The 144,179-nt window shown below is 38.8% G+C and overlaps 2 protein-coding genes across 3 annotated transcripts in view; both read right to left on the bottom strand.

Annotated features, from left to right (window-relative positions):
- The window catches only part of GOSR1 (golgi SNAP receptor complex member 1), a 55,263-nt gene extending 7,845 nt beyond the window's left edge, over positions 1–47,418 (bottom strand). Inside the window, exons 1-7 of one of the 2 annotated variants that reach the window (XM_047757333.1) lie at positions 47,325–47,418; positions 44,398–44,518; positions 34,852–34,939; positions 34,396–34,503; positions 30,341–30,432; positions 27,263–27,337; positions 6,733–6,762 (exon numbers count right to left, since the gene is read on the bottom strand). In XM_047757333.1, the coding sequence (XP_047613289.1) occupies positions 6,733–6,762; positions 27,263–27,337; positions 30,341–30,432; positions 34,396–34,503; positions 34,852–34,939; positions 44,398–44,518; positions 47,325–47,355 (545 nt within the window). In that variant the 5' untranslated portion in view covers positions 47,356–47,418. The remainder of the gene's footprint in view (positions 1–6,732; positions 6,763–27,262; positions 27,338–30,340; positions 30,433–34,395; positions 34,504–34,851; positions 34,940–44,397; positions 44,519–47,324) is intronic. The other variant, XM_047757334.1, reaches the window with a different exon arrangement.
- Positions 47,419–56,686: 9,268 nt separating this feature from the next.
- Positions 56,687–127,230, bottom strand: CPD (carboxypeptidase D). Its single transcript, XM_047756876.1, has 21 exons — positions 126,432–127,230; positions 119,731–119,978; positions 95,328–95,470; positions 94,501–94,670; positions 93,335–93,684; positions 92,711–92,902; positions 90,238–90,405; positions 87,071–87,180; positions 78,578–78,680; positions 77,960–78,102; positions 75,834–76,003; positions 73,830–74,153; positions 71,871–72,066; positions 68,530–68,665; positions 67,327–67,458; positions 66,420–66,515; positions 66,254–66,318; positions 62,628–62,759; positions 61,910–62,095; positions 61,397–61,496; positions 56,687–59,457 (listed from the first exon to the last, which is right to left on the bottom strand). The coding sequence occupies exons 1-21, from the start codon at positions 127,163–127,165 to the stop codon at positions 59,231–59,233; spliced, it is 4,125 nt and encodes a 1,374-aa protein (XP_047612832.1). The 5' UTR covers positions 127,166–127,230; the 3' UTR covers positions 56,687–59,230.
- Between the last annotated feature and the right edge of the window lie 16,949 nt (positions 127,231–144,179).

Raw genomic sequence — 144,179 nt, 5'->3', positions numbered from 1 at the left:
AACCGGCTCGTAGGAGGGAAAACTGCTGGGCCGTCTACTATGGTTGGAATGTCACTATTTCAGGGTCTCTAATAGCCTGACCTATCGGAGAGCTAACTGACCACATTCTCTGACAGGCAAGACCAGGGACGCTATTGGAGGAAAAGGCTATGGGTTATTTTGAGCAAATGATAGATGAATCAAAACTGAAATTTCAAGATCTGAGAAGGCAGAGAACAAACAAAAGTGTGTAGGAAGAATATAAAAAGATACGAATTGTTTGGAATAGTAAAAGACAAACACCCTCCCACCAACGCCCCCCCCCCCCACCAAAAAAAAAACCCCTGGCAACAACACTGGAATGGTTTAGAAGATTGTGATATAACCATACTATGAAATAATGTTTGGTTATGAAAAGAGTCAGTTTTATTTCTACTAACCTGGAGGGATGTTTATGACGTACTGAATGATTAAAGCAATCCACAGTATGTATAGAGCATGAGTCCTTTTTAAAAATTTTTATTGAAATATAGTTGATTTAGGAGTTCCCGTCGTGGCGCAGTGGTTAACGAATCCGACTAGGAACCATGAGGTTGCGGGTTTGGTCCCTGCCCTTGCTCAGTGGGTTAACGATCCGGCGTTGCCATGAGCTGTGGTGTAGGTTGCAGACGCGGCTCGGATCCCGCGTTGCTGTGGCTCTGGCGTAGGCCGGAGGCTACAGCTCCGATTTGACCCCTAGCCTGGGAACCTCCATATGCCGCGGGAGCGGCCCAAGAAATAACAACAACAAAAGACAAAAAAAAAAAAAAAAGAAAGAAATATAGTTGATTTACAATCAACTATAGATTGATTATACAGAGTTAGAGTCCTTTTTGATTTTAAGAAACAATCAAAACATCTTTGTATATGTCTGTATGACAATGAGAAAAGTATTAGAAAGATGTACAACTGTCAGTTAATCCAAGTTACTTCAGCAGGTAGGAATGGAGAGCACCAACAGGAGATAAACTTTTTCTTTATACATTTTAGAATTATTTAAATTGTTATAATAAGAACACTGTACTTTATTATTATTATTATTATTGTTATTTTTTGTCTTTTTGCCATTTCCTGGGCCGCTCCCGCAGCATATGGAGGTTCCCAGGCTAGGGGTCGAATCGGAGCTGTAGCCACCGGCCTACGCCAGAGCCACAGCAACGCGGGATCCGAGCTGCGTCTGCAACCTACACCACAGCTCACGGCAACGCTGAATTGTTAACCCACTGAGCAAGGCCAGGGATCAAACTGGCAACCTCATGGTTCCTAGTCAGATTCGTTAACCACTGAGCCACAATGTGAACTAGGAACATTGCACTTTAATATATAAATATCTAATAAAGAAACTTGAAAAGAAAAGTAGAGGAATTCGACCTGAGTGATTAAGAAATGTTAATAACGTTACCAGCATCAAATCTACTGTTAATTCACCTCAGTACCATTATGAGTCAAGCAACGGTTTATAAAGGTTTTTCCTAGATCCCAGAAAATCTAAAGAAACAAAGGGATCAGGGATATCTGAAGACAGAGTGGAAATTTGTATAAGGAGCTGTCAGACACCAAATTATTCTCTCCAAACCATGCAGGCAAGTGACTGCCCTAACCTAGAAAACACCTACAGACGCTGACATTTTGAAGTCTCCCGAGGAAACAGCCAGGTCCCTTCCTGATCACCCATGGTGAAGCCTATTACTCACGAAGTCCTACCACCAATGCACAAAGAATGAGCTTCCAGGCACTAGATTTATAGCCTTATCCAAGGTTCACCAAACATTCGAGGAGAGCCTTTCACATAAAGGGAAGAAATTCAAATGAACGAGCCAGCAAACAGAAAAGTGAGTTGGGGCAAACAGAGGCAATAATAGACTCTTATGAAACTCTGACATCAAATTATATATTTAATGTCCTCCAAGAGATAAAATATCACATCCATGAAACATGAATGTGCGTGTGTGTGTGTGTGCGCGCGCGCGCATCTACCCCTTTTGAGATTTTGGGTAAATTACACAAAGGAGAGTGGAAATAAATGGGAGACGGAGAACAGGTAAGAAAGGATGAAGAAAGGGTAGGGAAGTAAGAGGTACAAACTATTAGGTATAAAATAAGCTACAAGGATATCCTGTACAACATGGGGAATATAGCCAACATTTTATAACTATAAATGGAGTATAATCTTTAAAAACTGTGAACCACTACACTGTACACCCGTAACTTATACAATATTGCACAGCAACTATACTTCAATAAAAAAAAAAAAAAATGATAGGGGAGTTCCCGTCGTGGTGCAGTGGAAAGGAATCCGACTAGGAACCATGAGGTTGCGGGTTCGGTCCTTGCCCTTGCTCAGTGGGTTAACGATCCGGCGTTGCCGTGAGCTGTGGTGTAGGTTGCAGACGCGGCTCGGATCCCGCGTTGCTGTGGCTCTGGCGTAGGCCGGTGGCTACAGCTCCGATTCGACCCCTAGCCTGGGAACCTCCATATGCCGCAGGAGCGGCCCAAGAAATAGCAAAAAGACCAAAAAAAAAAAAAAAAAGATAGGTTAAAAAAAAAAAGGAACCAGGAAAAATGTCTGCAGTGGTTCCACCATTCAGGAGTTGGCTTCAAGAGGGCAGCACCCTAGAACATCATGGATTTCCGCAGCCCAAGGCTGTCCTTCACCGGGAATAGGAGTCTACACCTCCAGTGTCCACGACCAGTGCTCTACAAGCAACCCCACTTCCCTCTCAGGGGTAGACCCTCACCCACATGACCCTCCCACAACGTACTGATTTATGTCATGAACAGGTGAGGTGATGGCATACTAAACTGCTATGATTAATATTTCACTTTTTCTAAATGTACAACTACATATGTGTCTGCCTATAGTTATATGTTCATTGTTAACAACTATTTTTACACAGATACGAAGAGATACATAGAGAAAAATATGGAAGAATACATACCGAATTATTAACCAATATAGTGTTGCACTTTGGGTGAATTCTTTTTTTCTCTGTTTATTTAGGTGTATTTGACAAGTACCAATTGCATATATATGTATATATTTTAAAAAGGATCAAGACAAAGGAGGGAAGAAAATGATAAATGTTAGAAAATCTCTCAGATCTGAGGTTTCCCAACTGTGAGAGCTTACCAAATGCCTATTCCCATGGACTAAAAAAGGTGCATGTCAAGCTCATCATGGTGAGACTAAAAACAAACAAAAACCTAAGGGGAAAGGGACGGTCCTCTAAGATTCCAAAGGAAAAATGTTTACCATATACAAAAGACTAGAAATTTTAACTGGCACTGGACTTAAAAAGTAGTACTGGAAACAATGCCTTCAAAAATTTCAAAATTACTTTCAACTTAGAGGTTCCTATCTTATTAGCTAAACAATGAATCAAGAATATGGATAGAATAAAGACCTTTTTTTTTAATGTAGAAAGTCCAAAAAATTTACCTCCTGTTCTTTCTGAGGATGCTACTAAACAACACAGTCCAACCTAAGGAGGGAATAAACTAAGCGGAAGAAACTAAATCCAAAAAAACAGGTGTTCTAACAAAGGAGGTCATTTTAGGAAAATGGTGAAAGGACATCCCAGGACCAGGACAGTGAACGCACCAGGTCTAGAGCACAACACGTCAAGATGAGAGCGGAAGGAGGCGGGCAATGTCAACTTCACAACACAGTGAATTTTAGATTCAAAAAATAAAAACGATCTCAAGAAGAGTCAAAGCTAACAAATATCCTTTGCATCATTAGTTCTTAACCATAATTTTTCAGGTTAAGTTATGTCTATGATAGAATATGCTACATTAAAATGTGGTTGTTTTATAATGAATTTAATTTACAAGGTATTTTAAACTAGGTATTATGGCCTTGTTTAAAGTAACAATTCAAGCTGAGCTGAGCAATCTGAGGCCAATCTTTGAATCATATATGCCTCTATTTTTTTAAAACTGGGACCATCATCATTTCCTATGCACTTTGACTTAGAAGTAGATAGAGAATTAAAAAATAATTTCCACAAAGCACTTTGCAGTCCTTGGAGAATAGATATTGTCATCATACATTATGTTATTATCTTGTTGAATATGCATGATTTCCAGTACCACACAAAGTATATCTAGATATACTTTCCCATCTCATTCCATCATTTGGAGTTAGGCTGAGTGAAATCTAGGCTGTTGTTATTTCAAGGATCAAATATGAGAGGTGAAACATAAGCTCCAAATAATACATAATGCTTTTAAAATAATAAATCATTCATGTGTGCTTACTGGAACTTCAACTTTCTTACCTGGTCTGTGAGCTAACCTCAGACATGTTTTCAACAACAGACAATGTTAGTTAAACATTTAAAGCTTAAGAATACATTTATAAATATTAATTCCTCTCAATTAAATTGATGCCAGTTTATATTAAGTTATGTATATACTTTAAAATTAAAGCTCCAACAGGAGAAGGTACAATTTTACATATAGAACGTATAAGAATATTCGACACAAATTTTATATTATCCATAAGTAATTATAACTAGGCTTTATATTCAATAAAATTTAATTTGTGATACCCATCAGATTTTGAAGTAAAGGGAAATGGTGAAATAAAAGACCTTCTAATTACACTTTTTTTTTTTTTCATCTTTTTAGGACCATACCCATGGCATATGGAGGTTCCCAGGCTAGGGGTTGAATTGGAGCTGTAGCTGCTGGCTTATCCCACAGCCACAGCAACGCCAGATTCGAGCTGGGTCTGCAACCTACACCACAGCTCACAGCAATGCTGGATCCTTAACCCACTGATCCTTAACTCACAGCAATGCCGGATCCTTAACCCACTAGATCCTCATGGACGCTAGTCAGGTTCATTACTGCTGAGCCTCGATGGAACTCCTCTTGCTTTTTAACTAGCAAAATAATAGTATCAGTGATTGGATGGTTCTCAAATATTTCTATCCTATGAGGTACTCCAAATTCTTGTACTCATATTACCAGCCCTTAAATAGGTCAGCTTTGAACTGAAAGGCTTAAGGCAGCCTGGCCCCAGAAGATGAGGAATAAAGGAAGAAATAAAAGGAAGGGAAAAAAGGAAAAGGAGTACAGGGAAACTTTAAGAATCCCTGGAAATATGAGACCTGACTTTATTTGCTCAAGAAGGGAAGGAGTCACAAGGGAGATATTTTCACTTGATGATTCTAGGAAAACTGGTCAGATGGGAGACCCAGAGCATACAATTCCAACAAAATTCCAAGATATGATAAATGTACACTATTTTAAAAAACTGTAATCTATAAGGATTATTAAATGATAGGAGCATATGATCCATTAAATAATTAAGAATCTATGAGTTCATTTCAACATAAACATTTAGGATATGAACACTGAAATATTTAGAGGTAAAAAAGTAGTACAGAAAAAACTTATGAAAAAGCAGGCATGGCAAAATAAATCTAGGTAAAGGGTATATTGAAATTCTCTGTACTATTAGAACTTGGGGGAAATGTGAAATATCAAAATAAAAAGCTATTAATAATAGAGCTACCATCTTCAGATTACTTAGTATAAGCCAGGCACTGCATCAGGCGTTTTACTCATATTATCTTTCATCTTCACAACAATCTTTTAGGGCAGGTATTAACAATCCCATGTTTTTAAACACATAAGAAAATGATTCCAAGTAACTTACTGAAGAACAGAGATCTAATTAAATAGCATAGCCAAGTTGCAAACCATCACCCTCCAAAGCTTGTATAAGGTAGTACATACAGTACTGGTTTAGACAGAGCTCTTGTTCTAGAATACAGAGACTCGGATCTGAGCACTGGAGTCAATACTATTTATCAGTCATGTGATCACGGACAAATACTTAATTTCTTTGTTCTGGAGATAGAATCTAATGATCAGTACCTATCTCATGAGTTATTGGGGAGATTAAATAACATATAACATGCGAAACACTTGAACACAATACCAAAGTCTATGGTTAAGAATACAAACATCTGTTGTGGTTCTATGTACTTCATTCCACCTTTCCTGAAAAAACAGTGCTTTAGACACTGCTGAATTCTATTATCTGAGAGCATTCCTAGTTAACTTACTTTTTTACTGTCGTAAAATAGGTATTTAAAAATGCATCAAACCTAGGTAATTAAGCAGTTTAAACCAACAAAGAAGTTCCCCTTACCTTAAGCAAGAAACTAATGTTATTACAGATAATACTAATTATGCAGACTTCCTACAGTTGCTGTAACAGAAACCAGGTCTACATAAACATTATGCATAAGAAATTTACAACCACCTGTTTAAGATGGTTTTCCATTAAAAAGTGAGACTAAAAAGACTGAGGTTGAAAAAATTTTTTTTTACCTTCTGGCTATGCCTTAAGTATGTGGAAGTTCTTGGGCCAGGTACTGAACCCAAGCCACAGCAGTAACCTGAGCCACAGCAGTGACAACACCAAGTCCTTAAGTGCCTGGCTATCAGGGAACTCCAAGGTTGAAAATAGTGAGTATGCATGAATCAGAAAAATTAACCTAGGTACCACCTAATTCTAGTAATTCTGGAAACAAATGTTTTAGGTTTCAATGTAGCTTATGAGGGAAAATCACAGTAAGAATACATGATCATACAATGAACTTCTCATCTTAAAGGAGGATGAACTGACTTTAGTTATAGGATTAACCTGATCTTTTATGTGCAAACAAACAAAACAAATAAAAACTTTTTCCCTACCTTATTGTCTCTTCTATTAGACGATCTGAGCTGCAAATAAAAAGAAAATTCAAATTCTGGAATTATTAAAAGTACATTTAAAACTTGTACTTATTTTTTCCATTTTATAGATTACTTTTTCAGCCATTTATATAAAAAGAATACCCAGACTTTTGAAAGCATCTGAAGAAAATTTTGGACTCTGAATTAATAATTAATCCACATACATAATTTTCATCTTACTTTTACTTTCTGGCTTACATCTATTTCTTCTACAGATAAATGATGATTAAATTCAGAACACTTTTAATGACAGCACAAATTTTAAAACTTCTTTAGTTTAGACAGTTTCAAGTTGTCACCACAGTCTATTCAAAATTTAAGAATTACAACCAGCCTGTTGAGACAGGATAGGCAAATATAGTTCTAATGCTTATAAGTAGTAGTTATTATATCTTAAAGTTCCTTCCTTTTTTGAGAAAGAAAACCAAATCTCAGCTTGCCACACTTTACAATTCAAGAATCTGAATGAAGACACCAATGCACCTCTGATTTGTAAAACATTTGCCTTTCCACACACTGGAAAGGGGAAGAAAAAAAAAAAAACCCACAAAGTTCCATTTTAGGGAAGAATTTACCTATTTACAAGTAGGTAAAGGTCCAGCTTTATAGCAGAAAGTAGGAAAACAAACTCCTAGACATCTGTCTCCATCTGGCACAGTGCATGGTACACAACAGACACTCTAATGCTTGCATATTTTTTCCAACTACTTCTTTCCAGAAGAATTTCTAAGTTCATTCTATAAATTAATAAGCTGAGGTTTTATTATAAAGTAGTGGAGCAAGGAAATCTAAGTTACTGCATGAATTAGGGAATAAAGATCAACCTTTTAATTTTATTTTTTTTGCTTTTTAGGGCCACACCTGTGGCATATGGAGGTTCCCAGGCTAGGAGTTGAATGGGAGCAACAGCTGCCAGCCTACACCACAGCTATAGCATCATAGAATCCGAGCCACGTCTACAACCTACACCACAGCTCAAAGCAATGCCAGATCCCTAACCCACTGAGCAAGGCTAGGGATCGAACCCACAACCTCATGGTCCCCAGTCGGATTCATTTCTGTTGCACCATGATGGGACTCCAGAGATGAACTTTAAAAGTCATAAATAACTTATATAAATCCTATGATTAGGAATTAATTTCAAAAATTACAAAGATGGTGGAGGGATTAAGAGCCAGACTCTATGGCTTTCTGAATGCTGGCTGTAACACTTATTAGCTATCTGATATCAGGCAAGTTACTCTGTGTCTCAGTTTCCTCATGTGTAAAATGGCCATGATACTAAGACCTACTTGTTAAGAGGATTTAAAAAATTTATATTTATAGTAATTAGAACAGTACCTGGTACACAGTAAGCACTAAGTACTTTTTGCTCTTATTTCCATAGTTTCTGAATAGCTACAGGCTAATCCTAAATCTAAGCATAAAGTTTATATAAATTTCCAGATAAACCCAGTGTTCTGGTGAAATCTAATGATTATAAAGTCTGCATTTGTTTTGCTCATAAATGTGTATAGAAGTGCCTCTGGAGGATACAGGGTCAGAAAGGGGCTACAAAAATAAAGCACGAACCTCCATAGATCTTACAATGGAGACAGACAACACATGTACAAAAAGGTATCTTGTTAAAGTGGTCACGAGGTCACAAAAGATGGAGTGGTTAATTAGACTTGGGTTAATACCGCCTTGTTCAAAACAATGGTTTGGCTGACTTTCCTCATTAGGGCCTCTCAGTATATCAAAGGACATAAAACTAAGATATTGAAAAATTCAAGTGGTAAAACATAAAAACAAATAATTCTATTGCCAAGTTCAACAGACCAGTTTTGTGTCAACAGCTTTAATGAAGATAAAATCAATTAAACTACTAAATTAAGTGCAAAAGAATAAGACAATCTATTCATTTGCTAACTTTGTTAAAAACTATGATGCCTAACACTTAAGGAGAGCTTTTGGGGAACCATGTACTGTTCTAAATGCCTTCCTTGTTTTAACTTCATCCTTGCGATGCTGTGAGATTGACTCCACCATTTCAGTCATTTACAGATAAAGACACTGAGGCCTGGGGAAGTAAACTGCACATGGGCAACACAGTTATCTGCTCAGCTAGGATTTGAACTCAAGCAGTATGACCTCAGATTTGGCTCTTATCATCGTCAATGTAGCTCTTTCCCCCTCGATTTCTCCGCATTCATTTCCAAGTGAATTTTTTTTTTTCTTTTAATGGCCTCACCCATGGCATACGGAAGTTCTGGGTCAGGGATTGAATCTGAGCCAAGAGTGCACAACAATGGATCCTTTAACCCACTGCGGCAGTCCAGGGGTCAAACCCGCACCTCCACAGCAACCCTAGCCTCCACAGCAAACCGAGCAGTTTGAGTCTTAACCTACTGCACCATAGTGGAAACTCCTCCAAGTCATTTTTTTTTTACAAATATGCAAAAGGAATTCAATGTAAGACAGACATCCTTTTCAACAAATGGTGCTGGAGCAACTGGATATTCACAGGCAAAAAATGAACCCTGACCTAAGTCTCATCTTTAATACAAAAATTAACTCAAAATGGATCGTGGATTTAAATGTAAAATACAAAGTTACAAAACTTTTAGGAAAAAAGGAAGGCTTTACGATCCAGAATGAGACATGGAGGTCTTAATTTGACACCAAATGCAAGGTCTAGAAAAGGAAAAATTGATAACTTGGATTTCATCAAAATTTCAAACTTTGGCTCTGTGAAAAGACCCTGATAAGATCATGAAAAGACAAACTATTAGAGAAAAAATATTTGCAAATCACTTATTTGTCAAAGCATCAGTAAGGAGAATATACAAAGAATTCTCAAAACTCTACAGTTAAAAAAAACACAATAGAAAGTAGGCAAAGGACACAAAGAGCATCTCACTGACGAAGATACACAGATAACAAACATGCACATAAAAAGATGTTCAACATCATTAGCCATTAGAGATGCAAATTAAAATCATAATGAGATATTTCTGCACCACTTTCAGAATGGCTAAAATAAAAAATAATATCATTAAATGTTGGTGATATGAAGAAACTTGATCATTCATATATTACTAGTGGGAATGTAAAATTGTAAAACCCCTCTAGAAAACAGTTTTAAAACTAGCTGAAAACTAAACATGGTCCCAGCAATTGTTCTCCTGGGCATTTATCCCAAAGAAATAAAACCTTATGTTCACATAAAAACATGTATGTGAATGTTTATAGCAATTTTATGTGTAAGAGCCAAAAGGTGGAAGCAACCCAGATGTCCTCCAATGGTAAGCAATTAAATAAATCGTGGTATATTCATACCATGGAATACAACCTAGTAATAAAAAGGAACAAGCTACTGATATGTCCAACAATCTGGATGACTCTCCAGAGCATTATGCTGAGTTAAAGAGTCGATCTTGGGAGTTCCCGTTGTGGTGCAGCGGAAATGAATCTGACTAGGATCTATGAGGATGTGGGACTGATCCCCAGTCTTGCTCAGTGGGTCGGGGATCTGGCACTGCTGTGGGCTATGGCATAGGTGGCAGACATGGCTCAGATCCCATGTTGCTGTGGCTGTGGTGTAGGCTGGCAGCTGTAGCTCTGATTTGACCCTTTGCCTGGGAACTTCCATATGCCACTGCTCGACCCTAAAAAGCAAAAAATAAAAATAAAAATAAAAAATAAAAAAAGAGTCAATCTTAAAAGGTAACATACTGTGGGATTCCATATATAAAACCCTTATGAAACGACAAAATTATAGAAATGGAGAGCAGATTAGTGGTCGCCAGGGATTAATGAGGGAGGTGGAAGGTGAGAGGCAAGTGGGTACAGCTATAAAGGGGAAAACATGAGGAATCCTTGTGGTGATGGCTAAGCTCTGACAAGTATTTCAACATCAATAGCTTGGCTGTGATACTGCATTATAACTGCATGTTACCACTGAGGAAAATGTATGTGAATCTACAAAATAAAAAGCTAAAAATTTAAAAATCAAACTAATGTTACCGAACAACAACGAAAATCCAGTTCCCAGTTAGACTGAATATAAAGGTATATACCCTAAGCAGTGCACAACTGTGAAGCAGTATTTTTAAAAAAGAGAAAATATTGTGTGGAAAATGCATTTCTGCCTAACTTAATAAATCCGCCTAGAAAGAAATTTAAAAGTACAAAGCTAATTCACACAAATCATCAGAAAGTCAGCTAGACACACTTCATTATGAACGTCATCTGCTTTCTGTATTTCTGAAAAAGCATTTCTTTTGTTTCTCTTCTCAATCATAGATGTCAGAGCTAACGTTCATTAACTATCCTAACTACTAGACTTTAGTTAGAAAATAAACTCATTATACTTTGTATTCAAAGACAACGTTCCTGAAGAGGTGGAGTTGAAATGGCCACAAAAGGAACAACTTTCTGTGTTACTTAGAAAATTTTCTAAAGTTGTTTGTGGCACACAGATGGAACTTGTGCTTTATGTAACAAGTACTTTCCTTAAAAGGTATGCTTTTTGAAAAAGATATTTTGGCCAATTTAAACTATATTTTAAATGTAATAAGACCATTCTATTTACATAAATCAAATTAAATTTCTTCTCAGATTGCCCACAGTCTCCAAGTCCTTACTTATTTGACTAAGAACTCCACTGAATAAACTCCATCCATTAAAAGCATCCTGGATAGTGTGGATACAACTCAGCAACAAAGTGGCTCCATAAAGATAGTATAATGTAGTAAAAATTGAATTTAAATTTACTCTCCTTTGGGACATATATAAACAAATGGAATCGTCCCTCTTAAACAAGTACTTGATAACAGCCCAGAGGCATTCCAAAAAGTCATTTAGAGTCTATAATTAAGCAACAAGTTTCTGTTTTTTGCAAGACCAATTTAAACTAACTGAAAACAATGAGCCAAATTTCGTCACCAATTATGGTACCAAGGAATTACTAATGCCACACTTAGATAATTCTTTTTTTTAAAATAATTCATTTCTCCCAACACACATACCGCAAATGACACAGATTTCAAGCACATATTTTATTTTTTTTAAATTTTTTTGTCTTTTTGCTATTTCTTGGGCCGCTCCTGCGGCACATGGAGGTTCCCAGGCTAGGGGTCTAATCGGAGCTGTGGCCGCCAGCCTACGCCAGAGCCACAGCAACGCAGGATCTGAGCCGCGTCTGCAACCTACACCACAGCTTACGGCAACGCCAGATCCTTAACCCACTGAGCAAGGGCAGGGATCGAACCCGCAACCTCATGGTTCCTAGTCGGACTCGTTAACTACTGTGCCACGACGGGAACTCCTCAAGCACATATTTTAAAGCAGTTTAAACCAACACCATGTAAGAACTTGGCAAAACCACTTCGATAACTGATTAGAATCTTCTTTTATAAAAGTAGGTAAATAAGTTAATAATAAATAAGCTAGTAGGTAAGAAAACAAGAAAGTGCATATTAAATACAATTTAAAAACTGATCTCTTTGTAAACTGCAAAAAATCTGATGAGGTTGTCACCAACTAATCAGATCATTTATATGAAGCACTGTGGAAATGCAGCCTTTTGCTAACCAGAGAGAACTGTGTCTTGTTTGTTTCAATATGGGTATCTTTTTTTTTTTTGCTTTTTTTGGGGGGCCGCACTTGCAGCATATGGAAGTTTCCAGGCTAGGGGTTGAATCGGAGCTGCAGGTGCCGGCCTATGCCACAGCCACAGCAACGTGGGATCTGAGCTGCACCTTCGACCTACACCACAGCTCTCGGTGATGAAGGATCCGTAACCTACTGAGTAAGGCCAGGGATCAAACCCGCATCCTCATGGATACTAGATGGGCTTGTTACTGCTGAGCCACGGTGGGAACTCCTTGAGCATTTTCATATGCTTCTTTGCCAGCTGCATATCTTTTCAGATGAGGTGTCTATTCAGATCCTTTGCTCTGTTCAGTTTTAAGAGTTCTTTGTATATTTTAGATACTAGACATATGTTTTGCAAACATTCTCTTCCAGTCTGTAGCTTGTCTTTTCATTCTCTTGACAGTGTCTTTGGAAGAGCAGAGGTTTTATATTTTAATGAAGTCAATTTTATCAACTTTTTCTTTCTTTAAAGCTTACATTTTCTTTTTTCCTTTTTAGGGCTGTACCTGCATCATATGGAAGTTCCTGGGCTAGGGATCAAATTGGAGCTGTACCTATGACCTATGCCACAGCTTGCAGCAATGCCAGATCACTGACCCACTGAGTGAGGCTAGGGATCGAACCCATATCCTCACAGATACCATGTCAGGTCCTTAACCCACTGAGCTACAATGATAACTTATTAACTTTATCTTGCATAGTGTTTTTTGCTTTGTATCTAAAAACTCATTGCCAAACTCAACATTACCTAGATTTTTTCCTATGTTATAAAACTTCTATAAGTTTAGGTCCATGATCTTTCTTGAGTTATTTTTGGGAAAAGTGTAAGGTCAGTGCCAATCTTTTTTTTTTTTTTTTTGCATGTGGATGTCCAGTTGTCCTAGCATCATTTGTTCAAAAGACTACCTTTTCTCCACGGGTTCTCTATTCTGTTCCACTGATCAATCTATTCTTTCACTATCTTGATCACAAACAATATACAATAGGAAGTCAAGTTTAAATGGGGCAACAGTTTTAGTTTTATTTTTTCCCCTCAAAGTATTTTTTGTCTTTTTGTCTCTTCTATGACTACACCTGCGGCATATGGAGATTCCCAGGCTAGGGGTCTAATCAGAGCTGTAGCTGCCAGCCTATGCCACAGCCACAGCAATGTGGGATCCGAGCCACGTCTGCAACCTACACCACAGCTCACGGCAACACCAGATCCTTAACCCACTAAGCAAGGCCAGGGATCGAACCTGCAACCTCATGGTTCTTAGTCAGATTTGTTAACAACTGAGCCATGATGGGAACTCCTCAAAATATTTTAAGAAACATTTTGGTTTGTTATTGAAAAACTTTAAAGGTCAACAAACTTGTTCGACTACAGCGGAAACAGAAAGCTTAAGAAAAAATGTGGAATTCCTGTTGTGGCTCAGTGATTAACGAATCTGACCAGGAACCATGAGGCAGCGGGTTTGATCCCTGGCCTTGCTCAGTGGGTTAACAATCCGGCGTTGCCGTGAGCTGTGGCGTAGGTTGCAGACGCGGCTTGGATCTGGTGTTGCTGTGGCTGTGCTGTAGGCCAGTGGCTACAGCTCCAATTAGACCCCTAGCCTGAGAACCTCCATATGCCCCGAGTGCGGCCCTAGAAATAAAGGCAAAAAAAAGAAAAGAAAAATGTGAGGAATGTTTCCACTTGTTCTTTAGATAAATGGTATAAAAGGACTGAAATCCTAAAAAAACTACCTGAATCATAAAGAACCTATGAAATATTAAGGAAGTATTTTCTAATTCGTTTCTGAAACGTCTAAAAAATAACTTTTATATTAACTAATCTACTTACATAAATAAAAATGGAATTATACTTTTCATAATGTGTATGTTTTTCTCTCACATATTTAAAACTCAAAATTCTTTCATAAATACAAAACAGAAATTCAATAAAATTAGTAATCATGACATTCATGAAAGTATAAAGAATAAAATGGCTAACTGCTTTCTCTTACACTCTAGGACCTGAGCTTTAGTCAAGGTTCAAGCACCTGACTGTCTGAACTCACCTCATGGAGTCGTCAGAAGGATCAAAAGAGATAATATAAACAAAGGTATCTTATAAACCATATAAGCCTACAGATACATGGTTGATGTAGATCAAGGTAATTTCATGCCTCATAGTCTCCCTCTTGTTATGCATCCCCCTTCCTGATTCTCAACATCAAAGTCCAGCTCAAAAGTCACCTCTATTGGGAAGTCTTCCCCATTCCAGCTATACATTGGGCAGAACTAATTCTTCTTTATCCTATAGTGTTATGTTTTCATAGCTCTTTGCTTTTCATCAGTTCATTCAAGAATTTAACATGGGAGTTCCCGTCGTGGCACAGTGGAAACAAATCCGACTAGGAACCATGAGGTTGAGGGTTCGATCCCTGGCCTTGCTCAGTGGGTTAAGCATCTGGCGTTGTCATGAGCTGTGGTGTAAGGCTGCAGATGCAGCTCGGATCCCGCTTTGCTGTGGCTCTGGCATAGGCTGGCGTCTACAGCTTCTATTAGACCCCTAGCCTGGGAACCTCCATATGCCATGGGAAGCGGCCCTAGGAAAGGCAAAAAGACAAAAGACAAAAAACAAAACAAACAAACAAAAAAAGAATTTAACATGCATTTAAGATATATCAGATATAATACAATGCACTGGAGGAAAAATATCTTATATTTGTAAAGCTTACAGTTTTTTCACATATGTGATCTCACTTAATACTTTAAAATATAGTATTTCAGAAGATATTATCATAATTATGTGTTGATTATTTCTTTAACCAGAATGAGTTCCCATAGGCTACAGATGAAGTTCAATTCATCTTAGATTCCCTAGAGATTAGTACACAAGAGACACTCATTAAATGCTTGATAAATGAATGAATAAATGAGTAAATGAGACACTTGTTGGATCAATAAAATATCAGAGTTAACATTGCAATAATCCCTATAAATTTCCACAGAGGATGAGGAGGATATACCTGTTTTATTATACAAATACATCTGGAGAGAGAAAAATTCCTCACTACTGCAGAGCACCTCCAACTCAAGTTTTACTGTTTAACAAAGCCACGTGCCAGCTGAAGATGGATTTGATTTCACTATAGCTCCAAGTGAAAAAAAAATGAGCTCTATGTATAAGCTCCTAACGTTCTGCTTTGTAACACTAGACATTATCACATGAATATAAAAATCAAGTATTGCTCAGGGTAATATTAATTTGTTTTGTCATCTACTTCAATTTGGCAGACAACTGTACCACTTGAGACAATGGAGCTTTGACATATAATTGTAAATTACCCCGCATGTGGAATGATAGGTATATAGTGAAATAAATGCTACTGGTTCTCACAGGCTAAAAATTCAACTCTCCATTACACAAATGACCCTTGATATAAGTAAGGGATATATCTCAAGATCTTTGCAGATTCCCAAGTTTATGGTTTCCATAAACTTATGTAAGAGCATAAGGTCACTTTATCGTTATCTTCTAAGTGTGTTTTCTCCTCGGAATAATGTTTCACAAGGAAACAAAGTATATGTGTGTATATAAGTCATTTCATGGTAGTTACCAAGTAAATAATAATAAGCAAACACGACGTTAGAAGACAGGCTGAAGTGTAAATGCTGTTGCTCAGAAAGGTTGAGATGTGCTCATTAAATGACTTCCTCAACACCTGCTCCGTAACATTCAAGTTTGTATTTCTACAAAATTATACACCATCAACTTTAGGGTTCAAAAACAGTTGAGAAAACAAATGTCAATCTTGAATGCCAAGAGTCTACTACATTATTAAATAATAAACATACAATTATGTATGCCAAAAACTTTGGGGCAATCTTATCCTTATACTGAAACCAGACAAAAGTATCTCAAGAGAAGAAAAGACAGTCTTCATAAGTATAATGTAAAGATCCTTAACAAAATAATCCAGCAATGTATAAAAGGGGTAACTATAGTATAATACAGGGGGTATATCTAGGAATCAAGATTGGTTTCATGTTTGAAAATAATCAATGTAATCAGTACTACTGCAAAAAAGGAAAAAAATCGATCAGCTCAATAGATCGAAAGATATGAAAAAATTTACCACATTCATGAAAACTCTTAGCAGGAGAGAACCTAGAAGGAATAACATTTTAATTGCAATAAGCACATTTAGCACCCAGATCTTAGTTCCTGAACCGCGCTCTCCAATAAAAGGAACCAGGGCTGACTGGAGAAGCGGCTGGTTTTACAGCCAAGGTTGGGAAAATACAAGATGAGCTACAAATGTTGTGGTAACACATAGTAAAGAAGTACTCAGAAAAGGATGGGGCATGTTAAACGACAGAGGCTAACCTGAAGGGGCTCCCAGTGGCCAAAGGTGAAGCAGTTTGAACAACAAAATAATGACAGTGCTGGATTATAATCATAGCATAAAATAAATATCTATAAGTCTATACTGGTAATAAGTGATAAAGAAGGTATAGCTCTTTCTTATAGAATTCCAATTAATAAATGTACAAGACTGAGAGAGAGAAAATCAGTAGGTAAATACCACAGTAATAATTGGGAAAGCAAGATTCACTAAAGGGATGCTAAAATTGGTGGGAAAAGTTTGAGGAGAAACAGGGTATTTGCATACTCTCAAAGCATCTTCCTCTAATTAACTGCAATGGGAAATACAACAGTTTTACAGCGGGGAAAGCTGACAGACACCATCTTAACTAAGCAATCTAGATCAACAGTATCAACAAGAAGACATACTGACATGACAAACACCTTGAGACGACCCTTCAAGGGCTTGACATCACTGTATAGTATTCTTGTCAAAACTGCATAAGGTCATGACCATAACACTTTAGAATTCTAGTCAGTTGTTTTTACAGACTGTCCCTCAACTTGAGTTTGTCTGATGTTTCTCACGACAAGTTAAGCTTAGGCTATTTTGTCACAGACAAGAGGAGACCTAAGGAGACATGACAACTAAATGCAATGCAGGACCCTGAACTGGATCGTAAAAAGGGACATTAGTAGAAAACTGATGAATAAAGTCTGCAGTTTAGTTAATATTACAGTATTAATGTTGAATTTGTTGATCTTGATCATTGTAGGACGGTTTATGTAAGACATTAACATTAGGAAAGTTGAGTGAAGGGTATACAAGAATCCTCTGTACTATTTTTTGCAATTTTTCTGAGTCTAAACTTAAAACTAAAAGGCTAAAAAAACCAACAAAAGAAATTCTGAGCAACCAGGAAAAGGGTGCTTCCTCAACCCGATTAAGGGCATGCACAAAAACTGCTCTTATCAAACTTCAGGATGCATGCTTTCTCTCTAATATAAAACCAGGCAAGAATGTTCACATTAACCACATCCTACAGTGTCGTGTTGGAGGCTGTAACCAGCGCAGGAAGGGAGGGAGGGGGTAAAGGGAATACAGATTGGAAAGGGAGAAAAATTATTTTGTCAGATAATAAGACTGCATAAATAGAAAACCCTGAAGGATTTACCTAGATGCTATTAAATTACTAAGTAAATTTAGTAAGGTCACAGGATGAAAAGTTAAATATAATAATAAATTCTATTTCTATACTAGCAAAAACAATTAGAAACTTTAAAAATTTTAATTCTATTTACAATCACATCCCCAAATAGGAAATATTTTAAAGTAAACGGAATATAATTTGTGCAAGTCCTGTTTGCTGAAAGCCATAGAAGAGACCTAAATAAATGGAAATCATACCATGTTCCTGGATTGGAAGATTTGCTATTGTTAAGAAGGCAATTCTCCCCAAATTGTTCTAGAGATTCAGTGTAATCTTACTTAAAACTTAAAATCCCAGCATACTTTTAAATAATCTGATTGTAAAATTTATATGGAAATAAAAAGGACCTGGAAGAGCTAAAAAAATTCTCAAAACATAAAGTTAGCGGACTTGCACTATCTCATCTCAAGATTTGCTATAAAGCTAAAGTAATCAACACAGTAAGCTACTGGCATAAGATGGACCTATACAGGCAATGAAACTGAAAAGGATTAGAAATAAACCAACTAACATACTGGCAAAAAATTCTCAAAAAAAGGTGGGGGAAAGGAGAGCCTTTCCAACAAACGGTGCTGCAACAACAGTATAGCCATGAGGTGAACATATGAACTCTGACCCTTCACTCACACCAGACACAAAACGAAGTCAAAATGGATCATGAACCTAAATGTAGAAGCTAAAACTATAAAAACTAGTTTTAAAACTATAAAAATATAAAACTAGAAGAAAATAAAGGACAAAATATTTGCAATCTAAGGACAGGTGAAGATTTCTTAGGCTTAAAATAAATGAACCATAAAAGAAAAAACTGATAGATTAGACTGCATCAAATAAAAACCTTTGATCTTTTAAAAGTCACCATTATGAAAATGAAAAGGCAGGTCACAGGCTCAACGAAAATATTTGCAAAACCTCTATCTAATAAGGGGCTTGTATTCAGAAAAAGAACTCATCCAGCTCAATAGTGGGAAGACAAACAGCTCAATTAAAAAATGAGCAAAAGATCTGAACAGACATTTCCCTAAAGAAAATATAGTTTCCTATATAGTGATTCATACACTTACACTTGCCATACAACCCAACAGAACAATCTATAGGTATTTACTTAAGAGAAATGAAGACATATGACCACACAAAATCTATGAACTTTGCTATGAATGTTCATAGCAGCATTATTTACAATAGGCCCAAACTGAAAACAACCCAAATACCTATCAGTGAGTGAACAGATAAACAAATTGTAATATACAATCATAAAATGGATTCAGTTATAGAAAGGATATAAAAAACAAACAGATGAACATAGTGCTAAGAGAAAGAAGTGCATATTCTATAAATTCGTTTATATGAAATTTGGAAAAGGTAAAACTACTCCACAGTGACTGAAAGAAGGTGAGCAGCTGTCTGGGACCAGGAGGCAGGGACTGACTACAAAGGGGCATAAGGAACATTTTGGGGGTGATAGAAATGTTCTATAGCTTGACTGTGGTGGGCAGTTCCCATTGTGGGTAGGAGTTCCCATTGAGGCTCAGTGGTAACACACCCAACAGTATCTATGTTGGGTTGGATGTGGGTTTGATCCCTGGCCATGCTCAGGGGGTTAAAGGATCCAGCGTTGCCATGAGCTGTGCTGTAGGTCACAGACACAGTTCAGATCTGGCGTTGCAGTGTCTGTGGTGTAGGCCAGCAGCTGCAGCTCTGATTCGACCCCTAGCCTGGGAACTTCCACATGCTGCGGGTATGACCCTAAAAAAGAAAAAAAAGAGTATACACATTTGCTCAAACTTACTTAACTGGAAACCTAACTGCATACATTTTTATTATAAGTAAATTATATCTTGTATATCTGACTTATGAAAAAAAGTGATAGTCTCAGACTGACTCCACATGACCTCTCAGTTCATTCTTCCACTGTTTTCTCTTGCTTTAAATGAGGCTGCCCTTTCAGGGCCATGAATAAGGTTTTTTTTTTTTTTTTTGTCTTTTGTCTTTTTTGTTGTTGTTGTTGCTATTTCTTGGGCCACTCCCGCGGCATATGGAGGTTCCCAGGCTAGGGGTTGAATCGGAGCTGTAGCCACCGGCCTACGCCAGAGCCACAGCAACGCTGGATCCGAGCCGCGTCTGCGACCTACACCACAGCTCACGGCAACGCCGGATCGTTAACCCACTGAGCAAGGGCAGGGACCGAACCCGCAACCTCATGGTTCCTAGTCGGATTCGTTAACCACTGCGCCACGACGGGAACTCCTGAATAAGGTTTTTAATCTGGGAGAGGGTTTGCAGACAGGCAATAAATGGAAGATATTTTGAATATATCTATATTGATAACTTATCAGGAATGATACAGACTAAGAAAAAAAGATGTGGTCGTTAGGTTCGTTTCACCTTTTCCCAACACCTTTTTTTACGTCTACTTAGTGAATACATACTCATCCTTCAAGACTCAAACGTCTTATTTCTATAAAGCCCTTTCAGAAGCTTGAGAGAGGGGGTAATCGCCTCCTTTAATGTGATCCTTTAATGCACAACCTCTCCAAATACTAGAGCTTTACTGCTTTGCACTGTAATTACCTGTTAACATTTCTGTTCTGCACCCCACTCTCATCCTCATGGTGCTCACTGAAAACAGGGCAGAACTAGGCTTTATTTCTTCTCTATCACGAACTTAGCACAATGCTTTCCACATCATATATGCTCAACAAAGGCCTGATTAAAAAACAACAAAAACTGAATATATATATATATATAAAAAACATCTTCTTTAACCATTCTGTTGGGAGGCATTAAGGTTGTTTCTGTATCTTGGCTACTGTAAGTAATGCTATGATGAACACAGAGGTGCATCTATTCTTTTGAATTAGTGTTTTCCTATTATTTGGATAAATACTCAGAAGTGGAATAGCAGGATTAAATGGTAGTTTTAGTCTTAGTTTTTTGAGGAATCTCCTTTTTCCACAGCAGCTATACCATTTACATTTCCACCAATAGTGTATGAGGGCTCCCTCTTCCCTTCACCCTTATTTGCTTTTCTGATAAAAGCCATTCTAACAGGCATGATGTGATATCTCACTGGATAAAGAAGGCGGTCTATGTATACAAAGGAATACTACTCAGCCATAAAAAAGATGAAAGTTTTTTGTGACAACATGGATAGAACTTGAGGGTATTATGTTAAATGAAATAATTCAGATGGAGAAAGACAAATACCACGATCTCACTCTTATGTGGAATACAAAAAAAAACAAACAAATAAAGCCAAAATAAATGGACAAGCCAAAGACAAACATACAGATACTGCAAACAGAGAGGAGTTTGCCAGAAGGGAAAGGAAGGGCAGGGTGAGATGGATAAAAGGGATCAACTATATGGTAACAAATGGAAACTAAATTTTTGGTGGTAAGAAAGCAGTAGCATATACAGAGGCAGAAATATAATGCTGTGCACATGATACTTACAAAATGTTATCAACTAATGTTAACCTCCATAAATAACAACAAAAACTGATACAAAAAATTATATATGCATTCAGATAAATGCAAAGAAACAGATGGAATCCAACTGGAATTTGAAAACTCCCATCTGAAAATGAAGCTTACAAATAAATAAACTGTTCATTACACTAATGAAAATCTAATGAGTCATAAATGAAGATAATGATTTGAAAACACACTCTGAGCTTTAATCGATAATCATGGTTAGCTGATAGTCATCTATTCCTACACACCGTTTTGGCTTTGAAGAGTACCAGAGGGCTGGAGCCTGCCTGTGTCACCCAGCTGTAGGTACAAAATTCTAGTTACTAGTTTACTTTTCTGTTCTAACGCCATTAGAGGCAAGACTGACTCCATGTAATCAGAGAGAAGATTGAGAACTGGTCTTCTGCACGTCAGACACTGTACTAGGTAAAAACTTTACACATCATCTCTATTTTAACACTTTGCAAAGAATTAAATTTTCCGCATTTAAAAGACAGGACAGAATCAGGGCCCTTGCCCCTAAATATACTCTACATCAGGATTTAAACCCAGGTCTGTTTGGCTTCAAAGCCCATTCCCTACCCACTATACCAATTTAAGGAATAAATCTATTCAGGTATCTTAGTCAAGACAAAAGCTGCAAATTAATAAGAGGAAAAACTAAAATGTCTACTTACTTATTCTTATGATATGATCCAATTAAATGAAATTATTCATTACAAAAAAATTATGTAATATTTTAAATATCTTGATTACTTTGAAACACTACCAAAGTTCTTTTTAAAATGTCAAGAAATTTTAAGCTAATGTCCTTAATATTCCAATTTGTAGTTCTAGTTGTAATCATGACATTTGCATAATTCAGAGTACTTCCATGAAAATAAACATAGCTTCCAAGTATGGATGAAATTTCTCAGCTTAACTTCTTAGCTGGTGTTATATAATTTCAGAATTTGTTTCTTTTTCTTCAACTTTCTCATTAATTTTATTATTCTTGGCAAAAACAAAAATCTCACTAGTTGCTTTTCTTATATCTCGGAATGAAAATATCAATTTTTCTTTGCTAGGTCTTCTTTAGAGCTGCCTTCTCTGGGGAAGAAGAATTGTTGTTATGATGTGTGTCAAGGGCAAAGAACCGAGCTAACATGAGAGGGCAGATGACAGTAAGTCTCACCTGGTGGACCAGCTCTACCTTAACTTCTGCCTGGAGCACACTCCGTGAAGGATTCTGAGGCTACATCAGAAGGTACTCAGGGAGGAAACAAGAGTAGTAAGAACTAGTAAATTTCAGTGTTTACAGAGGCCTAGGTTTCCAAGGAGGGAGGAGATGAACAGTATCAAGTGCAGCTGAACAGTCAACAACAGGAAGAGTGAATGATGTTTATCAGATCTGGCATTCAAGAGCTCACTGGTACTGACACTGAGAGAGCAAGTATATTTATAAATTAGAGAGACAGAGCCAGTACAGAGGCTGACTGAAGAGTGAAATATCTGAGGTAGCAGATAAGATCAGAGATAAAAGCCAGGAGTTCCCGCAGTGGTTAACGAATCCGACTAGGAACCATGAGGTTGCGGGTTCGGTCCCTGCCCTTGCTCAGAGGGTTAACGATCCGGAGTTGCCGTGAGCTGTGGTGTAGGTTGCAGACGCAGCTCGGATCCTGCGTTGCTGTGGCTCTGGCGTAGGCCGGTGGCTGCAGCTCCGATTCGACCCCTAGCCTGGGAATCTCCATGTGCCGCGGGAGCGGCCCAAAGAAATAGCAAACAAAACAAAACAAAACAGATAAAAGCCAGATGGATGGACTGGCCTTTCTAGCAAAACAGCTCAACCTCTAAAAACTACAGGAAAGAGGTAAAGGGGGGTATTCCTGTAGGTAATTTGTATTAAAGAGCAAGAAGTTTAAAATTTCAATGAAGTAGGAGGTAAGGACCTCTCTTACGTGGAGAGACCAGAGAGTCAAGAAGGGGAATGAGATGTTTTGGTAGAGGTTTTGAAGAGAATGCAAGAGAGAACTAAAGTAGGTCAAGCAAGCAAAAGGCACTGGGCAATGCTGGATACTCAGATGAGGGTGGAACTGATGAATTTAAAACAAGGTGAATCTGGAGTTCCTGCTGTGGCTCAGCAATAATGAACCTGACTGGTAGTCATGAGGACACAGGTTCAATCCCTGGCCTTACTCAGTGGGTTAAGGATAGCGTGTTGCTGCGAGCCGCAGGTCGGATTTGGCGTTGCTGTGGCTGTGGCAGAGGCCGGCAGCTGCAGTTCTGATTCAATCTCTAGCCTGGGAACTTCCATATGCCCGGGCCCCAAAAAAGACAAGAAAAAAAAAAAACATAGCAGCTGTACTAACAAATGATTTAAGTTGTCTTCTTTGTGTTGAATTATTCATACCTTCTAAAATGAAAGTTATTCTAAAAAAATTCTTCCTCAAAGCACTTAGCAAATGCACAGACAACACTGAAAAAAGAGAAAGCCTTTCGTATTATGATTACTTGGTATAGATGTTAGTGCAAATTTTATGTATTTGAACTTAATAAAATACTGATTTTTCTAAAACATATTTGGAAGCCCTGTGTTCTTATACTGAGAGCAATGACTAAGCTCTTGTTGTTGGTACTAAGCCCTAGTCTCAACAATTCCCCTCATTCATCAACTCATGTTACATTCAACTTCATCCTGCCTCAGTTTCACAAACTTTTGGAACGAGCACAAACTTTTTCACAAGAATGCTGAAGGGACTATATAAAAAGTATATCATATATAAAATCACCTGAGAAGCAAAAATGGAAAATAGTTTTTGATTCTCAATCTTGTCATTTTAAAACCCTAAACAAATTATTTAAGCTGTGTGCCCCTGAACTGCTGCATTTTTTCCCTGTGAAACGGACCATATAAAACTCCTGAAGGGTTTTGTTTGAATTACTAAAATAAATGCAAAGCTGAAAATGTTCATATAAAGTTTACAATAATGTGCTGAAATATTAATATGATATATATAAATTTATGTGACAACCCTGGTATACTCTTTTCAACATCAAAATATTCTTAAAGTAATTAAACTATTGCATATCTGCTTAACTTCTTTTGGGGTCAGTAAACATAAAAATATTAATGCAATAAAATCTTTATTTTCGTGCTACTTGAATATCTTATCTCTTAAATTACTCTGAACCCAGGAATATATTAATATAGTTTTGGATGTAATGCAAAATTCTTCTTACGATGGTCTCTACAAAATACAAAAAGAACTACCAAAGCTGTAAATAACTATAAACTACATACACTCTAGGAAAGACTGCCCCCTTGTGCCACTTGGTAATATTTAACACATGAAGAAAACACTAAAAACCTTTCTCACACTAGAAGCACCCAGACTTCTAAAAAAGATTTTGATCTTTGTGTGTTCTGACTTCAACAGCTTATATTCAAAATGGTGATCTTTAAAGAAAAATAAACTGAACAGTACATTAAGCTCATATGGATATGACTAATTTACGACATTCAGCAGCTTACACCAACATAATTCATATCATTTAACCATCATGGATATTAGCTGCTCAAGTGCTTAGAGGCTGAGATCAGAGAGATAAGTAATTTTTTTTTTTTTTTTTTTAAGGCTGCTACCTGTGGGCATGTGGAAGTTCCCAGGCTAGGGGTCAAATCGGAGCTGCAGCTGCCAGCCTACAGCACAGCCACAGCAATGCCAGATCCAAGCTGCATCTGTGACCTACTCTGCAGCTTGGGCAATGCTAGATCCCTAACCCACTGAGTGAGGCCAGGGGTCGAACCCACATACTCATGGACACTATATTGGGTTCCTAACCCATTGAGCCACAACAGGAACTCCCAATAAGTAATTTTTTGATCCTTAAATTCTACAAGATACAAAGAAAATAATTAAAGAATCTAGTATATTTCAGAGGAAAAATAGAGCAGGGATAAAGTACGGCAGCCTGTCTATATATAAATATAAATATAAATACATATAAATACACACACATATACATGTATATATAATATATAGTTCATACAAGTTTTAACTTTTTTTTTTTTTTTGCTTTTTAGGGCTACTCCTGTGGCATGTGGAGGTTCCCAGGCTAGGAGTCTAATCGGAGCTACAGCTGCCAGCCTACACCACAGCCACAACAACCTAGGATTAGAGCCACGTCTGAGACCTACACCACAGCTCACGTCAAGGGTGGATCCTTAACCCACTGAGCAAGGCCAGGGATCAAACCTGCAACCTCATGGTTCCTAGTCGGATTCGTTTCCGCTGTGCCACGATGAGAACTCCACTTATTTTTATTTTTAAATTAATTTTTAAAATTAAAGTATAGGAGTTCCAGTCGTGGTGCAGTGGTTAACGAATCCGACTAGGAACCATGAGGTTGCGGGTTCGGTCCCCGCCCTTGCTCAGTGGGTTAACGATCCGGCGTTGCCGTGAGCTGTGGTGTAGGCTGCACACACGGCTCAGATCCCGCGTTGCTGTGGCTCTGGCGTAGGCCGGTGGCTACAGCTCTGATTCAGCCCCCTAACCTGGGAACCTCCATATGCCGCGGGAGCGGCCCAAGAAATAGCAACAACAACAACAACAACAACAACAGACAAAAGACAAAAGACAAAAAAAAAAATTAAAGTATAATTGATTTACAATGTTGTGCCATTTCTGCTGTACAACAAAGTGACCCAGTCATACATATACATACATTCTTTCTCATATTTTCTTTCACCATGTTCTATCCCAAGAGATTGGATATAGTTGTGCCATACAGTAAGACTTTGTTGCTTATCCTTTCTAAATGTAATAGTTTGCACCTACTACCCCCAAACTCTCAGTCAATTCCTCTCCCTGCCCGTCCCCCTTGGCAACTGAAAGTATATTCTCTACATCCGTGAGTCTGTTTCTGTTTTGCAGGTAGGATTGTTTTTGCCATATTTTAGATTCCACATATAAGTGATATTATATGATATTTGTCTTTCTGACCTACTTCATTTAGTATGATAATCTTTAATTGCAATCCAAGTTTTTAGGTATTTTCTTCTGAGTTCTTAGAAAATAAGATCTTTCCTTTGAATCTGATGTATGACCAATTACCCTTTATAAAGCTTATTGATACATATGAGTGGTATCAGGCCATTCAAACACAGATCAGTACCAATTATTATTATTATTACTGGTAATATACAGCAGTGGACAAAAGTCTTAGAGCAACGGACTTGCTAAAGAAAACAAACATTAAGGCAATAAAAGACATAGTACAGAAAACGAGTAATGTGAATGCACATTTTGTATACTGACAGCATCATATTTTTCCTAATCATGGTCACAAGAGTTGCAATCTTATTTTTATTAAATAAGATCATTAGGAGTTCCCGTCGTGGCGCAGTGGTTAACGAATCCGACTAGGAACCATGAGGTTGCGGGTTCGGTCCCTGGCCTTGCTCAGTGGGTTAACGATCCGGCGTTGCCGTGAGCTGTGGTGTAGGTTGCAGACGCGGCTCGGATCCCGCGTTGCTGTGGCTCTGGCGTAGGCCGGTGGCTACAGCTCTGATTCGACCCCTAGCCTGGGAACCTCCATATGCCACGGGAGTGGCCCAAGAAATAGCAACAACAACAACAACAAGACAAAAGACAAAAAATAAATAAATAAATAAGGTCATTAGAAGAATTAAATTAATTAGCACTGATAAGACAGTCACTATACTGAACACCATAATATGTTTGCTATAGAAGTAAATGAATGAATAAGTATGTTTGCTATAGAAGTAAATGAAGAATAAGTATTAATAAGTACTACATAGTATGCATATATTCAAAAACACCTACTTTCGAAGGTGGTCATGTTCTTTCAAAAATAGTTCAGTTCTTCTGTTGTTTACTCCAGACCCACTTTTATATGACCTAGAACAAAGTAAAAAACAAACAAAAAAACCAAGAATATTTTTGACAGATACTTAAAAAAAAAAATCAACTGACTCAGTAATATCCAAGGTAGACAAATTGAGCCTCTCCATAGTTTTGAAAAACAATTAAAATGTATAATCCTTTTCATCTCCTAAAAATGACATCTATTAAAAACAGATAAATATGAATGGCTCTCTATTTCAGGCCTACAAGTTTATTATTTTTCACCAAAACAACATTCTTAAAAAAGAATACTATTTTTCCCTTTTTTTGATTTTAAATGATTTGATTTATTAATAACTCTCCTAAAAAGTGTGTATTTTATATCAGTTGCCAAAATTCCAACTCACTAAAGTACATGAAAAGAGAGTATACATTCATTTGTTTGTTCATTAACTCAGAAAATATTTACTCAACATTTGTTAGGTACCAGACATTACGACAGTAAAACATGCTACCATACCACAAGTCGTACAGTTCAGAGAGGTATATAAATTCTGCAACTATAATTCAGTGTAACAGGAGCTATTATTACAATCGTGATGTACGAAAGAGAGTAGTCATTCCTATCGGGCAGGAGGTTAGACAGAGAGACTGTGAGAAAATATTAAAAACATTCTTAAAAGAGAAAATCCTTAAAGGGTACCCTACAGAATGAGTGATAATTTCTATTTCTAATAAGTAGAAGATCATTCCAGGAAGGAGGAGAGCGTGTGCAGCGTCACGGGGTGTGGAAGAAGAGAGTGTCTTTGGAAAGCTCTGCACTGTCCATCTGAAAGAGTGAGTTTTGGGAGAATACTGTAAAAAATCAGGAAAGCAGAAGCCTTTAAAGCTATTAATTTCCTTTGTCTACTATTGCCTCTATCTTTATCTTCTCCAAGTGGGAGTAAAACTTTGGATTGATTACTACACAGCACACGGGGTAGGGAAACTATCAAAATGGAACGTCTTCCTTCGCAACGGCACAGGCAGTTCATCGACTCAAGCCTAAGGAGCACTAAAATGAAGCTAGAGCTCTGCCAACTTGGGCATACTTCAGGGTTTCTACCCTGGTCTTAAGTTCATTACCATTTACAAGAAATACTTTGTGTCATTACTGTCAACACTTTCATGTTTCAGTTCTTTACTTACAATAAAGTATCAAAAGCAAAACAAAGAACATAAGGAACAGCACACATAAAGCAGTAGTACACAAGGATCATGCTGCTAAAACTGAACCACTGGCTGAGAGGAAGGGCTAATGTGTGCAGCACAGCAAGAAAGAAAACACCAGGGAAAGTAGCATGATGTAACCAAGAACATACTGGGCTTGAAGACGGATGATTTGGACTTAAATCTACAGACCATCTTTATAAGCCAATTAACCTTAGACGAGCCTCTTAATATCTAGTTTTATAAAATGGTACTAATAATTTCTGTCTATACCAAAAGATTATTATGAAGCAAAAGAGGGATAACATATGAAAAAGCAGTGTGTAATTACAAAAAAAAACCCCTTAAATGTCAGTTATTACTACTACATCTCATTTCACTAACCATATTCTGCCACATATTATATTGAGTATGTGTCTGACTCCCCTCTAGCATCTGGATTATAAAATCCTAGAGGGCCAACCAAGTTGATCTCTTCATTTGTACCTTCTACTGTGACTGACATATTGTCTTACTCGCTGTTGATAGTCAGGAAATAGTTTAGTAGATGAATGGACATGTTTCTTTTATAGTCATCTTTCAGAAAGCAAGTAAGTTATTACACTAGAATGTAGTCTAGTGATTCCCACAACTTGTAAGTCAGTTAAAAGCCTATACATTAAAGGCTGTCCACTACACTGGTTCTCAATGTAGTCTTTAAAATATATATGTAAATAGGCTATAAAGAAATTAAACCCAAGACCTACATGTTCCTGAGAACCAATACGATTTCAAAATTATTAATATGGCAAAATGTTTCATTTTTTTCATTCCTATACATTACACAAAATACATATGACTAAATATAAGACACACAGATAAAACACAGACAACAAAAATTCATTTTCCAAGATAATTTCTGGAGGTAGAAACATAACTGATGACTGGATAATCCTGGGTTGAATTCTATTCTACTTTGAATAGCATGAATATTAAATGATTTCTGCTGCAAAACTGTCTTACTGTTACAACAAAACAAAGGTTCTCTAAGAAGATGTTTATCACAGTATACATACATATTTCAGTTTATGAAACACAAGTATCATACTTATGAAACCTACCATAAGCTTATCAGAAGTTAGACAATGACAGGCATCAATAGATGATCCAAAAGGGGAAAGTCTGCAGCTTTAATTAGAGGCCCAATGAATTTAACCTTGTCAGTCATGTATAGTTAAGGGGAAAAAAAAAAAAAAAAACTCAAGAATGTGTATAAAATTCTAGAATATATTATTAAAGGTGAGATAAAGGGATGGAAGAAAAGAATAAATTTTAAAAATTATAGATTGAGAGCAGTGAACAAATGTTGGGAGGCCTCAAATAATTGGACCTAAGGCTATGAGTCTGTATAAATCTGGAAAAAAACTGATTTCAGACTGCAGGGAAGTAAAGACTACTTGGATAGCTACCTAAGAATGTACTTGCTGGGGCAAGGGACAGAGGAGGGGGCTGGACAGTAATCAGGAAGGGAAACGGAGACACTTCAGCTATTGGTGACATTATATAATTCTTAGGGTGGGGGGTAAGAGAGAAGAGAAACACTCACGAAGACATCATCTAAACTGGACTTTGAATTAAGACAGGAAAGTCAAGGCTGGCAGGAACCAATGACAAAACTAAGAAAGCTGGAGTTAAGACCGGCAAAGTAGGTTAGGACCATATTGGAGGAGCAATGTTTAGAGAATAGGGAAATGGGAATTAGAAACCTTGAAACCTAAGTCATGGTTCTACTACTCAATCTGCTGTTCATCATGGATACACTCTAATTCGGAGTAAACATCCCACAAAATAATATAAAAGGTAACTTACTCAATGTCCTTTCGTACTGATCCCATGAGATTCTCCCTTTCCCGTATTGCCACAAAGTTTGCTTTGGTTTTATGGAATTCATGTGTATAATCCTGCAATAAATCAATATCCAGTCTCAACATAAGCTAATTATAAATTTTCATCTTATTGAACCAATTAAATACTGTTATATTATAAATTTCTGTCAAGAAAAAAACTATTTAAGAAATCAAGGGAGTTTGCTGGTGGTCTAGTGTATAGGTCTTGGCACTTTGACCACTGCAGCGCAGGTTCGATCCCTGGTCTGGGAACTGAGAACCCACATCAAGCTGCTGCATGCTGTGGCCGAAAAGAAAAAAAAAAAAGAAAGAAAAAAGAAAGGAAGAAAGAAAGAAAGAAAAATCAAATTGCCAAGAGGTAAAAATAACATTATAATCACTTTCCTGAGGAGTGACCAACTTCTTTCGAATGAAAAAAGCTAAGGTAATAGTGTTACTAAATCACTATCCTAGTATCTGCTAGTACCTTGTCTTACAGGGCAGAATTGTAATGAAAAAATAATTCTCAGATAAAAATGACTTCAAATAGCCTAAGATAAAACTTCAGAGACTCTTTCTACTTGTCAGTACACCCGATAGGGTTTATTTTTTCAAATTTCATCTTTCTGGAATTCCTGCAGAAACTTAATTCCTAAACCAATCAAAGGAAGATCAGACCCAAGTGAAAGAGTTAATTGTAAATTAAATATTTTCCTTTACTTTTCTACTATATTGTTAAGATATTAAGGAATATACATTACTTTTAAAAATTTATGTTAAGAAGATAAAAAACATAATCCCATCTTCCAGAGAGCCTCTACTGACCCTTAAAAAACAAAAATAGTACATGAACATGGGGCACCATGAACTAAAAGAACGCCAAAGGAATAAAAAGTAAAAACCATCCTGCTTCACGGTCCTTAATATTATCATTACTTTCTTTCATTTTCTTTCAGGAAATACGTTTTTGCATTTACAAGTTTATCTATTATTTTTTTCATTTATGCTAAAGAAATCACATTATATTCTGCTGCAATTTTTTTTTTTTTGTCTTTTCTAGGGCTGCTCCCGCAGCATATAGAGGTTCTCAGGCTACGGGTCTAATCGGAACTGTAGCTGCCGGCCTACGCCAGAGCCACAGCAACGAGGGATCCGAGCCACGTCTGTGACCTACACCACAGCTCATGGCAATGCTGGATCCTTAACCCACTGAGCGAGGCCAAGGGTCAAACCTACAACCTCATGGTTCCTAGTGGGATCTGTTAACCACTGAGCCATGATGGGAACGCCTGCAATTTTGTTTTTTATAGTTCGTAAAATATCGAGTCTTTCCATATTACCAAATAGAAATCTACATTCTTTTTATTTTTTTATTATTTATTTATTTATTGTCTTTTGTTTTTTTTAGGGCCGGACCTGCAGCATATGGAGGTTCCCAGGCTAGGGGTCAAATCAGAACTGCAGCTGCCGGCCTACACCACAGCCAGAGTGATGCGGGATCTGAGCTGCGTCTGTGACCTACACCACAGCTCATGGCAACGCTGGATCCTTAACCCACTGAGCGAGGCCGTGGATCTAACCCATGTCCTCATGGATACTAGTCAGCTTCGATAACCACTAAGCCACAACTGCAACTCTTACATTCTTTTTAATATTTAAAATTATGACTATTGAATTTAATAAATTTCCTACTGATTAAAAAAAATTTTTTTTGGCTGTCAAATAAATGCTTCAATAAACATTCTTGCATATGTATTTTATTAAACTCTCTATATTTAAGGGTAAATGCCTAGCAGACTAGGTCAAAGTATCTTACATGAAAATTCTGATAGTGCTGAACTGCCCTCTAGAAAGACTTACATCAACTTACATTCTCAGCATACGGAGAACTCTACACTCTTGTCAATAATGGGTTACAAATGCTTCACTATTTGCTAATCTGACAGGTGAAAAATCATATCTCATTTCGATTTATATATTTTCTTTTGGGAATGTGGCTGACCCATCTAACTTTATGGTTCCAGTCACTCATTTTCTGCAAACATGTTTATATCCTTTGCCCATTTTTCTATTAGATTGTCTTTTTCTTATTTCTATTATCTTTGTATAGTAAGCAAATGAGTTATTTGTTACAGTTTCTAGTATTAGGTCTGGCTTAGGAAAGTCCTTTATTATCCTAAAATGTATAATTCACCCATACTTTATTCTAAACTTTTATAGTTTCTTTTTCTTTTTTTCTTTTTTCTTTTCCTTTTTCAGCCCCACCTGTGGCAAACGGAAGTTCCTGGGCCAGGGACTGAGTCTGAGCCACAGCTGAGATCTATGCCACAGCTGTGACAACACTGGATCCTTGACCCACTATGCTGCTGGGCCGGGGATGGAACCTGTGCCATTGCAGAGACAATGCCATATCCTTAATCCTCTGTGCCACAGTGGGAACTCCTAGTTACTTTTTCTATGTATAAAACTTTGATTCATTTGGAATTTACTCCAGATGGAAGGAATGAAATAGAAATAGAAATAGAGGGTCCCTCCCCCTACTGGCCAAAGGTTACAGCTCTGTTTATTTCATAATTCCTCCTTTCCCCGTTGATTTTATGGACTTCCCGTGTGACTCACAGCATAACTACTCGACACTGCTTCCTAGTGATTTAAAATAGCACTTTTATCAGAAACTAAATTTTCATGCATATATGGGTCTATATATGATATGAACTCTATTCTGCTCTATTGGTCTACTTTTTCTCCAGAATCAAACTGTCTTAATTATTCTAGCTTCCTAACAGACTTTAACATGTGGTAGAACTAGGCATCCTTTACTACTTATCTACATTTTCACATATTTTTTCCTTGGTTATTCTTGCATGTCTATAATTCTAAATAAACTTTGGGTTCATTTTGCCATTTAAAAAAATGAAGTAAACAACAAAAAACACTGTCATTTTCATCGGAATAGCATTCAATGCATAGGCTGATCTAGAGAAAAACCTCCCCATCCGAAAGCAGAGGAAATCTTATGTTCCTCAGTAGAGTTTTATACATATAGGTCCTATATGTTCTTACTAAATTTTACATTAAAAATTTTATAGTTTCTTCCATTGTATTTTCTAACAGATTATGTTCATGTGTAGGAAAACTACTTGCTTTTACATATTAAATTTGTAGGTCATCAATTTACTGAATTTGTCTCTAATTTTTTTAAGTTAGTTTCCTTGGTTGTATTAGGTGTATAATCTTATCACTGCTACATAATACAGATTTTTGTCTCTTCCTTTTCAATATTTTGTTTTTTCTTACTGTGTAAGTGAACAACCAAGAACTTACAAGACACTGTTAAACATCTGTGGGAACTGTGGATATCCTTGTCTTGTTTTTTTTTCTTTCAAGAGGAAAGATTTTAGTGCTTTATTTTTAAGTGTGATGATAGCTTTTAATCTGATACACACATTTTTGCATTAGGTAAATAAACTATCCTTCTATTCCTATTTTAATAAGAGTTTTAAAAATTAGAAATGATTGAATTTTTTCAATATTAAAAATACTTGCCTTCCTATTGTTACTACTATATTTTTACTACGCCCATGTAATTTAAGAGTTTATTCATTTTATTGGTATAGTTTTAATATTTCTTCAAACACAGTAAATACAGCAAATTACTTCTCTTCCATGTTCTCTTCAAAGCCTGATGAAAGCACACTCTAAACAACCATACTATTGCTTATGCATGACCACTGGCTATCTCACTGTCTCAGCTAGCTAGCAAGGTCTCCCACAGCAGAAGTACACTTACCGACTCACGAATATTATTCAATTTTACCAGGCAAAAGCAGGAGCTATTACACATTTTCAGAATTTTATAATACCAAGGGGGAAAAAAAGTAAAACAAGACAAATTTCTATAGCGTGGCATTTATCCTCTTAGAATATTCTCCTCTTTGTTCTCCTAAATACAGGAACATACTTTCTATTCATGGGCTTAAAAAAAAAACCAAAAAAACCTCCTATAAAAACATAAAAATCTCAAGCCAAATATATTACCTGCAATATGTCTCTATGTCGCTGTAATGTATGCATCAGTGCTGCATTCAAGGACGGGACACCTGCACTGTTAGTATATTCTGCCATTTTATCATTTACTCCTGTAAGCTAAAACAGAAAAAAAGAAAGAAAAAGAAAACCAATAAACATATTTTAGAAAGTACTATAAAGAGATAAATTATATATCTGTATGTCCTTCTGGCTAACAGAAAAAACAAAAACAAGAAGATAACAGACAAGGATTCAGTATTTCCCCAAAATAACCCATAAAAGCTAAATTAACATGCACAGAACCTGGGAATGGCTGTCATTAAAATTTATGTGGCCTGGGAGGCACACACCTGGAATGAAAGGGTGATTTCACTGACAATGTCTGCATTAATATAATCTAGTACTATATTTAACAAGTACACAGTTATTAGCAAAACAGCCAGCCATTTAACAGAAGGAACTTACCCTGGCCAAAAGCTGTTCAATCTCAATTGCCATAGTTTCAAACATTCTATCTTGGCTTGATCCATTTAAAAGGGGTGTTGTGTCAGAGCTAAAGAGAAGTTCAAGTAAAGAGAATCCATTATAAATATACTTTAAAATATATTTAATATCATAAACATACTTAATCCTTTAAAATATACTTAAAATAAGGTAGTTATTATTTTTTTTGTCTTTTGTCTTTTTAGGGGCACACCGACAGCATATGGAGGTTCCCAGGCTAGAGGTCCAATTGGAGCTGTAGCCGCCAGCCTATACCACAGCCACAGCAACGCCAGATCCTTAACCCACTGAGGGAGGCCAGGGATTGAACCCTCATCCTCATGGATACTAGTCGGGTTCGTTAGCCACTGAGCCATGACGGGAACTCCAAGGTAGTTATTCTTAAACAGGTCAAGTGGAACCCCTGAAACATTCTGTTTCTTAAGAAGGTATAATTTTTATAGACGTTTTAAAATAAAGATCACCTGTTCTAAATATTAAACACAGTATAAAATATAATTGAACATAAGACTGCCCCAAGCTTTAATATATCCAACCTTAATAATGCAAAGAAATTCTAAATGCCTGTTGACTATTTCACAAATGAAAGTAACATAAGCTATGGCAGTGCCCAATAAAATGCTGAAACTGAAGAAACAAACTATGTGAACTAAAACTACAGAACTATGTGGTACAGCATACAACAGGGGCAATAAAATGTACTGTGGATTATGTTAGATCTGTGAGGAATAACCTTTTACTTCCATTATGGTTCCTTAGACCTTAAATTCTCTCTTTCTTCCCTGACTCTTTCCAAGAAGAAATAAAATTGGGATTTAAATGATCCACAGATTAGTAACTAGCTATTAAATCATCAGGAACCGGCTTTAAATCTAACATGGACAGTCACGTCAAACAGGGAAGTTTCGGTACCAACCTTTAACATTTCCACTCACATCACACAACTGTTTCCGTTTTGCTTTGCAAAAGTATGGTGAACTGTCTTTTAAAATCTGAATAGTCAGTCCTAACATTTTACAAGTTACACATGCTTGACAGATTCAAATTCTAAAACCATCTGTCTTGAAAGATTCTTCTGTTTTTTTCTGAAAAAAACCCCCACTAATCTTCATTAGGTCCCCAAGTGGTACATGTTATCATATGGGCAGCTGCAGCTCAATACTGATCTTAGCTATACTGAACACGGATCAATGCCCTGACAGTAACTATGCTTTCCAATCTTACTCAAGACTTTATCTTGCCCTGTGACAGTGCTTGGGTGTGGTAAATGAAAATAGATTAAATCATCAGTTTAATAGCAAAAATTTCCCTTCCCCATCTACACATCTACAAGCAATAGTAACAAGCAGTAACACAGCCAAAAAGTAGCTAATAAGGAGGATTTAGGTTTAACTAGGTCCAAATTTTTATTTCTTTAAAAATTTTAATTTACTGGTCTTAAAATATATCAATTGAGAATCTATCTCATTCTTTAACATGTGTCAGAGCCAATGCAAGGTTCTGTGGTTATCATTTAAAATGTGCCCAGGCAAAACGCTGTATATACTACTAATACAGATCCTCCCCTCCCAGATACCTGCAAAAGAACAACAGGCCAATGATGTAAACTCCACGAGGAGGAAAACTGCCTATGTCTAATTTACTATTCTAGCACCTAGAATAGTGCCTGGCACACAGCAGATGCTCATTAAACACCTGTTAAATGAATGAGGAAACAAAAAAAATTTTTTTTAATTAAAAAAAATAAAAATACTTTATGGCTAAAAAACACTAACCATCATCTGAGCCTTCAGTGACTTGCACGTAATTTTTTTCTGGTGGAGGGTCTTGCTCCAGTATTGATGGCTGCTGACTGATCAGGATGGTGGTTGCTAAAGGCTGTGACTACAGAAATTTTAAAAAGTAAGACAGGGAGTTCCCGTCGTGGCGCAGTGGTTAACGAATCCGACTAGGAACCATGAGGTTGCGGGTTCGGTCCCTGCCCTTGCTCAGTGGGTTAACGATCCGGCGTTGCCGTGAGCTGTGGTGTAGGTTGCAGACGCGGCTCAGATCCCGCGTTGCTGTGGCCCTGGCGTAGGCTGGTGGCTACAGCTCCGATTGGACCCCTAGCCTGGGAACCTCCATATGCCGTGGGAGCGGCCCAAGAAATGGCAAAAAGACAAAAAAAAAAAAAGAAATATTCTAAATCTTTTTTTGTCATTTGAACAATCTTCACTGCATCTTCACCAGGAGTAGATTCCATCTCAAGAAACCACTCATCAGCAGTTCCCATTGTGATGCAGTGGGTTAAGGATCTGACATCGTTTCTGTGGTGGCATAAGTTTGATCCCTGGCACCGTGCGTTAAGGATCTGGCGTAGGTCACAGCTGTGGCCTGGATTCAATCCCTAGCTTGGGGACCTCCATATGCCAGAGGTGCAGCCAAAAAAAAAAACAGAAAGAAAGATATATGTGCATATATAAAATAAGTACATTAAAAATCATATATATTACATATAAATACATATTCATATATATGTCTATAAGAAACAACTCCTCATCCGTGAAAGTTTGATCATGAGATTGCAGCAGAAGGTAGTTTTCTTGCTGTTTCTGTCACATCTGCAGTTGCTTTGTCCACTGAAGTCTTGAACCCTTCAAAGTCATACATGAGTGTTGGAATCAAGTTCTTCCAAATTCCTGTTGATATTGATATTTTGACCTCTTCCCATGAATCATGAACGTTCTTTTTTTTTTTTTGTCTTTTTGCCTTTTCTTGAGCTGTTCCTGCTCAAGGTTCTCAGGCTAGGGGTCAAATCGGAGCTGCAGCTGCTAGCCTACACCAGAGCCACAGCAACACGGGATCCAAGCCGCATCTGTAACCTACACCACAGCTCACGGCAAGGCCAGATCCCCAATACACTGAGCAAAGCCACGGATCGAACCTGCAACCTCACGGTTCCTAGTCAGATTCGTGAACCACTGCGCCACAACGGGAACTCCAATCATGAACATTCTTTTTTTCTTTTTTTTTTTTTGTCTTTTTGCTATTTCTTGGGCCGCTCCCGCGGCATATGGAGGTTCCCAGGCTAGGGGTCAAATCGGAGCTGTAGCCACCGGCCTACACCAGAGCCACAGCAACGCGGGATCCGAGCCGCGTCTGCAACCCACACCACAGCTTACGGCAACGCCAGATCCTTAACCCACTGAGCAAGGGCAGGGACCGAACCCGCAACCTCATGGTTCCTAGTCGGATTCGTTAACCACTGCGCCACGACGGGAACTCCCAATCATGAACATTCTTAACAGTCTCTAGAATGGTGAATCTTTCCAGAAAGTTTTCAATTTTGACTTTACCCAGATCCATCAGAGGAATCACTATCTACGGAAGCCACAGAAATGTACTTCTTAAATAATAAGAGTTGAAAGCTGAAACCACTCCTTGATCTATGGGCTACAGAATGGACGTTGTGTTAGCAGACATGAAAACATTAATTTCATTCTACATCTCCATCGGAGCCCTGGGGGCAACCGGGTGCATTATTAATGAGCAGTCAGATTTTGAAAGGAATCTTCTTTTCTGAGAGTAGGTCTCATCAATGGGCTTCAAATAGTCAGTAAACCATGTTGTAAACAGATGTGTTGCCATGCAGGCTTTGTTGTTTCATTTATGGAGCACAGGCAGAGTGGATTTAGTACAATTCTTAGGGGCCCTAGGATTTTTTTTTTCCCCCCAAATAAAGTATAGTTGATTTACAGTGTTGTGCTTATCTCTGTTGCACAGCAAAGTGACTTGGTTATACATATGTATACATTCCTCTTTTTTTCTTCTCTTTTTTTTTGCCTTTACTAGGGCCGCTCCCACAGCATATGGAGGTTCCCATGCTAGGGGTCGAATCACAGCTATAGCCAGCGGCCTACGCCAGAGCTACAGCAACGTGGGATCCAAGCCGCACCTGCAACCTACACCACAGCTCACAGCAACGCTGGATCCTTGACCCACTGAGCAAGGCCAGGGACCGGACCTGAAACCTCAAGGTTCACAGTCAGATTCATTAACCACTGCACCACGACGGGAACTTTTTTTTTTTTTTCATTTTTAAAAGTTTTATTGAAGTGTAATTAATTTACAATGTTGGGATAATTTCTGCTATACAACAAAGTGATTCAGTTACACATGTGCACACATACATTCTCTTTCAGATTCTTTTCCCACAATAGATTATCACAGAATATCGGGTAGAGTTCTCTGTGCTATAGTAGGTCCCGGTTAGCCAATCATTTCATATACCTCAGAGTGCATATGCCAATCCCAAAACCCCAGTCCGCCCTCTCCTCAACTGTCCCCTTTGGTAACCATAAGTTTGTTTTCAAAGTCTGTGAGTCTTTTCTGTTCCGCAAATAAATTCGTTTGTATCCTTTTTTAAGATTCTACATATAAGTGATAGCACATGATGTTTATCTTTCAGTGTTTGAGTAACTTCACTTAGTATGATAATCTCTAGGTCCATTCATACCAGTCAGAGTGGCCATCATCAAAAACCTACAAACAATAAATGCTGGAGAGGATGTAGAAAAAGGGAACCCTCCTACACTGTTGGTGGGAATGCAAGCTGGTACAACCACTATGTAGAACAGTATCGAGGGTCCTTAAAAAACTAAATATAGAACTACCATATGATCCAGCAAGCCCACTACTGGGCATCTCTCTAGAAAAGAACCATAATTCAAAAAGATACATGCACCCCGCTCTTCATCTCAGCACTAGTTACAATAGCCAAGCCATGTAAGAAACCTAAATGTCCATCAACAGAGGAATGGATAAAGATGTGATACATATATAAAATGGAATACTACTCGGCTATAAAAAGAAGGAAATATACATTCCTTTTTATATTCCTTTCCATTATGGTTTATCCCAGGAGACTGGATATAGTTCCCTGTGCTATACAGTACGACCTCATAATCTACCCACTCTAAATGCAATAGTTTGTGACTACTAGCCCCAAACTCCCAGTCCATTCCTCTCCACTCTTCTCCAAGTCTGTTCTCTAAGTCTTTGAGTCTATTTCTGTTTTGTGGATAGGGTCCTTTGTGCCAATTTTAGATTCTACATATAAATGATATCATATGGTATTTGTCTTTCTAACTTTTTTCATTTAGTATAATTATCACTAGTTACGTCTATGCTGCTGCAAATGGCATTATTATTATTTTTTCTTATTAGGGTTGCACCTGCAGCATATGGAAGTTCCCAGGCTAGGGGGTCAAATTGGAGCTGCGGCTGCTGGCCTATGCCACGGCAACAGCCACATGGGATCCAAGTCGATTCTGCGACCTACACCGCAGCTTACAGCAACACCAGATCCTTAACCCAATGAGCAAGGCCAGGGATCAAACGTGCATCCTCACGGATACTAGTTGGATTCTTAACCTGCCGAGCCATAACAGGAACTCCTATTTTGTTCTTTTTTTATGGCTGAGTAGCATTCCACTGTACATATGTACATCTTCTTAATCCATTCCTCTGCTGATGGACATTTAGGTTCTTTCCAAGTCTTGGCTACTGTGAATAGTGCTGCTATGAACACAGGGGGACATATAACCCTTTGAATCATTGTTTGGTCCAGGTATGTTCCCAGGAGTAGGATCGCTTGATCATACGGTAATTCTATTTCTGGTTTTCTGAGGAACCTTCACGGTGGTTGCATAAACTTACATTCCCACCAACAGTGTATAAGTCTTCCCTTTTCTCCACACCTTCCAACACTGTTGGGACTTTTAAATGTTATTGTTATTTGCAGACCTTTAAATGACAGCGAATATAACCGGTATGAGGTAGTACCTCATTGTAGTTTTGATTTGCATTTCTCTAATAATTAGGGATGTTGAGCATCTTTTCACATGCCTACTGGCTGTGTATCTTTGGAGAAATGTCTGTTTAGGTCTTTTGTCCATTTTTTCAATTGGGCTGAAGGGCCTAGGATTTTTGGAATGGTAAATGGGCACTGGCTTCAACTTAAAGTCACCAGCTGCTTTGGCCCCTAACAAGAGAGTCAGCCTGACCTTTGAGGCTTTGAGGCATCAGCTTCTCTTTAACTGTCAAAGTCCGAAATGGCATCTGCTTCCAGTAGAAGGCTGTTTTGTCTACATTGAAAATCTGCTGTTTAGTGCAGCCACATTCATTAATTACCTTAGCTAGATCTCTTAGATAACTTGCTATAGCTCCTATAGCAGCACTTGCCACTTCACCTTGCACTTTTTTTTTTTTTGCATTTTGCTTTTTAAGGCTGCACCTGCGGCGCATGGAGGTTCCCAGGCTAGGGGTCGAATCAAAGCTGTAGCTGCCGGCCTATGCCAGAGCCACAGCAACGCGGGATCCAAGCTGCGTCTGCAACCTACACCACAGCTCACAGCAATGCAGATCCTTAACCCACTGAGTGAGGGGGCCAGGGATTGAACCCGCAACCTCATGGTTCCTAGTCAGATTCGTTTCCACTGCGCCACGACAGGAAACTCCTTACCTTCTACTTTTATGTTATGAAGATGGCTTCTTTCCTTGAACCTTAGCTACCTTCAAACATTTCTTCTGTAACTTCCTTGCCTCTCTCAGCCTTCACAGAATCAAAAAGAGTTAGGGCCTGGCTCTGTGTTAGGCTTTAGCTTAAGCAAATGTTGTGGTTGGTTTGATCTTCTATTCAGACCACTAAAACTTTCTCCATATTAGCAATAAGGCCTTTTGTTCTCTTATCATTCAAGTGTTCACTGGAGCAGCACTTTTCAATTTCCTTGGGAGAAACTTTTCCTATGCATTCAGAACTCAACTGTTTACCACTACAGGCCTAGCTTGCAGCCTATATCGACTTTCTTTTTTTTAAATTTATTTTTAAATGATTTTTATTTTTCCCATTACAGCTGTTTTACAGTGTTCTGTATATGGACTTTCAACACGCCTTCCCCACCAAGCTTAATCATTTCCAACTTTTTATTTAAAGTAAGAGAAATGTGACTCTACTTGAATACTTAGAGGTCACTGTATGGTTATTAATTGGTCTAATTTTAATACTCTTGGGTCTCAGGGAATAGGGAGGCCTGAGCAGAGGGAAAGAGATAGGAGAACGACCTGCTCGTGGAAGGTCGTTTATCAATTAAGTTCACCATCTTAGACGGGTGCAGTTTGTGGTGCCCCAAAACAATTAAAACAGTAACATCAAAGAATCACTGATCACAGCTCACCAGAGCAAATATATACTAACAATGAAAAAGTTTGAAATGTGAGAATTACCAAAACATGAGCAAACACTGTTGGAAAAATGGCACAAATAGACTTGTTCAACACAGGGTTGCCACATACCTTAAATTTGTAAAAAATGCAGTATCTGTGAAGTACAACAGAGCAAAGTGCAATAAAACAGGGTAGGCCTGAACTATGATCATGATACACAGAGAATATAGAAAAGGCATCATGTAACTGCATCTCTCAACACTTTGGAGTTTTAAAATTGCACACACACACATTCTGGCAGTCAAATGGGAGACTTACATTCAGGAAAAATGCTTTCTAGTGATAAAATAAGTTTACTCATAGAAAAGCACATTCCTCATTCTCTACATGGCGAGAGCAAAGCAATGCACTGCAATCGAAGCTATGTGACATGCCGAGAGCTTTTAGTTCTTAGAATCAATAATGTTTTAACTCTGCTACCTATACTTCTTTAATAGTATGCCCTTATAAAAAGTAGCAACACTGGCTATAGCACTGAATGAGTCTTTTGTTGGAATGTACATAGCATGGGCTCTGAATATAGAAAGTTCTGGGTTCAAATCAAAACTATTTTTATTATTCCTAGGTGAAAAATATCCCACCCGCCACCAATCCTCAGGAAGGTACGTAAAATAGAGGATACCAATAACTGCAACTAGCAATTCCACTGCCAGATACATAAAAATGTTCCCACAGCCTGTATATAAAGGTCTTAAAACTTCCTCAACACAGGGTTGGCATGATGAACACTCTTGTGTCAGCTATCAAAATTATTATTAATTAGCAAAAATTAGAAACAATGTCCATCTACAGAATAAACTGTGATATTATACACAACAAATGAATATACTCCACTTAAATGTATCCATAGCCTAATCTCAAAAACAATGTTAAACAAAAAAGCAAGTTGCAAAATAACTATGGTGGGACACTATGAACAGTGTAGGAACACAAACATACATAGTAAAAATATAAGGACACTATGAGGAGAGAGAAAATAGGGTGCCATTAGGGGCTTCAAATTGAATTGGTAATGATTATTTCTTAAAGTGAGAGACAGGCACATGGGAAGACATTACAATAGTCTTTATATCTTTCTAAGTGTCTTAAATACTTCCTAATATTTTTTCCTAGTTATAATCTGATTTTATTTATTTTCTTTTATTTTTTAATGATTTTTATTTTTTCCATTATAGTTGATGTACAGTGTTCTGTCAATTTCTACTGTACAGCAAAGTGACCCAGTCATACATATATACGTATATATATTTTTCTTTTTCTCGCATTATCCTCCATCATGCTGCTTCACAAGTGACTGATATAGTTCCCTGGGCTATACAGTGGGATTTCATTGCTTATCCACTCCAAATGCAATAGTTTGCATCTATTAACCCCAAACTCCCAGTCCATCTCACTCCCTCCCTCTTCCCCTTGGCAGCCACAAGTCTGTTCTCCAAGCCCATGAGTTTCTTTTCTGTGGAAAGGTTTACTTGGGCTGTCTATGAAATGCCAGATATAACTTCCTAATATTTTTTTCCAAATTTATTTATTTATTTTTAACTTTATTTTTATTTATTTATTTTTATTTCTTAAATTATTTTTATTTTTTCCATTTACAGTGTTCTGTCAATTTTCTACTGTACAGCAAAGTGATCCAGGCACACATACATGTATATATGCTTTTCCTCACATTATCCTCCATCATGCTCCATCATAAGTGACTAGATATAGTTCTCAGTGCAACTTCCTAATATTTTTTGAAACAAGTAGCTGGTCTAAAGCGAAGTTCAAAGATAAGAACAGATTTTCACATATTTAAAATAGCAGTATACCACTTTCTCAAAAAAGAACTAAAATTTAAAATAGCTTGGGTCATTAAGAGTGAAGATATATACTACATTAGATTCATCCTAGAATAGCAGTAGGTATACTTCACTTTTGAGCAGTTCCTCAGATTCATTTAGCAATGAGAAAATATAAGAAATACAACGGGGGCAGAGCAACCACATTTCCTTATTTTGGCTGAAAAAGGAACTTATTTCTGATGTGAACTCATTCTTAAGCCTTAGTGTTTTCCTCCTGACATGAACACAATCTTTGCCTAAGGATCCCAAATAAATGTTAGTCTCAAGAATTAAGAATTTTTATAAGTAATTTTTAATAATACCCCAAATTTAATTTGCAGAGTTATATATTTTATTTTATTTTTCAATGCTTTAAAAACACGATATAATTTTAGGCATAAGAGAGAGAATCTGGTAGTACCTATACCTGTCGCGTCTTCCATCTCGGGCACTGCTGTGACTGTAACTTGTACAGAGTTTACTGAAGGAAACTAGTTTCAGGTCAAGTTCATTTTCCAGCTGCCGAGCCTGTTTCCTGAGATCTTTAATAAAATTATAAAAGCAAATAATCAGACATAAAAAGTCCATCAGTAGATACAAAAAAAAAAAATCACAAAACTTTTCCTAAGAAAACAAACTATGAAAATTATCATATATCTCGATTCTCTCTTATAGAAAAATGTTAAAAGAAGCAAACCAAATACCTACCTGGGAAAGAAAACTGTCACTTACTTAAACTCCAGGTGGGGCAAAAAAGGGTGAAACAGTGGGAAATGCATAATTTCAGCTTTACCCAAAAGATAGCTAGACAACCAATGTTGTTCTAATATCCCTGAAATTATTCTATAGCAATAACTAAAACTTTGTAATTCAGGGGAAAACAGAAGAGACTACAAATCACTAAGGAACTGAATAGGGTTTATGACCAGCATCATATCAATTTACCAGCTAACTTCATAAAAAAAAACCATCACTGTTTTTGACAGGGACTTTCCTATCTCTTTATGTTCCAAAGCTTTATAAACCTTATGAAATTCTTTTTCTTTCTTTTTTTTTTTTTGGTCTTTTGTCTTTTCAGGGCTGCACCCTCGGCCTGGTTCCCGGGCTAGGGGTCTAATCAGAGCTATAGCTGCCGGCCTATGCTAGAGCCACAACAACACAGCATCCGAGCCACATCTGCAACCTACACCACAGCTCACGGCAACGCTGGATCCTTAACCCACTGAGCAAGGCCAGGGATCGAACCCGCAACCTCATGGTTCCTAGTCGGATTCGTTAGTCACTGCGCCACGATGGGAACTCCATGAAATTCTTAATAGTAGAGTGAGTAAGTGAGTGTAAAGAAAAATAATCATTGACAAAGACTTTAAAAATTGTTTTTCAATAAGCTTGCTAAGGAGTTTCTGCTGTGGTGCAGCAGGTGAGGGATCTGGCATTGTCTCTGTGGCAGCATGGGTTTGAAACCCGTCCTGGCATGGTGGGATCTGGTATTGCCACAGCTGTGGTATAGGTCATAGCTGTGGCTCAGATTCAACCCCTGGCCTGTGAACTTCCATATGCTGTTAAGGTGGCCAAAAAAAAAAAAAAAAAGCTTGCTGAAAGATATTTGGAGAGGCTAAATTTAACAGTAAACAATGTACTCCAACAAATATGACAGAAATAAGAACCTAAGTTTTAAAAGAAGAGAAGCAAACAAGCATGCAGAGGAACTGGTGTAATAATAGTTTGGCATCTAGGTGGCTGAGTGAAGCCAGTCTGTTAACACATATCTAGATGTGTGTACTCTCATTCACGGTGAAGCAGAAGTCAAAATAAAAGGGCTGAAATACTGAAGGCATAGCATAAAGATCTCATCTTTCAGGGATAAGGAATATTAAATACTATTCCAATAATATCATCAGCAACGAGAAGCAGGAAGCAGCATGCAGGAAATACAGTGGAGCACATTCTCCAAGAGATCAAACCTCAGAATCTCAGCTCAGCCTGAAGTTCTGAGGTTCTAAGAACTGGCTCTGAGATTTATTCACAATCTATTTAACCTATGAATCTCTGCTTTTTGCTTTTCAAACCCCTACCTTCAGGGTTTTCCTATGCGTTAGTAATCACGTGCTTAAAGCACCTGGCACAGAGTAGACTGTCAATAATAAGCTGCTATAATTCCTTTAGCATGACACTTCCAAAAAGTCAGCCCAACGACTTATACTAAAGCTAACCAACAGACACTTCTACATAATTTTAAAGTATTTTCTAGCTAGCACATACACATTTCAAATAAGCCTTTTAATACGTTTTAAACTATAAGCATGCTTCTCTGTAATCAGGAACTGTCTTCTCTAGCAGAAAACGTCAAGTAAAAGCATTCTCAAAGTATGACGAGCAGGTATGGATGAACTCAGAATTAACTATTTTAGATCAAGTGGCCGACAGTGACAATACTGCCATTTGTGGTGGTTTCCAGAGGTTTCAGTGGGTAGCAAGAGGAAACTGGTTAAAATGGAAAAGGATTCAAAAGAGTTTCTATCTTGCAGTAAAGCAGAGACAACTGAAAGAAAAAGGTGAGCCTTTTCTGATCTTTGTTCATCATCATGGTCCAGGAACGAGTTTTACATGAACCTACTTTATCGAACCGTAATTTCAGGAATTAAATAAACGTATTGGTCAAATCACGCGATGGTTTTTTGATAGAAGAGATACAGCAATAGTGCAATAATTACAATTAAATGCAATAATTACAAGTCACACTGGTTCTCTCAACTTTCTCTTTTTAACAAAACCGATCTCCAGAACGGAGGGTGGTTATTCCCTCTGCCTTCAAATGCGACTCGACACCCAGTCCTAGAAGTCCCAGCCTGAAGCTGCCAAGGAGGAAGACATTCCGCTCACACAGCTTCCTTCGATGGACCGGCCTGACAAGTTCCTCCTTTCTCTTTTCCTACTCAATTATCCAACAGTGACTCAAAGGCGCTAACTCCTCCAGCCTCCTGGGCTCGGGATATTCTCGCTCAACCCTCGTTTCCTCCCAGAGTTCATACTCCAAATCCCTCGTTCGAGTTCTGCTACCCCCTCAACCCAGCTTTCCTCCGGCGACTCAGGCCTTCTTCCTCTCGGTCCCGGCTCAGCTCTCTCCGCCCAACCACTGCTCCAGGTCCGGCTTGCCGCTCAGGGCAGCCCCCTCCCCAGACCATACGGTCTCTAGAGCCCCCAGGCCCAGGGGCACCCACTAGACCAGCTCCACCCCTCAGCTCGGGCGCTCCAGAAGCCAGGCTCTTCTCTCTGCAGCGTCCCTCAAGACCTGTCTTCACTCAGTCCCTCTGCGTCTCAGCGAGACTAACCGAGGTCTCCACTCACCTTCCCAGTAATTGCTGGTTCCTGCCGCCATCTTTGTTGTCCAACGTCAGGCGGGATAGGAGAGCGGAGGCGATGCGAGCCAGAGAGTCACCTCCACGCCTTCTTCCGCCTGGCGCCAGGGCCGATGGGATACGTGAGCCTCCAGATACACCGCCACCTGGCGGTCAATTCATTATTTTACACCTTTCTGAAAACCAGGTTTAGAGTCTGACGCTCCCTGACATCTTTCTGGTGTTCACATCCGCTCTCCGCGCCCGAAACTGGCATACTCACCCTCAGCTGGACTAATTCTCTCTTTAGCAGGTACCTTCTAGGCTGAGAAGAACGTTATCCTTAGACGCAACTACCTGTTTTGTTCACCTTCTCTCAAATGTGTATCTTCAGCCAGCCTCTTTTTTTCGGGGCCAAAGGCTCTTTTCTTCCCACGACCAACCTCTTCATCCTACCTCCCCCTGTGCTCCGCTATCCCACATTTCTAACTTATGCCCTCCTCTCCACTGGCCGCCTTTTCCTCTGTCTAGGAGTCCCAGCCCTCTTTCCTTTCTAGCCAACAAATATATGAAGCGTATTCTAACTGCTTCAACGTGCCTCATCTTGACCCCTCAACCTGCTAAAATCAGATGTCCAGAGCCACCCTTTATAGATAGATAAATTATCCCAACCTACTTGTGTCCATTTTTCGCTAGTTCTGGTGAAGTGTAGAAACCTTTCCTCCTGCAGAGTTTTTAAAATCACACCTGCGCCTTTACTCACTACCATTTATAGTTGTCTTTAATATTTCCCCTATGTTCCCTGAGAACCACATCATATAATATTATAATCTTTGCTTTGACTGTCAAACATAGATTTTAAAAGAAGGAAAGCCATATTTTTTGTTTACTGATACATTTTTTTTTTACTCTTCCAATTTTTCTTTCTTTCTCCCTGATGTTCCAAGATTCCTTTTTTATCATTTTCTTTCTGTTTCAAAAACTTCCTTTAGCCATTTGTTAAAAGAGTAGATCAGCTGGAGACAAATTCTATTATTTTTTCTTCATCTGAGATGTCTTGATTTCCCCTTCCTTCCTGAAAAATATTATTGCCGGATATAGAATCTGGGGTTGACAGTTTCTTTTTTTCAGCACTTGAAAAGTGGACTAATTCCTTCCTGCTTCTACAAGTTCTAATGAGAAACTGAATTGTTTTTCCATTATAGCTAAGAGATTGTTCTCTCTGCTTTAAAAACTTTTTTTTTTTTTTTTTTTAGTTTTCAGAAAGTTGATTATGGTGTGTTTTAGCATAGATTTCTTTGGTTTTATACTGTTTGGGATTTTCTCAGCTTCTTGAATCTTAGGTTTATGTCTTTTGACACATTTGGGAAAGATTTTCAGAGATTACTTCTTCTAATACTTTTTCTGCCTCTATCCTGTTATTCTTCTCTTGGGACTCCGATGATGTGACTCTTAAATCTTTTTGTTATAGTCCTACGTATCCCTAAGGCACTACTCATTTGTTCAGTCTATTTTCTATTCTTTAGATTGGGTAATTTCTACTGTTCTGTCTTCAAGTTCATTGATAGGCGTGTCTTTCCTCTGTCCCCTCCATTCTGCTGTCAAGCCCATTCACTGAGTTTTTTAATTATTGTATTTTTCAGATTAAAAATATCCATTTGGTTCCTCATTATCTCTTCTATTTATTTGCTGAGACTTTGCATTTCTTTCCCAAGACTCTTTTTATCATTTGTTCTAAGATTTTTTGTAATTGCTCATTGAAATGTTTTTATTATATCCTTGTCAGACAATTCCAATGGGTGTTTCATTTTGATGTTGGTGTTTGTTGTTTCTTCTTGTTCAAGTTGAAAATCTCTGGGTTCTTGGTATAATGAATGGTTTTAAATTTGTACCCTGGAAGTTCCCTTTGTGGCTCAGTGGTAACAAACCCAGCTAGTGTTGGGAGACATGTTTCTACAATCTTTTCTTAGTCTCCCTGTTTCTGTTTTCTATGCTGAAAACTCCATCTTGTCCTGCTTTACCTTTACCCTGTATTGCTGCTTGAAAAACAGTCACAGTGCTGGTAAATAACTTAAGCTTAAGAACAAAGACCAAAAGGCATTGAGTTATTTATGTGGTCAGCTGAATGAGGACATAATGCGTTGGTCCGGGCATGCTGGACTTGTGCAGATAGGCATGCAATTTGTACAGCATATGTCCTGTTAAAATAAGAGGAAGAGGAGCCTCATGGCCCCAGGGGGTTTATGAAGGGTCGTTAATGGGATATGCATCAGCAAGGAGAACAAGATGCAAACCTAGGCACACCGGGTTGTTGGTTGTCACAGGCCATCTGCAGAAGCACAGTGGTGATTCTCTAGATGCTATGCATAGATAGCTTCCTCAAAATGCCTAAAGTTCAGAGTAAAAGCTTAAGCAGCTACCAGCTACATGACTTTTAAAAAAATTAAAAAAAACTATATCCTGCACAGTCCTCTACTCATTTGACATAATCCTAAAAAACACAATAAAAGCAATATCGTTTCTTGAGGTGGTGCTCTTGGTCCCTGAGACCTTGAGTACCCCAGTTCCCACCTTTGATTAAGATAAATGTCTCTATGTCTTGTTTTATGTTAACCTTTTCTTAAGTTTCACAGCAACCGTTCTTCAGCCCTCACCTTCTGAGCTGCTCTCGGCAAACTAGCATCCATGAGGATGTGGGTTTGATCCCTGACTCTGCTCAGTGGGTTAAGAATCCAGTGTTGGAGTTCCCGTCGTGGCACAGTGGTTAACGAATCCGACTAGGAACCATGAGGTGGCAGGTTCAGTCCCTGCCCTTGCTCAGTGGGTTAACCATCCGGCATTGCCGTGAGCTGTGGTGTAGGTCGCAGATGCGGCTCGGATCCAGTGTTGCTGTGGCTCTGGTGTAGGCTGGCAGCTACAGCTCCGATTAGACCCCTAGCCTGGGAATCTTCATATGCCGCAGGTGCGGCCCAAGAAATGGCAAAAAAGACAAAAAAAAAAAAAAAAGAATCCAGTGTTGCTGTGAGCTAAGGTGTAGGCTGAAGATGCAGCTGGGATCTGGTGTTGCTGTGGCTGTGGTGTAGGCTGGCAGCTCCAGCTCCAATTCAACCCCTAGCCTGGGAACTTCCATATGCCATGGATGCAGGCCTAAAAATACAAAATAAAATAAAATAATAAAAAATAAATAAATGTGTACCCTGGATATTTTAGGTATGAAAAGACTCTGGATCTTATTTTCAACCTCCATTTAAGCAGAACTCCTCTGACACTATGCTGGGGGGAAAGTTGGAGAACTGCCTGTTACTACCAGGTGGGAGTGAAAGTTCAGGCTCTCCCTTGGCCTTTGTTGATACCCCAGGTGGGGAGGGTGACTTGTTACTGCTCCTCACTGACACCAAGGCAGAGGGCCTCATTACCACTGTGTAGTAGTCAGAGTCTTAGCTGCCCCCATGGCCTTCTTTGATACAACCCAGCAGTGGGGAAGAGGGCTTTATTACAGTCAGGTGAAGGTGGAGTCGAGGCTCCCTATTCAGCCTTTGCTAGCATAGGGTAGATATAGGCCTCAATTTTTTTCTGTAGCAGTTGACTGGAGTGATACAATTATTATCTAAAACTATTCTGTCTTGGTAGTTGGCTCCTTTCTTGGTCCCTTTCTTTGGGCTTTTTTTTTTTCTTTTGTCTGCATCCTTTGGTATTCCAGTGTTGCCAGCATCTTCAGCACCCACTATAGGATATATGAGACAACAATTATTATGGGGTATTATATGAGGCAAAAAGAAAACCCAGGGAACTCACCACTGTGTCGTTCTTTGGATGCTTGAGGTCCTTGGAGGTGCCTGCCTTCTTCTCTGCACCTGAGTCTTCTTGTTTCATAAATAATGCATGAGGGTTTGGGCGTTTTGTTGGTTTGTTTCTGTTGGGCTCAGTGGGAGGAATAGAAGAGAACTACATCTACACCATCTTGTCCACAAGTGAAAGCCTCCCTTGAATAGATTTTAAGTATCTGCTAAAATTCTTCATCTTGTCTTTTACTTTCTTGAATTTATTCCTTGCCATTATTTTAAAGTTTCTGATAACTGAAAAACCTGTAACTCCCACGGGACTGTTTCTATATTTTTCTTGATCTTTCACCATTTGACATATAATAATAAAAGTAACTTTTAACTGGATGCAGTATGTTATAGATTAGAATTTGTAGTAATCACTTGAGGCTCGCAAAGTCACCTTTCTCCAGACACAGTTTACTGCTGCTTCTTGCAGCAGCAGAAATTATTACAACATGGCAAAGTATAATTCAGTAAAACTTTGTCATTTTGTTTTTTCTAGGGCTGCACCTGCAGCATACAGAGGTTCCCAGGCTAGGGATCCAATCGGAGCTGTAGCCGCCAGCCTGCACCACAGCCACAGCAATGCTGGATCCTCAACCCACTGAGTGAAGCCAGGGATTGAACCCGCAACCTCATGGTTCCTAGTCAGATTTGTTAACCACTGAGCCACAATGGGAACTCCTCAAAACTTTAAATTATTTAAAAAAAATAAAGACCGGGTTCAGGCACTAAATTAAAAACAAAAAACAAAAAAACGCGTCGTGAAAATTTCATTATCCTCCCGCCCCTGAACTCCCCTTGCTAGGATCTTGACCCCCTCAGTCCTTATTTTAGTAGTCCCCAATCCTTCAACAGCTTTTCTGGTTGTTGTTTTAATCCAAGCTTTTCTAATTATTCTCAATGGGAAAGTCTCTTCTGTTTCAAACCAATCCACCTATAGCTGAACATAGAGCTGTCATCTTATTGTTTTCTAACTTACTTGTAGATTGTTTTGCATTTTCACATGCACAATCCTATCTACAAATAATGACCAATTTGTTCCTTATCAATATTTGTTTCAGTTATTTATATTTCCATGCCTCATGGCTGAGGTCTCTTCTGTCAATAAAACAAAGTTCGGGTGCTTCAGCAGGGTTTTTGTTGGTTGCTTTTGGTGACAGGGAGAGATGGTTAACATTCCGATTTTGCAGTTTTCCTTTATCTTGCAGGACTTTAAATAGTCCTCTTTTTGGCTTCCATCACCTAATTTGTCAAAGGGTGTTTCTCCTTTTTTCCTTCCCCAAAAGCTACGTGTATCAGAAATTGCTCCCTTCAATTACACCAGCCCCTTTAAATTGAACTCATTTTGAAACCCCTTCTCTACAGTTTGCGCTCCGATGGCTTGACACGTTTTTTTCCAGACCATTCAGCAGTTTTACACTAACTTCAGGTGCACTTACTGTCTTCCTCGTCTGTCTTCCTTGCCGTTCATCTCCCTCTCCCTTCTCTCCACAAAGCCTTGCACTGGGGCGAGGCTGAGGCAGGCATATGAGAGTATATACTGAGATTTGGTGATTTTTTTTCTCATTTTAGTGTTAGTTTGACGTTTCAAACTTCTCCAGCCTCAAGTTACACTGAGGTTTCTGTATAGAAAACCTTTACCTTTTCTTTTTTTTCCGCAGTGAAATATTGGGAGACAGGAGGTAGTGTAGGTTGCCACTCATGTTTTCAGTTACCTGGACATTCACCCTCATTCTTGAAAGATAGGTTCAATATAGAATTCGCTGTTGGAAGTTAATGTTCTCCCTGGCGCTTTCAAAGTATATTTATACCGTACTGGTAAATTATAAAGCCTTTGAAATTAATTTCTTTTCCCTCTGACTGCTTTACATTTTTTTTCTCCTTGTCTTTGGTGCCAGCATCTCACTGACGTGTCTAGGTGTGGATGTTTACTTTTTCTGGCTTGGATGGGGTTTCTTTAATCTACAGATACCATTTATCAATTTTGGAACATTGCCCCTTGAGAATTTTAAGTTTCCTATGCTTCATTCTTTCTCCCCTTTCCCTCTAGAACTGATTATCAAACATGCCTTTGTCATTTTTACTCTCTTCTTCCTATTTTCTACTGTTTTGTCTTTGTGCTGCCAAACAGAATCTCTATGGATTTACCTTCTGGTTTCTGCTTCTCTGTGTCCAAGCTGCCATTGCAACTATCCATTGAATTGTAGTTTCTGTACTCGCATTTCTAGAAATTCTATTATTTTATGGTTTCCCATAATAGTCTCAGGTTTACCTTTGATTGCTTTGAAAACAGTAAGTTTTTTGTTGGTTTTTGCATCTGAAGCTAGTGAACTTTTTCTGCTTTATTACTGGTAGTGTCTTTCTTTCTCTTCCTGCTTGGTTATATGTCTATGTTGGTCATTGCTCTTGAAAAATAGTGAGATCTCCAAATCTAGGATAGAGATACCTTCCACTGGAGAAGATCTGAATTTAACCCAGTCACCTAGAAGCAGTCCCATGTGGCTTGATACCTCACCACCCAGGCTATGCATACCTGGCTAGGTTCATGTTTTCTCCAATGCCCACTACTTTTCAAATGGATTCCATTCAAGTCCTGCTGAGTAGCAAATTGCATAATCCTCTTTTCCCTTCCCAGTACCCACATCCTCCAAATAAAAGTCCAGCAGCTAATTCTGTATTTGCTTTTCTGTAAATACAAATATTCTAAAATTATTTTAATCTAGCAGTCATCCAATCAGCTATTACTGTCATACACCCACTCCCCATCTATCCCATCCCCTAACTATCTTTAGGATCAATTCCTCTGGGCACCTGACATCTTTCAAACACCAAATCAGAAACCTATTTTATCTTGAAAAACTCTAATAAGGAATCATACAATAATGAATGATAATACTTACAGTATTGCAGTAACTCCAAATACTCAAAATTAGTGGTGGTTCAGACCTAGCAATCTAGACCTTCCCTGTGGCCCCTTCACCTTGGTTCAACTTGTTTGACAATCACAGAATATAATTCATGTTAAAACAATTTCTATTTAATCCATAATCTCTTTCTCCATGTTCCACCTTAAATATCTCCTCTTTCTACTTGTTTTTCACCTACATCTTTGACTATATCACAACCTCTTCATGTTGCTTCTAACTGAATCCATAAATTGTCTTTAGCTGAATTTGAGGCATCCATTTCAATATACTCCCATTTCCAGTTACCACAGTCATTCCAATACACTCCCATTTCCAGTCACCACGGCCATCCAGTTCCGAGTCAAACACCGTATTAGGCCTATTGCTAACATTATTTCACTTAATCCCCACTGCAATCCTATCAGGTATTATTCCTTAACCAGTAGAGAAACTGAGACCCAGAGAATGTTAAGAAATGTGTACAAAACAAAGTCACATAAGAAGCAAGTGACAGAATCAAGGGTCAGTCATGGATTGGTTCCACTCCAAAGTCCATACTCAAATCTCCAGGTTATACTTCCTCTATAGCAGACCTTCTCTCTCTCTTTTCTTTTTTTGCCACTCCATGGCATATGGAATTCCTGGACCAGGGATCAGAGCAACCTATGCTGCAGGTCCGTAACCCACTGTGCCAGGCTGGGGATCGAACCTGCGTCCCAGCACTCTGAAGACACTGGCCATCCTGTTGTGCCACAGCGGGAACTCCTACAGCAGACTTTCTTTTTAGAGGAACCAGTTACTATTACAGAAGTATATATTTTCATTTCTATTTCTCTGGTTGGGGGTATGAGTCCCTTGTCAGCAGAGCCCATGTTTTTTTACATAGCTTGGCTTTCCCAATTCCTATTAGGGCAGCAGTATCAACAAATTATTGCTAAATGAAAAGGGGATATTGAATTGATTACCACTATGCCCTCAAGTGTCAGGACACATAACTTGGCTCATCTGTAAAAAGAACCAAAGTTTGAAATGAGCACATAAACCTTTCAATGGCTACTTTTGTTATATTCACTGTGGAGTGACTGGGCATATAGCAATCTAGCTGAGCTGCGGCTACTATGTAATTATTCCAGAAACACAGTTTTATTTTGAGTCAATTCATGAAGAAGAAACGTCCTGCAGGTAACAACCCGTATTCCTTGCCTGGTACTATGTTCCCCCTCCTATAGGTAGAAAAACTAAATCCATAACTTTCAAATTGGAACAGTAACCTTTTCTGGTCTATTGCTTTTGAGAAAAGATTATGAGACAAAACACAAAGGAAGACAAACATCATAAAATAACTTTTATACAGGATTAGTAGATCTGTTTACATATAAAAAACAGAAAGGACCTCATTACAGTTAGATTTCACATAAATTACACAGATTGACTTTTTAAAACTACTATTCAACTTTGTTTAAAGTCCCTTTTAAAAACTTCATTTTGAAGGCACAGCGCATGAAATAAACCAAAGACTGAAGCACTTTTGATGAATGAGTCTTGGGCACCTCATATAAATAGCTATAGATTGTTCTGGAGCTGGGGAATGTCACTCTGAAAAAAGGGAGAGGTGAAAAGTTGATTTTTAATCTGAGTATTAAAAGAAAAATACCATCATGTCATACCTCCAGAAAATCTGCAGCATGGCCAGCACAGAACGTAGCGAGAACACTCATGTTATGTCATTTATAAAAGTCATACATTTATATAATTTATATCTAAGTGCCTTATTTCAAATAAGCCTATTTTCAAATTTCACCATAGATTCTGCCAAGTCAAAATCAACTGGGTAATGTTCTGAAAGTCAAATGGCATGTTAATGAGTTATTGCTAAAAACAGGAGAATTGGGGGTTGGGAAATATTTCTTTATGAACTGGAAATCCAAGTTCACTTGACAGTAATCAAGGGCCCTCATCACCTCCCCCCCCAAAAAAAAATCTACTTTAATTAAAATAATCAGAAACCCAAATACTTATCAAAAAGTTGCTAAATAAAGAATCACTGAACATCAACCACAGCAGAATCTTTTGGTAGTAAGTTGCTAAAAAAAGTTCCACCAGAGAACCATAACATAGGGCACTATTACAGCATTCGTAGCCAAGAACCTTTTAATACAGCAGGGACAAAACTTGGCATAAGTGCATTTCTGGCCACAAGAAAATAAACTGATTTAGTTACTATTGAGAAGAAATGGAAATAGAAGAACAGGTCTTGGTTACTGAGTAACCTGGTATTAGCTTAGAAACAGGCATAAGCACTACCTTTTATTTATTTGCCAACTCATAACTAAAGTTCAATATTCATTAATTCAGCAAATCCTACTCAGGTGAAAGTTACCAAAGATTAACCAATCAATCACACTGGGCCAAATATACGTTATTGTTCCTTTCTGGAGGATGACCAAAGCCCCAAAGCACATTCCCTCCAATGAGAATTGCAAGTATTCCTCAACTGGATGGGATCCCCGTCACTACTCAAATGTTCAGCGAAATACATCCAAACCAAAGGATTTTTCCTCCTTAAAATTAACTTGAATTCAACTTATTGAACTGCATGATCAGTACAAGTACATTTACACAGGCAGACACTTCGAACATTACCTACTCAATCACTTTGCTTTTATTTAGGAGCCAGAGGGAAGAAGGCTTACAAATTGATCACCAGGACAAACCCCCACCCCTCCCCCCAAAACAAAACAAAACAAAACAAAAACCACATGCCTTGTGAGTAAAGGAAGGCACAACTCAGGTTTGGGTGAATTTCTTAATACTGGGATACTTACTTGCCTCCATGACTCCAAGGAAATGGAAAGTCTCTAGAAGAAACACTGAAGAAATGCATTCCCCATGCCATATGGCTTTGATGCCTTAAGCAGTTAATGTGGCCTAATACTAGATTAGATCCACAAATAAAAGACAAAGCAAGGCAGAGAACACAGTCTTAGTAGTCATGATCCTGTACATTCATGTTAACAGACAACACAAGCGAAAAAGGCCTTGTTTTCCAGAGCAATGCATTATTCAGAAATTCGTTAGAGATTATAGCAGAATTTGGTTTGCCTTTCATGAAACATTACTGAAAGAACTCTTTACGCATGCTTAAAAGGCATGGACTCCAGCCACTGTGATGTACAGTGAAAGACATTTAATTCAAGAGAGAAATGAATTGAAAAGGCATCCTTTAGTGAAGACCAGTACGAATAAAGGCTGTCACATCAACTTCATTTCAATTCTACCTGCAATATCTCAAGCCGAGCCAGCCACTCACAGGCCCTTTGTTGCCTTTCTGACTATGCACTCTTAAAAATAAAGCTTGAAAGAGCAATACCCCCCACATCATCCCCTTATGGAAAATGTAAAGTAGTATTAGAAGAAATTAAAATCATGATTATTTCATTAAGCATTATCACCCCACAAACTGCTCTGTGCATGTGTGGTGGCAAGGGCTCAAAATTTAGCATAGTTAAACACGACTAGTACCAGAATGGCTTAACCCTGAACCACCCAAATTAGGTCACAGATACTCATGGATAAATGCCATGACCTCATTATTCCTGCTAAACCAAATCTCTTTCTATAAAGCCACTTTGGGCACATTTCTCGCAAAAGTTGGCTGAATAACCTAGGTGGATGGTAAACCACTCCAGATGAACGCTTTGGGATGACTGGTACATTAACAGATACAGAAGACAATTTGAAAAGATGAGAGCAAGTTTTTTGACCCCCTGATTTGTTACAAGTTCAGCAGCAACTTGGCCATTAAAATACTCAAAGGTGTTAAACCCTTAGATTATTGGTAAGACTCATAAAAAGCATCATTCTCACTGAATAACATAATATGATAGACAATAAAATGCAAATCTTTTAGGCCTTTGCAATAACCTGATTCTCACCACAGTGTTGTTGTTATTATTTTTTAATGGAGGGAGCCATATTTAAATGCTTTCAACTGAACTTTTAACAAAATTGGTTGATCCAGAAGAAACTGGCAAATGAAACATTAGGACAAAGAACCCAATCACTTGCAGAGGTCCTTATGAATAAGACAGGCCAAGCTATTTCAATAACAGGATGCTATCTTAGGGAGAAAGCTTGGGCTGGACATGAGTGTAGATATTTTGTGTTCAAATGTAAGTTAAGAACGTACAAGTAGGTCTCTTCTACACTTCCAGATATTTCCAGCAGAATTCAGATCTTGTAGATTGCCAGGTCATCTGAAAACCGTAAGTGTACAACATAGAAAAGGTTCAAATTTAGTAAATATTAATGATTTAGGCATTCCTAGAATAAAGTAGTGCTTCACAGATAAGAGCAGCATCAGCAGCACCTGTGGGTTTTTACCAAGTTGAATAGGCAATAGGAGTTTTAGCTTTTGCTGGATCTCCCTCTCAGTTCCACTCAAATGGACATTTAGATCTTTTATAACAAAGTCAACAACTTCTCCCTTAAAATGGGGATATTTAGAACTTTGCTAAACCTTACAAGAGAGGTAGTGAAATCCTGCTTAGAGCACAGCCCACCAGTTCTGATCTAGCCTTGGAATAGGTAGAAAGCCAAATACGGAAGCCCATTTATTCATCTCCTAATGTTACATAAGTTTCAAAATCAACTCAGCCTCCATTACACCTGAATAAAAAGAGAAACTCCAGCTATTTAATAACTAGAGAATAATACTCCTCAATAGGTTGAGAAAACCTCGAGTTTTTAAAGCTCTATGTCAGATTCTGACTGCTGTCCCTGCCTTAATGTTTCTGGATGCTTTTGGCCATTTAAAATAAAGAGAAAAAGCTTAAGCCACTAGTAAACACCTGATGTGCCAAATAAAACATCCACTAGTTGGCTGTGTGCAGTTATAACAGAAGCTCCAAACAGCTCATCTTAAATTAAAAAGAAAAACAAAGTGGCTGTCCCATCTCTGCTGCATAAATAGAAAGCAGATTTTTTTTTTTTTTAAGTAAGAGTACTTTAAGGAGGGGAAGTTCAAAGTTGCCAGTCAAATTCACAGAGAATACAAATTTAGCAAGTTAACTTCCCAAAGTTCTTTGAAGAAGCAAGGTAGTCTTTCTTCTTAATGCAGTGTCTCCCAAAAGGAACTGTGACTTTGCTTGTATTTATGCTGGGAGAGATGCAAAGTGCGTGTTTCAATGTTTGCTAGAATATAATGTTTCCTCTTCGGTGTCCGTTTCATCCTGGAACTCATGACTTAAGAGAGACTTCTTGGAGCCAGTTGACATCATGCGGATTTCATCTTCATACTCATCATGATGCTGCCTAAGCCGATGAAAGCCGTCCTTGTGTCTGTTAGACTTGATAGAGCAGATGCACCAGATAATACAAGCTGTTAGGATCAATGCCGACATGGTGGCACCTGCCAAACAAAACCACCACGTGAATGGTGTTCGACTTGAAGGGCATAAATAAGCAGCTGCTTACAACGGCACTTTTTATAATATGCCTTTCATTTATTTTATTTTTATTTCATGCACTTAAAAACAACCCTTGATGAAGTTTCAGTCATGGCTCAGTGGTAACAAACCCGATTAGTATCCATGAGGATGTAGATTTGATCTGGCCTTGCTCAGTGGGTTAAGGATTTGGTGTTGCTGTGAGCTGTGATGTAGGTTGCAGACATGGCCTGGATCCTGCACTGCTGTAGCTGTGGTGTAGGTTGGTAGATGCAGCCCCAATTTGACCCCTAGCCTGGGAACTTCCATATGCTGTGGGTGTGGCCCTAAAAATAAGATGAAAACAACAAAAAACAAAAACCAAAAAAACCCCAAACCTTTACTATTACAGAAGTAGTACATGTATCCTGTACAAAATTTTAAAAATACAGGTAAATAAAATACTAAAAACCCAAATGCCACTTCTTCACATTTCTATTACCCTGAGATCATTTTAAACAACCCCAATGCCTAGTTTTCCAGATTTTTCTTTATGTGTGTATGTATATATATTTTTTTCTTTTACCACAATGAAATCAAACTGTGTCTACTATCGTACAACCTACTTTTTAAATCAATCAAGGACTTCTACTTTTCCAGTAAATTTTCATCTCATCCCAAATCCCTCATGTATTTAAAATATCTGTATATAAATTATAAGGGTAAGAGTCTAAGTAACAAAAAAACAGTAACAATAGGAGTTCCTGCCATGGCTCAGCAGAAACAAATCCAACTAGGAACCATGAGGTTGCGGGTTTGATCCCTGGCCTCACTCGGTGGGTTAAGGATCTGGCATTGCCGTGAGCTGTGGTGTAGGTCGCAGATGCAGCTCGGATCTGGCGTTGCTGTGGTGTAGGCCAGTGGCTACAGCTCCAATTAGACTCCCTAGCCTGGGAATCTCCATATGCCATGGGTATAGCCCACAAAAGACAAAAAGACAAAAAAAAATAGTAACAATAAAATCATAATAAAAATTAACTTCACAACAGCAAATGGGTGGAAGAGCCAGATTTACCATAGTTGGATCCCATCTCCTATGTTTCTAACCACTTAGAGATTCATACTTTATCCAGTTCAAGTTAAGAACTCTACCTTAAATCTCCACAACCAGATCTATGATCTGACCCTGTTTCCACTATAGTAGTCTCTCAACTAAGGATCTCTCTCCAACACATTCTGTAATAAAACTTGGTTATTTTGTATCAGGTCCAAGTTATACTTAGAAGTGAACCAAGGTTCTCTGTGTCAAAAGATACAATGCAGCAGAGTATTTATTATTTTATGACTTTTTTTCTTTATAAACTTTCAGTAAAACTTTCAAGCAAAAGCACATATTAATCTTGGAGAAAACAAGTATTTCCTCCTTCTAGGATCCTGGAAAAAACAGGACTAATATAAGTCAAAGTCCAAGGGACTTATGATCTTGGTATAAAGCAAATCATTCATTTAGTCAACAACTCTTCATTGAGAACATTAAGACCCTCAACAAGCCAACCATGGTTCTAGGCACTGGGGAGGCACATAAAAATCCCTGCTCCCTCCGAGATTATGTTTTAGTGGGAGAGATCAAATATAGACGAATAAATAACTAACTATATAACATAATGGCAGGCAGTGATAAGTGCTTTAACAGAAACAAGTGGAGTGGAGTGGAGATAGTGACAGGGGTACCCTTTTAGCTGGGGTAATCAGGAAAGGCCTCTCGGTGGAGGTGACATTTTAGTATAGACCTGAACATGTGAACATAGGGAAGAACAGTGGTCCAGGAAAAGCATGTTTAGATAAAGACAGTAGAAGAAAAGTGATTATAAAGGATTGACATGCCAGGATTCAACCACTAAAAATTTAATTTTTTTTTTTTACCTGATACAGTTACCACAAGCTCCCTTGGCAAACCAAATATCCGGTTATCTGTGTCAAAGACTATCACCACAGAACTAGCTGCATCGTGATGCACAAAGACCTAGAAGGAGAAAGTGCAAGAATTAGGAAAAAGTTTATTTACTAATGTCTACTGTATCCCTGCTATCTTCCTAGGGCCTTTATAGCAAACTAAGGAGATGATTTTCATCTAAAGTACACAAAATGCTATAAAAACTTCCCTCGTTGCTAAAGGATTGAAAGATGAAAAGATATCAAAATCAACAGGTGGCCATATATTTTTCTTTATTCCCCACAAGCTTTCTAACAAGCAGGTTCAACTTAAATAGAAGTTCTATTAAAAACAAGAATTTTTGGAGTTCTCTTGTGGTGCAGCGGATTAAGGATCAGGCTTCGTCACGGCCATGGCTTAGGTCCCTGCTGTGCTTCGGGTCTGATCCCTGGCTTGGGCGTGGCCAAAAAAAAAGCCATGAAGAATTTACGTGATACCATTACCTGTGAATGTTGTTGCTGATACCCATCGGCGATGGCATTGATGTTATGGACACCTGGAGCTAACAGTACATGGAAATAACCTCCCTCTTTTGTGTGCACCTTTATGCCTTCATTGAGCACGATGACTGCTTTCGAGATTGGTTTTCCAGTCTTATCTTTAACAAATCCATGAACTCCCTTGTGAACCTGAAAAAAAAAAAGTTTAAAATATAAATTTATGTTTTTATAATGGCAGATATGCCAGAGGCCATAGCTCGAGGCATGACAAAAACAAAATAATAAAACCCCCCATAAGACTGGCTTATTCCTCCCTCCTCACTCTGACCTTGTCTTCTACTCAGTCACTGTCTCAGAAGCACAAAGATGGAAATAAGGGGAAAGAGGACTCTCATATAGTCAAGGCCTAAAATGTTAGACCCCGGATCTTCTGACACCTTGAATGATTTACTTCCCATCACAGGACACTCTCTTGAGTAACTCCATGTGATATGCAAATGGAAGCACCTGCAACATCTCACAAGGTTAAATTACTTCAACAGACAGCAGATATGTGAACTCATGGCACCTGTGTAGGTAATATTAAAATGAACAAAAACTCTTTCTACATACATGTAAAATAAATAATATAAAATTTTGGTAAAAGATTAAGAAAATGTTTTGATAAAGGTTTTCATTGAACATATTCCTGGGAGTTTGCTTCTAGTGAAAAGAGACTCACCTCTACCAACATGCTAAGAAGAGACTTTTTATTCTCTGCCCACAACGAAGGGAGCTGGGCTGCGCTAGGAAAGTAGCAGCAGCTTGTGTATACTGTGATTTCCGGACAGTGGCCATAGGTAACGCTATAATCCTGGAATATAAAATTCAAAAACACAAGTAGGAAAATTAATAAGTAAAAGTAAGAATAAGGTTTTGTAATGCAACAAAGGGTATGGATGGAATAAAAAGAAAACCTGGGTGATGCAAACAAAGTATCTGTAAAGCATTTTATGGCAAATATAAATAAACCGCTTGCTATTATAATCAGTCATAAACGTGGCCACTCCTAAGGAAGTTCTTAAGACCAGGGATTACGTCCAATCCATTTTTATATCTCTAGGGCTTCCCACAGGGCACTGGCAGCCAGAGGGGTTGTTACTAGGGTTTGCTGAATAAACGAGTAAGTACAGGCAGAGGGCCATCCTCCCTCTAAATCCTGGAACTTCATTGCTGTTACTGCTGTTTTTGGGGTTCTTAGAGGTAGAGGCACAAGCCCTTGCCCTCTGATACCCTCAACCTGCAGGCTCAAGCCTACTATATAGAAATATAGCAATATTTAGCCAAGAACTACTTATGTAGACAGGTTCCCAAACCTAACTTAACACCCTTGCCCCCAAACCTGTTCTTCTTCCTTCAGTTAACTTGTTTTCACACACAGATATGAAATCTCTTGCCTTTGACTTCAGTTTCTTAGTGTCATCCAGAATCTGCAGAATCCTGTGAATTCTACCCTCCACAGTATCTCTGAAGCTTCATCCCTTGATTTCACTGCCATGGCCACTACTCTAATCTAGGTCCTCATTAGTTCTTGTCTAGGCTTTTCTAAACCTGTCACCACAGTCTCTCCTTCCTCCAATATACATTAATCTGTTAAAAGATTAATTTTTCCAGAGTACTGCTTAGATCATGTTATCATATCCCTGCTCAAAACCTTCAATGGCATCCCATCACTTACGAAAACTAAGTGTTCAAAGCCTCAAACTCTCTTTCCATTCTGGTCTGCTGCTGCTCTCCATTATATCCCATATTCTAACTGCTAGGCTGCTTACTGACCTCTGCCCCTACTGCTTCCTCTTTCTGGATGTCTTGGTTCACCACCTCCGCATCCCTAATGCCATCTCCTCTAGGAAAATAAGGTTGCATCTCTGACTAGGAGTAACTTTTTGTCTTTAATTTCTCCTGGCACATTGAGAGGTGCTCTCTTCTGGATCAAAGCAATTAATTCTGTAACATAGTTATTTGCCGAATGGGCCACAAATGCTTTGTTTATCAATCATACAGCAAAGTGCCTCACATGCAGGAAGTTCTTAGTAAATAGAGGAGGGAAGGCAGGCAGAGAATGGAGTGAATTCCATTCACATGTACAATCAGTTTTCTGGTTGCACATATGAATGGAATGATGAGCGAACCACACCCATTTGGTAACAACTCCTGGCTAATTTGAAGGGGATGGACGACAAATTAAAATGCTCTCAGAGGAGTTCCCGTCGTGGCGCAGTGGTTAACGAATCCGACTAGGAACCATGAGGTTGCGGGTTTGGTCCCTGCCCTTGCTCAGTGGGTTAATGATCCGGCGTTGCCGTGAGCTGTGGTGTAGGTTGCAGATGCGGCTCGGATCCTGCGTTGCTGTGGCTCTGGCGTAGGCTGGTGGCTACGGCTCCGATTGGACCCCTAGCCTGGGAACCTCCATATGCCGCAGGAGCGGCCCAAGAAATAGCAACAACAACAACAACAACAACAACAACAAAGACAAAAGACAAAAAAAAATGCTCTCAGAAAGAAATTAAAGACATTAAATGGAAAGACATGTGTTCATGGACAGAAAGACAATAGTGTCGAGATATCAAAACAACCCAAGGTGATCTACAGATTCAGCACAACCCCTAACAAAATTCCAACAGCCTTTTTTTTGCAGAAAGAGAGAAGCCAACCCTCAAATTCAAATGCAACTAGGCAGATCCCTGAATAGCCAAAACAATCTTGGAAAATAACCAAGTTGGAGGGCTCACAGTCCCCAATTCAAAACTTAGTACAAAGCTACAGTAATCAGAACAGTGGTCCTACCATAGGAAATGACACACAGACCAATAGAATAGAGAGTCCAGAAACAAGCCCAAAAATCTAAGGTCAATTGATTTTTAACAAGGATGCCAAGACTATCCAATAGAGGAAAGAAGAGTCTTTTTAACAAATGGTGCTGGGATAACTGACTTCCATATGCAAACAAATGAAGTTGAACTCCTACTTCATGTCATATACAAAAATCAACTCCAGATGTATCAATGACGTAAATATGAGAGTTAGGTGATTGATACATGACCTAATTTCTTCAAATTCTTAGAAGAAAACATAGGGGTAAGTCTTCATGATCTTGCATTTGGCAATGAATTCTTAGCTATGACAACAAAAAGCATGAACAACAACAAAGAAATAAATAAAATTGACTTCATCAAAATTAAAAACTTTTGTGCATCAAAGGACATCATCAAGAAAATGAAAAGGCAACCCACAGAATGGGAGAAACTATTGACGAATTAAGTATCTGATAAGGGTTTACCATTCAAAATATATAGAGAATTCTTTTAACTCAATAAAAAGACAAAAGCCCCATTTTAAAGTGAGCAATGGATTGGAATAGACATTTCCCCTCCAAAAAAAACATACAAATGGTCAATAGCAAATGAAAAGATGCTCAACATCATTAGCTGTCATGAAAACGCAAATAAAAAAACTATAGTGAGCTACCACTTCACAGCTACAATGATGGTTGTAATTTAAAAAAATGTAAAATAACAAGTGTTGGCAAGAATATGGAGAAAACGTAACCCTGTGTACAGGGTGGTGGTGGGAATGTACAATAGTTCAGCTGCTGTGGAAGTCTGGCAGTTCCTCAAAGCTAAACAGATAATTATAATATGACCAGCAAGTTCACTTCTAGGCATATACTCAAAAGAACTGAAAACAGCTGCTCAGATACTTGCACACAAATGTTCACTGCAGCATTATCTGCAATAGTCAAACGGTGGAAATATCTGTCCACCAATATATGAACTGATAAACAAAATGTGATCTAGACATACAATAGAATATTATTTAGCCATAAAAAGAAATGGAATAGTGGCGTATGCTTCAAAAAGAATAGAACCCTGAAAACATTATGCTAAATGGAAAAAAAAGGCAGACAAAAAGAAAAAATATTGTACAATTCTAATTACATGAAATACTCCGAATAGTCAGATACATACAGATACAAAGCAGAAGTTACTAGGGCTGGGAGAAGAGATGAAGGGGGAGTTATTGCTTTGGGGCACAGAGTTTCTGTTTGGGGTGATGAAAAAGTTTTGGAAATACATATGTTGATAGTTGTACAACATGCTAATATAGTTAATATCACTGAATTTATAATTTAAAACGTTTAAAATGGCCAAAAAAAAGGTGCTGTCGGAAGTTAGTTAATTTAAGGGCTATCATGTCAAGAAAGCCATGAAGCAAAAATTTTGCTCTATCAGAAAAGTCACCTATTCGTTCACTCAATGTCCAGTATGGATTTATAATTCCAGTCTCACGGTATTCTATAAAGCATACCTTCATGCTGCCCAGGTGACTGTGCCATTCTGCCCCACGCATTACTCCTCCTGGAATATTCTCATCTATAAAAGCATTGAGAGATGTAGGATCAACAAGACCATCACCAAAGTCTTTCTCTTCTCCCCAAACAGCAACAATAACCAAGCGTAGGGAAAATACTTACCTGATTTATTTGGGCAACCTGGCTGACCCATATGCATCGACGGATGATTATTTGCATAAAGAGATGCCAAATGCTTCAGAGTCTCTTTGTTTTCCACTAGAAAGAGAAAAATTTAGATGTTAGTGGAGAAATCTAAAAGACTTTTTTCCAAGTTCAACTTCGTGAACGCAAAAGTCATTTCCCTTTCCCCCTGGTAAATCTTGCACCTCACTGAAGTTTGAGTGGTTATTATATAATTAAGCACATGGTTCAGTTCAACCCAGGATAACCTGACCAAGAAGACAAGCATCTTCCTTACACTAAAAGACACTAATGGTGAGTTTAGCAACAAGCTACCACACTAAAATACAAACCTGTTTTTGGTATGTTTTACCACATTTTGGGGCAACCACGTCCTAATTACGATATACTTTGTAAACTGCCCTGCAAACAATACAAATTATTTCCATAAACAATGGCCTCACAGAGATTCAACAGAAACTGTTCAGCTCACAATATGGTCTAATTAGTCAAAGTTCAAAGCAGGAGAGGGCAATTCTGCATTAATATTGGGTCACACAATATGAATTTCTTGGGGTGAGTACTGTATCTTATTCACTTTTGAATTGCTAATGTGTAGAGACATCATAATTATTGTATAAGTGCTTAGGGAGTAAATTGAACAGATGTGACAAGATGGCTACACGGAATTATCTGGGCCATCATTAGATGTGACCTTCCTCCTCCAAGTAACTGTTTGAAATGTTGAGCTACGTCAACAGTAACCAACCGTCTTAGGTGGGTTATTTGTTCATGCGTTGTGCTCAAATGATCGCCATTTAAGAAGATTTTAGAGGGGACATTATCTAATTGAAATTTCCTATTTAAGCTTAAAAATAGCATATATGGAAAGTGACATTCTACCTACCTGTTTGAACTGGCTTGTCATATGGGTATGTGACCAGCACTGAACCACCATCTAAAGCAACAGAAAGACTAAAGTCCTGTTTCTGAATCAAATTTTCAATGATGGCTTTAGTCTCAGGCTGGGAGGCATTATCTGAAAAATAGAAAAGTCAAATATAAAATATCAAGTTTCAAAATTTTAGTATGAGTAGATAAGAAAATACTCCTGACTTGAACACAGTCAAAAGGCTAACTTATAAAATCTGTAGAGAAATATCTTATTACTCCATACCTTCTCAAGTAAGAAAGTACATTCTAGGAAGTAGGTTATTTTGAGTTTTATATACTTTAGGATAATGTGTAAAGGTTAATGACTCAAAGCCAAAAAAAAAAATTTTATAGAAATTGTCATGTGAATGTCTTTTTTGTTTTTTTGGCTGTGCATGCAATGGCTTGATGTGGGATCTCAGTTTCTAGAACAGGGATTGAACCCAGGCTTCAGTAGTGAAAGCACTGATTCCTAACCATTAGACCACCAGGGAACTCCCAACTCTAAGCAAATTTAAGAAAATTCTTACTGGAAACAAAAAGGGATGGACATATTCTCCTCTAAGAAATAATAACTTGTCCTTGAAAGAAAATAAGATTTTCAGAAATCAGGGTGTTTTTTGCAACACTGTTTGCAAGAGTAAAAAACCAGAAACTAAATGTTCATTTGTAGGTAAACTGTGGAATAAATTAGAGTATTACAATCCATTAATAGCATACTAAAATGCCATTCATAAGAATATTAGAGATCTATAAATACCAAAATGGATAGATGTTGATGACGTATTCCAGTGAAAAAACTTGCAGAACAATGTGTATCGCTGATTATCCTATTTAAGTAAATCAGGCCCCTTCATATCAACATACGTATCCATTGCATGTGCGTGTACACATATATGAGGGTAGAAAGAGAGAATATACATCTCTGTATGGCTAGTGATGGGCCCCGCCCCCAATATTCTTGATTGGATTTCTAAGAGAAAACTTGAACTACTGTTGCAAATGAAAAAGAGTAAAAATTTGAAAAGCTTTCTAGATGTCTCTATTCATTTATACTGCCCATCCTAGACAGGAAAGCACCCCATTACTCATCTATGAAATAGGGTCAACCAATCTTCTAGCAAAGAGAAATAATACTATCTGCAAAGTACTTCAGTGGCCTAAAAGTTAATCTTACTTGTGAAGTCTGTATCCAGGTCTTTTCCACGAGCATTTGTCTGTCCTATCTTTGAAGTACAGTCTTTCTCCTGAGCTCTCTCTCGCCCATCTGGATTTAGAGAAGGGACAATCACAATTCTAGTCCTGTCAACCAACTAAAACAGAAACAGAAATCAGTGAGTTTATTAGCTTTACGGGGAATCAAAAGCTATGAGCCCATGCCTCAAACACAAAGTCTTTAGTGTTTGTGTTAAACACAGATTTAAAAGACAAAGCTAAATAAATAAAATTCTCTCTTGTTCCAAATAAATTAAAAACAAAAAAGGAGTTCCCATCATGGCTCATCGGAAACAAATCTGACTAGCATACATGAGGACTCAAGTTCGATCCCTGGCCTTGCTCAGCGGGTTAAGAATCCAGTGTTGCCATGAGCTGTGGTATAGGTCGCAGACATGGTGTAGGCCAGCATCTGTAGCTCTGATTCAACCCCTGGCATGGGAACCTCCATATGCCGGGTGTGGCCCTAAAAAGACAAAAAAACAACAACAACGACAAAAAAAACAAACCACAAAACCCCAAAAAACTGCACAACTAATGCTCCCAGAGATCTCCCAATAACTTAAAACAAGGGTCAGAAACCACTGCCTGTAGGCTAAGTCCAGCCTGCTGCTTGCTACTGTAAATAAGTTTTATTGGCACACAGCCCTGCCCATTCCTATGGCTGTTTTTGTTCTGCAATTGCAGAGTTGAATAGTTGCAACACAGAACATCTGACCTACAGAGCCTAAAATACATTCTGTGTAGCCCTTTATAGAAAAAGTTTGCTACCACTGGCTTAGGTCAATAATAATAATGGTAATATTGTACTTCCAGATTAAAAACTGGAACAAATAATTTGACAAATATCAATTTACATCTGGAAACAATGAGAGAGAATATTAAAAAAAAGTAAAGTAGGATATTTGTCTTACCCATAATTTCTCCCTCAGAAGATTCATATCTATAGATGTTAATACTGTCATATGGGGCATGAACTTCTGAAATAATTCATCCTATGTAGTTCTAATAGTAAATCAGAATAAGTAACCCTTGGTTTATTTATTCTGGTAAAGTAGTCAGTAGCTTGAAAATATATTTGAGATCCTTTGATCCATTTATTCTTGAATCTTTCCCCCGAGGGAGATTCTTTTCCTAAAGTAAATATACGCTTGGGCCTTACCACAGTTCTCTGGGTATGCGTATATTTTCTTGACCTCTGGCACTGGGCTCAAAACAAATGGCAATATAAAGTGATCTAAGCCTCATTAGACGAGTAAGGCAAATTCTCATAAACTAGGAGTTTTAAAATCCCAGGTAGATGTTTTACTTGGGATATATCGTCTATCACGACTATAACATCAGTAAGTAGCCAATCTTGCCACATATTAGAACAAACCACGGAGCTTTTAAAGGAATACTGATGCTTCTGAATGGGGCCCAGGCATTGGTATTTTTTTTTAACTTGCCAGAAGTTTCTAATGTGTAGCCAAGGTTGAGAACCACTGTACCAGCTACTCTCCCATTTTAAAAAAGAACAACAAAAAATCCTTTGAAATACTACTGCAACTCAGATGAAAAAGTCAATGATATCTGTTTTGTTGAAGATGGGAAAATTATTTTTGATTTAGTCTGATTTAAGTTCATCTCACCTAATCCCTAATCAGGACATCAATTCTTTCCAAAATTCTTTCAGGGGAGGCAGAATAGTATAACAGAACAGCCTAGACTTTTTTTTTTTTTTTTTGGCTGAACCCATAGCATGTGGAAGTTCCCGGGCCAGGGACTGAACCCACACCACAGCAGCAACTTGACCCGAGCTGTGGCAATGACAATGCTGGATACTTAACCCACTGCATCACAAGGGAACTCCAGCGTAGGCTTTAGAGTGAGACATGCTTGGGTTTAAATCCCGGCTTTACCACTGAGTAGCTATGTGACCTCCTCTAAGTTATCAAACAGCTCTGTCTCAGTTTACATATCTATAAAATAGAGATAACACAACTGTAGAGCTGAGGATTAAATTATGATGCATGTAAAGTACTCAGCATAATACCTAGCACATAGTAGTTATTAAACAAATACTCATTTTTTCCCCCTTTCCTAAGTTCTGTAGAGACAGTGCCAATTAATGAGTGTTCTAGACGGATATACTTTTTCCTTCCTTTCTCTAAGACAGCACAAAAACTAGGTTGCTTAATCATAAATGATTGGCTTCAGGATCAAAGTTCTTTGCTGTAGTCAACAGATGACTAAAGTAGGCACTCCTATATTGCTTTTTCTAATATCGCTTAGCATACAAAATGTCCCAGTAATGTTGTCATGTTGTCTTTCTTTCTTTCCTTTCTAAAGATGTTTTTGTTTTATTTTTCATTTTTGGCTACACTGTGGAAGTTCTGGGGCCAGGGATTGAACCTGTCCTATAGCATTGGCCTGAGCCACAGAAGTGACAACACCGGATTCTTATCTCACTGAGCCACCAGGGAACTCCAATTTCATCTTTATTACATGAAAAGAAAAATTATTTCTCTTTCATCTCATTTTTCTAGTATTGCAATCTTTATTACTTTTTCCACTATGCCTCTTAATATATACAAAGAAATATATTAGAAAGACACTATTAACAATGACTATATATACCAAAGTCCTTTTTTTTTTTTGTCTTTTTGCCTTTTTTAGGGCCACTCCCTCAGCAGATGGAGGTTCCCAGGCTAGGGGTCGAATTGGAGCTGTAGCCACCGGCCTACGCCAGAGCCACAGCAACGCGGGATCCGAGCTGCGTCTGCAACCTACGCCACAGCTCACGGCAACGCCGGATCGTTAACCCACTGAGCAAGGGCAGGGACCGAACCCGCAACCTCATGGTTCCTAGTCAGATTCATTAACCACTGCGCCATGACGGAAACTCCTCAAAGCCCATTTTTAAAGAGTAATGTTTTTAATGCCCTAGAAGTATAAAATCTAACAGGAAATACAATTTTTTTTTTGTCTTTTTTGTCTTTTCCAGAGCCGCACCTGTGGCATATGGAGGTTCTCAGGCTATAGCTCCAATTGGAGCTGTAGCCGCTGGCCTGTGCCAGAGCCACAGCAACACCAGATCTGAGCTGCGTCTGTGACCTACACCACAGCTCACGGCAATGCCGGACCCTTAACACACTGAGAGAGGCCAGGGATCGAACCCAAAACCTCATGGTTCCTAGTCGGATTCATTAACCACTGAGTCACGACGGGAACTCCTAATTTTATTTTTAAATGATGAGTTGATATCAGTGCATCAATGAGCTTTTTCCTTTTAAAGCATGTCAAAACGGGCTATTCTCTTACTTGGGTAACAGCTGGGTTCTTTTTGTAGTTTAGGCAGAGAAATTCTGCCAGAGCCAAAAGCAGTTCAGTTCCAACTGGAGCATTTCCATGGATACCAGCAACAAAACGAATCTTTGGTTCTTCAGGCTCAGATACATTGGGCTTATTGGAGATTTCAAGGGACCATATGTGACGGTATTCAGCACTCTGTCCCAAACTTTCAAAAACCACAAACAGAAAATCAGCAATAATCAAGCATTATGTTAATGCCGCCTTATAGACTTTAAAAGCAGAAATGAAAACAAAATATGAAAAATCTTCAAAAGTTTTTAAAGAGTAAACCTTTGTGTCAGAATACTTTAAGAAAATCAGGTTCCTGAGATCAAAGAAAGTTGCAGATGTGAGATACTAGCAGATTTAGGAAAGATTATGATTTGTTCAGCTTTCTCCAAGTTCAGTCATTCTCATCTCATTTTTGCAACACTTACCTAATCTTCTGTAATCTATACTACTCTTTAGTTACTGTATGTCTTTTAAACGAACTCACTTAAATTTTTATTATGGAAAAATTTAAATATACACAAATGTGGAGAACCTTGCTTTTAAAAACTAAATTCACTTATGTCAATAAGACATTTTATACTTTAAATGCAATGCCAGAATCACAGCCAAAATAATTTAAAAGTTCTGCTTTTTTTCTGATATAAAGCGAGAGTTACAAGAGATAGAAAAAAATACATTGGCATTAAACTGAGAAGGATTAGTAGACTAGACAAAGTACTATCATGATGCTATTTAATGTCACCTAGCAACCTTTGGAGGACCACCTAAAACTGTCTTGTGTCCCACCACTGGCAGGTGTTGCCTATGTTTGGGGGAAATATTTAACTAAAAAGTGAATCTTGAATTGAAAGGTTAAAAAAACCTTAAATGAACCAAATAAATGGATAGCAAAAATCATGTCCAATTTTTTTGTATGTTTTAAAATAAGAAAGTGTGTAACCTCTATAAGATGTCACTAAGATGAACAATATTAAAACCTGACCTGTGCAGAAAGGTTCAAGAATCAGTAGAGGAAGAGAGGTAATTGGTACTGTGAAAGTAAATGTCATTCTTTGCGACTATAGGCATTATAAACCCGTATTTGGGAAGCTAAATTTACTGGTAAGATTAAAAGGACCAATGAAGGCAAAAAAGTGAAAAAAGAAAAGGCCAGATAATGTTCTTTAGGCTTATAGTAGAGAATTATAAGCTCAGGGCAGAATGTAAAGTAAAGGCTCTGCAATAGGCAAATAACAGGAATCAACAAATCAAAGAAATAATTTTGAAACAGTGAAAGTCAAGGCAGAGAAGCCCCATGAAGTGAAGCTAAAGGATGCCTTAGTCATCGGTTTTGCATAAGCTAATACTACATGTTTTTCCAGAACCTTCATTCACATATGTCCCTAAGGCTTCAGGGAACACTGACTGAGTAGAGACTAAAGGAAAGAAAATGACAGCCAACCAGGCTTCATTTTCTAATTTGAAAAAAGGTTAAACATGATCCCTGATAAGTGAGCTCATAGTTCCAAATCTGGGTCCCTTGCCCTCAGCAAAATAAAAGAAACTAAATAATATTGAGAAAGAACATGAATCTGCCGCTGAGAAGTGGAAAGGGTTTTGAAATCAGTCAAAGTAATCATTAGAAAGAATGATTTTACATTTTCTGGAGGCACAGGCCACACACTGATAATCTAACAAGGAATTCTGCCCCAATGTTTCTCATAAATGTTTCCAAGGTTCATTGTTAGAAAGACCTCCAAGCAAATATGTTTCAAGATAAGTAAACTCCAACTCTTTACACATTCAGCTCCCAAATATTTCTAAATAAACTATAAGCATCATTTAATGTGGCTTATGCTGAATGTAACCAATAAGAAAGAAAGAAAGAAGGAAGGAGGGAGAGAGGGGGAAAAAAGGCAGTAAGAAGGTGACACTTACTTGGTAAGATTTGTAATATGTGGATAGTTCATCACAAGTCCTCTCAGAAACTCTGATAAGTCCTTGTATGAATGGTATCGATAAAGAGCCAGATTTGAGGAGGAGCGTAATATGAAGCCTTCCAAACCGTTCTCAGCTGACAGGTCTTTAATTAAAGTTTCAAACTCTTTAGTGGTTGGGTCGCTGGCATCATCAGCGTTGGTGCTGTCCCCCTTGCCTTTCTTTGATTCATTGTTTGAATCTGTTGAAGATCGAACAAGTGTGAAGTTGACCTGAACAGCACCTTCACTCTTTACGGTCACATTCTTGGTAACGGGATTATACCTGTAATAGAGGAGACAGGTCAGAGCCATGCTTCTTCAGCTGGAGCACCTAAGCCCTGGGAAAACAGAGGTATGCAGAGGCTATGTGAATCCTTGAGATAAATGTGGTGCATCTCCCTAAAGGGTCGAATTTTTAACTTTGTGAGAACTTCAGATGTGTTTTAAACATTAACAAAGACCAGACAAGGACAGACTGTAAAACATAAATGAGCTTTTAAGATTAAATATATGACTTCAAAAGAAAGCTTGTGCTTGCCATGGATAGTCCCATATTTCCTAGAATCAGAATTCACTTGTCTACCATCAAGGCATCGTTGAAAAAGTCTGAGAAGTGCTAACCTACGGCATTCTCTACCAAATGCATTATTCTTGCCCCATTTTTCAGGTAGGACCTTAGTGTTTTGGTTTTTCCCATACTATGCCAAAACCGAATAAAAACAAAAAACAAAACAAAAAAACAGAAAAGACCTCTTTGCTCATTAAAGTTCTAACCCATTAGTTTACAGATCACCTGATGTTTGTAAGCCTTTTTTTTTTTAAAGGTATCAATAACTACAAATGTTTCCATGTATTTGCCCTTACTTCAATGAATGTTCAAACCAACTCTTCAGAAATAAGATAGCTGGGGGGGGGGGGAGGGGGGGGAGGGGGCGGGGGGGGGGCAAGTACTCTGTGGGGAACACCCACCTGTATCAAAATATAAAAAAGAAAACTACAAGAGGGTAAAAATAATAAGTTTCAGACTAAAGAGTCAGGTGGTTCCAGTTCTAAAGGAGGGAAAACAAGGGAAATTAAGTCATAAGTTAATTTTTGCTCTTTTTTTTGGAAATTGTATTATTTTATTAAGGAATCCACTTCCGTCATGAAGCTCAGGTTGAGTTAACAGTAGCAATACCCCACTCTGGACTTTCTGGTTATAACCACTGTCTTCTTCCTCTACCATAACTAAAAACCAGAGTGATGAGGTCCCAATCCCTGCCTTCCTATTCCTAGAAGATGCCAAAGCCAACTATGTAAGAGGCTTTTTCAGAGGAGAAGACAACTCTGATTTATGAGGCAGATAGCAACCCCAAACCACAGACAGGCTGGCACCTGTGCAGCCCTCAGTGGAAATTTTCTTTGTTTAAGTAAACATATCTTTGTGGTAGGAAAAACTGTAAAAAAGATGAAAATGACATTTCTTAGAGAATTAGCAATAAGTAAGAACATCTCACCGATGCAAGAAGGCAAAGATACAATAATAATAAAAAAAATAAGTGTCTATGAAAGAGTTTTAAAAGGGACAAATATAAAGTGGTGGTATTTTTTGGATAACATGACAAGAAGTATGCAGAACAGAAGTCTTTTTTTCCCAGCTAATAAAGTAGTTCCCAGAACAGTTACCCACAATGAAGGAAATCACTATGACTGTACATCTGGACAGGGGGCAGGTGATCTGAGAGCATGAAGGTAAAAGAGGCTACTGTTCAAAGTGAATGATTTCACAGATTTCTTACATCTGATAGTTCACGTACTCACTCTGCCACTAGAGGAGAGTTAAATGTGTAACCAACTCTAAACGTCTTGGCATTAAACCCAAGGTTGGTTGGCCTCTACAGGGCTTTCTGGCAATCATCTTCCAGAAAGGAACTATGTTTGTTTCATCTCTCAGCACTCAATTTCAAAGCACTCAGTAACTCACCCTCGAGCAGATGCTGTGATTTTATAAGTTCCTGGAACCAGGAGACGCCAGTAATCACCAGTTTTGTAAGTAGTTACTGGGTGATTAATTTCAGCAACACTAATGGTGGCATTTAATATACCTCTGCCATCGGTGGCATCTAGGACGAATCCTTTGACACCCTGATGAACCTGGATCAAGTACAAGGACACTTTATCAGATTTTATTGATAAAGATCATCATCTAATTATTTGGAGAGTTCACATCCAAAATAACAGATTGTTAACTAATGTAAACACATGGAACAAAGAGGAGTTTAGGAACTCAGAGTAAAGCTAAATGTAACTGCCCATTAAACAAAATACTGGAGCTTCTGAAACACTAATTTTTCATAAGTTAGGTCTGTCTTTATCATGAGGAATGTAAATAACTGTTTAAACTTTAGCACCAATTTCAGAACACAGGACATTTTACCGGAAATCTGGCCTGGATGCTTTAAAAAGGAATTGTAATTTCAAAAAAATAGAAGGACTATTCTAAATCAAAGCGAGTAAAGATATATAATAATCAAATGCAATGCATGAACTCTGACTAGATTCTGGTTCTAAAATATAGCTAGAGGTTGCGGCAACATGGATGGATCTAGAGACTCTCATACTAAGTGAAGCCAGAAAGAAACAAACAAATATTATATGATATCACTTATTTGTGGAACCTAAAATATGGAACAGATGATCCTACCTAAAAAAAAAACCAGAAACAGATTATGGCCAAGAAGAGCAGACTTGGGGTTTCCAAGGGGGAACGGGGAGAGAGTGGGATAGTTGGGCATTTTGGGCTTTTTTTGGCAATGGAATCCTACTGTACAGCACAGGGAAATGTGTGTGACTGGGTCACTTTGTTGTACAAAAGAACCTGACAAAACACTGTAAGTCAATTATACTTTAATAATAATAATAATAAATAAATAAATACAGCAAGAGAAACATGGGGACAAGAGGAGGAAATTTGAATATGGAATAGGTATTAGGGAAATTTTTGGAATTTCTATTAATTTTCTTAGGTGATATAATTGGAGATGGCATATAGGAGAATAACTATTTTTTAAAAGATGTATTTTGAGGAATTTCCATTGTGGCTCAGTGGTTAATGAATCCGACTAGGAACCATAAGGTTGTGGGTTCGATCCCTGGCCTTGCTCAGTGGGTTAAGGATGCGGCGTTGCTGTGAGCCGTGGTGTAGGTTGCAGACTCGGGTCAGATCCCGCGTTGCTGTGGCTCTGGCGTAGGCTGGTGGCTACAGCTCCAATTAGACCCCTAGCCTGGGAACCTCCATCTGCCGAGGGAGCGGCCCTAGAAAAGGCAAAAAGACAAAAAAAAAGATGTATTTTGAAATATTTAGGGATAAAATATCATAACACCTGCAATTTACACTCAAACAGTTCAGCAAAAATGTATGTATACGTGTGTGTGTATATATACGTCTGTTATAAATGTATATATATAATGCAGCAAGATATAAAAATTATCAAATCTAGATGAATAGTAGTGTTTATTATGTTAGTCATAATTTTTCTTGATGTTTAAAATTTTTCAGAATAAAATGTCTTAAAAAATTTATAATATATAAACTCACAGCCTTTATGCCACTTGACTCAGAAGAAATTAAGCAGAAAAGTACTGGCACAAAGTATTAGATTATCCTAATCATTTTAACCACTATTAGCATATTTCTTATAGACTTTACTTATAGGCCATCATGCATACCCAAACAAAAGGAAATTAATCATTTCATAGTAAATCAATGGCAAAAGAAAAAGAATGACAACATGTACCCTTAGCCCATCTTTCTATCACTTGACAAATCTGTAGGTATGTATCCAATTTATAGTAACCTTTTATAAAGGGTAAAAAGTGGCTACCAATCATTAAGAGCAAAAAAATCATCATTTTCAACTCTTATCCAGGCACAGAAATAAACTCATTTATGTACATGAATTTTCTAGGTAAGTAGACTAAAACCTGAATTGGTCAAAATGGAACTCACATGGGATGTATTCTAAAACCAATGCATGAAAACCACACATACAACACAAAAATCTTCTTGCTCTTGGGAGAAATTTCAACATTGCTCCTGAACAGTCTCACCTGTTTCATAAACTGGATTAGAGATCTTCTATTCTGTTCCCAAAATTTTGGCAGATCTTTCTCAAATGGGTATTTTATGCAACCTAGTTCAATAGTCACTTCAAAACAATTTGTTTGTAAATAGTTCCAGTCCTGCATACCACCTGGAAGATAAAAATTTTATACCAGTTACTCTAAAGAAGTTCTAACTAGCTCAGATCTCAAATGGTAAGCAACATTCCTAATAAAAAGCCAAAATCATCTTTTATCAGCACAGTTAAAAACTGATAATGCATTCATTTAAAAGCTCTTTGATGTCTATGGCATAGGTAAAACATCTGTACTTCCACATTCAAAAATTCAAGTGTAGCTCAAACTCCTCTTATTAGCATATCTAAGGTTATCTGCAATACCAAGAGGTAAAATATAATACTTTCGTCAAGTTTTAGAACATTATTTTTATTCAAAGTGCACCAAATATAAAAATAGTTGAAAAGGTAATTTAGATGGTTTAAACTATTTATATAATATTTTTAAGATAATTCCTTTTCAAAATTAGAAAATCAGTAACAAACATACCATTCAGGGGGACAGAAAATCCATCAAGTTATATAGCCTTGATATAAAAGAATGTTTTACCTGGGACATTGTACCAACTAGCTCCATTTGTTATTCCATGAGGAAAATATTCATTAGGGTACATATTTTTGCAAGGTCTACCTTGAAACATCTGGGAATTTTCCTGAAAAAAAAAAAAAAAAGAATCTTTACTTGTATTTGTTTGTATCTGCGTCAAAAAAACGGGAAGGAAAGACAGGAAGAGTGATCTCCAGCTGGATATATATGGGGGTAAATGGCGTGATGATGGGAAGGAGAGAGACTTTTCAATGTATAGCTTTTTATGCCTTATAAAAATGTTGAAGGCTTCATTTATTACTTGTAATTACAAGTCATATAAAAATCCAACCAACCCAATTCCTCTCAAAAACATAACAGTTCATATTCATACTTTTATTTCATGTTCTCAAGAAGCTTCAGGTCCAGAAAAGGTAATTCACATACAGTGGGGAGTAAGCATCTTTTTTTTTTTTTTTCTTTTTAGGGCCACACCTGCGGCATATGGAAGTTCCCCAGGCTAGGGGTTGAATCGGAGCTGCAGCTGCCGGCCTATGCCACAGCCACAGCAATGTGGGAACCGAGCCATGTCTGCGACCTACATCACAGCTCATGGCAATGCCAGATGCTCAGCCCACTGAGGGAGGCCAGGGATCAAACCTGCATTCTCATGGATACCAGTCGAGTTCATTACCACTGAGCCACGACAGGAACTCTGGGAGTAAGCATCTTTCTCTGACTTTCTGGGGACTAAGAGAACCCCTCTGTGCTTGGACTGCACTGTACAACTATTTCATCCTGTTACAAATAGCTGCACCTTTTTCTTCCCTAAAGACAATGCACTACTCCTTAAAATGGTTTGTGTCTCTCTGTCCTTGGTATCTAGCAATGTCTAGCACGGCACATGTACAACTGCTTGCTCAGTAGAGAGTAAGAAAAACTGCCATAGAGGCACACGCACACACACACAAAAACAAAACAAAACAAAAACAACCAAGAAACCCACTATTGGATGCTAGAGGAGAGAAAGATTATTTCTAACGAGGGTGGCAGGGGAATTTTCCTGAGGAAGTTAAGCTTTGAAAGATGGTCAAAACTTCATTTCTCTCTTTTGTAAATAGAAAAAAAAAGTATGAAAAGGTATAAAGAGAAAAATAATTTCTCATTTTTCTATCACTGAGAATTATTTAACTTTAAAAAATATGAACAACCCTCTTTCATAAACTTAACATAACAGTGATCCCATCACCCCGTTATCAAATGAAGGTTATTATTTTAGGTTGTGGAATATTTGTGTACGTGCTCTTTTGCTCTCTGGCTTTCCCACTAAAGACTTCTATGTCTCCATCTCCACTGTATCTATCCAGTCAATTATAAGTTATATAGATGTAATACTGTACTAATACAGTATGTATATTACAAGTCTACATCAAATATGAAACATTTAAAGGGTAAATTAAAAACATAAATAGCATTTCTAATATATTCTTCCTACATCTTAATGGATCATCTAGTATAAATCTCATTCTAGACACCAAAGCTCTAGGCAATCACTGTTAACATTTTGACTTTCTTTTCAGAGTATTAAGGAACCAATGAAGATTTCTGATGAAAAGGTAATATACGATATATTCATGGCTCTAGGAAGATTATTCTGATAACAATGTGAAAAATGGATCAACGCCAGGGAGACCCATCAGAGTACTACTGAAATAATCCAAGTGAGAGATAACAAGCACATGAAAGGTTGTGACAGTTTTATTTTACCATGTGTATTTTACTTTCTCCTTTAATTCTCACTATCCACTGTGATAACTTTTTAAAAACCTAATTAAAATTTTTGTCTTTTTTTTTTTGCCATTTTCTTGGGCCACTCCCACGGCATATGGTGGTTCCCAGGCTAGGGGTCGAATTGGAGCTGTAGCCGTCAGCCTACGCCAGAGCCACAGCAACGTGGGATCTGAGCTGCGTCTGCGACCCACACCACAGTTCATGGCAACGCTGGACCCTTAACCCACTGAGCAAGGCCAGGGATTGAACCCGCAACCTCATGGTTCCTAGTCGGATTCGTTAACCACTGAGCCACAACGGGAACTCCAAAAACCTAATCAAAATTTTTTAACGCAAACAGTTTGACAACTTAAAGATGACTGGGGGAGAGGATGTAGGTGAATTCTAACAAACATTTAGAAGAGTTAATATCTATCCTTCTCAAACTGTTTCAAAAAACTGCAGAGGAAGTAATACTTCCAAACTTATTCAGTAAGGACAGCACCACCCTGATACTAGAACTGGACAAAGACATCACAAAAAAGAAAATCACAGGCCAATATCACTGATGAACATAGGTACAAAAATCCTCAACAAAATATTAGCAAACTTAATCCAACAATACTTTAAAAGAATAATACACCATAATCAATTAGGATTTATCCTAGGGATGCAAGAATTTTTCAGTATTGGCAAACCAATCAATGTGATACAACACAGGAGTTCTCTTGTGGCACAGTGGTTAAAGATCTGGCATTGTCACTGCAGTGGCTCTGGTCACTACTGTGGTGAGGGTTTGATTCACAGTCTGGGAACTTCCACATGCCACAGGGGTGGCAAAAAAAAAAAAAAAAGAAAAGAAAAGAAAAGAAAGAGAGAGAGAGAAAACAGAGAGGGAGAGAAGAAAAAATGTGATACAAAACATTAAAAAACTGAAGAATAAAAACTGTATGATCATCTCAATAGATGCAGAAAAAGCTTTGGACAAAATTCAACATCCATTTATAAAAACTCTCCAGAAAGTGGGCACAGAGGGAACATACTGCAACATAATAAATGCCATATATTGCAAACCCACAGCTAGCAGTGAAAAGCTGAAAGTATTTCCTCTAACATAAGGAACAAGCTAAAAATACCCACTATTGCCACTTTTATTCAACATAGTATTGGAAGTCCTGGCCACAGCAATCAGTTAAGAAAAAGAAATAAAAGGAATCCAAAATAGAAAGGAAGAGGTAGAACTGTCACTGCAGATGACATGATACCTTATATAGAAAGTCCTAGAGATGGTACCAGAAAAAATTACTAGAGCTCATTAATGAATTCAGTAAAGTTGCAGGATACAAAATTAATATACAGAAATCTTTTGCATTTCCACACACTAACAATGAACTATCAGAAAAAGAAACTGGAGTTCCTGTCATGGTGCAGTGGAAAGGAATCCGACTAGGAACCATGAGGTTGCAGGTTCAATCCCTGGCCTTGCTCAGTGGGTTAAGTATCCAGTGTTGCTATGAGCTGTGGTGTAGGTCACAGATTCGGCTCAGATCTGGGGTTGCTGTGGCTGTGGTATAGGCTGGCAGCTGTAGCTCTGATTAGACCCCTAGCCTGGGAACCTCCATATGCCATGAGTGTAGCCCTAAAAAGACAAAAGACAAAAAAAAATCAAGGAAACACTTTCACTTATCATTGCATCACAAAGAATAAAACACTAGGAATAAATCTACCTAAGGATGCAAAAATACCTGTACTCAGAAAACTATAAAACGATGATGAAAGAAACTATAAACGACACAAACAGATGGAAAGATATACTATTTTCTTGGATTGGAAGAATTAATATTGTTAAAATGACTATACTACCCAAGGCAATCTACAAATTCAATGCAATTCCTATCAAATAACCAATGGTCTAGAACAAAGATTTTTAACATTTATATGGAAACACAAAAGACCTCAAATAGTCAAACAATCATGAGAAAGAACAGAGCTGGAGGAATCACGCTTCCTGATTTCACACTATATATTACAAAGCTACAATAATCAAAACAGTATAGTACTGGAGTTTCTGTTGTGGTGCAGTGGAAACAAATCTGACTAGGAACCATGAAGTCACAGGTTTGATCCCTGGCCTTACTCAGTGGGTTGAGAATCCAGCAGTGTCATGAGCTATGGTGTAGGTCAGTTTAGCGGCTCAGATCGACATTGCTGTGGCTTTGGTGTAGGCTGGCAGCAACACCTCCGATTTGACCCCTACCCTGGGAACCTCCATATGCCACAGGTGCAGCCTTAAAAAGACAACAACAACAACAAAAAGCAGTACAGTACTGGCACAAAAACAGACACAGTTCAATGGAACATATTAGAGAGTCCAGAAATAAAGCCACATAGTTATGGCCAATTAATCTATGACAAAGGAGCCAAGAATATACAATGGAGAAAAGACAGTCCAGTCAATGAGTGGTGCTGGGAAAATCAAACAGCTACATGTAAAAGAATGAAATTAGAACATTCTCTAATACCATACACAAAAATAAAGTCAAAATGGATTATGATGGAGGATAATGTGAGAAAAAGAATATATACATTTATGACTGGGTCACTTTGCTGTACAGTAGAAATTAAGAGAATATTGTAAATCAACCATAACGGAAAAAATAAAAATCATAAAAAATGGATTAAAGACCTAAATATAAGACTGGAGACCATAAAACTCCTAGAGAAAAACATAGAGAATGCTCTTTGACATATATTGTAGCAATATTGTTTTTGGCTCTCTCTCCTAATACAGAGGAATTAAAAGCAAAAAGAAATAAAGGAGCTCTAATTGAACTTAAAAGCTTTTTTCACAGCAAAGGAGACCATCAACAAAACAAAAAGAAAAACCTGCTGAATAAGAGAAAATATTTGCAAATTAGATGACCAATAAGGAGTTATATCCAAAATTTATAAACAGTTCATACAACTCCACATCAAAAAAACAAGCAATCCAATTAAAAATGGCAGAAGACCTGAATAGACATTTTTCCAAAGAGGACATACAGATAGCCAATAGGTGCATGAAAAGATGCTCAACATCACTAAGAAGCAGGGGAAGCAAATCAAAGCCACAATGAGATATCACCTCACACCTGTCAGAACAGCTATCATCAAAAAGAACACAGATAACAAATGTCGGCAAGAATGTGGAGAAAAGGGAGCCCTCATACCCTGTTGATGGGAATGCAAATTGATACAGCCACTGTGGAAAACAGTAAGGAGGTTTCTCGAAAAACTGAAAATAGAAAATAGCGGTGCCATATGACGCAGCAATTCTACTCCTGGGTGTGTGTGTGTGTGTGTGTGTGTGTGTGTGTGTGTAATATACATATCCAAAAAAAAACCCCACCCTAAAACACTAATTTGAAAAGATGCCATGCACCCAATGTTTACAGCAGCATTATTTACAATTGCCAAGATATGATAACAACCTAAATTTCCATCAACAAATGAATGGGTAAAGAAGCTGTGGTGTGTACACACACACACACACACACACCATACACACAATGGAATACTACTCAGCCATAAAAAAGAATTAAAGTTTGCCATTTGCAACAACATGGATGGACTTGGATGGTACTATGCTAAAGTGAAGTAATTCGGAGAGAGAAAGACAAATACTGTATTATACCACTTATATGTGAAATCTTAAAAATACGACAAATTAGTGAATACAAAAAAAAGAAACAGACTCACAGATATAAGAAACTAGTGGTTACCAGTAGGGAGAGGGAAGAGAGGGGGGCAATACAGGGGCAGGGGATTAAGAGGTAAAATAAGCTACAGGGATTTATCGCACAATACAGGGAATATAGCCTATACATACATATATACACATTGCTTTTTATATATTTATATATAAATAATATATAATATTGTATATTATTATATTATATATATTATATTATTATATATTAGCTTATATAGTATATATTGCTATATATAGCTTTATATATATTTATAAATATATAATTATATTATATAATAATATTACATATTTTAACATATATATTATGTGTTATATATTATAATATGTAAAATCAATATATATATATCATATTTTATCATATATTATATATATATATATGCATACACATATATATTGCTTTTTAGGGCCACACTGGCAGCATATAGAACTTCCCAGGCTAGGGGTCAAATTAGAGATGCAGCTGCCACCTTATGTCATAGCCACAGCAATGTGGGATCCGAGCAGTGTTTCTGACCTACATCACAGCTCACAGCAACACTGGATTCTTAACCCACTGAGTGAGGCCAGGGATCAAACCTGCATGCTCATGTATACTAGCCTGGTCTGAAACACGCTGAGCCACAACGAGAACTTTGCCAGTATTTTATAATGACTATAAAGGGAGTATAACCCTTAAAAACAGTGAATCACTATACTGCCATACATTGGTAACTTATATAATATTATACATCAACTACACTTCAATAAAAAATTAGGAGGAGGAGTCTTGTTGTGGCTCAGCATTAACAAACCTGACTAGCATTCATGAGGATGGGGGTATGATCCCTGGCCTTGCTCAATGGGTTGAGGATCTGATGATGTTTCGAGCTGAGGCAGAGGTTACAGATGTATCTTGGAATCTGGTGTTGCTGTGGCTGTGGCATACACCGCAGCTACAGCTCTGATTCAACCCCTAGCCTGGGAACTTCCATATGCTGCAGGTGTAGCCATAAAAAGAGAAAAACACAGAAGAAGGGAAAAAAGAAATGAAGATGGGGTAAATAACAATAAATAATAATTGGGAAGACAGGATCAGAATGAACACACATCAGATTACTCACAGGTCTACTTTAGTCCAAGGCAAAGTGATCTACTGAGAACAAGATGAACAATGCTGGCATTGAAAGGCTCAGGTAGAGGAAAAAGGCTTAAAATCACCATAGTGGGAAATGAGCCAGGGAGCCAAGTACCAAACATGAAATATTGCCAGGTAGAAGGGAGGGCTTAGCTGAGGTTAAAGATAACTACATATATGTAACGTAGTCAATTGCCATGACTGTGCGATCTTTCTGGGATGTAGAAGAGAGATGGTTATAACTACCAAGGAGTGGACATGGTCAGGGCAGATATGTCAAAAGGGTGTAAAAGATCCTAAGGTGTAAGTGAGAGCATCATTGAAGGGTATGTCCATGGGTCTCGTCTGAATAGAAAGGAAATCAAATCAAAAGGGTTAAAGGTCAAAGAAAATAAAAAGAGGCTAAGGAATGAGATGTCACAAAGAGCGTGAAAAGTGGAACTGTAAGAATGGGCAGAATATGCTAGAGATATGTGTACGATCTGCTCACTTAGTTTTTATTTTGATGATTTGAAGGGTATCACTTTTATTACTTCATGTACTTCCCTCTAACAACGGCATGCTCAAATGGAAGATGATTATACTTTAAAGTGAAATAACTGATGAACCCCCCTGCTAGAAACTGAACAATCTCACAAGATCCACTTGTGGAGAATGAGGGAGTGGGAAAAGCTGTGATTAGAGAACATAGAGCTGAAGTAATAATCTTCATTTATTTATAACCAATAAAGTCACAGACTGAGTCAGCAGCAAGACCAAAAATTGAAACTAACAAGCCTAGTTCCCAAGCCTCAACTTTTAAGTTGTTTTCTAAGAACAATTTTTTAATTAAATTCTCATACACAAATATAACATTTCTGACTGTAAAAGTAAAAACGTGTGCTCATTATAGGAAGTTTAGAAAATATAGAAATTTCTACCTGCTCCCTTGCAATATGTTACTAAGAGGCTCTTAAATACCTTAGACCACAGGCTGCCCCCCCCCTTTTTTTTTTCTCTGTAAAGGGCCAAATAGTAAAAATTTTAGGCTTTACAGGCTTGAAAGCATCTGTTGCAACCACTCAACTCTGTATCCACTGAGATGATAACAGTTTTTTTCTTTTTAGTCTGTTAATATGGTGAATTATGCCAACTTATTTTCTAATGTTGAAAGAGAAAGCAGTCACAAACAATATGTAAAAGACTGGATATGGCTGTACGTCAATAAAACTCTATTTACAAGAACAGGTGGTAGGCTAAGTTTGGTGCAGGAGCTATAATTTGTCAACCCCACCTTAGACTACTTTACCAGGTTATATTTAAGTGCTTGCCAAATGAAATAAACTAGCATGCTAGCTTCTGTTTGTTTAGTTTATTATGTTCCAGGTACTATGTCTGGAAACTGTAGATGAGAATACATTACCTGAGCTTAAAGGCTAATGTAGAAACACATGTTGTACATTAAAAAGTGAGGCGAGAGGAGGTCCCTTTGTGGCTCAGTGGTAATGAACCTGACTAGTATCTATGAGGATGAGGGTTCAATCCCTGGCCTCACTCAGTGGGTTGAGGATCTGGTGTTGCTATGAGCTATGGTGTAGGTCACAGATGTGGCTCAGATCTGGTGTTGCTGTGACTATGGTGTAGGCCAGCAGCTGTAGCTCCAATTCAACCCCTAGCCTGGGACCTTCCATATGCTGCACCTGTGGCCCTAAAAATTAAAAAAAAAAAAAGAAAAAAAAAGTGAGGTGAAAAATGGGAGAAAAGAGGTAAGGCTGTTCAAAAGGAATCATGGAAGGCTTAAAAGAGAAGAAAAAACTTGACCTGAGTCTTGCAGGAGTTTGTTTTAAGGCATTTTAATTAAAAAATAATTTTTATAGCATTATAAGTTTAAGCACAAGCCTACCTTGGAATAAGAAAGTGCTATTTGTTGAAACACAGCATCATCTGGTGATTTACTGTATGTGGCAAGCCCTTGCTCATCATCATCAAAAGGGTAGTTAACCACCAAAGAACCTACCAGAGAAATGAGGAAAAGGTATTGTGTTATTTCTTTCAAGATGGAGCATCAACATAAAGCAATCTTTTCACAGTACTGCTGGCAGTAGGAAACCAATACAATTTTCCAAGGCTGCTTTTCTCAAGAGAAATGAAAAACTTACTAATTTCCTCAATAGAAAATCTAAGTGTATAAGTGAAATATTAAATAGCTATGCATGACACTTAAATGCTGCCTTCACTGGAAAAGCCTTGGGAATTCACCTGAACTTATGGGCATAATTTACACATTAGAACTGAAATCGGAAATATACAGGCTTAATTTAAACAATTTTGCTTTTATAATACTTTGGATCAGAAAAATTAAGCAAAATTTGATACTTTTTCAGTAAAATTCAGACATTATAAGCTCAAGGAATTTTAAAATAAGAAAGAACCCTTGAAGTCCAATCAAGCCACCCTCTTCATTTTGCAGACATGGCATCTAAAATGAAGAGGCTAAATAACTAATGTATGGATAATAGAGCCAGTCCACACCTTCATTCAGAAAAAAATGCTAAAAGTTTCTCTTATGCTCATATCATAAATTAGTCACCTGGAGTTATATCCCATGATTTTTCACGATCTCAAGTGCAGAGAAGGATGGATTAAAACATATATAAAGGAAATCAGCTTCCTTTGTGCTCCCCATAACGCATAATGCAGTTAGGGTGCTTCGTAGGCAAGAGCCCTGAGCCCATTCCCCCTCACAGAATCGATTCTTTTATTTTCCTATTAGGCACACCATTTCCATTTGTCCATCTGTCCATTTATTCTGCCTCTATTAGGACATTCAACTTTGCCTTTTTTGTCAATGCCACTTCCTGGGCATGGAAGTGAAGAAACATATTCAGCCTTAATACAGATAAAGTAATCCTGTGATAACAGATACCATCAAACATTCACATATTAAAATTTTTTTTCTTTATAAAGCGAATATAAAGAACTATGGTCATCCTATTCCCAAAACAGTTCTAATAAGAATAACTGTATTTAACACCTGATGTTAGGCAAATCACTCAAAAAAATTTCAATTTCACCCTGGATCTATAACCCATATTTAAAAATTACAACAGAAAAGAGTCAACTTCTACTTAATACTGTCTTTCAAATGGCTAATCTTCTAAGGCCAAAAAATTTTTTCTAAGGTCATAAAAGACAATAGTTTATAATAGTTTAAATTACTATCAGCACAAAAAGCATGAGGAATAAAAAAAGATAAATTTTACTTCATCAAAATTAAAAACTTATGGAGTTCCTGTTGTGGCTCAGCAGGTTAAGAATCCAACATAGTATCCCTGAGGATGCAGGTTCGATCCCTGGCCTCACTCCGTGGGTTAAGGATCTGGCATTGCTGCAAGCTGCAGTGTAGATCATGGATGCGGCTTGGATCTGGTATTGCTATGGCTGTGGTGTAGGCTGGCAGTTACAGCTCCGACTAGACCCCTAGCTTGGGAACTTCCACGTGCTGCAGATGTGGCTGTAAAAAGAAAACAGACTTGTGGTTGTCAAGGGGGAGAGGGAGAGAGTGGGATAGATAAGGAATTCGGGGTTAATAGATGCAAACTATTGCCTTTGGAATAGATAGGCAATGAGACCCTGCTGTATAGCCGTGGGCATTCTGTCTAGTCACTTACGATGGAGCATGACAATGTGAGAAAAAAGAATATATACATGTATGCGTAACTGGGTCACCATGCTGTGCAGTAGAAAACTGACAGAACACTGTAAACCAGTTATAATAGAAAAAATGAAAATCGCTATTAAAAAAAGGAAAACAAACAAAAAAACCCCAAAATTAAAACTTTTGCACATCAAAAGACATTATTAAGAAAGTTAATCACATATTTTTTTATGACTGGCTTCTTATCACTTAGCATGTTTTCAAGACTCATTTACGTTGTAGGATGCATCAGTACTACCTTTTCATAGCCGAATAACATGCAATTGTGTCTCACATTTTATTTACCCAGTCATCAGTCAGTGGCCATTTGGCTTATTTACACTTCTGGGTTTTTATGAATAATGCTACTGTGAACATCCAGGTACAAGATTACTTGTAGACATATATTTGCAGTTCTCTTGGGTACTGACACTTATTCACACAACCCTAGGTGGAAACTGGGATGATTTTTAATCTTGACCTCTCATCCTATTCAACTGATAAATTCCTGCTGAATTATATGAAGCTGTATAAGCTCAGATACTGCATAAGAATGAGGTCACTGTGCTGCAGTTAAATACACAGCAGAGAAAAGATAAGAGAATGTCAAAATCCAAACCCACATAAAAGGGCTTATTAAATTTCAGGGAGAAATAGGACTAAACATTTGGATCTGTTAGTATTTAATTTTTATGAATGACAATGTTACTGAATTCCCAGTGAGAGGGATAGATATAAAACATTTGGGAGGGATAAATACAAAACACTTGAAGAACTAAGTGACAGAGAAATGGAGGGAGATGGAGGAAAAGGGAAAGAGAGGTGGAGAGTGAGAGACAGAGAAAGAGAGACATGGGGGCTGGGTAGAGGGAAGGAGGGAAAATGGAGAAGTGCGGGCAGAGGGGAAGGGTGAGAGAGAAATGGGGAAAGAGCCAAGAAACTGGCTTAAAAAGTAATGAGGAGGAATTCCCGTTGTGGCGCAGTGGTTAACGAATCCGACTAGGAACCTTGAGGTTTCGGGTTCGATCCCTGGCCTTGCTCAGTGGGTTAAAGCTCCGACGTTGCCGTGAGCTGTGGTGTAGGTCGCAGACGCGGCTTGGATCCCGTGTTGCTGTGGCTTTGGTGTAGGCCGGTGGCTGCAGCTCTGATTGGACCCCTAGCCTGAGAACCTCCATGTGCTGTGGGAGCGGCTCAAGAAAAGGCAAAAAGACAAAAAAAAAAAGTAATGAGGAAACATCTTTATTGTTGCCTATCATAAAAGCAATAACAGGATACCTGCTTTAAGACAGCCTGAGACCACAAGCACATAAAATTTCACCAGGATATTCAAATACTCTCAACAAGAATGAATTAGTGGAATATCAGGTTGTTACCTCCATGCAGGTTTGCTGATAGTACAAATGGATAGGACTTCATCCAGCTCATTACAGCAATTGTTTCTGGTTGGGTAGGATCTGTGATCTGAATGAACTGGTCTGGGAAATTTCGGTTCAGGTCAAAGTTGTTGCTGTTGTTTCTGCCAATCACACTTATCGAATCTCCTGTGTGATAAAGGATTCCAATTTAAGCCAAGGTTCACTTACATTTTAAGTCAACACATACAACTTCAGCTATCTTAACTCAAAGGTTAACACGAACACACCAGGCTTCACTATGACCAAACACACCATGACTGAAACTGAGCAGGACCCGGTGGAGTCCCCTGTCTCCCCTGTTTCTTATTTGTAGAAAAAAGGCTTTAGTCTCCGAGGCCCTCCCCGAGTTCCAAAGAGCAAGCACAAGCAGTTACTAATTAGGGAAATGAGGAAATGTAGAAACAAAGGAAAAGCAGTTAAGCAAGAGAAGTAATGAAAAGAGTTCGGGATAGCAGAGTCCTAGTTCTTCCTCCAGGGGTATATATAACAATCTGACACGTATCTTTGAGTTGTTCTGCAGGAACAAAGACTCCCACCCAGTAGAGGAAGGTGACTACAAGCTGAGCACAAGCATGCGCAACCCAGATTGGTTATAACCAGAAAGTTGGTGATGAAGATTCCTGAAACTTACCCTTTTACTTCACCACCAACCAATCAGACAAAGTCATGCACCGTGTAGTCCTCACCCCAAATGTTGTCTTTAAAAATCCTTCCCTTAAAGCCACTGGGGCGTTTGGATCTTTTGAGCATGAGCCACCCATTTGTCCTGTTTGGTGCCTACAAATAAATACTGTACTTTCCTTTACCCCAACCTGGTGTCAGTAAATTGGCTTTGCTATGCAACAGGTGAGAGGACCCAAGTTTGATTAGGTCATGTGATTAAAACACATGTCATTTTTACACAGTTCATTTTAAAAATGTGTCTCTTCCAAACCTTTTGAAGCGAGAGATAAAATCATTATCTTATTACTTCTGCCTCTGGTCATACGTGGAGGGAAAAAAATCCCATCAGATCAATTATATTAAAATATTGCTCAGTTGCCAACAAACCACATACAAGGACGTGATCACAGTGCTGAGAGGTGGACTCTACGGTATGGGTTTACAGGTCACTAAAACACCATAAATAAACAGAACACAAATAAATGAAAAGAAAAAAAGGTGCAGCATGCTTACATTAAAGTGATCACGAAAAGGTAAAATTAGTCAAGAACACAATTGGAAGTTTAATGTGATGGAGGAGAAAGAGCTCAACTTAAGCTTATTTCACTTTACTAAGGGATGAGAGCCTTGTTATTGTCATTACCAAAACAAACAAACAAACAAACAAAAAACAAAAAAAGAGAACTGCATGTGAATGAAGAAAACCTACTGGAGAGCTCACTAGAAGTAAGTAGTTCCATCTTTCAGGAAGGTCTCGAGGGAGGAATGCAGAAGGGATTTGTGAGGCTGACAAAAAAAATCAGGTCCTTAGGGAAGGAATATACATAATATAAGGATTACCCTGGTCCTTCATTAGTTGATACTTTCAGTGTATAGTCTGGGACAGTAATATGCACGTGGCTGCATAGTTGCATTGTGGTATCTATTCTCTTCAGTGGTAGCATTGCATGGAAGGAATCACTGGTTAGGAAAAGATGGATTTCACTCTCCTAGTGCCCTGCAGTTGCTCTCGCTGCCCTTATGAGAATGCCCTGGGAAGAGACAGGCTAGCCCAGAGGAGGCAGAGGAATGGGAGGTCAATAACTCAGCAAGTTTAGAATACATATACTTGGGAAGTAGAACTGGGAGTCAAAACAGGGTCACTGGCTTAAAAAAAAAATCGAGTCCAGCTTTCACTTATGAGATACGTTCCCAACACAGGAATTTAACAAAAATTACTGTTAAAATGGAATGACTTGTAAAAATCTTATTTTAGTAAATAAGAGCCATTACTAAAGCGGAGAACTCCATTAAATGTAAACTTGATGACACAATTGTTGCATGAACTAGTCTAACAAGAATACAAAAGCTAGAAGCAATGATAAGTTTTAAGAATAAAATAGGAAGAAATTCCAGGGAAACCACCAGTTCAAACTCTTTTCTACCCCCAAATAATCATGTCATATAATAAAAAGAGTAGGCACTGGAGTTCCCGTCGTGGCTCAGTGGTTAACGAATCCAACTAGGAACCATGAGGTTGCAGGTTCAATCCCTAGCCTTGCTCAGTGGGTTAAGGATCCAGCATTGCTGTAAGCTGTGGTGTAGGTTGCAGACGCGGCTCAGATCCCGAGTTGCTGTGGCTCTGGTGTAGGCTGGTGGCTACAGCTCCGATTGGACCCCTAGCCGGGGAACCTCCATATGCCGAGGGAGCGGCCCAAGAAATGACAAAAAAACAAACAAACAACAACAACAAAAAGAGTAGGCATTAATAGACAGCTTAACTCTTTACCTTCCTGGGCTTTTTCATACCCATCCGGATTCATGGATGGCATAAGGTGAATCCTAGTGTTAAGAACCAAATCTGTTACTTCGGGATCAGTTCCAAAGTTCTTACAAAGGTATTCGATGAGGTTCAACAGCAGTTCTCTTCCGACCACTTCATTTCCATGCATATTTCCAATGTACTTAAATTCTGGTTCACCTGAAAACAAAACAATTACATGGAAGATTTTTTTCCTCTTCATTTATCCTAGACTCTCTTTACTTTTTCCCCCAATACATACAAAGACCCTGAACTAAAAATTTAAGAAAGGATATATTTTGGCAAAAGAAATAGGAAAAAGCATCTTATAATATGCTGTAATATCCTCATTAATATATATGTCTAAGCCATATGTCATATAATATGAAAATAAAAATACTATTAGCAGAAAGAATCCAATCTATGCAGTATATTAAATACTGGGCATAATAAGGATTTTCAAATAGATTTTCTTCTTTTCTAGCAAAAGATTGGTTACATTTTCTTTGATCCAGTAATACTATAGGTGACCTTTCTAGATGAAACAAAGCAAACATAGCACATAGCTCTGAGAAGCAACACTGAAATTAAATGTAAAACTACACCAATTACCTGGTTCATGGACACCTGGATTATCAGATATCTCCATTACATAAAGTTCTCTTGACTCTACTGATTTTCCTAATGAATAAAGCCGGGTGATGTTAGGATATTCATTGGCAAACCTTCTCAAAAAGATTTCCATATCAGGGAAATGGTGGTGGTGAAAGTCCTGTGGCTGGACTGGCTGGTGGGAGGACTGTGTTCCAAGAGCACTATTAAGAATAGCAACTGTGCTAGCGGTTACTACAACCTCAGTTGCGGCAGGGATTAATGAAGCCACAGTTGGCCGAAGGGAAAAATTCACGTTTGCAGCTGGTCCTTCTTTCACAATTATATTATTAATAGTCAGTGGCATATACCTGAAAAGAAAAATTTGAAAAAGTAGATGGCTTAGAGTTGAATTGAAACTCACACTGTTTTAACCTGATAAAAGTACAATAGCCTTTTTGTACTCTTACACAGAGTACGCTATCAACACCCAAATCAAATAAATGCGTAAAGTCAAGACTTTCAGGATGTTATCTCACAAAGAATCCTGGATCAACCCTTTAAAGAACTGTTCTCTTGCCATCCTTTCAGGTTCCACATGTTAGAATGTTTACAAAAAATTATATTCCAAGGAGAGAATAGGATGAAAATGGAGGTCATTAATCCATTGTAATCACTGCTACAATACTCAAAGTAGAGGTAAATTATTCAATCCTTCGCAGTACCTTATCAAACTGACATTCCAACTGCTTGATCAAATAGGAAAGTTCAAAACTGAAGGTAAATTATTCGCTAAAGGTAAATCCTTAGCAAAATGACCTTCCAGAAGGGTTTTCAGGGGAGGTTGGAAAACACTCATTTCATGTATTAAAAAGCTTGAAGATAAGACAGCTCTTCAAAATGTCTGAGTTTCTTCTACCCTTCAATTAACCTTGAGGCAATGCTTTACACAGTTGGCCATCAAAGTTTTAAAACTGTCCTTCCTCCCAATTTTACAACTATGCTTCCTATCCAGTTGTACTATTAATGCAACAAAAGACTCCATAACTATTTCCTTATTATAAAAAGGGGAAAAAATCAGAAAACAAGGAAAAAGAAAAGCCAGATACAGTAAATAACATTCCTAGACTATATTTCTATATTAGACATAAACAAAAGCTTGACACTTTAAGAGTCTAAATTCTTACCCAGTTGAAACCGCTGTAATGTTATAAGTTCCAGGAACAAGTAATCTGTGGAAGTCACCAAATCTTCCTGTCGTGATATTATGACTGATACCAGCCACTGAGATGGTTGCATTCTCTAAGCCGGCCCCTGTTACTGAATCTTTAACAAATCCTTTAACTCCAATGTGGACCTAAAAAAACAGGATCAAAGTAGAATGCTCAGAGACAATCAATTTGGAAGGCAAGAGAGAATAACCTCTCTGCACTGATGGTAGAATTTCTAAAAAATAATGTTATTCCTCTAGCTCCCTGAAACATTTTTTCAATCTCTCCAAGTTAAAATAAATTATAGACTTAAGTCACCTGAAACCTGAACTGGTAAAATGCTGTCGAAATTCCCTCTCCTCAAAGCCGGACTTCTATGTTTCTCAACAAGACATAAGTAATAATTTCTAGTATATCAAATAGTATATTTAGCCTGCTGATGTTAAAATTAAACTTATGTCCATGGTTCATTTTGTGGTAAAAGACCTCCAGCAAATATCACATGGCATTATAAGAATCTGGTAGTACAAATTTTGCTAGTTATTTCAGGTTGTAAGTATTGTAAGACAGTCAAAGGAAACCCTCAGAGGAAAAGACCTGGGGGGGGGGGGGTAAGGGTAACAGAGGCACAGCTACAATATGTTCTAATAGATTCTAATGTAACATTTCCTAATCTACAATCTTCAGTAATAAAAACAGATAAATAAAGGGTTTCTAGCATAGATTGTTATTCATATACACAAATTTACCCCTTATTTAGTCAATTATTTCCAGCCCCAAACCTTCCATTCAGCTACTTTTACCTTTTCAATCAATGTGATCAAAGACTCACGATTATTCTCCCATTCTTGTTTAAGCTGCGAGGCAGGTGGGTACTTGCAACAAGACAGTTCTAACGTGATCTCAAAACAGTTGGCCCATACATAATTGTAATCTTGCATACCACCTGAAACATGAAGGGAAAAAATAAGTTTATTTTCAGAATTTTACTCCCCAAAAGATCAAAGAAATTAAATCAGCCATCTCAGCATGTATAAATTCTCTTTTCATTAAATCATTTGAAACTGGACAAAGCTCTTGAAGTATAGAAGAAACTAATAAGGAAGGTGAAAGAAATACACATTGAAAAGGAAGATACGTAAAGGAAATATATTTGATTGATAGGATAAACAGTTATAAAGAATATGAATATGACAATTTATAACAATAGCAATAATGAAAATGGCTCTACATGTGAGTGTTTACTACATGGCAGATCTATTCTACAAGCTTTATGTGTATTAACATTTAATCTTTACAACAACGGTATGAGGTAGGTATTGCTATTTCACCCATTTTACAAATGTGAGAAGTAGGGCAAAAAGAGATTCAGATTTTCAATAGCATGAACATGAAGGATACACATGCTCTTAAGGGTGTGAAGGATACACATGCTCTTAAGGGTGTGAAGGATATTCATGCCAAAGCATCATTAAGGGCCTGTTATTCTAACTGTACTCCCCTGTATCACAAAGGTGACACAAAGAGTCTGAAGATGGTAGAGTAGGAAGCTCCTGAGCTCACCTCCTCCCATGGGCACAACAGAATTACAACCATTTACAGAGCAACTTTCTCTGAGGATAACCTGAGGAATAGCAGAAAATATATTCCACAACTCAAAAATATAAAGAAGAGCCACAACAAAATAGGTAGGAGAAGCAGAAAGGTAGTCCAGTCAGGACCCATACCCCTGGTGCAATGACTCAAAGGCAGGAGGAATATCCCAACTGTGAAGTCACCCCTGCAGAGCAGGAAGTCCAAGACCAACACTGGGGTCCTTATCTGGGGTCCTGTATTAGGAAGAGAAACCTTCAAAAGGCCTGGCTTTGAAAACCAGTGGGGCTTATGTTCAGGAGAACTAGAGGGTGTAGGAAACCAAGACCCTGTTCATAAGGGCGCATACAAAAGTACTCTCTCCGAGTTCCAACACAGAGGCAGCAGTTTGAAAGTAGCCTAGACCAGACACACATGCCAATCTTAGAGAGCCTCCTGGGGAGGTAAGAGGCAGCTGGGACCTCCCACCCCACCCTGCCCAAGGACTGAGATGCTGGCAGCAGCCATTTTTGCGATCTCATTCTACCATGCAGACACCAGAACTAACAGGCAACATTTTGGAATCCTCCTCTAATATATTAGAGCTGGGAGCCTGCTTCAATCACCAGCATGCCCACAGTGGTCAAGCAACACTAAGCATCAGAGCCAGCCATGCCAGGTACTGCCCCACCCACAAGTTTGCCCAAGTTGTTGGCTCTGCCAAACAGAAAGGCACAAGCAGCCCACCACATAGGGAACACTCCTGAAGCACTTGGCTTGTGTGACCAGAGGGGAGCATGCTGCTGAGCCCCATAGGACATCTCCAAAATAAGAACAGGAGATGTACAAACCTACCTAACACAAAGAAAGAACACAAAAAAATTAGGCAAAATGAGAAGACAAAGTAATGTGTTGCAAATGAAAGAAAGAAAAAGAACTAAATGAAATGGAGATTAAACAATCTACCTGATAGAGTTAATGATCACAAAGATGATTACTGAACATAGGAGAAGAATGGATGAACACAGTGAGAATTTCAACAAAGGAAAAATATAAAAAGGACCATTAGAGCTGAAGAATAAAATAACTAAAATGAAAAATACACTAGAGGGAATCAACAATAGATTAGATGATAAAGAATAATGGATCAGTGATCTGGAAGACAGAGTAGTGAAAATCACCCAAACTGAACAGGACAAAACATTTAAGAAGAAAAAAAAATAATAATAAGGATAGTTTAAGTGTCTGGCAGAAAAACATCAAGCATACTTAACATCTGCATTATAGGGTCCCAGAAGAGAAGAAAGATTAAAAAAAAAAAAAAAAGAGTAGAGAACTTATTTTAAAAAATAGTAGCTAAAAACTTCCCTAACCTATGGAGAGAAAGAGACATCCAGGGCCAGGAAGCACAGAGAGTCCCAAACAACATGAACTCAAAGAGGTGCACAGCAAGACATTATATTTAAAGTGTCAAAAATTAAAGACAAAGAGAAACTTAAAAGCAGCTAGAAGAAAGTTTAAAGGACAAAAGTTGTGAATTCATCTATATCTATAAGAGATATAGTTAAGAGATTCACAAAATAAAAATATGTAAAATGTGCATCAAAACATAAAACATGGAGTGCCCACTAGGCACAATAAGTTAATGATCTGGCTTGTCTCTGTGGAGGTGCTGGTTTGATCCCTGGTCTGGCTCAGTGCGTTAAGGATCTGGCATTGCTGCAACTGTGACACAGGTTGCAGCTCTAGCTTGGACTTGATCCCTGGAGCCAAGAAACTTCCATATGCCACAAGTGTGGCCAAAAAAAAAACAAAAAACAAAAAAACAAAACAAAACAAAAAAACCCTACATAAAACGTGGTGGTGGGAGAGAGTAAAAGTGTAGGGCTTTTAGAATGCCTTTGAACTTAAGAGATCATCTTAAAATAGAAATCTATAACAAAGGTCATTATATATGAACTTCATGGTAAGCACAAACCAAAAACTGATAAAAGATACACAAAAAATAAAGAGAAAATAATCCAAACTTAACACTAAAAATATTCATCAAATCACGAGAACAAAAAAAGAAGGAACAGAAAAGAACTAAAAAAAAAAAACAACAAAAAATTAACAAAATGGCAAAATATATATATATATATGTATATCAATAATTATTTTAAATATTAGCTGGACTAAATGTTCTAGTAAAAAATTATAGGATGGGTGAAGGGATAAAAAAGTAAGACTCATATAAGAGACTCACTTCAGATCTAAAGACATACACAGACTGAAAGTAAGGGATGGAAGAAGATATTCCACACAAATGGAAATGAAAAGAAAGATGAAGTAGGAATGCTTATATCTGACAAGATAGACTTTACAACAAAGAATGTAGCAAGAGACAAAGAAGGCTGTGTCATAATAATAAAGGGATCAACCCACAAGAGCATGTAACACTTCTAAGTCTTTATATGTCTAATATAGGAGAACTTAAATATACAAGCAAATTTGGGAGTGATTCTTTGTATTCAACTTTTTGGAATAGGATCCAAATTCTCCTCATCTTCATCAACACTTGCTATTTTGCTTTTTTATAGCAGTCATCCTAATAGTTATAAGTATTTTGATTTTCTTTTCCCTGATAATTAGTGATATTGAGCATCTTTTCTTTTCTTTTTTTTTTTGCTATTTCTTGGGCCGCTCCTGCGGCATGTGGAGGTTCCCAGGCTAGGGGTCGAGTCGGAGCTGTAGCTGCCAGTCTACACCAGAGCCACAGCAACGCGGGATCCGAGCCGCGTCTGCAACCTACACCACAGCTCATGGCAACGCCGGATCCTTAACCCACTGAACGAGGCCAGGGACCGAACCCGCAACCTCATGGTTCCTAGTCGGATTCGTTAACCACTGCGCCACAACGGGAACTCCCTGAGCATCTTTTCATATGTGTATTGGTCATTTATACATTTTTTGAAGAAATGTCTATATCCTCATCTTCCCTACGCCAGCTCCACCTGCCGTCTCTCCCATCATGGTTAACGGTACTTCCATCCTTCTAGCTGCTCAGGCCAAAAGCCTGTAGATGTGGCAGCCACATAGCATCAGGAAATCATGCTAGTTCTAACTTCAAAGTCTAGTCCGAAGCCAAAGACTTCGCCTCACCTTTACTGCGGCTTCCCTGGTGTGAGCCATGATCCTTTCTGCACCTGGATTTCACGATCAACAGTTCTCCCTGTTCCTGCCCTGGCCCTTCTCTGTTCTTTTCTCAACAGAGATGCCAGAGTAACTCTGCTAAAGTGTAAGTCAGATGTTATTCTCCCATAAAGCCTAAGGCCCTACATGATTTATCTACCAACACCCCCTTTTCTTCTCTAACCTCCTTTAACACTCTCCCCATCACTGGCTTTGCACCAGTCACCCTGGCCTCCCTGTTATTCCCAGGGTACACCAGCTATCTCCTGATTTGGGGGCTTTACTCTAGCTCTTTCCTTTGCCTGGTATACTCTTCCCCTGATATCCCTACTTGACTGATTCCCTCACCTCCAGCTCTTTGATCCAATTTCAACTTGAGGCTTACTCTGATCTCTTCATTTAAAATTGCTACTTACTTCTCCCCACCACTATCCCCAAAGCCCAACTCACCAGCACTCACAATTTGTCTCATCCTTTTCTACAGCACTTAGCAATTTATCCACTATCTTATTATATACTGCCTTCCCCGCCTCCCTGCTAGATTATAGGCATCACAAGAGTAGAGATATTTGTTAGGCCCATTGCTGGATACTTCAAGCACTAGAACAAGACATGTGATAGTCCTCCAATAAACAGTTGTTGGAGGAATGAAAGTAAGTAGGTTGTAGCAGTAGGAATTAAGATTTCTATCTTGAATGCAGTAAATTTGAGATTCCCACTGACCATCCATGTGGAGATGTCAAACAGACCTTGTCTTCCCAGGATATATATGCAGGTTGATAACTACTACAAGCCTCGTAACTTTGTCTGAACCCTTTTTCTTAGAAGGCAAGCTATCCATCTTTTTGTTTTTTCCCTCAGCACTTTGGCACTCGCTCTGGGTTTAACAGAAAAATGGTTAAGATGCTGATTTTCACATCCTACAAGTCATGTTTAGTCATTAAGTACATTAGTCACCTTCAGTCATGGTTGACCTCTGATCACCTTTGATAGCTCTCGCTTGATGTACGCACAGGGACATACCTATGCTATTCACCATACATCACATTTATTAACCTCCAATTCTTACTACTATACTAGTCTAGAACAATGGCCATTGTGTATAAGGCATATGAAGAGTATAGGGATTTATAAATAAGAGACATATTTCCATTCAGAGTTCAGAGTTTCGGTGAGGGAAAGGAACACACGGATCACATAAAAATACCAATTTCAGAGTAATGCAAGTGTGAACTAATCCAATTTTTTGCATTTGTCAAACAATAGGAAAAAAAAATCATCCAATCTAAGGGAAAAAAAAACCTTAATAGTTGTATTAAGTTGCAAACACAGTCAACTCACACTTTAATTATGCCAGAAGGCAGTGAAATAGACAACTTATAATACTATAATCACCAGGCTTGAGTCCTAGCATTCTTTTGTCTACCTCTTAATTATCTTATATCAGCAGCAATTTAAGAATAATTAGCTAAGAGCAACAAGAAGACAAAGTTCACAGTCATATTTTAGAATGTTACCTAACCAGCTTTTTAGACATTAAGAGGACTGTAACTAACCAGCTCCAATCAATAACACATACAAACATATGCCTAGGGTATGGGGTGGGGGGGAAGGACAGAAGTCTTTTAAAAATTAGACTTAATTCCCAGAGAATAAACTACATTCAGTGGCCTCTGGTCCTACAGATCACACTCTGTACAATGAGTGATTTTTTTTTTTTTGGTCTTTTTGACATTTCTTGGGCTGCTTCCAAGGCATATGGAGGTTTCCAGGCTAGGGGTTAAATCGGAGCTGTAGCCACCAGCCTATGCCAGAGCCACAGCAATGCAGGATCCAAGCCACATCTGCAACCTTCACCACAGCTCACGGCAACGCTGAAGCCTTAACCCACTGAGCAAGGCCAGGGATCAAACCCACAACCTCATGGTTCCTAGTTGGATTCGTTAACCACTGAGCCACAAGGGGAACTCCAATGAGTGATTTTTTTAACATGTAACTCCCCAAACAATCTAAAATTAAAGGACTGATTCATGGCAACAAACGTCTTTCTATAGGTCCTATAGACTTGAGGAAATAGTACAATGAATACTATAACTAACTAAAACACATCTTTATAGATTTAATAGTAACTTCACAGTGTGGGATCTTATGGGGATACAGAATATTAATTAAATCTTGGCATACATTCCCCCAATTTTTCTTTGATAAGACACTATTCAACAGAAAGTCATATAAAATGATATTGGAAATAAAAGGATGACTACATAAAAACAATACAAAAATCAACGCCTTTCCTATATTTCAGCAATAATCAGAAAATGTTCAGTTCCTGTCATGGCTCAGTGGTAACAAACCTGACTAGTATCCATAAGGAGGCAGGTTTGATCCCTGGCCTTGCTCAGTGGGTTAAAGATCTGGCATTGCTGTGAGCTGTGGTGGAGGTCACAGACACGACTTGGATCCCACTTTGCTATGGCTGTGGTGTAGGCCAGCAGCCATAGCTTTGATTCAACCCCTAACCTGGGCACTTGCGTATGTTGCGGGTACGGCCCTAAAAAAAAAAGAAAATGTAACAGAAAAAAGATCCTAGCAACAAAACCTACAACATGTATGGGATTAAATGTAATAAAATGCATACTATAAATCAATATTATAAAATTGTACTGAGGGATGTAAATTTCATGCTTCTAGAAAGGAGGATATAAAGATATCAGATGTCCCTGAAATTAATTTACAAATATCATGGAGAAAAAACAGATTTTTATTGGAACTAGACAAAATGATCTAGAATTTGGAAAAATAAATGGGTGAGAATATACAAGAAAACCATAAAAAATTAAAATGATAATAGAGACTTGCATTGCCAGATATTACAGTGTATTATAAAACCATATTTAACTAAAGCAGTGCAATTAAGATGTCAAAATAAATAGGCCAGCAGAACAAAACAGAAAGCACAGTAACAGAAACAAAAGCATTTAGGGTATAATTAAAGACACATTTAAAACTAATGGGGAAAGAATTAGTAGCTGTTACATGGATAACTGGTTAACTATGTGACAAAAATATAGGTGAGATTTACCTCATCTCATACCAAATAAAGTCTCAAATCCACATGGAATTTGATGTAAAAATGAAGCTATAAACAAAACCAGAAGTCAACTAGTATTTTCATACTCTCAGGATAAGGAAAGCCTTTCTAAGTACGACAGCAGAGTAGTACGAAACCGTAAAAGGGAAAGAATGATAGACTTAACTGCCAAAAAATTGTAAAACATCTGTTGATCAAAAAACTGCTTTTAAAAAAGTTTTTAAAAAACCAAAAATAAATAAATAAATAAAAATAAAGGCATATAAAAAATTGCTGGGTAACAATTTTTTTTTTTTTGTCTTTTGTCCTTTTGGGGCTGCACCTGCAGCATATGTGAGGTTCCCAGGCTATGGGTCAAATCGGAGCTACAGCTGCCAGCCTACGCCAGTGCCACAGTAAAGCCAGATGTGAGCCGCGTCCTCGACCTACACCACAGCTTACTGCAATGCCGGATCCTTAGCCACTGAGTGAGGCCAGGGATCGAACGCACAACCTCATGGTTCCCAGTCAGATTCATTTCTGCTGTGACAGGATGGGAACTCCTCTGGGTAACAATTTAGCAACATGTATAAAAAAAAAAATCTCTAAAATAGGCATGACCTTAACACAGAAATTCCTTTTCTAGGAATTTATTCTAAGATGATAGCTACAATGACAAGGATTTTAGTGTTTAACTTAAAGGGGGAATAAAACTGGGAACAACGGGAATGTCCAAAAACGATGGATCAGTAAACTATGATATAAAATGGGCTACTCTGCAACCATTTAAAATATTGCAGACACATAATTACAGTTGTGATATTTACCATGTAATAATAAAAAAGGTTATAAAACAGCATACACAAAATACACCTTTTTTTTCAGGATACTTTAAATTTTATTCTTCTCTGAAGCCTACAGATTTTCTCAATTTCCCTTTACCCAAGTATGAGGTAAGTGATCCAAAACAATTTTGATAATCTCTCTAATCAGCATGCTGCTTTACGGATTTTTTTAAGTCAGGTTTAGTGTGTGTGGTACAATGTACACCCTGTAATCCCTTTTAATATGACTGCAATGTGCACAGTCATATAACCACCACCACAATCAAGACACAGAACATTTGCATCACCCCCAAAGAGTTCCCTCCCCTCGGCTCCCAGGCCCTGGGCAACCACTAATCTAATTTCTTTCCCTCTATTTTTGCCTTCTCCAGAATGTCATATAAATGAGGTCATACAATGTACAGTCTTTTGTATTAGGCTTCTTTCACTTAATGTTTTTGAGATTCATTCATATTATATATACAAATTCTCCTCTTTTTCTTTTTTAAAGCTACATATTCCATTCACTATGTGGTGGGTATTTGATTTGGTTTCAGTTTTTGGCAATTATGAATAAAGCTGTGTCTAAGTCTTACTGTGGACATACTTTTTTCATGTCATTGGAGCCAGTATCTAGGAGAGGCATGGCTGGATCATGCGGTAAGTAAATTTAACTTCATAAGAAAGTGTCAAACTGTTTTCCAAAGTGGCTGTACCATATTACATTCCCTCCATCAAGGTATGAATGTTCTAACTGCTCAGCATCCTTAGCTAACAAGTTGCTCAAACAACAGATCAGCCTTTTTAATTTTAAGTATCCTGGGGATGTGCAGTGGTATCTCCTGGTGGTTTCACCTTGTATTTCCCTGGCAACTAATGATATGGCACATCCTTTGATGTCTTTATTCACAATCTATTTTGGGAAGCCTTGGAGGCCAGAGATTATGAGACTACAGATAGGACAGAGTTCAAGATAGGGATCATATAAGGTTTTCTATGAACTGCTGGGCTCAACCCTAAATTCCACTTGTCAGGACCTGACCCTGAACAGCATACCAAAAGCATTAAGAACTCATCTACAGAATAGCCCATATCCCAGACCTCAGATGGATCCTTGGGTGGTGCTCGCATAAGACAGATCTGAACAGGTAGTGCAAAGGCTTTGAAAACTGCACCCGCATTGGAATCACAACACACACGAGGCAAATCACAACTTGCAGCTGAACGTAACTGGGTCATTCACTGCCAGAACAGAAACCAAAAAATTACCATTTCTTATAGAATTTAAATAAGACTCAGATCTCATAAAACTCAAAATGTTGGAAATATAATCCAAAAATTATTTGACATTCAAAGAACTAGGAAAATGTCAAGAACTTATAAGGAAAAAATAATCAATACACACCAACCCAAAGGTGACCTAGATGTCGGAATTATCAAACTAACCTTAAAGCAATTATTATAGCCATGCTTTAAGGAAGATTAAACATTCTTTTTTTTTTTTTTTGTCTTTTAGGGCCGCACCTGCGGCATGTGAAAGTTCCCAGGCTAGGGGTCGAATTGGAGCTGTAGCCACAGGCCTACACCACAGCCACAGCAACTCTAGATCTGAGCTGCGTCTGCAACCTATACCACAGCTCATAGCAAGGCTGGATCCTTAACCCACTGAGTGAGGCCAGGGATCGAACCTGCGTCCTCATGGTTACTAGTTGGGTTTGTTACCACTAAGCCATGACAGGAACTCCAAGATTAAACATTCTTGAACTGAAACAAAAGAAACAGAAGATTTTAAAAAGAACAAAACAGAAATTTCAAGAGTAAAAAAAATATAATAACCAAAATTTTTAAATTTCCTGGATGAGTTCAACAGAAGAATGGAAATGACAAAGAGGAGAGTTAACTTGAAGGCTGATAAGCAGAAATTATCTAATCTGAACAACACAGAAAAAAATAAAAGAACAGAGTTTTACGGATAGTACCAAAATGTCTAACATTTTTGCCAAAAGGAGAAGAAAAAGAATGCCATGCTGAAAAAAAAAAAATGTTGAAGAAATAATGGCTGAAAACTTTCCAAATTTGGTGAAAGACATACAACTTGTATTTAAAGAAGCTCAGCAATTCTCAAACAGGATAAACTCAAAGAAATTCATGCCTAGATATTTCATAATCAAACTAGTGAAATACAGAGATAAAGGAAAAAATCTTGAAAGTGGTCAGAGAAAAAGGATACATTTATATAGGGAAACAAATCAAATGACTGTGAATTTTTCATCAGAAGCCATGAAAGGGCCAGAAGGCAATGGCACAAAACATTTAAAAATAAATAAATAGGTGTTCCCGTTGTGGCGCAGTGGTTAACGAATCCGACTAGGAACCATGAGGTTGCAGGTTCGGTCCCTGGCCTCGTTCAGTGGGTTAACAATCCGGCGTTGCCGTGAGCTGTGGTGTAGGTTGCAGACGCGGCTCGGATCCAGGGTTGCTGTGGCTCTGGCGTAGGCCGGCGGCTACAGCTCTGATTCGACCCCTAGCCTGGGAACCTCCATATGCCACAGGGGCGGCCCAAGAAATAGCAAAAAGACCAAAAAAAAAATAAAATAAAATAAAATAAATAAATAAGTAAGTAAGTAAGTAAATAAATAAATAAATAAGTAAAAAGTTTAAAAACCCAGAGTTTTGCTTTGATGTTTTTTGGGTTGTTGGTTTTTTGGGGTTTTTCTTTTTTTGTTTTTTGTTTTGTTTTTTAGGGCCACACCCACGGCACATGGAAGTTCCCAGGCTAGGGGTTGAATGGAAGCTGCAGCTGCCGGCTTATGCCACAGCCACAGCAACACCAGAATCGAGCCCAGCTTGTGACTACACCACAGCTCATGGCAACGCTGTATCCTGACCCACTAAGCGGGGCCAGGGATCAAACCCACATCCTTATGGATACTGGCTGGGTTCGTTTCTGCTGCACCGCAAAGGGAACTCCAAAAATTCAGAGTTTTATATCCAGGGAAATAACCTTCAGGAATGAAGGCAAAAATAGATATTCTCAGTGAAAGAAAGCTAAAAGAATCTACCACAAGCAGACTAGCTTTAAAAGAAATGCTTAAGGAAATTCTTCAAGTACAAGAGTAATGATACCAAGAAAAAATTTAAGAATGAAAAAAACAGAAATGGTAAACATCTGGGTAAATATAATAAATTGTTTTCCTCCTCTTAAGTTTTCAAAAATACGTATATAAATTGAAAGCAAAAATTATAACACTGGTGGGTTATAATGTGTGTATTGTGGAGTTTAATGTGTGTATATACACACATTGATGTGTGTACATATAATGTGGGGTTTAATGTATGTATATATACATATAAGTATACATAAAATACATATAATGCAACTGCAACCTAAAGGGTAGGGTAAAGGGTGTGGTGCTAAGACTTGTATGTTCCTCTGGAAGTGGTAAAATATTACCTCTAGGTAGAACTGTGAAAAGTTAAGTATGTAAATTGTGATGAAAAGTTAAGTAATTGTAAATTGTGATTCCCAGAGCAACTTCCAAAACAAAACTTTACAAAGAGATACAGTAAAAAAATACAGTAAAGGGAGTTCCTGTCGTGGCTCAGTGGTTAACGAATCCAACTAGGAACCATGAGGTTTTGGGTTCGATCCCTGGCCTCGCTCAGCAGGTTAAGTATCCAGCATTGCCGTGAGCTGTGGTGTAGGCCGGCAGCTACAGCTCTGATTAGACCCCTAGCCTGAGAACCTACATATGCCGCGGGTGTGGCTCTAAATAGACAAAAAAAAAAAAAAAAAAAAAAAAAAAAGATAAAACCAATAAAAAAATACAGTTAAAATGACACAATAAACATACAAACAATACAACAGGAGATAGAAAAGAGGAAGCAATGGAATAAAAAACAGAGAGACAAAGAGAAAAGTAATAAAAAGGTAGACCTTAATCCAAATATATCCACAACTACATTCAATGTAAATGGTACAAATGCACCAACTAAAAGAAATGGTCAAACTGAATTAAAAAACAAGTCCCAAGTGTATCCTCACTTTAAAGATAAATTGTAAGGTAAATTAAAAGAATGGGAAAAATATACCATGTAAACACAAATCAGATGAAAGATGGATTGACTATATTAATATCAAATAAAGTAGATTTTAGAGCAAGGTAAAATACCAAGTATAAAGAGGGATGGGTAGCACATAATGACAAAAGATTCAATTCACCAAGAGAAGATACCAATCCTAAATATGGCAACTAACAGAACTTCAAAACATGAGACAAAAACTGATAGTACCAACAGAAGAGATGGACGAATCCACAGTCATAGTTGCAGACGTCACTATTCCTCCTTCAGTAACCAACAGAACAAGTAAACAGAAAATCAGCAAAGGATAGACAAGAATTGAAAAACAGCATCACGCAACTAGAGCTAAATGACATTTATAGTAGATCCTACCCCCAAAGAGTAGAATACATATTCTTCTGAAGTATGTGTGGAATATTCACCAAGACAGACCATATCCTGAGTCGTAAAACAAACAGCAAATTTAAAAGAAATGAAATTATATAGAGTATGTTCTTTGACATGACAGAATTACATAGAAATCAATAACAGGAAGCTATCTACAAAATATCCTTCTCTCAGTGAAATCTCACAAAAATAAAGCACATTTCCTCTGAGTCTATAATAATGAGCCATTCCCAGGAGGCAAATAGTGATCCATGCTATACACCTTTACCTTTCTCTTTCAAAACTCCTAAGAGTCAATCAATGGCAGAAGAATAGAAAGTAACTTTTAGCTGCCAGACAAAAATGATAAAGCTATCCTAACCTTAGGATATCAAATGGAGGAGTTCCTGTCATGGCGCAGTGGTTAACGAATGCGACTAGGAACCATGAAGTTGCGGGTTCAGTCCCTGGCCTTGCTCAGTGGGTTAAGGATCCGGCATTGCCGTGAGCTGTGGTGTAGGTCGCAGACACAGCTCGGATCCCGCGTTGCTGTGGCTCTGGCGTTGGCCAGCGTCTATAGCTCTGATTAGACCCCTAGCTTGGGAACCTCCATATGCCACGAGTGCTACCATAGAAAAGACAGGGAAAAAAAAAAAGAATATCAAATGGAACATGTAATATGAAAAAAAAGAATGTATACATGTAAGTGTAACTGAGTCACCATGCTGTACAGTAGAAAAAAATACACATATTTGCATATTGGGTCAAAAAAAATAAAAATAAAACAGGGAAAAAAAAGAATATCAAAAAGTCTTTATTCACCAACTTTAAGTTTTAGTTTAAAAATTACTTTAAAAATCATCTAAAAAAACCTGGAATGCAAATGGGGGTATTAACTGAGTTATGAATAATTAGAGAATTTTTGTGATATTCCACAAATAGGTATTATTTGCCATCTGTGTTAAACTTCATATTATTTTTCCAATTCTAAATGTCAAAGACTGTATAATAAGTAATCTTAGCTAAGTAGCTGGTTCAGGTTCATTGTCTTGATTTTTTTTTTTTCCCCTTAGCAGAAAACCTACTTATACAAAGCTAGTGTTCACTGACAGAGAACAATGATCTGCAGATAGGCCTGACATTCCTGACAGCTACACCTAATGCCAGATTCAGTTAATACTTTTTTTTTTGTCTTTTTAGGACCACACCAGCAGTCAAATCAGAACTGTAGCTGCCAGCCTATACCAAATCTGCAACAACACAGGATCTGAGCCAAGTCTGCGACCTACACCATAGCTCAGGGCAACGCCAGATCCTTAACCCACTGAGTGAGGCCAGGGATCGAACCCATATCCTCATGGATGCTAGCTGGATTTGCTAACTGCTGAGCCATGACGGGAATTCCTACATTTGTTTATTTTTTAAAGCTGACATGTTATGTGGCTCAACAGAGACTAAAGGAAAAAATGTCTGATTTCAGAATATTACCTTTATCCAGTCAAAGAAAATTTTAATTTTGGGAGTGAAACATTTCCCACAGGCATACCTCAAAGCAACAAAGCGCTTTACTAATAGTACATAAAGGATCTGCTATTTAACCTATTTATTAACAATCATAAATAAGCAAGCCAGGAACAGCTATTAGACTCTCAGGGTCTATCCAAACAAATGACCTTCGAACTTTTTTATTCATAGTAAAATAGTTTTGAAAAAGTATGTAACACTTCATGCATTTTAAAGTTGGTGTCAGAAAGTTTCCATTTTAAATTTAAATAATTGCAAAAAATGTAATCTTTTGCAAATGTAAATTTCTATGTCTTTAAATAAAAATTTTATATTATTATTTTAGGTGGATTCAAATAAATAAAAATACTTTGATTTGATTTTGAGAATCATCTATTTAAAACCTGCATGAATATACTCTTCAACATGAGGAATTTTATTTTTATTTTATTTTTTGACTTTATGGCACCTGTGGCATATGGAAGTTCCCAGCCCAGGGACTGAATCTGAGCCACAGCTGCACCCTGTGCCACAGATGCAGCAACACTGGACCATTTAACCCACTGTGCAGGCCAGGGATCGAACCCGCACCTCTGCAGCAACCCAGCCACTGCAGTCAGATTCCTAACCCACTGCGCCATGGCAAGAACTCCAGCGGGAGGAATTTCACATCTTCCCTTTTTCTCTTTGTACTTTTATTTCCATTCCACTTGTCCCACAGATTGTTATTTGAATGGGATTTACTTTTATGCTTGAAAGTCTTTCAACGATCATCCTATAATACTTCAATCTAAAATGATACGTATATATGCGTATTTAAAGTTCTCTTAATTTCCAGTGATCTTAATGCCCTATTAAATCTTCATCTTTTAAAGTGAAGTATTACAATAACGACTGGTATTTATCAATAAAAGCATAGTTTTACATAGATTTTGATCAACAATAAACCTGACAGATAATAATTACTGAAAATAGAGCTTTAAATTAGAAGTCTGAGTGATGCTTTTATGATACCATTAAAATAACCACCAAATTGTCCTTTTTGTTTTTGGTGCACTGTAAGTTTGGAAAATGCTAAGTCAACATACTATAGTGTGATTCAGATGGGTAGAAAGGCATGCCTATCTTCAGTCAAGCGGGAGAACAGGCTATGAGTTTCAACTTCTGCAGGTAGCATCTTTCTCAGGCAGAGCAGTATTAGAAAAGAGTAGGTATGGAAGATCTGGAAATTTATTTCCTTAAAGTGACTCAAACTAAATGGTCTCCTCCTCCTCCCCATACATACCCAGTCTGAAAGCCACTGAGGTAGACTATTTCCTTCTACTCCCCAGAGAAACTGGCAAAGAAAGACAAAAGGTATACATATTATTTTAGCCTCTCTACCAATATGGAGTCTTCTGAGCTAAGAATAAATTGGATGCAATGTATTGTGAAACTTTGTGATGCTTTCCTTCCTTTACCAATATTTAAGAATAAGACTGGAGTTCCCGTTGTGGCACAGTGGTTAACGAATCCGACTAGGAAGCACGAGGTTGAGGGTTTGATCCCTGGCCTTGCTCAGTGGGTTAAGGATCCGGCGTTGCCATGAGCTGTGGTGTAGGTTGCAGACGCAGCTCGGATCCCTCATTGCTGTGGCTCTGGCATAGGCCGGTGGCTATAGCTCCAATTCGACCCCTAGTCTGGGAACTTCCATATGCTGCAGGAGCGGCCCTAGAAAAGGCAAAAAGACAAAGAAAAAAAAAAAAAAAAGAATAAGACTAAAAGTGTAGCCATGAGGAATTTTTCCAGCACTACAATAAATTGCGATCAATATAACAGTTATGGGTGGCTAGATCTTCCAATCAAAGAATCTACTCATTTCCACTCAACTCCTTCAATGTGTCTTACACCTAATCTTCATATGCTTTAAGAGATCCAATTCATTTTGATCTGGAACCAATCCCTATTATTGTTTTCACTAGAGAGATCTAGTTTTAAGGAGGTGGAGAGTACTTAAACAAATTCAATCATTTATTTAAAGATGGGGCACTAATGATTCATTTCTATGTTTCATGCAAAAAAGCCATTGGGAAAAAATAACCAATGTTATAATGTTAAGACTCAAACATAGCAAGTTTTTAAAAACTTGTCTCAGTAGGCGAACTATAAAATATCAAAATGCATTATATAAGAACCCCAAAAGGAGTGGCCTGGTGGTTAAGGATTTGGCGTTGTTGCTGCTGTGGCTTGAGTTTGACCCCTGACCCGGAAACTGCCACATGACACAGGTACGGCCCCCCAAAAAACCACCACCACCACCAACCAGAAAAACCATAAATATTTTACAAGAACATTATTTTCATCACGAAAAGCATTTCAGAATATTGAAATATAGGTAGGTAATTTCCATTCTATATTTACATTTGGAGCTTGCTGTTACTCATTTAATAAAACTACTTCAAAACACAGAAGTTCTCATAGATTAGACTTTTGTAAACAATTTATATATAATAAGTGAATTATTAAGTGATATTTTGTACTCATTGAGGTATTTTTAAAAGCTAATGAGCATGATGGTCATAAAAAAATTTTAAGTGGAACATCTGGATCAAATGAATAGAAACAACGGAAGTTGTCCTTGAAAAAAAATTTTCCCCATATTCCTGGTCTTTAAATTCAAGTTCACTTTGACCAAATCTTAGTTGAACTTGGTCTTTGTAATCTGAACAACTTATCTTACGAAAATCTATTTCCTTCACCACTCCCACTGAATATATATTTGCTAATGGTATGATTCTACAAAGTTAAACTACATTACACAGTCTTGCATCTGTTTTCTGTTTTGTCTAACTTGGTCAGCACTATCTCTCACACAGCTCTTTGAATAGCAATTTTTTAAAAATACTTTCCCATTCTCTACCACCTGTGTTAAACACACACACACACAGCCTAATGTTTAGACACTGGCCAAATCCTAAAGTAGTGTTTAGTGTTTGGTTCTTTCTCAACCTGCATGAAAGCCTACAATTACATTGTAGAATATACAACCACACTACTCCTAAAGGTCAGGTTTTTATGAGGCTATATTTCAGTTTACTAAAGCAAACTCATGACTCAAGTAGAAGCAAATATTCTGTTTGAGTACCATTTTACCTTTTTGCTTTCCTTGTAAATTAGATGGCACTCAGATTAAGAGAGAGCAAAAGGAAGGAAAAAAGATCAACTAGTTCCTTAATGTATAAGATCAGCTAAGATCAAAAGCCATTGACTAATGTATATTTGATTATCAATAGTATTCTTAAAATATGAACAGGCTAAGAATATGTAATCTGTTTGGCATTCCTTAAAGAAAACATCCCAGTACAGAAGGCCATAAGTACATTCACTTTGGAAATGAAAAAGCATCCATCTGTTCATTTATATGTATATTTTTTTTCTAGTTGAATTTCTGCCTCCAAGCAATTAACAGTATCAATTCAATTTTCAAAATCATGTACACTGCCATATGCTTTCCACAAGTCTCATAACTCCTGAATCTCTTCATCATTTTGACCTCTTTCCCAAGCTCCAGAGCTATCACCCAACTGTACATTGGGTACTTATAATTAGTACATCCAGTATCAACTCCAATTTTCAATCCTTTCCCATCTGAAGAGAAAACACACACACACAGAGCACACTTCTCTATTAGTTCCTTCCCTTTTCCATAACCATTCTTATTTATCCAGGCTCGACACCTCAAAGTTATGTCTTTAGGTCTTTCTTTGCCTTGACACACTGTTCTGCTATCTAACTGATGGTCAGTTCTGCAATTCTTACATAATTTCTTATATAGCTCATACTCCCTTTTGCACAGCATCCCTCTAGATAAAGCCCTTTTCTCTAAACAGACCACATTCCAAGTGACTGTAAAAACTGCCCTAGTCTCACTTCCTCTAGGACACTTTTCCTGCCAATACATTTTGTATAATGACAACTCCAAAATGAGTAGCACCACACTGACCTTATTATCAAAGAATGCACACTCTGGCAGGAGACAGAAAAAACTAACAGTGTAAATAGATAAACACTACACTGATGTTAAACAAAGAATTCCAGGAAGGCAGGAGAGTGAGGTAATACAGGGGAGGAGGTATCAGAGTAGGTTACAGCTGAACTTGAGAAAAGCATTTGGGACAGAGAACAGCCCAATATGTGAAGGTTCATGTTTTGCAGGAAGGACGAGCCTAGAAATGTAGGCTTGAGCCAGACTGTGGGATCTTTGGTGCCATACTAAGATGTTTCGACTTGATCCTATTGGAATGTGAAGCAAGCAAAGGCAGAAGAATGCTTGAAGTTTTAGTATGTTTGCGACTTTGCTCTTAATAGATAATTTCTAAAACAAAGTAACACAAGCACTAATAGAACTAGACACATCTTCCTTAAGTGTGACCAGTGGTAAATCACTTATCACACACACTTCAGATAAGTAACCAGACTCTGCAGGAAAATTAGATACGGGGACAGTATTTTGCACATGGTCATTAGGTCAGATTGGTTTATGTTATTTAAATCCTCTCCACCCTTACCGATATTTTTGTCTTCGTGATCTAACAACTACTGAGAAAGGCATGTTTAAAATTTCCTACTATATTTATAGATTTGTCTGTTTCTTAGTATCAGATATCAGATTTTTTCAGTTCTATACTATCCATTTGATTCTTTTTTATTTTATGTAGATTCCAATTTTCTGACGTCATAAGGATTATGACATAATGCCCTGTTTAATGACACAGAAAATGCTACTGAAGAATAAGCTTTTTGGTCCATTTTTGGACCAAATCTAACCTTCTCTGCTGTCCAAAACAGTTTGGTAATTATCTTCCCCATGTTCTTTCCCTTCTGTCAACAATCTACTTTAAGCCAAATATACCTCAATATTTAGAGCACATTAGTGCTGCTCAGTCTGATCTCCACATGATCAAAGAAGTTTAAATCCACAACAAACAAACAGAACACCTGAAATACTTACAGATATGCTATATGGTCACTTTTCATAGCTCTCTTCCCATAGCATAATAAAGAGAGAGAACAGGAGTTCCTGTCGTGGCACAGAGTGGAAATGAATCTGACTAGGAACCATGAGGTTGCGGGTTCGATCCCTGGCCTTGCTCAGTGGGTTAAGGATCTGGCATTGCTGTGAGCTGTGGTGTAGGTCACAGACGCGGCTTGGATCTGATGTTGCTGTGTTGCTGTGGCTGTGGTATAGGCTGGTGGCTACAGCTCCGACTGGACCCCTAGCCTGGGAACCTCCATATGCCGCAGGTGCGGCCCTAAAAAGATGAAAAGATGAAAAGACAAAGAAATGGAGAGAGAGAACAAAGTTTGATAAACCTACAGAACATTTTCTTCTTCTAGAATAAATTTTTAAAAAATTTGTTATTACTAGTTTGAGAAGATTCAGCCCCAAGGTAGCAATGGTTTAAAAAGACAGTTATGGCAACAATCTTTAAGTGGTCATAGAATGCATAGGCTCACAGGCAACATGTAGGCCTGACTATATTTCTGACCAATCTCCTATCTCAATACCCATTCATACGATAAGGAAGGCAACCTAAGGGTAGGTCATCTGAGATAAATATTTATAGCTCAGTCCTCACTGAAAATGACTGATATGTAAATAAGACAGGATAAAATTAAAAGCCTAAATAGTAAGTTATCATAAACAACTTTCAAGGTGTTTTGTTCCTACTTAAAATTTGAAAATAAGTCAATTTTACTACCACAGAGTAACCAAAAATATTTTTTTTAACTATAGGTTATGGCCCATTAGTAGGCTGTGAGATATATTAGTGAGTTCAGACAAGCTTTTTTTATTTAAAGAAATAGTAGAGACAACAACAACAACAACAGAATATATAACAAAGATAAGTATTGCCACATGAAATTTTTGCAGTTTTATGTTTACACATATACGAAATGTACATAAATGACCAAAAGATATTTTATATTATAGGTCACGATAAAACGAAAGTTTGGAGTTCCTGCTATGGTGCAGCAGGTTAAGGACATAGCATCATCTCTGCAATGGCATGGATTCAACCCCTGGCCTACACAGTGGGTTAAAGACCTGGTATCGCTGCAGCTGTGGCATAGGTTGCAGCTGTGGCTCGGATTGGATCCTTCCTCGAGAATTTCCATATGCTGCAAATGTGGGGGGAAAAAGTTTGAAAAATATTGATCTAGGATCTACTAGTAAGACAAACTTATAAATTTTCTCAGAGTAGGAGCAAAATTAGAAAGAATGTTTTTACAAGTTTTTATAAGATTATCTAGTCTAAAGGTCATCTAAAATTCTAAATAACTATGTACTCATTTCTCAAATGCTTAGAATTCAATTATTCAAAAATTCAAAAAAGACTTATTGTTTATTTTCTATATTCCAGGCATGGTTCTGTGTGTTGGGAATAGAAAACTGAATAAAACGAAGCCCTTGCCCTCGTGAAGTTTAAGTTCTATCAGAGATAAGTAGCCATGGTGCCAGGAGCTAGGCTGAGTGCTTTACATAATTCTATGAGGTTGACAGTATTTATCTTCATTGTTTAAACATGGAAACTGAGGCTTAGAGAACTTAACTTGTCCAAGATCTCTCTCCGTCCCTCTCTCTCTCTCTCACACACACACACAGCTACTTAATGGCAGAACTGGGGTTCAAACCCAAGGCAGCAGGATTCCAAAGCTCCGCCCTTAGCCATTACACTACACTGCCTTCCAGAGTCCATCTATTTGCAGGAAAATAAAGTAAAACAATGTCATGCCCAAGAAAACTCTAAAAGTTTCACCAAGCTGTGACCTTTGATCATACAACTTCAATTATAGGTGGTCTGGAGTTACTTGCTCTTTTAAAAATTTCTATAAGTTGAAAGAGGACAACTGGTAAAAGTCGACCAGAACTAATTTCATTTCATTAAGTCTGCTTTGGAATAAACATTCTAAACCATCAGATGATTTTTATAGTGTCTTCAAAACAGTAAAGAAAGAAAATAATAAAGAACGGTAAACAAAGATAAAAATTAGCACATGTGGTTTAAAAAAAATAAAAGGAGGTCTGCTCCATGAATAAACTCAGCTTAGGCTTCCACAATAACAGGCTTCAGCAGACGAGCAAGGCTAGTCACAGGCTTTATTAGGATACTCACTCCCTAGATGGATCCTGAGGTTTGAGAGACATGTTGAGAGAAGCAAGGCCACCCACGTCGACAGCTAGATATGCTGAATCAACCCTGGCAGTACAGGCGAAAGTGGTGGGGGTCAGAACACCTCACATCCCCTGCTGTTAATACATTGTCTGAGCCTTAAGAGCAGTTATTTCTGTTTTGCTCACACTATATCCTCATCACTTACTACAGTGTATAGGATGTGGCAGGTACTCCGTAAATATTTGCTAAAGGATTTCGCACAAGTTATTTCTCCTCTAAGGCCTGGATTTCCTTAAGCAAAAGAACCGCACTAGATCAATATATTCATTTTTAGCTCTGAAAGTCTATACTGGAAAGAGTTCCCATCGTGGCACAGCAGAAACGAATCCAACTAGGAACCATGAGGTTGCGGGTTCAATCCCTGGCCTTGCTCAGTGGGTTAACGATCCAGCGTTGCCTTGAGCTGTGGTGTAGGTCGCAGACACGGCTCGGATCCTGCATTGCTGTGGGGATGGCATAGGCTGGCAGTTGTAGCTCCGATTAGACCCCTAGCCTGGGAACCTCCATATGCCGCAGGTGCAGCCCTAAAAAGACAAAAGACAAAAAAAAAAAAAGTCTATACTTCTTTGAGTTAGAATTTCTAAATACATTACATAAAGTGTTTACGAAGTTACTCTAGGACATCCGGGTCTGATATACACCTAGTCACAAGGCTTCACAATATCTTACTCACTGCAGTTCAGTATAAGATAAGTAATGAATTTGCTTTGTTGAAACTGGTGAAACTACTGAAACTCCTTGATATTGATATTTCTGAGGCAGCAAGATATACAAACTACTGTAACTACTGTAGAAATGATGCAAAATATGTCTGACCATCCCGCTGAAACAGGAGAGAAATTGATGCCCATAAAACAAAAATGGTGGCAGCAGCAAAATTTAGGTCTTTTTAAATGACTGAAGACTCAGCAAAACCTGTTGCCTGGCTTAACCAAATAACCTTACTTACTGTGGAGGAAGCATGCTTATTTTTCAAATAATATAAAATACATTTACTTTCCTTAATCAATTGTCAATTAGAGATCACTTCCTAATGTTTTGCAACTTTCTCCAAAAAGGAAAAATAAATTATTTTCAATCCATTATTTTAAATAACATCTCAAATAATGAAGCAACTTAACTACATCACAAAACTACTAGTTCATGAAATGGGGTTTTATTAAACATATTTGCTAAAGACTGAAATCAGATTAGGCATTAAAGTACATCCTTTGTTTATAAAAAAAATTAATGGTTTTTCAAATCACCTCTAATTGCTTTGGGCAGAAAGTCTGGCTTCTACATATTTCAAACCCCTTTCTAAATATTTCAAATCATTTGTTATATATAAGAAGCACCAGTAAAAACTAGAGGGGAATCAGAAAACTCTTGAAAAGTACCAAGTCCTCAAACTTAGCACCCAATTTGGGCACACCTAGCTTGACATAAAAAGTCAAAAAGTAATTCAAATATTTAAATGAAGACATATTAAGAGAAATGTCATAAGATACTTTATAATGTGACTGCCAATAAAAAGGCAAAGAAGACTTAAGGTATCCACCATGGACAGATTCCAAGAGAAAAAGTTTATACCGATGACATTTCCATACTTACTCTTAAATTTTCTAAGTGTGTGCTTAAAAACAACAACGTTATTATTCAAAAGATACCTCAAGTTTTAAAAGAATAGCTGCTTTTATAACATTTAAAAGAAAAGAGAAACAATTCAAGCTTACTTTGATACAAATATAGCATTCCATAAGGAACTGCTGGTGGTAAGGTGGTACAGCCACTGTGTAAACAGTTTGGTGGTTCCTCAAAAGCTAAATATATTTACAACCAAAAGATTTGAAAACAAGGCTTCAAATATATACTTAGACACCAATACTCATAGCAGCATGATTCACAGTAGCCAAAAGGTAGCAACAACAGATGACTGAATAAATGAAGTGCAGTATATACCTACAATGGAATATTTCTCAGCCATAAAAACGAAGTACTGATACATGCTACAAAAATGGATGAACCCTGAAAACATGATGCCAAGTGAAATGAATCAGATGCAAAAGGACAAATTTATGACTCCAGTTGTATGAAATATCTACAACAGGCAACGTCACAGAGGTAAAAAGGAGATTAGAAGTTACCAGTGGCTGGGGAGGTGGTAGTGCAGGGGACAATGGGGAGTTGTTGCTTAATGGTTAAGGAGTTTCTGTTTGGTATTTAAAGAGTTTTGTAAATAGACAGGGGTGATACAGATGTACAACATCGTGAATGTAATTAATACTTCATTTTACATTTAAAGATGGTTAGAATGCATACACATTTTTTCAACGGTAATTTTGTAAAAATAGCATTCACCCCACAGATTGAAATACAAAGGGAAAATGTGCCTTTATGTAAAATGGAGACAAGTGGTGGTCATCACATTAACCAAGCTGTCCAACGTGGCCACTTGCAGCCTGATTTTATGTGCCTCCTGCTGTGATCAATATAATGGTCTTGCTGGAAAATTTGGCCTTATCATGAAGAAAGTGAAAAATCTAGAGTATTATAGGATAACTGGTCTGGATTCTTCAAAGGATTCACCACCATTAAGAAAAAGATGGAGTTTCCACTGTAGCTCAGCCGGTTACGAACCCGACTAGTATCCATGAGGATGCGGGTTTGATCCCTGGCCTCGATCATTGGGTGAAGGATCTGGTATTGCTGTGAGCTGAGACACAGCTGTGGTGTAGTCTGGCAGCTGCAGCTCCAATTCAATTCCCTAGCCTGGGAACTTCCATATGCTGCAGGTGTGGCCCTAAAAGCAAAAAGGAAGGAAGGAAGAAAAGAAAAGAAAGAAGACTATTGATAAGACTCTTTTAGATTGGGGAAACTTAAAAAACACAAGAGCCAAATGCAATGCTGGAACCTTGGCTGAATCTGATCTGGAAGAAAAAGAGCTCTAACAGATATTTTGGGGATAACAGAGGAAATTTGAGTCATAGACAGCATGTAGGACGACAGCACTGAATTACCGCTGATTCCTCAGTTACAGTAATAGTACATGGGTTATATAAGAGAATGCCCCTGTACTTGGGAAGTATATACTTGGGAGGTATTTACAGGTGGTGTGTCATGAAATGTGTAGCCTACTTTTGGATCATTTGGCAAAAGAGAATGTGTGTGTGTGAGAGAAACAGAGACAGAGAGAGGGAGGGAGGAGGAACCTTTGGGGTAAGATAACAACTGGAGCCGTTAAATGAAGGATATGTATGTGTTCATGCGGTTTTCTTTCCATTTTACTGGGGGTTTGAAACAAATGTTTTTAAAGATTAAAAAGTCAGAATTCCTTGAAGAGTTCTTTCCCACCCAGAACACGCTGAGGAAGGCTAAATGAACACGGGGGAAAGTGTAACAAGTCCAGGGCTTTACTTACCTTCCACATCGTACCAATGAGCGCCATTCGTGATCCCGTCTTTGAAAGTCTCGTCTTCATCTCCGGGGCAATGGGGTGCACCCGTTTTCATGATGGGGTGGTTTGAAGCATAGGCTTTTGCCAAGTATTTAAATACTTCATCATCTGAGGTTTTGCTATAGATTCCAGTAGCCTTATGTTCTGGAGAATCATCAAAAGGATAGCTTGCTACCACTGAGCCACCATGTAGATTTCCAGAAAGCACAAACCTTCAAAAACACAGCCAAGTCACATATTACATTTTAAAGGGCACAGAAAATGTATTTTTAAACCCTACGTGTTCCATAAATAAACTTAGATATTCCTCTAGACACCTAGAAGACAACTCTCTCAGCTGTTGTTTTTCTTGTTTTTTGTTGTTGTTGTTTGTTTTTAATATTTTTTTCTTTTCTTTCTTTTTTTTTTTTTTTATGGCCACATGCATGGCATATGGAGTTCCTTGGCCAGGGACTGAATCCAAGCTGTAGCTGTGACCTATGCTGTGCCTTTTAACCCACTGTGCTGGGTGGGGTATCGAACCCATGCCTCCACAGCAACCAGAACCACTGCAGTTGGATTCTTAACCCACTGCATCACAGCAGGAACTCCTCAGCTGTTGTAACAGATAAACAACAATAAAAAAGAAAATGGAAAGACAGCATTATCAATTCAACAAATTTCAGTTTTTACAATTCAAGTTAACTTCAAATAACTTTAAAGAATGTTCCCATCATTGAAAAGATAGCTGAACAACAAAGTATAAATTAATGTTTCAGGAGACATCTTATTTGGGGAACTCTAAATTCATGTAATAGGTTTAATAATATGAACTTGCCAATATTCAGCCATGTTTTGACCTACATATTGACAATTTCTTAGAGTTCCATCTAATACCTGCATTTTATAATGCGTTTATTTCATAGAAAGTGTGGCTTACATAAGTAAATATTTGTTGAATACATAAGTTAGGTTAATGAGTTTCATGCTTTGTATATTACTGTCCAGAGAGTATTTTTAAGATAGGAAGTCTAATTTAAAACAGGATGTGTTCTGGCTCATTCCAGTTTCACAATACACTAAACTCACATTTTCAAGAGAGAAGCTATAGTTGAGAAGATTCAGGAGGGAGAAAAGACCTGACACAGTGAGCTGCTTTCAGAGAAAAACAATACAGCACATAAAAGACTATTGCATCACTGTAAAAGCAGCTACTCTTTCCAGGCTCAACATTCCTGGTTGGGCCATTAAAAAATAAACTGACATGGAGACAAGGCTGCTTTTATAAAAGAGATATTTTAATTTTTTAATGTTTTTACTTTTAAGTGAAACTATTTACAATTTGGTCAAATTTATAGATATAGAAATACTGAAGAACACCTTTTATGGTAAAAGCCAAAGGCAAAAACATGCTTTAATCCTATTTACACATTTTTTACTCATGCAACAGTTCAAACCTTTGCTACCAGTGAAGATTAAACACTTGTCTCTCTGCCCTCAAAATTGGATTTTTTGCTTCTACCTTTTTGTGGCTGAAATTAAACTGACCCACAGAAATTCTAAAGGGGGTTGCTATATAACATTTCTTTCCATACGCTTGAAAGAATATTAAGTCTATGATATGTTTAATTTGAAAGGTTACATATGATCAGTACCTCCCAGAGGAGGTCAAACAATGAAAATTACTTGTAACGTAAAATCTGTTCATCAGAAGACAGAACTTAGCTGATAAAGACAGTGCTTAAATACTAGATTAGACTGTGAAAAAAGACTAGTTTAAAACTAAAATAATTAAAATTAGCATAGTTCCAGACACCAGAGGAGAATGCCATTTGATGTGGTGGCAATAGCACAGGCTTTGAAACCAGGCAAATATGTGTTAGAACATTGGTTTCTCAGACATGTCGTTCACCAGGAACATGACCAGAAGTTGCTGCCTGTTAATTAACTGAACCCCAATTTCTCTCTCATCTGTAAAATGGGGATTAATGCTACTTGCTTCCCAGGGTTGTTATGAGAATTAAATAAGATAATACAACATCTTCTAGCACAATGACTGCTTTATAGCACCTGCTCAACAAATGTTCATTCCTTTGGCCATACCCAACATCCTGCTTAGGGAATTACTGCCTTATAGACAATCTACTCCCCACTTCCACTGCCAGAAAGAATGCTACAGAAACTAAAACTAGGTATATATTCTGATATTCTAACTCCACCTTACCCATCCCTCCACCATAGGCAAGGTATTAACAATGTACTTTTTGGTTTCTAAAATAATTTAAGTACTCCCCACCACCACCAAGACAGACAGACAGACAGACAGACAGACACAGACACACACACACACACTTTGGGAAAGTTACAAGAAGGCCAGCCCAGTTCAGGCAATACATTCCACAGCAAATTTTCTTGAGGGTCAACTATAAGCCAAATGATGTAGTCACTAAGGAATACATCAGTGAAGAAACAAATACAAAAATGCCCTCATGGCATTCATATTCTAGTGGGGAAAAAAATGGATAACTGAACATTCTAAATAAGTGAAGCATGCTATTTATATATTTTCTTTCTTTCTTTCCGCCACACCCTCAGCATGTGGAAGTTCTCTGGCCAGGGGTCAAACCCAAGCCACAGCAGCGACCCAAGCCATTTGAGTGACAGTGCTGGATCCTTAATGCTGCACCGCGATGGAACTTTTTAACTACATATTTTCAATTAAAACTTTAAATTCCAAGAGTCTCTACTGAAGGCTGTATTCCACTTCCTTCAACATTTCTTCTAAGACATCTCAGAAATACTATTAAAATGGCTTAACCAAAGACTTTTAGAACAATGAAATATTTGCAATCTACTTGAGTGACAAAATTATTAGGTTTTCTTTACTCATACAGCCTCAAAGTACCAGTGCCACTCCGTTAAGGATGAGCTCAAGAGAAAGTGATAACTACTCCAGTGGCTATAAGATTACTGCTTTTCGTCTTTGTCAAACCAACTTTGCATATCAGTCCAATTTTATTTGGACAATATTTTATGGCTTCCATCTAAATCAATTCTCTTAAGTGTTTTCTCACATTTGACTTTAATATCATATCTCATTCATTGCATAAGATTTAAAGTGGCTGCTAAATATAAAAATTATAAATAAGAGTCTCTAGATATTAAAGTCAATCTCTAACGTAACTCTATATGCTCCCCTGATAACCCTATAAATGACTTTTTGAAATTAAGAAAACTTGATGTCTGATAAGCTAAATTCTAAAGGTTTCAGTAAATTGTGGATTTACACCTACCCCAACTTTATAATGCTTTTCACAAACATACCCCAAAAATCATTTATATGCTAATCTCCTATTAAAGTCTAAGCAGGAATATTTAATTAAAGCAGTGTGCCCCCAAAATGAGGGTTAAGTATAAATTATAAAATAATTTAATAATGGAGTTAAAATCTTCTATATTTTCTTAAGCATTTATCGGTTATCAATAGTACAAAATCATCATTAGATGGAGTATTAAGTGTAACAAAGAAAATAAACTTCACTTTCCTGAGCAGGAGGAAATAAGCCTTAAAATCTTACATATCCAAAACAATAAGAAAAGTCTGTTTCTGGAGTTCCCGTTGTGGCGCAGTGGTTAACGAATCCGACTAGGAACCATGAGGTTGCGGGTTCGGTCCCTGCCCTTGCTCAGTGGGTTAACGATCGGCGTTGCCGTGAGCTGTGGTGTAGGTTGCAGACATGGCTCAGATCCCACGTTGCTGTGGCTCTGGCGTAGGCCGGTGGCTACAGCTCTGATTCGACCCCTAGCCTGGGAACCTCCATATGCCGCAAGAGCGGCCCAAGAAATAGCAAAAAAAAAAAGTCTGTTTCTAATATAGCTGGGTGAATAGGATATCAAGACATTTTCAGATGACTTATTTCTTCACAAAATACACGGCAAAAGGCAATTTCCCTATACAGACTGATGTTTGTGGATTTAAAATTTCCTATTAATACAGACGCAAACTATTGTCTTTGGAATGGATAAGGAATGAGATACTGCTGTACAGGACTGGAAACTATATCTAGTCACTTATGATGGAGCATAATAATGTGAGAAAAAAGGAATGTATACATGTATGTGTAACTGGGTCACCTTGCTGTACAGTAGAAAATTGACAGAACACTGTAAACCAGCTATAATGGAAAAAATAAAAATCATTATAAAAATAAAATATCCTATTAATAAAGCTGACTTTATATTTAGGAATCAATCTCAAATTGTGTGTATGCTTGTTTTTCACCTTATTCACACATCAGTGTCCTTTGTTATTGATGAATCATTAAATAATATGTATCTCGAGTTTTTTTTAAAAGATGGAGGATGAATAGATGTACCTTTCACCCTATATACTCACCTACTTTCCCTTCTGATTAGAGTTACATTGGGAAGACAGAGGATATGATTAGAGTAGTCATCCATCACAAAACAGAATGACTTTCTGTGTACAAAATGACACAGATGAGTTTTTTAAATCTTCACAAGCTCCTATCATGGAACTAACCAGCCTAGACTATAACTTATAATCATTAAATACTGATGATAGGAAAGAGGTACCCAGAGAGCAAATCTTTGGTTCTAGATACAAAGTTTAAAGCTCTCAATATAGTCTCAAGGTGACTTGCACCAAGACAATGCTCATTTTTATTTTTGGTCACAGCAGAGCTAATACTAAAGATTAAAATCTATTCACAGAATTTACGTCTCTGCAAGGGTCGTGATGGAGCATTTTAAATGTATCATTTAAGCAATGCAAACAGTGCATTTGATATATCATCTCAGAAATATCCTGGCCATCACAGCTTCTAACATAAGCTGTGTGTTAAAATCACACTTCTTATGTAAATGTTCAGAGGTCCTGAGACCATTATCTTTCAAAGAAAAATCTTCCCAGAAAGTGTATGTGAAATTAATATCTACAAGGGATCTCAGAAGGAGGAGTAAAATGAAAGGTGGGAGATAAAAAGAATCTAGAATTGTCATAATGCCCATGAATTTTTCAAGGTCTGCTATATATACTGAAACCTTGTAAAAAAAAAAAAGATGATTGCAAATCCTACAGGGAAACTTCTTTACCTGTTATTGCTTTTATCTTATCTGTCACTCAGAAATCCTCAAATCAGGGTGGAAAGATGAATTGCTTCACAAGCCTTATTAAGATACAAAAATGGGGATATGCTGGTAAGGCTGATGCTTGAAAACGGAAAGAAGTGTAGGCTCACTTCAGACTTTTTTCCATCTGAAGAAAGCTCCCTCTTCTTTTATTCCTCGCCTCCTCTTTTTTGCTGAAAATCCTACCCATCTCTCAAGACTCATTTCAAGTTCTACCTCTGCCACAGAGATGACCCATATTATTGCAGCTCACACAGATTTTTGCCAGTAGGAACGATTCATGTAAAGTCTAACTGGATACATAAACACATCTTGTATATATTTAAAATATTTTGTTATACAGCAATTTCTTGAGGGTCTTATGCTCCCTTCAATCTTTATTTATTTATTTACCTTTTAGGGCCGCACCTGCAGCATATGCTGGTTCCCAGTTTAGGGGTTGAATTGGAACTGCACCCACTGGCCTACTCCACAGCCACAGCAACAGCAGATCTGAGCTGCGACTGCGACCTACACCACAGCTAAGGCAACACTGGATCCTTAACCCACTGAGTGAGGCCAGGGATGGAATCCTCATGGATGCTAGTTAGATCCGTTTCCGCAGCCACGATAGACACTCCTCCTTTTAATTTTTAAATCCCACATAGCTGAATAATACTTAAGGTATGTCTTAAGTGTGACAATTAACCATTCAGCCCTGGCCCACTAAAAAAAAAAAAAAAAAAAGTGCTCAAATGGCATCAGAAACCCTTCACAGCCTAAAATGAAGCCACTTACAGATGAAAATATCAGATCTGAACAAGTTTGCCAGCCATATCCACATGCTCCATAGCTATGTCAGAGGTAAAGATGGGAAGAGCATCAGTATCTGTCAAATAACCAAGAGGAAGACCCCAGAAACCATCATCTGTCACTTTCAGGGTACAGTCTCCCTCCACTGCTGTTAAGAGTACTAAGAAGCAGACGGTTGGAGGCTAAGTCTCAGCTACACTCCTTACTCCGTAAAATACTTACAATCTGACTCTCGACTTCCCCATATGCAAAATAATGATGTTAATACCGTCTACCCCATCAGGTTGTGGCCAACATAAGCTGAGCTCATGCAGTCCATGAAACGGGCTTAGCACACTGCCTTGGTCATAAAACAATTGCAATATTGCCGACTAATCTACAAAATAAGTGAGCTGACCTAGGTCATCCTTAAGGTCTAGCTCATATTCTACGGTCCTGTGGGACTAGGGACCAGAATGCCAAGGTGTCTCCTCTCCAGGCAAACAGCGCTCTCTGCATTCTTTGAACAAATGACAGCCTCGAGGCAGCGCTTCTTGGACAATTAGCGGGACAGGAGGCTAAGCGGCCTGGGCCCTTTCCCCGTTATGGAGTGTCGCTCGCTGCCCTCACTACCCCAGTTCCTTAGGCCTGCAAGCTCTGTTTGAGCGCCTACTGAGTCCCAAATCCAGACTCTGCCGGTGGAGGAGGCTCACGTGGAGGGTGGGTGGCGACAAGGAGGGCGGTGGAGAGAGGACAACACTCACTTGTTCCTGCGGATCCACTCGATCAGGGCGCGCACCTCAGGCACGTCGTCCAGGGACGGGGGTTCGCCCGTGCTGAACTGGTCCGGGAAGCTGCGGTTGAGGTCGCGGCCGCGGCTATTGTCACGGCCGCTGGCCCCGGGAGGGCCGCTGTCGCTGAGACCGCAGTCACCCTCGCGGGCGCGCTCGAAGCCGTCGGGGTTGAGGCTGGGCAGCACATACACATCGGTGGTGTTGAGCAGGCGGACCAGGCGCGGGTCCCCACGGCGGTAGCCAGCCGCCAGCTCGCGGGCCAGGTAGATGAGCACCTGGCGGGACACGGTCTCGTCGCCGTGCATATTGCCCACTAGCTTCACCTGAGGCCGGCCGGGCAGGAGCGGCCCCGCCGCGTCGAGCCCCGTGTCGCCGTCAGGAGGCGGCGGCCCCAGGCCGGCCGTGAGGCGCAGCACCCAAAGCGGCCGACCCTCCACCGAGCTGCCGATGCTGAAGAGGCGAGCCAGGCCCGGGGGCCCGGCAGCCGCCGCCTCCCTCAGCACGGAGCCCAGCTCCTCTTCGTGGTAGTAGCGGTCGAACTGGCCCTCGTCCGCCTCGGCGCCCGCGCTTGTCGTTGTCGTCGTGGCCTCCGCCTTCTTGATGTGCGCTGCCTGGACCGGGCTCCGCAGCAGCAGCAGCAGGCACATAAGCAGCGGGAGGCGCCCCCGCCGCCAGGGTGGCCGCGCGTCCCAGCCGCTCGCCATCTTCCAGCAGCGCCGCTAACCCCGGCTCCGTTCCCGCAACTCCGCGCTCCGGGCGGCCGAGGCCCGCCGGATCCCCTCCGCTCCTAGCAACCCCATCCCGCCCTCCAGCCGCAGCCAATCGCCAACCGGTCTGCTGCGGCGTCACGCCAGGGGGCGGGGCTGTCCTTAAAGCAGCCGATTCCCTCTGGGTGTGCCTTCCTTCTGTCCGGGAAGAGTTCGGTCACTCTTTTCCGTCGTCAAGGTTCCTGTCGCTCTTATTCTCTCCCCCCAGTTTCCTCTTCTGCGTTTGCTCCGTTTCTCCTCTACTCGCTCAGTCTCTTCTTTTTGGCTTACCCCTTAAATTCTCACACCCTTTTCTCGGAGTACTCTTCCTAGCCTCCTTCCCATCTTTGTTGCAGCTTTTCCCAGCTGCGCTTTAACGCTTAGAACAGAGAATCGAAAGAATCAAAAGGTTCGAAAGAATCAAAGGACACACACACACACACACACACACACACAAATCAAAAGGTTCGAAAGAATCTACCCTAGAAGAGCCAGAGGACGCCTCAGCCCTTTCTACCGGAGTTGTCCTGCCTCGGCTAGAGCCAGCGCCCCGCCAGCAATTGAAGAGACTAGGACACTTGGAGTGGCACAGGGCTCACAACCTCATTCCAGTGTTTAGATTCTTTGTTAAAAGAAGGTGTTTCCTTTATGTTTAGTGGAAATCTGCTATGTCGTAGGGTCCCTTTGTGTTAATGGATGTACTTCGTTGGTGTTACCCAGGTTATTTCACTGCCACTGGTTCCTGTGTGTGCTGGTCTCAAGCCCTGTAGGCAGTTTTCATTTCATGGTTCACTTACCCACCTCTCAAACCTCTCCTGGGTGAGTTACTTGAACTGTGCCCTTAGAATGACATTTTAAAAACAGCAGGTATAACATTTCTGGAAACACTTGCTTGGTGAGTATAATTCCTAAACACCTCAAAGCTGGCAAATACAGTGGTTTATCATCTTAGAGAAGAGCCTTTTAGTGGTCTTTAAAGTAGGCTTTAGTCACTTAAGCTTGAAGAAACATGAAACCTCACAACCCTTTTTATCAAGTGTGAATTCTACCCATCAAAGAACACAATTGCAATAACTGTTGTAGTTTCTTCTTTCTGAGCCAAGTGTTTCAAATGTTCTTCCTTGAACTATGATTGAACCCTAATATAAACAGTAAAGAGTTCATTCGTTCATTTATCAAATATTTATTGAGCAACTGCTGTGTGCCAGAGGTAAATACCAATAAGCAATTCCTTCTGCTCAGTTAGAGATTGGATACAGTTTGTGATCAGTGGTACAACAGGGATATGGGGGCCCAGGTGAGGGAAACCTCATTCAACCCATGAAGGAGTAAGAGAGAAGGCGAGAAACTGGGAGAAAAAGGGAAGAATTCTGGGCAGAAGGAGGAGCAAGCACTGAAGGCTGCAAGGCTTGAGAGCGAATAAAACTGCACATTCTGGGGGCTGCATGTGGATCAGGATTGTAAAGGAGCTCACAGATGTGAAGGACACAAGCCAGAGAAGCAGGACCAGAACCCGAACAGCCTTGCAAGCCAGGCTCTGGGGAGCATTTGCTCCCTAAGTCCCTGGTGGATTTTAAGCTAGTTTGGGAAAATCCTTCTAACAGTAACATGGAGAATGGAGTGGATTGCCTAAATCTTGAGACCAAGAACTTGTAATGAAGATATAATCCAAGAAAACAGGATGAGCCTCTGAACCCTTGAGGGCAGTGCCAGTGGAGATGGAAAGAGGGAACTGGATTTGAAAGACCTTTAGGAGAGAAAGTGGACAGGATCTGGTGACAGAGGATTGTCGGCTGACTTCAAGCTACAGCAAAAGCAAATTGCGGGTGTTCACTGAGGTATAGGACAGGAGGAAGTTCAGCTTAGGTGAAGATGATGACTTTAGCACAGTTACTGTGGTCCCTGTGAGCGCCTCTTCTCCTCTGTGCCTGTTTGGTTCAATGCGCTGTTGCACAGCAGCTGCAACTCATCAGAAACAAAGCCCCAACTCTGCACAGAGACCGCCCCCCCCCCCCCCGCCCCGGGGAGTGCTTAATCATTACCCTGCGCATTTTTACAATAATCCAAATCAAAGAAGCCCCAGGGGACATGTTAAACTCTAATCAAACATTTCCTTTTCTACCATTTTCACTCTCCTTTGAAACCTCTTCCTGCCAACTCACTCCTACAGCCTCACCTAGAGAGGCAGTAAATAAACAAGTATGAGGGCAGTGAAATAATATGCTGTAACTCGAGCCAGCGCCCTCCCGGGAATCCTCAGTCGTCCTGCCTTGAGACTACAACCTCTTTCATGTCTGGAGCCTCCCACCTAAGCAGGTAACCCTGTGCTGGTGGTTAGAAGTGAAACCCAAAGCTCCCGACCCAGTCACTGCTCACTGGAGGGGAAACCTCCAACGAATTAACTCCAGCTGCCCCTGAGACATCTTGAACCTTGTGACAGGTGTCCCTTTTCTCCTTCCCACAAGGGAAGTCTTGGCTTCACAAAGGAGGGAATTTAGGAAAAGGCTGCCTGTTCACAGAGTGGTAATGATCTGGATTTTTAAAAACAGGACAGAACTGTTGGATGGACTGCTTGACTTCAGTAACCACTTTTTCTAAAATACTCACAGGTAGTTGAAGCACAACATAGATCATGAGCTTGTAAATGTCACACTGTCTAGCAGAAACACGACTTACACACGCAATTTGACAAATGTTGATGGAGCACCCATCTAGTAAAGTCTGTGTGCTGGGTGCAGGGGGATTGGAAGATGAATGAAGATTGCCTTCTCCTAGGAGGCCAGAGTCTAGTGAGGGAGACAGAACCCAGACAGGACAGGATGTGTCCACAGGGGCAGTGCTATGTAACAGGAACTGTGCTAAACCCTTTACATTGGTTGATGCATTTAATCCTCGCGACAATCCTGAGGCAGGTACTATTATCTTTTCCATTTCAAAGACAAATATACCGAAGCACAAGATCTCACAGCTGGCAAGACACAGATCCAGGACTCAAACCCAGGCAGTCTGGTTTCAGAATCTGTGCTTATAATAAAGCTACTTCTAGGTAGTGAACCAAAACAAAAGAATATGCAACAGGAGTTCCCGTCATGGCACAGTGGTTAAGGAATCCGACTAGGAACCATGGGGTTTTAGGTTCGATCCCTGGCCTTGCTCAGTGGGTTGAGCTGTGGTGTAGGTTGCAGACGCGGCTCGGATACTGCGTTGCTGTGGCTCCGGCGTAGGCCGGTGGCTACAGCTCCAACTCGACCCCTAGCCTGGGAACCTCCATATGCCGCGGGAGCGGCCCAAGAAATAGCAAAAAGACCAAAAAAAAAAAAAAGAATATACAGCAAAATGAAAAAAAAACCGTGCTCTTGGAACACAGAGGAAAAAGCAACTACTTGTGATGGGGAGTCAGAGAAAACTTCATAAATACTCTTAGATCACGAGCTTTGGCATCAGACCTAAGTTCAAATCCTAGATCAACCGTGTTTTCGCTGTTTTAACTTGGAGAAGTTACTACATTTTTCTGACAATTAAATGAGATGATCATGTGTAATATTTAATGTAATACTTGAGGAGTTAAGGCTCCAGTGTTGCTGCTGCTGTGGCTTGTGTCACTGCTGTGGGGTGGGTTGGATCCCTGGCCTGGGAACTTCCACATGCATGTGGCCAGAAAAAAAGAGAGAGAGATGAGATGATGGAGTAGATGCGGTGAGATGATTTTTTTGAGGAGTCTATAATGGGGAGTAAAAAATGGAGCAACACGGAATGGGAATGGAAGGCCAAAAGAGACTTTGGGGGGCTTTGAGGTTTTTTTTTGGATGGGAGAAATCACAGGTTGGTTATATACTGACGGGGATGATCTAGTAAATCTTGATGCTGCATGGGCGAGGCAACGGGAGGGGGGAGGGGGAATTGCTGGAGCCAAGCCTCTCAGAATTGCTGCGTATGAGTAGTTGAGAAGGCACAGGAGCCAATACACCTGTGGAGGACTGGGCTTTGGTAGGAGCATAGACACCTCACCTGCAGTCACAAATGGAAAGGCAGAATGTATGGGCATAAGTGGGTATTTGATATGTGGCAGCTGGTGGATGTTCTCTGCTGATTGCTTTTATTTTCTCAATGCAATGGGAAGTAAAGCCATCAGTTGAGCATAAGGATGCTGTGGTAGGTGTTGGAGGTTTAAGGAAAGAAACATGTAAAATAATCATCTCAAAGAGTGAGAGAAATGGACAGTAATAGTTTCAGCCATTGACACTTAACAGGGACCATTTTTTAAATGAAAGTGTAGTTGATTTACAGTGTTGTGTCAATTTCTGCTATACAGCAGAGTGACACAATTATACATATATACATTCTTTTTCTTATACTATCTTATACTATCCCAAGAGATCGGACCCTGTACAGTAGGACCTCATTGCTTATCCATTCTAAATGTAATAGTTTGCATCTACTAAACCCAAATTCCCATCCATGCCACTCCCTCCCACCTCCCCCTTGGCAACCACAAGTCTGTTCTCCATGTCTGTGAATCTGTTTGTTTCATAGATAGGCTCATTTGTGCCATATTTTAGACTCCACATATAAGTCTTATCATATGGCATTTGTTTTTCTTACTTCACTTAGTATGAGAATCTCTAGTTGCATCCATGGCATTATTTTTCTTTTTTATGGCTGAGTAGTACTCCATCGTGTATATGTACCACATCTTCTTAATATATTCATCTGTTGATGGACATTTAGGTGGTTTCTATGTCTTAGCTACTGTGAGTAGTGCTGCTACGAACATATGGGTGCATGTATCTTTCTGAATTGTAGTTTAGGGACCAGCAGTTTTTACCATGTCATCTAGACCTGGTTATGGGACATGGAACAGAAGGGTTTGTTTCTGTTTTTAGAGAGTTTGCTCTTACTTCTTTGGAGTCCTTATCTTTCTAGGCCAAAGAGAAATGAAAGATTTTTATTGAAATCTCTCTCAAAATTCACCCTTGGTTAGGGAGGCCTATTCTATTTTAATTTTAATCTGGCCTGATTCTAAGGCAGAGATAGGCTGCTGCCCAAACATGAGGCCATGACAGTGATTTTGATCTGTATTTCCAAAAAGACTCATTTTTGTCAGCACCAAATGGACAGCAGTTCTATTCTTTTTTTTTTTTTAAATGATTTTTATTTTTTCCTGCAGTTCTATTCTTATGCAGCAAAGAGGGAGAGAAGCAGGTGTTAATTGCTTTCCGTTGTACACATCAGAACACCAGACTCATTCTAGCTTGAATAATAAATGGAATGTGTTGGCTCATATAACTGAGAAGTCCAAAGGAGAATTCTGAATCCAGGCATACCTTTATCCTGGATCCAGGTCCCAAGAGGTCTGCTAGAAACTTCCAGAGCCACATGCTTTCTTATTCTTACAGCAAAAAGCAGAAGATGCCCTTGTCCTACCAATTTTGCTGAGTTACACATCTATTGGATCAGCTTAGGTCACACGCCTACCCCTGAACCAATCACCATGGCCGGGGAGATGGAGTGTGCTGCCTGGCTTAGCTTAGGCTATGAACTCCATGGCTGGAGCCAGGGATGGAATCTGATTCCCAAGAATTACTAGGATCCCCAAATGGAATGGATTCCATTCCAAAGGGGGGAATGGAGGGTGGGAAGTCAACCAGTCAATACCAACCTGCGTCACCAAGTGAAAGCAGCAGCAGCAGATCGTATTCCCACAACATTTATGAGGCATATCTGTGTGCCCTGTCCTGGGATGGGGGTGAGGGGCACGTGAAGGAAAAGAGAGGTAGAGAGAGAGAGAGGAAGTGCTGTTTAACACCGTGAAGTAAGTGAGAGTATGGACAAAATGCTGGCAATTTGTCTCACTACTCCTCATAATTTGAAAAGAAATATTTATCCTTGTTTTTGGCTATCCAGCCTCTGAACTCCTTTCCCTCATTTGGGGAACCCTCTACCTTCGGGGTCTCAGGAGAAAGCAGGTCCTTCTCCCATTGCTGAGACTGAAAATGCCTCCTGGAACATGGGCACATAGCCAAGCAGATGAACCTGTGACAGACTTTGAATGGGGAGCCAGTGACGCAAAGAAGCAGAGACTGTGGATAATTTTTTTTTGGCTGTTGTGGGTGAGGGTGGCAGCATTACAATTCCTGGGGTGACAGGGGAAACAGAACACCCAGCTCCCAGTGCCAGCAGTGGTGGCAGGACAAGCTGCAGCAGCTGGTATTAGTGACAGTAGCAGCAGATTCCCAGGTTCTGACGCTCGCTTTGGGGCATTGTTCCCAGCTGGGTATAACCTCTGGTTTCCCAACCCTTTGAGCAATTTGGCAAGCCAACCAATATCCTTTCAATAAACCTATTTTCAATCAGAATCAATTTCTGAGGCTGTTTCTTGAAATATAGCCCTTAGAGGTTAGTATTATCATCCTCATTTTTCAAGTGAGAATATAGGCTCCAAGAGACTAAGTAACTTGTGCCTAGGATCATGCTATCTTCTAACTTCAAGCCCCATGCTGATCTCTGTGCATGCCTCGTGGAGAAACTGAGAAAGACTCTCTCATTCCCCAGACTGTCCCTGTCTCTCCCCATCTGTCTAGTGGTGAAAGGGTACCACTAGAAAAGGGTTCCTCTGAGTCGGAAAGGCTTTTCCCTCAATTAAAATGCACATACTCCACGGATCTTGAGATCTTGTCAGCTGACACGAGGATGGACTTGTTTAACGGCTGCTTGAGGGTAAGGTCCCATGAGAATGGGATACAGGTGGGGAGGACAGGAGAGGGAGAAAAACACTAAAAGAGGAGGACTAGGGTTGCCACGTGATTAGGACAAAAAGCAGAACTTACCCCATGTTTCTGAGGAGGATCTTTGCTTTGACTGTTTAGCTCACTGGGGTGAAAGGTGGAGATGTCAGCAGGCAAAGCCTCAGGGGAGACTCGATTGCTTCATCCTGATGGTTTTCAACTCTGCTTCCCCTTTAGAATCACCTAGGGAGCTTTTTGAAAATACAAGTGCAGGGGGGAATGGGAATGGCTGCTTAATGGGTACAGAGTTTCCTTTTGCGTTGATGATGAAAATACTGTGGAACTAGATAAAGCTGATGGTGGCACAATATTGCAAATGTACTCAATGCCATTGAAGTGAACACCTTAAAAGGACTAATTTTATGTTATGTGAGTTTTAACTCAATTCAAACAAACAAACCTAGTGCCCTATTTTCCTTGAGAGGGGAGAGGGGAATAAGGAGCATGCCTGAGGGTGGAGGCGTTTCAGAGAGAAAAAGAAGATTGGAGAAAGCTGTTGAGAAGTGTGAGAATTTAGGAGAGAAACACCTTCAAGACACCCTCAGCGAAGACTTACCACACTTTACTTTTTCAGGGCTTCTGTGGGAGGTGGATTTGGATTTCTTTTGGCTGTGACTCAGTACTGAGACAGGGCTGAGCATAGCTTAGTTTTACTTGGGTTATACCTTCTACCTATTTTCTAAGTCTGCCTGAGGCTGGCCCTAGATTCTAGCAAGAAATTCAAACGGGACCAAGGGCTCTCTTGCCCAGATGTAGTCAGGTATGCCCAGATCCAAAGACATCCTCCAATAAAAACAGCAATCAGTTGGGACTGGCCACACTGGCATAAAAACCTCACACCTCCTAACCAGAAAAACACTCAGTTACCAGGGATGCTCTGGCGGTGAGCGATTTCAGCCTCTAATTTTGATGAAAATACTTGCCGAGACTGAATTGGCACAAACAAAGCACGTTCACACCCAGCCAGCTGGACTCTGTCTCAAGAGTACAAGATGAGGTTCCAGAAGGTGAAGGGACTGATACTATTTATGGGGACATCTGCAGTCATCTGTCTGTTGTAGGTCTGAGTGAAAGTGGTGCAAGGGAAGGATAGCACTTACAAGGAGAAAGCAGCTCCCGAAAGGCTGCAAGCCCACACAAAAGCCCAGGCGTCCTAGGAGACCCTGAGTGCCAGGGACATAGAATGAAGCAGTGGGTTTGCAAAATGACCCTCGTCACAAGCAATTACTACCTCATATGCTCACCAGAGAAGGGAAACACTTTCCGTAGCACCCAAGAAGAGATAGTGAAGCCAGATAAAACAGGCTGAACTGAAGCAACCAAGGACAAGACAGGACAGATGGAAATTAGCAGCTCTCTAGGGGGACCGGAGCAGATGTTCCCATCAGGTTCCCCAAAGCTGCTCCCTATGCCACCTTTCCCCCCACTCCCATCTTTGATCCTCTCCAGCACTTCATTCTACTCTGCAGGTCTTCCATTCATTTATAATTCACCCAACAGAACTTGACTCAGCATAGGTCCTATGGCCAGATCCAATCTGCAAGATTGCAGGTCAGAGAGGCCTCTTCACCAGGGGATGATGGATGAGAGCTGGGGGAGCACTGTTCCTCTCACCCTGACACCATCAGATAGCGCACTTGCGGCTCTCCTGCACCTCCGTTCTCATTCGTGTGTCTTAAGTGGGGTGCTTGCTTAGCCAGCAAAAGCTTTTGCACCTGTGGCTTCCCCGAAGCCAGGAAGTGAAGCAACCCGAAGTTGATACAGCCAAGGAGGCCACGTCTACGTGGGTAGTGGCAAAGTGAGAAAGAAATGCAGTAAGTGTGAAACCACAAGGAAATTCATAGTTGGTTCCAAGATTCAACCTTTGCAGGGAGTGACATCCCAGAAAATTCTGGGAGCCGCAACACTGACCAAGCTCCATGTGACTGTTTAGGAAAGAGGTGAACAGGCATTGCAAAGTGAGGTGGTCCGGGAATTTTCAGGGTCTATGCGCAGTCAACTGACTTCACATTTAAGTAGCATTAAAATATTTTACTAAATTAGTATAACAAAATTCCTGAATGATACATCCCAAAACTGCTTATGTATTATTAAAGCAAGACAGGTGAAAGCAATCAGTGTCATGTGATTTAATATGATAATCCCAGCATTTATAGACATATAGTCCATCAAATAAGACTTAAAATCTATTTTCTATGTTGTTTCCTCCCAGGTAAGTAGCTGCAACCTCAGAAAAAAATCTGATGTATTAAGGCACATTAAAGAAAATGATGATATACTTTCAGAAAAATCATAAGAACAAAAACCTTTTTATGTCCCTCCACTGGGAATTCTGTCTTCACCCTGCTCCAGGTTTCATACCCTGTGTCAGTCTGTGCACCCTTAGGGCTCCTCCACCTCACTAGGGCTCTGACACCTTCACCAGCTTCCCCCCATGCATGGGCATTTTCCTCATCTGGCTCAGACTCTAAACCCTGCACTGAGCCCCTCCGCCACGCCACGTGGACACCCTTCTCACCTCGCAGGAGCTCCAGCTCCTTGCACACAGGCAGCCCTCTGACACAGGCACCCTGCTCAGATTCGGACACCCACCCTGTGCTGGGCTGCTCCCCTGAGTGGATGCTCTCCCCGCTTCTCTCAGGCTCTGGCAGCACATGCAGGGCCACACTTCTGCATGAGTGTCCTCCTCACTCCGCCTGCCAGCTTTTCTTCCTTGTTCCAACATGTAGGTCCTGTTTTGCAATATCTGTATTGCCTGCCTTTTTTCTAGATTGATACAGATTCGACAACATGAGAAGTCCTGATACATCCTATTTTCTCTATTCCCCAGTTTGTCATTCAGAAATCTCGTCACTGGCTGGATGTCACCATTGGGTAGATTTTTCAAAAAGTGTACGTGTCTTACCTGAGCCAAGCCTTGGCATATTTGAGACTATTTGTGGGTTGCCTTCATACACAGAAATCTGGCTGGGTATAAAATTCTTGGGTCACCTTCATTTCTCCTTAGAGCTTTGTAAACATTGCTCTATCATCTTCTGGCATGGACCGGACTGTGAAGAAGCTTGAACTCAGATTTACCAGTTCCTATTAGAAGTGACTTGTGGGTTTTTTGCCTAGATATACACAGGCTTATTCACTGAAGTCATGAGTTGAGTCATTTCATGTGGCCATGTCATGTTTCTATGCTTCTGTGTTAATTTTTTCCTACAACACGGTGTATCCTTTAAATTCGTAGATTCTGTTCTTCATCTCAGGAAACTATACTTTTTCTCTTTGAATACTTCATTCTCCACTTGCTGTGCTCTCTACATCAGGGGCACCAAATAGATAGACAGATAGATAAATAGACAGACAGATATAGATAACAAATATTTTTAGATATATGTACATATATATGATTTTTCGTGTCTTTTCTCAATTTATATCATTTTTATAACTGCAAAATTCTATATAGCTGCAAAGCATCTTAGTCAGTTCAGCCTTCCATAACAAAAATATCATAGTCTGGGTAGCTCATAGGCAACAGAAATTTGTTTCTCACAGTTCTGGAAGCTAGGAAGTCCGAGATCAAGCCACCAGCAGATTTAGTATTTTATGAGGGTCTACTTCGTTGTTCACAGATGGCTTTTTTCTCAAGAGGGCCAGAGAAATCCCTGGGGCTGCTTTTATATGGACACTAATCCCATGCGTGAGGGCTCCATGCTCGTGACATAATCACCTACCAAAGTCCCCACCCCTAACACCATCATACTGGGGGTTAGGATGTCAACATATGAATTTGGCAGGACATAAACATTTAGTCCAGAACATAAGGATCAAAATTATTACTATAAGTATGGTCCAAAAATGGGAATTTTAATGTTCTCAGTTCAGATCTCGGATACCAAAACGTTTGTGAAAGACATTCAGTGTGTGTCTGAGTGTGTGTGTATTTGTTTGAACATGCGAGTATGTACTTCTCTTATGAAACAGTAAAAAAAAAAATCAAACATATGCTACATGTTTGCCACTGTTTACAGCAACACTGAAGGGGAGAAAACAACACTTATTTAGAAACAGATATAAACAGATCTACTACAGGTCCAGGTTTTACAAGCATGTGAATGTGTAATAATGATGTAGTAGGTTGAGATGAAAGATAACACAGTCATCAGTTTGTTTTCCAAGAACTGCAGGGACCAAACAACAAAGAGAAACAATTTTTATTTAATCTTAAATAATGTTTAGAAACTGGACAAGGCCAGGACATAAGCACTGTATACATATTAGCTCATTCAATTCTCACAATAACTATAGAAAATAAATATTATTAGATCATTATTCAAAAAAGTGGGGACTAAGCCTTAGAAGAGTTAAATAAATCTCCAGAGTTGCCTCACTATTAAATGGCAGAGTGGGTTTGAAACCAAGAGTTTCCCAAAGCATCGTCTCCACATGAATCCTCTCTCTTTCCCGTGTTCTGCTATAGTAGGAAGTCCTGAAGGAAAAAAAGAGATGTGTGTGCCTCCAAACGGTATTCATATTTTAAGAAGTCAAATCTGTTGCCATGAATGCATATTATCTCTTCAGCAATATATGTTAAAATTGAAAAACATACGGAAAACTCTAAAAAGTTATTTTTAGTCACTGTCACCCAGTCTTTCTTTAACTGCTCCTTAGATTCTTTCAATTAATGTTCCAAAAGGCACTCAAGTTCAATGTATTTAAAGTGAAATCATTGTTTTACCCCCAACAACGCTTTCTTTTCTCCCAGTTGAGTCACAGACACCTCCCTCTCCTTTGCTTTCTACCCACCATTAGTCAGCAAAACTTAGTGCTTCTGTCTTCTCATCCCCTCACTCTCTTTCTTCTCCATTCACAATGTACTCCGCTAATTCCGCCGCTATTACTGCCCACCTGGAATGTTGCATTGTGGAAATGCTTGACCAGGCTCTTGTCCCGCGGGCCTTCTGCCCTCTCTCATCCACAGGTTCAGACCTGTCTTTCTAAGCAGTGGTCTTCAAACTCTTTTGGAAGCGCAGTCTATCCATAAAAATGCTTGAGCATGAATTCCTCCTATACTTATTTATTTCTAAATAATGTACACATAGGACTAAACATACTTGTACATTGCAAAATGTACACAAAAGTAGAAATTAAATAGAGAGAAAATGAATACTTAAAATTTTTATTTGATTTCTCAAAGGTACAAAAACATTTTTGCTCTCCCTATCATTGAAAAAATGTCACTTTTTTTTTTTTCGTCTTTTTGTCTTTCTAGGGCTGCACCCATGGCACATGGAGGTTTTCAGGCCAGGGGTCCAACCGGAGCTCCAGCTGCCGGCCTACATCACAGCCACAGCAACGCCTGGATCCTCAACCCACTGAGAGGGCCAGGGACCAAACCCGCAACCCCATGGTTCCCAGTCAGATTCATTTCTGCTGCACCAAAACAGGAACTCCCTCACTGTTGTTCAAAATATTGTTTCAATGATTTGTGATTCAGAGATTCACAGGTACATTTCTAACTTCAGTCTATTTTGAAAATAGGTTTTAATTATCATAGCTGAAAAAGATATTCACAAAGTTACATAGTATCAAATGCACCAAAGGTGTATTACTGAACCTTTTTTTTAATTTTTTGTCTTTTTGTTGTTGTTGTTGTTGTTGTTATTTCTTGGGCCGCTCCCTCGGCATAGGGAGGTTCCCAGGCTAGGGGTTGAATCGGAGCTGTAGCCACCGGCCTACGCCAGAGCCACAGCAACTCAGGATCCAAGCCGCGTCTGCAGCCTACACCACAGCTCACGGCAACGCCAGATCGTTAACCCACTGAGCAAGGGCAGGGACCGAACCCGCAACCTCATGGTTCCTAGTTGGATTCGTTAACCACTGCGCCACGACGGGAACTCCCCTTTTTTATTTTTAAAAGATGTTTTATTGAAGTATTGCTGATTGAATCTTAATATTCAATTCCATCTACCAATTACGCAAATTCTTATTGAAATTCAGCCAATAAATTTACTGATGTCCAAGAGCTATTCTTGCAAGATAACTGAAAGCTATTGCAATCTGTGTCTAGAATATTAATAGGTTAGAAGATACTTTTGCTAAATTTTTTTAAGAATGCAGATATAAATTTTTCATAGGCAATGATACAGTTGTATTAATTTCAGGAGTGAAATAATAATGGAAAATTTTCCAGGCATCTCAAAGAAAATACTCTCTCAATAAAAAGAGTTTCTTTGCAGGAGTTCCCACTGTAGCACAGTGGGTTAAGGATCCAGTGTTGCTTCAGCTGTAGCATTGGTCATAGCTGCGGCTTGGATTCGATCCATGGCCCAGGAACTTCCACATGCCCAGAGTGTGGTCAAAAAAACAAAAAAGTTTCTTTGCAAAAGCCGTTACTTGTTCTTTTTTGTCTTTTTTTTTTTAAATGGCCATACCTGCGACATATGGAGGTTCCCAGGCCAGTTGAATCAGAGATGCGGTTGCCAGCCTATGCCACAGCCACAGCAACACCAGATCCAAGCCACGTCTACAACCTACACAGCACCTTGTAGCAAGGCCAGATCCTGAACCCACTGAGAGAGGCCACGGATCAAACCCACATCCTCATGGATGCTAGTCAGGTTCTTAACCCACTGAGGCACAAAAGGAACTACACAGTTACTTTTTCATTCACACAAAAAATAAATACATTTATGAAACCAATAAAGGTGCTGTTTTCATAAATGTATTTATTATTTTAATATCTGCTAGATAGCATAATATTGAAAGTCACATGGCATAATAGAAAGGTTAGAAATTCTGGAACACTGGACTTTTTGTAAGAGAAGTGTGTAATTCATCTTATTTTTTTATTTTTTATTTTTGCTTTTTAGGGCCGCACTCATGGCATATGGAGGTTCTCAGGCTAGGGGCTGAATCAGAGCAACAGCTGCCGGCCTATGCCACAGCCACAGCAACGCCAGATCCGAGCCACCTCTGCCACCTACACCACAGCTCACGGCAACGCCGGATCCTTAACCCCACTAATGGTGGTCAGGGATCAAACCTGCAACCTCATGGTTCCTAGTTGGATTTGTTTCCACTGTGCCATGATGGGAACTCCGAGAAGTGTGTAACTCATCTTTAAAATGACAATTCTTTTGACTCTTTTGCTCTCAAGTGACCCATGAACCTGGTTGATACAATTTTTACCATCACTCCCCATCTCATTACACAGTATCACAAAGATTCTACTACTTAAAAATTTTGTTTTGGGGGGAGTTTCCTGGTGTCTCCATGGGTTAAGGATCCAGCATTGTCACTGCTGTGACTTGGGTTATTGCTGTGGCTCAAGTTTGATCCCTGGCCATGGAACTTCTGCATGTCGGGGTGTGGCCAAAAAGTTTTTGTTGTGTTTTTTTAAATGAAAATGGTCTAAACAATGATAACCTAGAGCACACAAATTCCTCTCGGGAGATTTCTCTTATCATTAGGACATAACTCACGTACAGACATCTGTGTACGAGCATCTGGCTACCAGCATCAATCCATAGATTAGATTAGTAAAGCATAATTTTTTAGAAGAAATAGGAATTGTAATATTTCTTCTGTACCCTAAGGCAGCCATCTAATGCACTCCCAGGAAGGAGCACACATATCGCCTCTAGAGACCGCTATAGTAAAACTGAAAGTCTGATCCTGTCGCTCTCCTGCCAGGAGGCCAAAATCAGACAGTCACTGTTTGGCCTGAGCCAGTCTTTCTACTGGACACAGTCTGACTGTACCAACTTAGTTGCCAGTTACGGTTTTCCTGCCTTGTATCCTCATTCATCCATGCTTGGGTTTGAGTCCCAGGCTTCAAATAAATGAGAACAACAATAATGGCAAATACTACAGAGCTTACTCCCTGCCTAGTATGGTTCTGACTGCTTTACAGATATTTATTTAATCCTTATAATGCTACGAAATAAAGTTATTACCCTCATTTTAAAGAAGATGAAACTGAGACATGGACTTCCCCAAAGGGCCTGAGTAGTAAATGGTGGAGGTAGGTGAGTTGGCGTCTAGGCAGCCTAACTCCAGAGCCTTTGCTTGTAGCACTTCATTATTCTTCCCTGTTTCATGCCAACTTGCCATGGCTAATTCTAACAGAGGTGGAGAGGCACTGCCAAGCCAGACAGCTTTTGGCCAATGACATGGCCAATCTCAAGTTCAATATAAGGCAGTGCTGCTTCTGAGTGGATCAGATCCTCAAGTTCAAAAACACTGGCACTGGTTGAGAACTGAAACATGAAAGAAGACTGGGAGCCAAAGATGGTTCAGAAGCTGAGTGAAAAATAGAGACTGGCTGATTCCAAGGAAAAGGACTTGGTAGCCAAGAAATAAGGTAACAGGAACATGAACAGTAACTACCAGTTATTAATGCTTATTATGTCCCCACTGCCTTATTCGCTTTATGTTCATCGTCACTTTAACTCTTACAATGACCCTATAAAGAAGGTACTATTATGCCTTCATTTTCTAGACAAAGAAACTGACACTCAGGGAGTCCTTTGTGGCTCAGCACTTAACGAATCCGACTAGGATCCAAGAGGATGCAGGTTCGATCCCTGGCTTCACTCAGTGGGTTAAGGATCTGGTGTTGCCTGTGAGCTGTGGTGTAGGTCACAGATACAGCTCGGATCCTGTGTTGCTGTGGCTGTGGTGAAGGCCAGTGGCTGCAGCTCCGATTCCACCCCTCGTCTGGGAAGCTTCACGTGCTATGAGTGTGGCCCTAAAAAGAAAAAAAAGAAGAAGGAAGGAAGGAAAGAAGAAAGAAAGAAAGAAAGAAAGAAAGAAAGAAAGAAAGAAAGAAAGAAAGAAAGAAAGAAAGAAAGAAGAAAGAAAGAAAAGAAAAGAGAGGAAGAAACTGACACTCAGAAAAATTGTCATTTCCCTAAGCTCTGTAGCTAAATCAAGTTGCTCAGCCAGGATTTGAACCTAGAAATGCCTGAATTACGTATATTAAGGGATGATTTGGTGTGAATGGATGCTACATCACCAGTCTCTCCATAATCTCCATTAGTTTGTCCAAAGTCCCCCCACATAAATACACAATCTAAGGATAAACAATGTGTTAACTCTGTGAATGCAATTTCAACACAAGATCTCCTTCCATCCAGATTGCTAGATCCTTAAGCTACCTCACGTTTCCTTAAATCTTATTCCAAAGGTGGGCTCTTAACAAGGGAGCTCTGGAGTTCCGTCGTGGTGCAGCAGAAATGAACCCAACTAGGAACATTGAGGTTGTGGGTTTGATCCTTGGCCTCACTCAGTGGGTTAAAGGATCCAGGGCTGCCGTGATCTGTAGTGTAGGTTGCAGACGAAGCTCGGATCCCACGTTGCTGTGGCTCTGGTAGCTCCGATTTAACCCCTAGCCTGGGAGCCTCCATATGCCGCAAGTGCAGCCCTAAAAAGAAAAACAAAAACAACAACAACAAAAAACAAGGGAGCTCTATACCTCCTCACCATTGGGAAGCACTGACAGAACAAGAGTAAGAATGCACTTGCATGCTCTTCCCGTCAACTTCCAATTGAGAGCAAGTGACCCAGAGAATCAGGAACTGGCTATGTATGGTACTCTGGGTAGTAGTGGTGCCAGAACATCCACTAGCAGGGGCTACAATTTCAACCGTGGGGCAATGTCCAGTGCCTCTGGGGGCCACAGTCCAACCTGTGGTATTCAATGTTTCAGCAGCGGTGGTTACAGAATCTTCCGGGAATGATTTATAAAAATATTCAGGCTGTGGTCCCCACTGCAACTGACCGCTGCCCCCACCTTCTTGTTCTGACCATTTTCAGAGCTTGTTTCTCCATTATTTCCAGCAAAAGCTCTTAACCAATTTTTTTCTGTGCTTAAATCCCCTAAAGTTAGATTCTGTTGCTTGCAACTAAGAATTCTGACTGAAGAATGATTAAATTTGTATTTTCATTGTTTCTATCACAGTGCACTATACTTCCAAAATTTATTTTAAAAAAAGGAGTTCCCCTCATGGCTCAGAGGAAATGAATCTGACTGATATCCATGAGGACTCAGGTTCGACTCCTGTCCTCACTCAGTGGGTTAAGGATCCAGCATTGTCGTGAGCTGTGGTGTAGGTCGCAGACATGACTTGGATCCCGAGCTGCTGTGGCTGTGGCATAGGCTGGCAGCTGCAGCTCTGATTTGACCCCTAGCCTGG

The sequence above is a fragment of the Phacochoerus africanus genome, chromosome 14 (genome assembly GCF_016906955.1).
Source record: "Phacochoerus africanus isolate WHEZ1 chromosome 14, ROS_Pafr_v1, whole genome shotgun sequence".
NCBI classification, from domain to species: Eukaryota; Metazoa; Chordata; class Mammalia; order Artiodactyla; family Suidae; genus Phacochoerus; species Phacochoerus africanus.
Note: the sequence above shows the minus strand (reverse complement) of the source record. Positions and strands in the feature narration are given on the sequence as shown.

Excerpts from the sequence above, each read along its gene's own strand:
- CPD (XM_047756876.1), bottom strand. The coding sequence starts at position 127,165 with ATGGCGAGCGGCTGGGACGCGCGGCCACCCTGGCGGCGGGGGCGCCTC. Across the intron at positions 72,067-73,829 it reads CATATTACAAATCTTACCAA|TTTGGGACAGAGTGCTGAAT; the intron begins GTAAGTGTCACC and ends GGTTTTTGAAAG. Across the intron at positions 66,319-66,419 it reads AGGTTGCCCAAATAAATCAG|ATGAGAATATTCCAGGAGGA; the intron begins GTAAGTATTTTC and ends ATGCTTTTATAG.